The sequence below is a fragment of the Sabethes cyaneus genome, chromosome 3 (genome assembly GCF_943734655.1).
Source record: "Sabethes cyaneus chromosome 3, idSabCyanKW18_F2, whole genome shotgun sequence".
Classification (NCBI taxonomy): domain Eukaryota; kingdom Metazoa; phylum Arthropoda; class Insecta; order Diptera; family Culicidae; genus Sabethes; species Sabethes cyaneus.
The window spans coordinates 59,533,489-59,677,667 of record NC_071355.1 but is presented as its reverse complement, the minus strand read 5'-3'; the positions used below and the strand labels follow the sequence as shown (position 1 = coordinate 59,677,667).

Here is a 144,179-nt window from a genome sequence, read left to right as displayed (position 1 = left end):
CTTTCTTTTACCGGTGATTCCACATCTACATTCTCTTCGTGGCATTCGATTTCGTCGATCGTATCATTCATCTTGTCCCATAGTAATTCTAGCCGTTCCAAACGTACCGAAAATTCGCTGGCCTTGGTGGCTTCCGAGCACTCCTTTATGAAGTTATGCACATTGTTGAATGATGTCTGCAATCCTTTCAGCTTCTTCTGAAGAGCGTTGAGGGTAGGAGGTTTCCCTTTCGACGTTGTAGCAGGCGGCATGGTACCAAAAAAATAAGACCACAGTAGCGCAACCTCAGAATATTAAATATATAGGAGAGCCAATTACCTTCTGGCTCTTAATAAAGAGCCTTGTATTATTTATTATGTTATCTGTAAGCGCCTAGGTTAGATTCCCTTTCTAACACTGTTAAAGCTTGGATGTAGGACGCTGGATACTGGATGCTCAGCGACCGAACGTCGCTCTCGAATGGAATGCAGCAATCAAACCGAATATGTTTGTTACAGATGTTTGTGGTGTTAACCAAGCCAAATTGACGAGACCAGATAATTTTCGTCAATGAATCAAGTGACCGTTGTTCCTCTCCGACCGTAGTTCCTCAAACGAAGTCGCAAAGTCCGTATGCGTTGTATATGGAAATGAAGACCGAGTACAGCACAAATCTTTCAGATAAATTTTGTTGGACAGCCACTAACCTGTTACATAAAAAATTGATGCCTTATATTTTATGACGCTCAAAGCGAATCCACAGCAATGGCGGTAAACCGGTCGTGTATCGAAGCTTCCGCACTTCGATAAAACCAGGAGAACGAATATTACGTCGAATAAATGTTCCTCAATCCGAAAATTAGCGGCTGGTTCCTCGGATCACCTTCCTTTGGTGATCCGGCTCGAAGGACCAGCTGTTTAAGGGTGCACTGGTAGGTTTATCGGAACTATCCGAAATTCCGATATGGCGGTGTAATCCGAAATTGGCCGAGATATATTTTCCGAAATAAATAGTCGTAGTTTTAACCAAACACCAACTAACGACTAATAACTTTATTTTTAATAATTAATTATAATAATAGAGGATACAAAAAATGTGCTATCGTAGATCACTTGATTCGAGATATAACAATGATGATAATTTTTCAAAATGGATGTAAATTTACTACTTATATAGTAGCCTAAAGCGACGCCTATCGAGCGCGGGAAAATCAAAAAGCCTAATCGTTGAACGGTTAATGCTGATAACGCTCTACTGATAACGAGGGTCATGCGGATAGTAAAGTTACAATCGAACACGACCATTTATTCGTTTAATAGCATCAGTAATATGACTAAGCTGGTGGTTATATCAAACAATGAGAAAATCCTGCAATTTAGCTCCCCAAATCTGAATGATCTTTATAAGCTTTCATCAGTATCGACTTGGTTTGAGCAAATGCTGTAGCAGTCTGGCACAACAGCAAACCGTTATTAGAAAGCAATATGTTTGCAGATATGATATGCTTTCTAATATCGAATGGAACCCTTAAAGGGTAATTTGCTGAGAGCATCCATTGATTTAGAGCTTCCGATATGCAGTGCCGAGTGTGGTAATATCTTTTACTGCCAATATTCAATATTAACAGATATTAGCCATCGTTTGGTTTCGTAAACTGTCCCTTGGAAGACTATATTGAGATTGGTTTTTTAAGCTCCATCCCTTTTTGTGATTACAACACACAAATTATAAAATTTTTGTTTTTTGATGACCATGACACATTATGCAACATTGAGATTAGATGCCTTGCCTCATTTACACGATTACAACCCAACTGCCCATGGTTTCATAGTTCACGTAGGCCAAGCAGGACAGTTGCAGCACAGTTGGTTACAGCAACTCGTTTATGACTAATTTTAGTTTTAAACAAGTTGTTGTAACTCAATGTGATGAAAGCATGCTACTTGGGAAACGGTATATGTCATCCTAAGTGCAAGACTGAATGTAAAAAGAATTACATATTGTAACAAAACCGCACAGTGCAATCATTACTGTTTCGATTTTCTGATTACCCAGTAAGCAAGCTTTATGATGGCTAGGAACGATAATTGGGATGTGTAAAAAGGTTTACGATTGCACTGACATTCTTGTCTGCCGCCAAGTAGCCTATATTACGACATCTATATCTCATTAAGGGCGCGTTTTAACATTTGTTGATTTAATACCCCCACTTACTGAACGTGAACGAAAAACGACAACACGACGAACGAAATGAGAAAACACACAGCATGGTTTAGAAAAGTGGTTCCAAGAAAAGATGTTAGATTGGTCCTGATTGATTCATTCGAAAATTAACTTACATATTCACTATAACTAATTGTGGCATTATTTTCATTTTGTATTCGCCATAAAAGATTGCAAAGAAGAAATTAGATGTTTAGTTTAGAAATTTTTATCACAATTTTTTGCTTAATTATCTATCCATAACAAAGTAGCTACTGTAAATTATAAAGAAATAAGCATTGTGGAACTACAAAAACAAAAAAATGCACCCAAAAAAGTATTAAATTTTAATTTAAATAGGTTTTTTTTATGGAGTGTCTCGAACGTCAAACGAAAAATCCCCCCGGCAGCGACAGCGACAAAGCCAACAAAGGTTAAAATGAAATAAATTTTTATGACGTTACGCTGATGAGAAAACATTTCGCCGGTGCCAGAGTGCAATAAATGTATTATTAAGTAACTAATCCAACCGAAGGGAGGCACACCTAGACCAGTAACGCACGTTGAAAGACATTACAATTTAGACGAACTTTATTTTCCTGCAAGCGGCGTTGAGACTCACCATAACATATGGCACCGACAGTGTAAGAAAACAGACTATAATCAATTCGTCTGAAAGTTAGAGTCCGCTGGGATATCCCCCCGGTACGGTCCATCCACACTATATTTACATCCACATCGTAAGCAAGGTTTGAAGGCAGTTTGTATGTTGATTTTGGATTAGAAAAACAAACAAGCGTCTGATGAGAAAGCTGGAGGCACACATTGCCGATAATTAATCAAATAGGTAATCAGGTTTTGATGGCGTTCAATCGCTAATTAGTGGGAATCCCACAGTTTTGTCGTACACATCGGAGCTTCATGGTGCCGAACTATAGTGTCCTTGAGAAGATTGTTTATAGATTACGCTGGCTGCTTGCAGCGTCCGATGGCTGTGTAAGTGTCACGATAAGAGCATGAAACTGGTTTTACGTTATTGCTCCGTTGAACATAACTCTCTCTGGACATAATGTTCATTACCGTCATTCATGGATTGTTGCAACGGCTTTGTGCATTTAGCATTATTTCCAACTCAAATAGGTTTGTCTCGACTATTTTCGATTGGTAGATATATAAATTTGTTAATATGTTTGATATTATGCAAAGATTCTTTCTCCATTAAACTTTTTTTTTCGTCAAGAGTATCTTTTATTTCAAAAATTTGGCAAATTAGGTGGGGACTAATTTTTAGAAAATATACGTTTTATGATTTTTATCATGATTTTGCCAAGTTTTTCAAGAATCATTTTTTCTGGAAATACATTTAATTTCTTACAAATTTCCCTTTGACGTTATTTGGATCATATGAATAGTATTCAATATATGATTAAAAAAGTCTCATTTCTAAACACGCTTTTTTGAAAAGTTATTCTTGACGAAACTATTAGTATTATTATTACCTATATGAGTAAATTAATCCGTGCGTGGTATCCAACATATCAGCGTAATTTTATTTCAATCAAAAATAGTCGACACAAACCGGTTTATTTTTTGAGCTGCAAATCTATACCTATAAAGAAGGATTTCTGTCTGTCTGTCTGTCTGTCTGTCTGTCTGCTGTCTGTCTGTCCGTATGTTGCTTATAGAATCGACAACTACTGAACCAATCGGCATGAAAATATGCATGTAGATGTTTTTTGGGGCCAGGAAAGGTTTTAGTGATGGTTAGAAACCCCTCCCCCCACTAAGAGGGGGGGCTCCCATCCAAATGAAACACAAATTTCTGCATAACTCGACAACTAATCAAGAAAATAGAACAAAATTTGGCATGTGGGTGTTTTCGGTGACAAGAATTTATTCTATGGTAAATTGAGACCCCTCCCCTCTTTATAAGGGGAATTATAACTCCTCTCCTCTTTAAAAGGGGGGGCTTCCATACAAATTTCCTCATAACTCGAGAACCAATCAAGCAAATGGAACCAAATTTGGCATGTGAAGGTTTTCGAGGGCAAGAATATTTTCTATAGTAAATTAGGACCCCTCCCCACTTTAAGAGGGGGGGCTCCTGTACCAAAGAAACACAATTTTCCTCATAACTCGAGAAGTAATTAAGCAAATGGAACCAAATTTGGCATGTGGGTGTTTTTGGAGACAAAAATTTTTTCTATGATGAATTGGGACCCCTCCCCGTTTTAGGAGGGGGGGATCCTATACACATGAAATACAAATTTCCTCATAACTGAAGAACTAATCAAGCAAATGGAACAAAATTTGGCATGTGAAAGTTTTCGAGGGCAAGAATATTTTCTATGGTAAATAAAGATCTCTCCCCACTTTAAGAGGGGGGGGGGCTCCTATACAAACGAAATACAAATTTCCTCATAACTCGAGAACTAATCAAGCAAATGGATTAAAATTTGGCACGTGGGTGTTTTTGGAGACAAAATTTTTTTCTATGATGAATTGGGACCCCTCCCCACTTTAGGAAGGGGGGCTCCTATACAAATGAAATGCAAATTTCCTCATACTCGAGAATTAATCAAGCAAATGGAACCAAATTTGGCATGTGAAAGTTTTCTATGGCATGAATATTCTCTATGGTGAATTAGAACCCCTCCCCACTTTAAGAGGGGGGGCTCCTATACAAACGAAATACAAATTTCCTCATAACTCGAGAACTAATCAAGCAAATGGAACCAAATTTGACACGTGGGTATTTTCGGAGACAGAAATTTTTCTATGATGAACTGGGACCCCTCCTCACTTTAGTAGGGGGGGCTCCTATACAAATGAAAGACAAATTTCCTCATAACTCGAGAGCTAATCAAGCAAATGAAACCAAATTTGGCATGTGAAAGTTTTCGAGGGCAAGAACATTTCCTATGGTGAATTAGGACCCCTTCCAACTTTAAGAGGGGGGGCTCCTATACTAAGGAAATACAAATTTCCTCATAACTCGAGAACTAATCAAGCAAATGGAACCAAATTTGGCACGTGGGTGTTTTTGGAGACAAAAATTTTTTCTATGATGAATTGGGACCCCTACCTACTTTAGGAGGGGGGGCTCCTATACAAATGAAATTCAAATTTCCTCATAACTCGAGAACTAATCAAGCAAATAGAACCAAATTTGGCATGTGGAGGTTTCTGGAGGCAAAAATATTTTCTATGGTGAATTAGGACCCCTCCCAACTTTAAGAGGGGGTGCTTCTACACAAATGAAATACAAATTTCCTCATAATTCGAGAACTAATCAAACAAATGGAACCATATTTGGCATGTGGGTGTTTTTGGAGGCAACCATTTTTTCTATGATGAATTAGGACCCCTTACCTTTTTAAGAGGGGGGGCTCTCATACAAACGAAATACAAATTTCCTCATAACTCTAGAACTAATCAAGCAAATGGAACCAATTTTGACATGTAAGTGGTTTTGGACGCAAGATTTTTTTCTATGGTGAATTGAGACCCCTCTCTTCTTTAGAAAGCGAGTTATGGCCCATGTCCCCTTTAAGAGGGTGGGCTTCCATACAAATGAAATGCAAATTTCCTCTTATCTCGAGAACTAATCAATCAAAGGGAACCAAATTTGGCATGTGGGAGTTTTAGATGGCAGAAATTTTTTCTATGGTGAATTGCGACCCCTTCTCCTTTTAAGAGGGGAGCTCCCATACAAATGAAATCCAAATTTCCTTATAACTTGAGAACTAATCAAGCAAATGGAACCAAATTTGGCATGTGGGAGATTTTGGAGTCTTGAATTTATTTTACGATAGTTAGAGACCTCTCACCCCTGTGGTAGGGGGATATGGACTCTCATACAAATAAAACAGAAATTTTTGCGAAACTCAAAAACTAATCGAACTTGAGAAACTCGAGACTCTTCCATAAAAAATTAGTCAATACAAGACCACAAAAACTATCTATAGTAACACTAGATCATTCAGGACGAGACGGTCGCGAGTGTTGCCGGTGACCCACCGTCGGAAGCGCCGCCCACTGGGGGGCTTGCAAAACTCGAGATTGTGACAAAGATCATCCGAGATTCATGATTTATGTACAACACAGGTTAATTTGTACAATACGAAGTTTGTCGGGTCAGCTAGTCTTATATATAAAAATGGATTTCTGTCTCTGTCTGTCTGTCTGTCGGGATGTTCCTTATAGAATCAAAAACTACTGAACCAATCGGCGTGAAAATTTGCATGTAGAGGTTTTTAGGGCCAGGAAAGGTTTTAGTGATGGTTAGAGACTCCTCCCCCCACTAAGAGGGGGGGCTCCCATACAAATGAAATACAAATTTCCTCATAACTCGAGAACTAATCAAGTAAATGGAACCAAATTTGACATGTAAGTGGTTTTGGAGGTAAGATTTTTTTTTCTATGGTGAATTGAGACCCCTCTCCTCTTTAGAAAGCGAGTTATGACCCATCTCCCCTTTAAGAGGGTGGGCTTCCATACAAATGAAATGGAAATGAAATGCATTTTGCCTCTTATCTCGAGAACTAATCAAGCAAATGGAACCAAATTTGGCATGTGGGAGTTTTAGATGGCAGAAAATTTTTCCATGGTGAATTACAACCCCTTCCTCTTTTAAGAGGGGGGCTCCCATACAAATGAAATACAAATTTCCTTATAATTTGAATACTAATCAAGCAAATGGAACCAAATTCGGCATGTGGGAGATTTTGGAGTCTTGAATTTATTTAATGATAGTTAGAGACCTCTAACTATCATTAAATAAATTCAAGGGGGATAAGGACTCTCATACAAATAAAACAGAAATTTTTGCGAAACTCAAAAACTAATCGAACTCGAGAAATTCGAGACTCTTTCATAAAACATTAATCAATAACAAGACCACAAAAACTATCTATAGTAACACTAGATCATTCAGGACGAGACGGCCGCGAGTGTTGCCGGTGACCCACCGTTGGAAGTGCCGCCCACTCGAGGGAGGTAACTCCCCGTAGAAATCACTACTGTCTAGGTTTATTTGTTTTCCTAGGTCTACCAGGGTTTCCTGGAACGAGCGACAGCTAGTAAGAAGAGGATCGCGAAATGGTACTTTCCACAAAAAAGTTTTCCGTGAAATGGTACATTCCGCTTAAGGTTTTTCGCAAAATGATATTCGGTGAAATGTTGTACAATTATGGCGAATATTACTATCCGCTTTCTGGCTATGCAATGAGGGCCCCTGTCCCCTCAGTTGTTGTGAGGAAAAATTGCAAATTTGTATATTAAACTACCCATTCCTGGTTACTAACAATCATTAACATAAGCAGCAAATCAGCGTATCTGGCATTTTATACTGCACGTTGTTGTATATTAGCTTTTTGACTGCATAGGTGTTGTAAATTGGCATCCAAAATTGTATTCAAATTCTTCGTGTCGGTAATTAGCTGTAAATTAGCATTGTTAGCACTATAAGAAGGTTATCAGTAAAGTAGCTATATATTTTGCCAAAATAAGGCGACTTAAATGCTTATTGGCCTACATTTGAATAGCATTGGTGATGCTTATTGGTTACCTGGGATGCTTTCATAGTTACGTAACTGCCAAAATGAATCATCTAAGGTTGAACTCCTCAGAAACTTGCAAAACTCGAGATTGTGACAAAGATCATCCGAGATTCATGATTTATGTACAACACAGGTTAATTTGTGGCAATACGAAGATTGTCGGGTCAGCTAGTGCTCTATAAAAGCATATAGGATACTTGCACTTGGACATGAACTGTGCATTTCGAAAGTAATATCAAGTTAAAGTTCAAAAGTGTTGCAAGTAACTACGAACGGTGTGACCAGCGCCGTAGCGTGCGGTTGGCCAGACTGACTCCCGCCAAGGGCTCCAGCGCTTCGGGCACCAAAAAGGCATTTCAGCAAAGCAAAAAGATACGCTCGATGCTTTGTTCATACTGCCAGCTCTTTCCCGTAGCGAAGAAGCAGGACATGATGAAGGAGCCGCCGAATAGAGCCAATCTCGTAATTGCAACATCCTCCCCCGCGAGAAAGGCGAAAGGCTACTTCCGGCCACCCGAGACCCGAAAGTGCTGCGCGGCCGTAACCAGAAGCTAAAGATGAAGACCGGCGTCATGAATCATTGAATCAGCCTTGAATCGTTTAAAACCACTTAAAACATTTAAAGTATTGATTTTTTATGTTTTCATTATATTTTTCGTGCAGAGCTAGTTGTTATAAAAAAGCATTAAAAAACAAATATGTAAAATTTTTAGTTTTTGAAATAGTTTTTTAAAGAAATAAAGATCCGAAAATGCAATGGATTCGCATGGTGTTTTATTTTTGCCTGCGATGACGAACCAGAGACGCATTTCTTTGCCAAAAACACCCCTTTTATTACAAGTAAAAACAAAATCCATGCCTTCCCATTCTATTCTCTCCACTTTATGAAAACTGGGAGACTGCTTGGTTTACACACCATAAGAACACAAGAAGCGAATGTTTTCAATGTTTTTGAGATCATGAAAAACTTCGAGCTTCAGTCCAACATTTTCTTACGAAAAGCGCTTTAAAATACTTTTCATTTGGTATTAATATCATTCAAATCAGTTCAGTGGTTCAAAAGCTTTGAATTTTTAAAGAAAGATAGATAGATAATAATGGTAATTTTTTGGACCACCCTGACTCAGATAGAAGAACCCTAAGTGCCAAATGAAAATACAGGTCTAGAATTTAATGCAAAAGAATAAGTACCCCATATTTGAAGCAAATCAGAACAATTGGAAATTCTGACATGTCGTTTTTCATAAAATTACTGAAATGTTATGCTTTATGGATAATGGCTGATATGAATAAAATTAGTCCTAAATGTAAAATTATGCTGAAATAATACATAATTGAAGAAAATGGTCAATATCGACAATATATTTTGTTCATTTGAATTATTTTAGAGCAATTCATTTTTTCCCAAATTTGTCTACTTTCCAAATATATCTACCAAAAATTTTCGGAGGGGCATATAAAATCGGTAAACCACTGTACTAGCTGGTTGCCCGATCTTACTCGGGTCTCCTTTATCTCTCAATCTCTTTTTCTTCATTTGAATGTGTCTACTGCCTTTGTCAGTTCTCTTATTGTTATCCCCCGGCCATTTGTAAATCTGTCTTCTTTTCGGCAATCCCTATAAATCGACATAAAACCTTTTTTACGTTTTTGAACCTCCCTCTTGTTAATGGCCACCCTATTCCCCCTAGTCACTGGTACAACTGCTATCGATCCAAATGCAAGAGAAACGCATCAATTTACCAATTTACGGGGACTGGGACCGACCATATGGCCTCTAAGAGACATAAGATGGTCGCTAATCGCTATTTTGTCAAGTGCTGATATTTTTTGATATTACTTAACATATATAACTGATGTTGAAGTGTCCCCTTATAGAAAGTGGTGCCGCATATATAGTGACCTGTCGGATCCCGATGTCACGAATCATGACTCGTAACCGCAGCAAAATAACTGATGTAACCACAGTCGGAGATTTGTTTAAAAAAATCCACATGTTTCAAATAGATTTCATAAATTTGGCAAAATCATCTAAAAAGCCATGGCGCGGTCCCCCAAGAAACATCGGAATAACTCTGCGACCATGTGACATATAGCCACGATTTGTAGGAATAATAAAAAAATTCGGGAAGCTTTTTGAATTTGTGGAAATTGAGATTGAAAGATAAAAAACAACCATTTTAGTGAATGTTTCGGTGCTAAAAATGATGTAGACGTTAGACGGGTTAAGTGAAACTTTTAAGTTTTACATCCCATTATAATGGTTGTTGTCATTGAAGTAAGTTCAGTTTAAAAAAAAAGTCAAATGATTGAATTACAATCCATGTTTCAATATTAAGCTGAGCGAAATTTAATAACACTCCAACGATGGCTCGCGAAACGTTGGCCATTACCGGTGCTAACCCTTTAGGCTACGTTCGTGCGGTTGATACTAGAGCCGGTGACGCTGAAAAGTTCCGAAGGAAACCGAATTTAATTGCTTTACCCACATAGGTACAATCTGAATCATTCAACCATGTGGTTCCGGAAAAATCTATCGGTCGCGTCCATCGACCATAAAACGCTCTTTTGCGGCCCGAAATCTGCCTCGTTTCTGTGGGTTGGATGGTGCCACTAGAGCATCGTAATTCTTCACGGACAAAAGGGACCGGTTGGGGGTTAAATTTCATTTTGGTTGCATCCTCGAATGGAGCTTGTTTACGATAAATGGGTAGCACACTCAGCGGGCTGTCGGCAGAGGGCGATGAATCAACCGGAATTAGTGTCTACCATGATGTAGGATCCTACGATATCGGATGTCATTAGATAGTGAGCAATGGGACAAACACGCTAAAGCCCGGAGGCTTTCCGCAATTAGATTGTTTCATTTGCTCGAATTTTAACAAAACACAGTTCATATCACCCTTGATCGAGGGACGCAACTGTAAACCGATAAAAGCTTCGATTTGTCTGTGCAGAGCATAAAAATTTATGATTTTTCTGCTAAAGCAATTAATTCGGAAAAATTATCGTAAAATGAGTCAGTTATATCATCGCTTTCAATCGGGTTGGGCCTCAGTTGAAGAAGAATAACTACCTGCTGTGGCTATTTATCAATGAGCGCATATCACAAATTCCGTCCATAAATTTTTAGTAGAATCTCAAAATACGCAAAAGCATTTGAAATTTAAATGTTCAGGCAAATGCTGCAATTATTTTCTATCCATCATTCATAGTACCTATAATAGCATTTTGAATTTTCACACATGAAGATTTTCATGGAAATATTCAAAGCTTTTTCCGTACACGAATCCAAACCATCGATGTGTAGCTAATTGAGATCCAAAGCACCGTAGAATTTACCTACCTACATGCAGCTCTTTTTGTCACCCAGCCCTAAACTGCTTCCAAAATGTAAAATTAAATGAAGACCTGTTTCAGCTTGGCACAGTCCTACAGTAAGATTTTTGTTCGCACGGATTTTGGTCGGAATTCTAACAATATTAACTGTGTGCGAAGCTACAATAAGATAAATTAAATTTAATTTTGACTTTCTTTTCGGTGTGTATATGTTTATATATTCCCGGTAAAGAAAAGGCTTTTCTGTACTGTTAATGCTGCCGGATTCGTTCCCCATGGGTTTTATGAGCAATTTACTCACCCAGCTGTACTTAATCTTGTCGCCGGTAACCACGAAGGTGTAGTTAATGGAGCACCAAATAACGCCAAGTCCGCAAAATCATCAAATTCAACAAAGACTTTGGCGACAAAAGAAAGCCTCATAACCGAATCCTAGAGTTATTCTATCCAACGATTGCAAATTTAGTGATTAAATTATTAAATTTAACCTGCGAAATCCCTATCCAAGAGAAGATGATGTTTCAAGTGTGAATGCTCTAAACTCTGAGTGACTTTTTCTAACCTGGACGTGTATGAAAACAGTTCAGAGTTTATGTGTTCACGTAATTTGAGATATTTGGCCCCGCTCGGATGAAGAACGGGAATGTTGTGCTTCACTACTTTTCCGCTGGCAATATAAACAAGCGCCAAAACAGTTTTGCTCTGTAGATCAACCGATATACCTACATGCGAGGAAAAGTGGGTTCTCTATTTGCTATTGGCAGGAAGTACTACCGACAAGTAAGTAAATAGAACAGAGCAGGGTTAATTGAAGTAAAGGGTAAAGTGCTAAGAAGTGATGTGTCTCGAAAACTGTGCATCAACAAATTATGGTTTTTGTGCCAAATAAATAAGTTTTATGTTATAAAATGTGACAGTGCAACTTTATTTAGATCTGAAGAAGTTTCAATATACTTAGTCTAAATTATCTTTGAAACAGGAAGACGTTTTAGAACACGCTGTATTGATAATATAAAAACTCCACAGGCAACAATAATAATTCAATTCAGTTTGAAATTAGAAAGTCCTAGAACGAATTAAATATCATTAAAACAAACCCCACTCTCTCCATTCATTACATACCCATCCAAGGAGTGAAAACTTATGTAAATCAGTTTACTTTACACACAATTATTAGCCTTAAATTTGAATTTCAAATCCCGTCGCCACGTGTCACCGTATGATATAATTATTTCGACAGCACAAATTAAATCATCACTTACGACAGCTGGCGGCGGTGCGGTGGCGCCACCAACCGTTGTAAAATCTACATTAGCCATCGACTCCGACCGCAATCCATTACTGAAACCGATACTTATGAATGCGAGGCCATTAATTAGCTTGCTATTTGATAATTGGCATTAGAAGACGTTCGTCATAAGGCGTGATTATGGCTTTACCAGTCTCAGCTTTTCCCGATCCATTACAATTAACAACCAGCACCAGTGGCAAATGGTCTTGGATGTGCGATTTTACACCCACATAAACAGCGATTCCGGCTGTTTACTTCGACGACGGTTGCTGCCGTTGTTAATATCATTTACACATTTGTGTACATTTGATTTAGACAATTTACGCCTTTGACGTTAGCTTTGGTCCAAAACCGGAATTACTCATCTAGGTTTTATATTTTTCAAAATGTACTTAAAAAATTCCATCGGACAAATCATGTTCGCCAGGCTTAAAATTTCAGAAACCGAAACATTTGGCTGTGGAAATGTATAAAGCTGATAGGAAGCTATCTCTATGGCAAACAGAGTAGCCCTATATCACGAATAGTAAAATCACAGACAAATCGACATACCTCTTGGAAGAAAAATCAACAAAAATTATCGTACTTCCCATTTAGCCTGAACACTAGCACCATCTATGATCGACATTCCCAAATATCAAATAGCAACATGGGTATCCCTCGAAGTAGTATTTTTTATGGGGAATTCCCCTTCTTTCGTCAAAAAGCGCCACTTTCACCAAAACGGAGACATTCGCAACCAAGAACTTCAACCAATAGTTTTAAATGAGCACTTAAATTAGTAAATTTTTAACGAATATTTATATTTATTGTAAAATTACGTGACGATTATTCTACCATTCAACACAATGTGACATTATAAGACTTGTCTTAAGTCGCGAATAATAAAGATAAACTAAACTAAACTAAAGAACAAATTTGAAATGACGGTTTAATCGGTATGAAGAATAGAAAACGATAGCGTCCTAACAGCGAAATACGTAATCGCGGTAGATTAGGTCGCAACGCGAGATTTTTCGCATATGGTTTCTTTAGCAAAATTTCTTGGTATAAAAAAATCCTTCATTTGATAGGAACCATTATGTGATTAATCTCCTTAAAAGTGAAATACCAAATTTGTTTTCTCACATATTCAAGATACAGGTTTGATGCGTTTAGCAAAAATATAATAAATGTCAATACAAACAACTTTGTCGAAGGCATCATAGCTGTATCTCTTCACATAAATTAGCTAATATGAAGCGTTATTTGTGGACAAACCCTTAAAAACAGTTTTTGGTCCCTAACATATTCTGGCCAATTTTTACGTTAATATTTTTTGAAACGGTGGTTCTACAATTGATGAAGGGATGGTAGAGGTAAGTTATGAAAAAATTTTTGAATTGTGGGAAAAGAGTGGAAAGGCGGGGGTTATTGGTGTTGGGTGAGAGGAATGCAGCGCGGGCGTTGATGCTGCAGCAGGGGACCTGTCAAAACTTGGAACGATATGGACAGAAACGAAGACAGTAAACCCACCATTTCCGGAATAAGTGCCGCCTGGAAGAAATGCAGTGCGAGGACATGGAAGAGGTTATGTTAAAGGTGCTACCGCCCTATTAACCGTAATATTGGTATCACTAGTAAACACTAAATCAAGCACGCGAGCAAGATGGTTACGATACACATTAACTTGATACAGGTTCAAAAAATTCTTGCCGTTTACTAGTGCTGCGTTCGTCATCGAAAGCTGCACTGAATCAATATGCTGTATCACACTGTGCCACATACGTGCCTGATTGTAGTCACCGCAAACGATGACGGAACTATCATCAGAATTTTTCACCCAAAATCTGTGCGGAACAAAGGCAATCAGCCATCGATAATTACTACATCGTTGCTTTTATCCGGTGGTATATACACAGCACAAAAGTAATATTTTTGAGCCCCGTACTGTCGGGAGACGCTACTCTGGAATGTCGAAAATTCGAATTTGTTTTTTTTTGCATTTTCGGATGGCTTTTAACGCATCCAAAGGATCCGAACCAGACAAAATAGCTTTGAGAATTGAAAAACCTGGCAGAAGAATTAACTGCTCCGCTACAACAACTGTTCAATATGTCACTGAAAACAAGAATTTTTCCAGAAGTGTGGAAATTTTCTTACTTGGTACCAATTTTCAAATACCACCAAACCAAAGCTGACATACGTAATTATCGTGGAATTGCCATTATCTCATGTATTCCGAAACTATTTGAATCAATTGTTAACGAAATTTTCCTGCAAGTAAAACCTCAAATTACAACTCAACAGCATGGTTTTTATAAAGGCCGCTCAACTACCTCAAATCTTTGGAAGCTATAACCAATGTTGCAAATTTTCATCACGATGAAGGCTCATCACCTGCTCATCAGCGACTTAAATTTTATCAACTGGCAACTCTATAGTATCCTGATTGCTCGCGATGAATCGCCATCGCAAAAACTGGTGGGCAAAATATAAATTGATTACGCTCGCAAATACTCGCTCGGTATCTCTGTCTCACACTCATCGCTAATCATCACGCTAATCATCGTTAATCGCTGTCATCCAACCGAGATGTATTTTGCGATGAAACGTAAATAAGCATATTTTTTGGCAAATTACAAAAAAAAATATTGCTCGTTCAAATATAAAACGTTATTCGTATCACATATAATAAAATTATGAACTTGTCAAACGTCAACATATACTTGCGACGCTATACACAACCAGCCATAGATGCCATTTTCACAGATTTTTTCACACGCATAAATTTGGGATCCTATCATTTCTTCCGCAATATTTAATTTTTCTAGCGTATTTTTTCTGTAATATACATTGTTGGATCTCAGATTAAGTGCGACGGAATCTATGACTGGGTTCTTTGCGAGATAAATGGCTTTGTTAAATATAGGAAGATCAGAACAATGTAACGTCCGTATAAATAGAATTTTGTTGTCCGAGATTGTTAGTTGCGTAATACAGATGGTCAAGTACGATCACTCGTTTTTTTTATTCTGCCGAAAACTTGTCCCATTTCGCTATCCGTTGAAAGCTGGATAAGCACAGAGATAGTGCGTATCTTTCGTTCGTCTGCTGCTGGTTTTGCCTTTATCGGATTTGTGCTGTGCGAAATTGGTGAGCAGCAACAAATTGGTGCCGTGACCAGGATACGGTCGAACTTCGTGCTGCTCGTCATACGTGTACCATCGAATTATCAAATCATCGAATTAATATAGTTTTCGAAATGGCGGAACAACAACAGAAAACTACTTTACTTTCACGGCGGGATACAATAATCGCCGCTTTACAACGAACAGAAACGTTTGTAGCAGAATATAATGATGAGCGCGACAAGTTGCAAGTTCCCCTGAGAATTCAATATTTGGACAATATGTGGGCGACGATGGAAAATGTGCAAGGACAATTAGAAGATATGGAAGCGTCTTCTGAGGACAGAAAATTACTGGCTGATGCTCGCGCCAGTTTCGAACCGCGGTTTTTTGCGACGAAGGCCAATCTTATTTCAAAATTACCCACTTCTGGTTCAAACAATTCGCGTACGCCCGTTTCTGCTGCCTTGTCAGGAATAAAGTTACCCACAATCGCCCTCCCCGAGTTTGACGGAGATTATAATCAATGGTTGGCATTCCATGACACGTTCTTAGCCCTCATTCATTCCAATCAAGAAGTTCCTGCAATCCAGAAATTCCACTACCTGAAAGCTGCTGTTAAAGGAGAGGCAGCACAATTGATTGAGTCTGTTGCGATCAGCTCAGGAAATTATCAGTTGGCATGGGATACGCTGATAAGTCGCTATGCAAACGAGTACCTGTTAAAAAAGCGTCACTTGCAAGCTTTATTTGACATACCTTCCATGGAAATAGAGACAGCTGCCACCTTGCATTGGCTAATTGACGAATTTCAACGCCATGTTAAAATTTTGCATCAGTTGGGAGAGCCAACAGAACTATGGAGCAGTGTGTTGGAGCATTTGCTTTGTTCGCGCCTTCATGATGACTCTCTCAAGACATGGGAAGATCATGCTTCAACGCTAAGTCATCCAAACTACGAATGTTTAGTAGAGTTTTTACAACGACGTGTAAGAGTGCTAGAATCGATCGCAGTCAACCATCATACATCTCCATCCAGTGCGTATGTGCCAGTTTATCCAGTACAGTGTCATGCAACTAATGCTTTCATTAACACTGATCGTTGTCCGGCGTGCAGTCAGCCGCATTCGCTAATTCGTTGTGATATGTTCCATCGCTTATCCACAGTTGAACGACAACAATTTGCATACTCAAAGCGTTTGTGTAATAATTGCTTAAGAATCGGTCATATTGCGAGAAATTGTACCTCGGAATTCAGTTGCAGAAAATGCTATCGTCGCCATAACACTTTACTGCATCCGGACGCCATCGAGAGCCAAAGAACAAGTGAAACTTCAGTACATGTTGTTGCAGAAAATACGATGCCACAACCAACAGAATCGACTACACAAGCCACAAACATCGTTACGGAATCAACCCCAAGCATCGCGGTTAGTGTATCAACGCAAAATCAAGCTGAAAGTGTTTTCCTCATGACAGCCATTGTTTCAGTTGTCGATGCACAGGGTCAATTGCATTCTGCTCGTGCCTTATTAGACAGTGCATCGCAGCCTAATCTAATCTCTGATAGGCTGGCGCGTATTCTACAGTTAAAAAGGAAAAAGGCCAACGTCACTATACAAGGTGCGGGTAATCTATCAAAAACCATAAATGCTGCAGTTGCTACGAAGGTCAAATCGAGACGAAACTCATTTTCATGTGATGCTGACTTTCTTGTTATGGACCATGTCACGGCTAATCTTCCGAGTAACGACGTATCAATCGCAAATTGGAAAATTCCAAACGATGTGTTCTTAGCAGACTCAACATTCAACAGTAGTAATCCCATCGACTTAGTTCTTGGTGCGAAGCATTTTTGCTCATTTTTTCCCACTGCCGCACGTATGGAGCTGGACGCAAATTTGCCATTGTTAGTTGAAAGTGTGTTCGGCTGGGTTGTAACCGGCGCAGCAAAAAATCTCAATTCTACCACAACTCGATCACTCCCACCATTTATCAGTTCCTTAATGCAATCATCAGGATAACTTCGAGATAAATTGTTTTGAATTTAATAATTCAAGGGGGCCGGCATGTTGGATCTCAGATTAAGTGCGACGGAATCTATGACTGGGTTCTTTGCGAGATAAATGGCTTTGTTAAATATAGGAAGATCAGAACAATGTAACGTCCGTATAAATAGAATTTTGTTGTCCGAGATTGTTAGTTGCGTAATACAGATGGTCAAGTACGATCACTCGTTTTTTTATTCTGCCGAAAACTTGTCCCATTTCGCTATCCGTTGAAAGCTGGATAAGCACAGAGATAGTGCGTATCTTTCGTTCGTCTGCTGCTGGTTTTGCCTTTATCGGATTTGTGCTGTGCGAAATTGGTGAGCAGCAACATACATAGTTTTTGAAGTACTTTAATTATCAGACACATTGGTAGAACCAGAACTCACAGGAACTGACATAATTGGTGGGTCCCAAATTTAAGCGTGTGAAAAAATCTGATTCTGGCATCTATGCCAGTAACTTCAAGCCAGTTTCAATGAAATGCAAACCTAGTGCAATATTATTATAATTATTAATTGGTGCCTCGAAGGTTCGAAGCTATGAAAAATAATACATCTTCTTGTGTGACTAACGATGAAGGCTGATAATAAAAATATCGTCGGCTACTATTCAAAATTTGATCCTGCCAACCTGTCTGAAAAATCGTTTGTATCTTGTAAACATTTGCAAACGTTGCTGGTGCTTGTCAATGTCACGAAAAAAAGATTTATGCTGCGCTTAACGTGAATGTTGAAAAATTATGAATAGTATGATAATTTTATGAGATTAAAAGTCTTCTGGGTATAGAAGAACGTTGATGTTTTGAAGTGCATTTATGTATTATTCGCAAAAATGTATATTCCAAGTATCTCAGGTGCTAATAGTCGAACTGAAAAACCAACATAAGTGTTAGGTACAAGTTTTTTTGACGGTATAATTCAATAGCCAATAGCGCTTTTGCCTGTTTTCAAAAATTGATAAATCGTCGCTACTCATCGCGATGAGTCAAAATGCGAGCTATTCGTGTTTGATTGGCATCACTAGCGATCAAATCATTGCATGAAAAAGAGTGAGTGGTATTTCGCTTTTTTCTCACTCTTGTTAAATAATTCTCAGCTAGAAAAGCATTGCCAGAGAATTTGACGTTATGGAATCACCTTTGAGTGTGTTTCGAACCGAATCAGTACTTTTATCGATGAATAGCAACATTGTTTATAATATTCACTCTGAATGCAATGGATAATGGCAAGCAAGTAGAAGCTCTTTATACTGCCTTCAGTAAACCGTTGGACAAAATTGACATATCTTTACTAATCTTTAAATTGGAAAAATATGGAATAGAAGAAACACTTTTGAAATGGCTACAATCATATCTCACAAAACGGAAACAAATACATTGAAGTCGCTTTTTACACGACTATTTTTACGCGAATTTCGGAATTTACGCGGTTTTTACGCGAATTTCGGAATTTACGCGGTTTTTTACGCGAATTTCAGAATTTACGCGGTTTTGATTTACGCGGGACGCATCCTTCGCGTAAAAAGTGTCTTAAGTGTAGTTCGCTTTCATAACACCTTATCCAAACCAATATAAGTCATTTCTGGAGTTCCACAAGGTTCTCATCAGGGCCCTCTTCTCTTTGTGCTGTACGTAAATGACATATCCTTCCTTCTTAATTCAAGACGTGTTCTTGTATATGCAGACGACATGAAGCTGTTCATGGAAATAACTAATGCGGAAAACTTCGAAACATTCCAGAATGAAATCAATGTATTCTACACATGGTGCAATAAAAGCTTGCTCCAACTAAACGTCAGAAAATGTTATTCAATTGAATTCAGCAGGAAAACACAAACATATTCATCAGACATATTTTTCGGAAAGCAGCGCGTAGAAAAATGCTAAATTGTAAGTGGTCTAGGTGTAATTTTAGACTCGAAATTAATATTTACTGAACATTATAATACAATTATCAACAAAGCAAATAGCATGCTGGGCTTTATAAAACGCTTCAGCTATAATTTCGAAGACCCTTACACCATCAAACTCTTATACATAACATATGTACGACCAATTCTGGAATATTGTATTGTCGAATGGAATCCATAAACAATCATACATGAAGAACGCATCGAATCTGTCAAAAACAACAATTCCTCTAGTACGCACTACGTAAATTGAATTGGAAGGCATTTCCTTTACCATCATATAAAGCACGCTGCATGCTTTTAAATATACAAACACTTAAAAACGTCGTGAACTAGCAATGCTTAGCTTCATCAATGACATTATTTCCTAACGCGTACAGTCTAGCGAAATACTATCTAAATTAAACTTTTATGTACCCAGTCGTAGCTTAAGATCTCGGAAAATATTTTTGGAAAACTCAAACAGAACAAGCTACGCAAAGAATAGTTCCATCAATGCATCATGCGATTTTTACAATCAGCATAGTGAAAGTATTGACATCACCATGTCCAGAAAACAACTTAAAACACGACTAACCAATAGAAAAAAATGCATAGTATGTAAGCAATCAATGTATAATATTAAGTAATATTTTAAGTAGTCTACTTTTGCTTGACGAAATAAATAAATAAATCTGATCACATGATCTGATGTGATGAATCTGATATGAGGTAGTCGGCAGGTGGAAGCAGTTCTTCCATGAATACCTCAATAGTGAAGTTGCAAAAGTAGACGGAACGGAAATCAACTTGGAAGTGCCCATGGAAGATAATGGGGTCCAAGAGAATAAACGTGAAATCGGGTTGCTGAAGACCAACGAAGCCGCCGGTAAGGACCACCTACCAGCAAAGCTTTATAATCATGATTGGAACATTTTTCAGATTTGGTAGGAGGAGAAGTTACTGAAGGAATGAATGAAGGGAATGGTTTTTTTCATGTGTGGACTCATTACTGCGACCAGTATAGTAGATCTATTGTAATATCGCCCGGGTGATTGCTGTATGACCTGCACTGCATTTCTTTTTGCTATGATCGCTATTGAATGACCGATATGCTTATTGAATTTTATGCGTGTTTGTGTGTATTGTGGTTTACCCTTCCTTCCAAGCATGATCTACTTTACCCACTTATTCCTCGCTACCAGTACTATCCCATATTATAGCCGTCCCTGGCGAGGTTTCCCTTGTTCCTCTGACCAGTACATTTTACTAAGATCTACTAAGATTCGAACCCACGACCACTCGCTTGTCAAAGCAGACCTGGTAACCTTGCGGCTACGGAGCCCCCCTGAGGGAGTGGTTGGTTCTATCTACGAAAAGGGTGATCGGCTCGACTACTGCAACTATCGCGGCATCACGCTGGTAAACGCTGCCAAGAACAAGGTACTGTCCTAGATGTTGTTATACCAGCTGGCACCGATTACCAGGCGGCCTACATGAAAGCTCGCGCCAATGCGGACCAAATTTTTACCATTCAACAGATTGTGAAGTAATGTCGGAAATAAAACGAGCCCACGCATCACATCTTTATTGTTTTCAAAAGCAGCATATGATACAGTCGATCGAGACTAGCTATGGCAGATACTGAACGAACACGGCTTTCCAAAAAAACTGACGCGACTGATTAGAGTTACGTTGGAGTGAGTGACGTGATTCGTGTGCACCATGGGGACACCTTCGAGTCAATTAAAGATACGGCGAGGATTGAGACTAAGGTGACGGCTGAGGCAACCCACTGGGTACAGCTGCAAAAGCTTCATTAGACTAGTAGTTCTTTATGGACTTGAAGCTGTTACGCTGCTTATAGAGGACCCTTGCCGGAGGTCCTGTCCGCCGTGTCCAAGCGAAAAGATCTGCGAACGATATTTGGCAGAGTAAAAATGAAGGCGTATGAATCACAAGCTATGGGCACCGCTTGGAGAGATTCCCTTCGTACATTTGGTGAAATTCGGTAAGCTATAATGGGCCGGACACGTCATAAGGATGCCGGAGGGCATCGCAACGAAAATGGTTATCTTCACCAACCCCAGGCGTTGTTCGTGGCCAAACTGCTGAATGGCGAGATTGATTGTCCAAAGTTGCTGTCGCTTCTAAACTTTCGCGTATCTCAAAGGACTCTGAGACCGACGTCACTGCTGACTAACAGATTTCACCGCACTGAATTTGGCCGCAATGAACCAGTGGCATCGTGTATAAAAACTTTCAAACAAGTAGAGGAGTATTTTGAATTCGGTGAACCGTTGAATAAGTTCAAGCGATTGGTGACAATGCAATTGTCGTAGATTATTATTAGGTAGTGTTAATAGTACTTCATTTAGACTTTAAGTCAGATGGATTGTAAAACAATAAAACAATAAAACCCCGCCGACATCAGGAATACAGCAGCTCAACGTGCAAGACGTCTCGAATAGGTCAAAAGCGACTTGCGACTTCTGAGATGACTGGGAAATTGACGACGACTGGCCTAAGATCGAATTGAATAGAGACGACTACTTGAAGCAGCACGAGCTACTCCGGCTCTGGCTGCTGACGGCGACGACGACAGATATATTGATGGTCGCTATTATAAAAATGCCACTTTCGAAGAATTGAGAAATTTGTTTTAGATTATCTTTTAATATCTCTCTATTTTAGCCGATTATAGTCTGTTGTTTTCCGCTTTTGTTTAGCTAGTGAACAGCTATGATGCCGCTGCGGTTTGACTATTTTTTCGCTGCGACACAGCTAATTTCAAAAACAGCATGCCCAAAGTAAAGGTCGAATTATTTCAATCTCATGCTGGCAGGTAATGTTGCGAGTGGAAAACAACGCCTGAAACGGCGAGGCATTTTAATTGAACGGTATGCGGATAAAATCCCGTTATTTTTCATAAATTCTGTTTTCCATGGAATTAATTATGCAAAGTTTATTATCCTAATTAGAACGTTTTCATTTAACTACTATGGATTTGGCACAGTACGAGCTATTAGAAATTAAACAGAATATAAATTAAATCAAATGCCAAAATATTTTGGGTTTCATACTTGGTACGTTCCAATAGTTTTGCTGTGGTTTCAGTAGTTCAGTTGATTAGTTTTAGAATTGCTGATATTATTAAGAAAAACCAGGATGGTTTTTTTAGTGAAAAACCAAAACATCTATATACGATTCAATGGAATCCTAACTCCCTGGACTCATCCATCGATTTCACCTATTCAAAAATTTTATTTCAAAGACGCTTTTTCCGAATCGAAAAGCACCCGAATAAAGTTACTTGTAGAACTTCTATAAATCATTCGTCCAGCTCACGACTGTGCTGCTGACAACAATAATAGTCGATGCTATTTCATTTGAATATATTTAAAAGCTTCCCCGTTTTTCTATGAACATGGCTCTCCCGAACCGAACCGTACAGAAAATTTTCTTCATTCCGTAGGAATGGCCTTCTTTGTATTCATCACATCGCCGCGGCAAGCTTCAAGCGGAAAACTGCCAGCTGAAAGTAAATGGAAAAGAGCTAGCAAGCAAGCATCAAGTCCAATTTCCATTCCTGGCTGACCCAGAGGTTGAAAATAAAATCACATTCCGTCTCGCTACAAACCGTCCGTCGTTGGGCATGGTTTGCCACAGAAACAAAAAAGTAGCAACAGCAATTCATCAGACAGACAGACACGGCCAGCCAGCCAGCCAGTCGCATCGTGTAGTTTATTTAGTACAACCACTGGACCACACATCGGAGACAAAAACCATCAAAAAAAATCGCCGACGACGACGGAAGGGTTAGAGCTAGGAAAGTGAGGGATAAACTTATTTTATAGAGTTTTTCCCTTTCTGAACTAAAAAATGTTTCGTGTAAGAAACAACTATTTTTTTGTAAAAGAAATTGAGTGCACGTCTAATGCCAAAAGATCCAATAATTATTTTTTCAGTCGTCTGGCAATTTTGTCAGGATAATTTTTCGCCCAATTTTGTTTATCCATTTGATGATATGTCGTCATGAATCATTCACTTTACTTTACTAACACTTTCGTAATATTTCAATATTGTAAGTTAAACTATTCGTGGCACAACCTTGCCACTGTTATCTCTTTTCAACTCGTCTCCAGTGGAAATGAGTTGACATTTTTTCATATTCCTGATTGAATGAGTTCACGGAGTTCGTATCACGGTTGACGTTTACGAAATGAAACGCCAAAACCTGACGAGGGCGCAAGTGACATGCGGAAATAGGAATCATACTCGCACATTTTCAGGCATGGATTTCCTACGGTGAAAGATCACCGCTCTTATAAAACATTTTTACTCGGTCAATCTATCGCAAACCATGTGGAATACCGTAAATATTTTCACGAGTCGTGGCTTCTACCGTCAACAATCCGTAACAGTGCTGCCTCTAAAATATTTAAGTAGCACTGTTTTCAAATGATACAATCCAGTAAAATAATACTCCGGACGTTTGCTGGTTTTCAAACGATTTCCTAGAAAAATAAGCGCAAACATACTTTTGAAAGCTTCTTTCTGGTAGCTTCGGCAACCTGCCGGCATCGCACCGGAACCGTTGAACATTCACCTACCTCTATACAGTGCCGAAAGTAAACGGCGGAAACGACACCAATGCGATGGCCATAAATTATGTCTATTCTTGTGGTGTAGTTTCTGTTTCTTCCATAAATTCGGTTGGTCACCGCGCGTACAAATAAGCGGCTTAGTGCAGCCCACGAAGGCTCGCTACGAAGTTGGTGGAGAGCGTCCTCCGTATAGCGGCGACGGGTGATATTTCAACCAAGTTTTTCCGGGGAAACTTTTTCATTTCGGCTAACAAGCGAATACGAACATACTATACCACCATTGCCGGAACGTTGACAGAACTGGAAAACATTGGCCATCAAAAGGTGGAGATTGTGAACTTTTTTTAGTATATTTGTTTCATATATTCTTTGAAACCCCCTGTTGGTGGGGGTTATTTTAGTCTTTCAACAAATAGCAACGACGGGGGTGGGTGGAATAAAAATTGAGATATATGCCATTATCGTGTATGCTCTTTTCGTGCTGGAAATTCGAGTGCTTATTGCTGTCGCCATAAAACTAATGCACAGGCAATTTATGGAGATTGTTTTAGTGCAGAATGCTGTGAGTAATTTGTTTGGTTTAGAGTTGATTTTCTTCTGGTATATCACCGGAAGTACTTGTTGCCTGATCCTTTAAGATAGATCGTCTAACATCTCAATTTGCTTCTTGACGAATCTGAATCATTGCGATCTGAAAAGGATAAACTTATCCAAGCAATAACTACGACGATGTATTATGTATGGATATCATATATGACTTATACTAAAATATCGAATATGTCAGTAAAAAGGGATAAAATGGTAAACAAACAGCGAACAGAGGCAACCAATTACTAAAAAACATTCTCCTTTCTTTAGCATCTCATCTTCACATACATTCGAAACTCGATTCAACTTGACCCACCGTCACACAACAGGGGGAGATAATTTCCCCGGAATCATCATTGGCGGATTGTCACAACAACGGAACGACGCTGAGACATGGTGAATGATAACACTTGAAAAATAAATCAATAATGTGTCGTCCATCCACTCGATACCAACCGCGCCAATCATTATGCCGCTGAAAAGTTTCGTGATCTAGAATGTTGGCCCTCGACCCAGAATTGCAAACTCGCGGATTACACGCCCCAGCTCGCTCGGGTTGGGTTCTTCCCATGCGGATTACTTGGCAGATAGTGGAGCATTTGCAACTGAGCCCTTTTGAATAATTCATTTTAGCACGGTTAAGTAGGAGCACGGAAGCAGTAGTAGTAGCAGCAGCCGCACCATTGGCGTGTCTAGGATGGGGCGCTCAGGATTTTTGTCTCATTTGCTAATGGTAATATATTCTGTGCTTTATAGAATGAACAACTTTTTTCATCGGATGTGCACCTTTCTGCCCTTTTACCTTTCTGTGTTGTTAAAGTAATGCTCTGATTTTTAATTTTCAGCAATTCTAACTATTGGACTAAAGTTATTAGAAAGAAACCTGAAAAATCTGAACGCAAAGTTCGATCGTATAAACCGTAAAACACTTGCTACAGAAAATTTTGTGAATAAATATAAATATAAATATAAATGTGATAAATTCCAAAATTTTACGTGTTCATTAGTAGTAGAATCGTACGCGTGTAGGACGCTTGATTTCTATTTCAACTCTCAGTTTACTGACTTCGCTGATGTTTCTTAAGGCAGCAATGTGGAATTTCTTCTCTTCACATTATTTTGCATATACTCGAACTGATGACTTGAAATCATGTTTGGAAATTCGGTCAACAGATTTTGCGATAGATAGACAAGCTGCAGATCTACCAGCCTTGGACGAGATAAAAAGACAGTTAATGAATTGAAGGATGGCATGGCAGCTAAGAAAGAAGGCATGCCCTCCGAGCTTCTGATAATTGGGATTGAACAGCCTATATTATATGTAATTAATCGGATCATCCTGAAGTTCCAGCTGTGATTTGGTGGCGAGACTCATACGTCCTATTAACAAGAAAACCCACCGTTTTAAATGTAATTATTATCGAATCAACTCTGCATATAAAATTCTCCGTACACCACTTTTTTAAATTATGCTTGGCTGAGGTGCAGTAATCAAAAAAGTAAAATCGAAGCAAAAAGACCGTGCCAAGCCTGGCCACAGATCATGTACAAATTTCGAGCAATTAATTTATGGGCGACCCCATAAATCTGTTTGTAGACTTCCAGGCTGTGTTCGATTCAGTTGAACAAGGTTATCCAACAAAATTGATAAGGGTAATACGGGTCAACCTTGATAGTTCCACGTCAAGTGTCAGGACAGGGGGTGAAGTTAAATGGTTTGAAGTAAGGGGCGGATTGTGTGAGGAACGTGCTGCTCGAGCCAAAGATGTTGAAGGGGCGGATTGATGAATCTACTGCTCACCTTCAGGCCGGGCATACACTTTTCGCTTTGATTATGCTCTTTTGATTACTGCACCTCAGCCAAGCAAAATTTTAAAAAGTAGTGTATGGGGCATTTGTAGAACAAGGAATCGTCTACAATATTACTGAAGAAAGTAATGTTTTATCTTTTGTAAATACGCGACGTACTCTTCTCTCGATTGAAGGGAAAGTTACGTTCATAGTTTAGATGTTATATTTAATAAATTTACAGTCTTGTAAACATAACAGGGATTACTTTTTAGCCAGATTAAACTAGTAATTTTGCCCTTGGAATAGATACATCTATGGTCGTACCGGATCATATACTTCTTTGCGCAATGATAGTACCGAATCATTTTACTTATCAATGGTCGTACCGTACCATTTTAATTAAATGCCATACAGAATCATTGTATTCATCAATTGTACCGAACCATTTCATACATCTATGGTCGTACCGAACCTTTTAATTCATATACAGGGTGTAAGGTAGCTTAGTGCAGATATTTCGGGGGTTGGTAGAGGAACACATTTGATGAAAAAAAATCCTTCTACAGATATGATCAAATCTCAATCGTTATAGAGTCATTGAGCATGAGCATGAGCATGAGCATGAACACTAAACATTTTTAGTTTTCAGTTATGTTTGCCTTAAATTAGCTCTGGTGCAAAAACTATGCTAGCTAGCTCTATTTCATTACTCTCATTTGAAAGCTGAGAAAATGTCGTTCTGAAAATTTTTTTTTAGACTTCTTACTTAATGAAATTTAGTAGCTTTTTAGAAGCAACAAACTCTGAAATAAGCATTTTTCATGGCATTTTTATCAAAATTGTCCTAAAAAGGCGTGATAAAACTATTTGCTTTTATGCATCAATTTAAATCAATTATCAATTTAATTTCTGGTACCGTTCTACAATCCGTCACACACTAGATCACCGCGTGCGACGGACACGGTTAGACGCATATGGAAAATAATACCGAAACTGACTTCTCGGGTCTTTCTGAGACGTTTTTGAAAACGATTGCAAGCAAGCACGCAAAAGTGGAAGCGAACTCTAAATTTTTGAAAAATATTATTACTGCAGTTATTTTTTTTTTCATACGTGTCAGATTATGTTCGTCGCATGCGGTAATCTAGTGTGCTATGCGCATTGTATGAATTCTTGCAGTTTTCAGATACTAATTCTACACACGATACATTTAAATCAAATTGCAACGAAACTAAAAGAGACAGACATTTCTTGTCAAAGAAAGAATTGGAAAACGGTACCAAAGCTTTCATTTTGTGAATAGAAGCAATCAGTTTTATCACACATTTTTAGAAGAAATTCGATAAAAACGCCTTGAGAAACCTTTATTTCAAAACTTTGCTTCTAAAACGGTACTATATTTAATGAAGTAGGAGGTTTAAGAGCAATTTTCATTCAGTACGAAATTTTCTATGTATTCGAATGAAGGTAACAGAATTGAGTTAGCTAGCATAGCTTTTGTACCAGAGCTAATTTAAGACAAACAGAACCGAAAACGAAAAATGTTCAATAATCTTGTAACGGTAGAGATTTGATCATATGCGTAGAAGGATTGTTTTTTCATCAAATGTGGTCCCTTAATAACCCTTGAAATATCTGCACCAAGCTACCTAACACTCTATATAGTCGTATAAAAACATTTTAATTAATAGAATCATTTTATTCACCAATGGTCGTACCGAACCATTTCATCCATCTATGCTCGTACCGAACCAAAATACTTCAGTGAACAATATTCGTACCGAATCATTTTACTTATCAATGGTCCTACTGAACCATTTAATTCATATATGGTCGTGCAGTACCATTTTAATCAAAATACAGACAGCCCAAGTAACAATTTGGGTTTTATTGCACTTTTATGATGGCATTTAAGACCAAAATTGGTCTTGAAGACCAGCATAAGAGTACAATAAAACTCACATTGTTGCTTGGGAGAATTAATATACAGAATACCGAATACAGAATCATTGGAATTGAAAATATCTTGTAATCGTTAAGCGGTACGTCAAGAAAATTCAGAAAACAGTTGAAAATAAAAAGTTAACGAAAATTTCATAGCAAATGGGCGTTCTGCATTAAACAAGGTGGATAAAGCGATGCAAAAATCAATAGAAAGCGTGAACCGTAAATCCCGATTTGCATTCGCATTTGCTACTACGGATCAAATTTTTTTCTCTCCGACAAATCCTCCAGAAATGTCGAGAGTACAACGTGCCCACGCATCATATTTTCGTGGATTTCCGAGCAGCATACGATACAGTTGAACGTGAACTGCTATGGCAGATAATGCACGAGTACGGTTTTCCGGACAAACTGACCCGGCTGATCAAAGCAACCTGGGAGCGAGTGATGTGCTACGTGCCCGTTTCGGGGACACTGTCGAGTCCTTTCGAATCGCACAGAAGGTTGCGGCAAGGGGATGGACTGTACTGTGTGTTATATAATATCGCTATTGAAGATGTGATCCGGCGAACGGGCATGGAAACGAGAGCGACGATCTTCAGCAAGAGTAGCCAACTCCTAGCCTTCGCAGACGACCTCGACATCATTACTAGAAACCTTGGGACAGTGGACACAATCTACGTCAGACTAAAAACGGAGACTAGGAAGATAGGGTTACAAATCAATGCGTCGAAAACCAAATATATGGTAGGAAGAGGTTCCAGAGAAAGTCGGACCGTGACTATTGACGGCGATGTACTGGAAGTGATGAGCTCGTATATTTGGGATCTCTGGTCACCAGCGACAATAATACAAATAAGGAGATCCAACGACGCATTCAAGCTGGAAATCGAGCCTATTTTTCCCTTCGCAAGACGCTTCGATCTAGGAGCATACGCCTCTACGCAAAGCTGATAATGTACAAAACGCCAATCAGACCGGCAGTCCTCTACGGACTTGAGGGAGCGACTTTGCTTACGGAAGATATACGTGCACGTGGCGTATTGGTACGAAAGGTGTTGCGGAGTACAAACGGAAAGCGCAGAGTGGCGGAGGCATATGAATCACGAGCTACAGGCACTGCTTGGAGAGATTCCCATCGCACACCTGGCGAAAGTTGGGAGACTACGGTGGGCTGGCCACGTCGCAAGAATACCGGACTACTGTGCACCAGGAATAGAGGGGCCCAACGTGCTAGATGGCTCGACCAGCTCGTGTGTCGAGACACGCCACGAATTGCCGACGAGTTGCCCAGGACCGAGTACAATGGAGAAGAATTCTCAATACGGCAAGAGCCACTCCGGTTCTCGGCTGATAAAGTTGAAGTTGCATTCGCATTTGGAAAATCGCACGCCCAATTAAAAAATTTATCTGGGTTTTGTAGTAATTGAGCATTTAAAGGAATTAATTTAATTAAAGTTTATTTATATAAATAATATTCAGAAAATATTCGGTGTGCACTTGATAGTGCATGACCAATTTTTGACCGACCGTTTATCTCTTGCCCATATTTTAATAATCAGTTAGCCCTGTGGATAAAAGTAGTAAAAATAAAAAAAACTCTGTTGAAGTAGATGCAACGCTGGTCGGGAAATTTCGCAGGCGTTAAACATATTCGACTCGTAAAAAGGTTCAGACAAATAAAAACTGTTTTCATATTTAGTTTTATTTGTTCACCATCGTTTGCAGTCTAGCTCCGCTCTGGTTGGTTATAGCAGCAGTCCTGTCCTAGCAGTTGCTGATAAAAATCGTCCTGAGCCGGAAGGATAACCAGTGATACAGTCGACTCGTCTAGAGCTGTTTCGTGTTTTTTTTTTGTTGCGTTACGTTTTGGTTAGGCAGCTGTGATGTGATGGCTCTGCTCTGCTCTGAGTTTGTCTCCTGTTGCAAAAGGCACAAACCGAACACAAACGAACCGAAAGAATGGAAGTGAGGGTGAAATAAGATAAAATCAGATGACCCGTACGATTGTATATATGTAGATGATAATGAAAAGGGTTTCCGGGATACAAATTGAGTTTAAATATGCTTTTCCAGTGAAACGATAAAATATTTGTATTAATACGTCGAAACAACGATGAATATTTTCAATGTGAAAAAAGTATTAATAAGGACCTTTTATTTAATTTGCAGGTATTCACTTCATCGTTGGATAATTTGATAATTGGTAAGAACTGGATATCTGAAAAAAGAATGATGACATTCTACTGTATAATTGACCATTGCCGTTGCCATGCATGGCTGGGTGCATAATTGATAAAAATATACTACAGTTTTCTACGTCATTCGGGTTTTATCAATGAGTGTAAAAGTAAGTACCGTGACTGCTGGTAATTCCGCGCACTTAAGGCACAGACAATGTTATGATGTGTGTAAAAAATTCAAATGGTGAGTTAGAATAACCATAACTTCACCATCGGATAGAATTTTTAGTCCTTTTTATGAGAAAAATATGACAGTTAGTGTAAAGTTCCAATAAACAAGAAAAAAATGCTTCAGCCGGTTACGTGTCAGTGCATATAATTCCGCGCACTAATTTATGACTTGATTATAATTCCGCTCAGACGCGTACATAATTCCGCGCACTATATTTTCATCGTAATAATCACAGACACAAAGTCTAAAAAAGCCCATAGGCAAAATTATTCTAAAATTGAAATGAGTACATTTTAGGTCCGGACTTCTGGTAGGAACTGGAACCATAAACAAACAGACTTAGCAACACAAACAAGCATGTACATAACATCTTGGAGCATAATAAGAAAGAGTGCTAATAATAACACATGGCAACAACTAAATAAAAAATGGACTGCACTCATCAACGATAATAGATTAAAACTGCATAAAGCCGGAAAATGGCTCAAGCAAAAATGTTTGGACAAATTTACTTGAATAGCCTCTAGGCAGTAGATACATTACACGATCGCTACATTTTAAAATTAGCTTAGCGATAATAATTATGTTGATGACTAAAATTTCTTTATTCTTTATTCTTTATTTTTCTGTCACACATATTTACAATTGTTGAAAAGGTATTAAACGCGTTCAGCGTAATTCGATAGTTTAGAGTTTTATTCTCGTTTGTGATCCTGAAATTACGCCATTTCACATTGATCCAAAACTAAAAAAACGTGCGCACATGAATTTTATGTAGGAAAAGTGTTTGTGAAACCATTGCAAGTGTTGCTTAAAATTGAAAGCTCTATCATTTGGTGGAATTCAACTTTTGATTAATCCCCCTAAAAGTAAAATAAAAAATTTATTTTTCGTCATTTTCCATATAACACATTGATGTGTTCTGCAAAGTTTTAGAGCATATTATTAAAATTTTGCTGAAGACAGTAACCTTCTATCTCTTTAGCGAAGATAAAAAAATCCGAAGATTGAAAAAATCGTTAAACTCTGTTTTAGCTCTTTTTGTAATTGTTGTATGACTTTTTCATGTTTTACAAAGTTGTACAAATGGTAAAAATACACTACTATGCCAAATACAGTATACCTCTATGGCGACATCCATTTAGTACGTCACGCAAATTTCGACCAAAAACATCCCCTCCTCCCCCCTTTGTAGAAATTCAATATAAAAAAACCAATTTCGACCCCGATTTACTCAACTAGTATGTATCGGCAGACGGTTACGAATGAAACCTTCTGGATTTTGTAGTATTTTTCATATAGTTTCTAGTTCATGTAATTACTTAGCTGCCGGCTGCCGATAGTCGAGTAATTCGGGGTCAAAATTGGGGAATTTTTTATATTAAAAGTTCTACAGTTCCTAAACAAGCAACCACAGAGTTATACTATATTTAGCAAAGTTGTGTATTTTTCCTATTTGTACAACTTTATAGAACATGGAAAAATCATACAACAACTACAGAAAGAGCTAAAATAGAAAAATTGATTTTAACAATTCATAGAAGTAGAATTTTTCTATCTTCGCTGAAGAGATAGAAGATTACTGACTTCAGCAAAATTTCTCATAATAATATGCTCTAAAACTTCGCAGAACACATCAGTGTGTTATATTGAAACTGAAGAAAACTGAGTTTTTCATTTCACTTGTAGGGGGATTAATCAAAAGTTGAATTACACCAAACGAAAAGATCTTTTAATCTAAAGAAACTGTTGCAAAGGTTCCACAAACCTAAAACCAAGATTTCCTACTCAAAACTCTAGTGGGAACGTTTTGGTTCACTGATTTTGGATCACTGTGCATTTGGTGCTTTTCATTCCGTAAGGTACTGACCGGAATCCTGGTCATTTTCGCAGATTTCCGTACTGAACAACCTTATTGGACTTTCTTCAACGTATCTACAAAGTTTTCTGTAGAGTAATGCATATTCTGCTATCTGTTTTTTCCCCGATATGATCCTGCTACATCCGCGCGGAATTATAAACAACACTAATTTATCTGCTCTTAATTCCGCTCACAACAAATCTTTAAACAAAACAAACAGAAAAATAAGTTATTCATAACTATTTCCATAAAACAGTTAAGTGTACATCTATGTACCTATGTAGCGCAAATTCATCATAAAAAGTACTCTTTTTGGAGCGAAAAAAACCTTCCGATTATTTAGGCCTCCGCTTAGAACAATTGTTAACAACAACATTCGGAAATCACGTTTTGGTCAGCGTGCAATGAAATGGCCTTTGGTTTGGCCAGACGAACGAAGCAAAAGTTGTCAGTTTTTAACAAAAACATTAAAGAAACATGGTATTCCATGATAGTATACTTATTAATGACGTTTTAGTGAAATTTACTGTTGAAAAATAGATTTTTAGGATGAGTGCGCGGAATAATGTGCTGCGCGGAATTACCCGCAGGCACGGTAATAAAATTTTTAAAATAGCAACTTGAAGTTGAAAATTGGACTGATTTTACGAGGCATTCGGGACTGGTTTCGTTTTGCTTTACAACAGTAATGGAATGATTTCATTATATAATTCTAACCTCAATTCTCTAAGGCGGTTTTCTATCAAAAGTTTGTGTTTTTTTCGGAAAGAATCGACTACTTCTCGTCCTTCATCCAAATGTCAATGACAGCGAAAAACCAGAAGATTTTGAAAGGAAATAAAAGAAAGGATTTGACAATGCGATCGAAACCCAATTAGCTGACGATGATTGTAGGCTGGTTCGATAAGACACTAATTCATTCTGATTGTGAGTGAAGGCCCATTGTTCCTTCGTCGGCGGTTGACGATTTGCAATTAAAGTTAACTTGAACAGTCTGCTTGGGACATTTTTACACGCTTTCGTAAATGGTTTTATGAAATACTTTCATTGGATTGAGTGCCTAGTTTTTAATCCTTGCATTCAATAATCACACCCGGAAGTAGCGGGAATGTGGCTGGGCAAGGGCAGTTAATTGTTCTCAATTATCCATTGTCTGCGTTTCTTTATATTTTGCAGCAGGGAAATTTTTCATCGTCTATGGAATTTATATTGTGATTCCAGTGGATAGATCATCTTATTCTAGTTTTCAATTCAAATATTCTGCTGCTGATGCAGGATAATAAGCGTAGACGTTGTCGGCGTAGACTACAACAGTGATTATATGAGTTTGATCCATTTATATAGTATGAAGACATTAATTTATGAACAAAACTTTTCGAAGCTAGAAGGTCACAGTATAGGAAAAATATATTAGATAAATTCAATAGAAGCTTTTATTCACATAAAACCCAACTCTTTCATCGAAAATTGATTTCAAATTCAAATTTAAAAAATTGGTAATTGAATGAAATTCATATTTTTTTGTCAACTGAAATTTGATTGAAAAAATAATAAATCGCAAAAGCACATTCAAGCTTATGCTAAAATGTGAAATATTTTGGCAATTTCGACTGTTGCTCCATACGGGGACCTTCTTATGTGTGATTCAGAGCGAGACGGTCCGGCCACATGGCGCGAGTGTTGCCGGCGACCCCCGTCGTCGGCAGCCGCCCGCAGATATCACATCCGTCTGGGTTTATTCATTTTCCTAGTTCTACCTTTAGTGTGTTTTCCCTTGGTCTCACATCGAATCACTCTGTGCTTAGATAAAGCAAAAGGCGGCGAGTCGCTTTTCCAAACTAAAGAAGAAATAGTTTTTTGCTCTTAGGTATGCGTTTGGTTTATCCGCATGTCTGTTTGGCCTTGCGTACATTTGGCCTCGTGTCCATTTGTTTTGCATCCGTATGTCTAATATTCATTATGCCATGCATCCAGATGCTTAACCCTCTCACGGGTAAGGCCCTCTGTAGACGGGCTTCGCTTTTGGAGCTCCAGAGACACATACGAAATTTATTTTGAATTTCCAATTTTCATTTAGCAGTAGCAAAACAGATTACATGCACATCAAAAGATGTGTTCAAGCATCTAACTGTAACTGATTCGATTGGTCCGATTATTAGAAAGTGGAGTTTCCTATCAAATGTTTGCCCTGCCCTTTCACTCCACAGTGGTCCGGTTTCGAAAAAGTGTGGACAGCAATTGGGTAAAAAATGCGTAATTTTTTAAGGGTGGTATCTTCGGAGAACTTTAATAATAAAATATAGTGAATCTTTTTGCACTATTAGGGTGACCGTTGTTTCGTGTGTTCTACAAAGTTATTCAGTATGCTAAATTACACATTTTCACCGAAGACTGTTTGTCGCTGGGACTCATCTATTTATCTACACTGAAGTCGCTTTTTAAGCGGTTTTGTTATACGCGGTTTTTTTACGCGACTATTTTTACGCGGGTTTCGGAATTTACGCGGTTTTTTACGCGGTTTTCGGAATTTACGCGGTTTTTTACGCGGTTTTCGGAATTTACTCGGTTTTTTTTACGCGGTTTTCGGAATTTACGCGGATGTGCTCAAAACGTCTATTTTTTCGCGTAGTGTTGAAATCCACAAAGTTTTTTTACGCGAAATTTTGTTTTTTTTTACGCGATTTTCGAAATTTACGCGGTTTTTTACGCGGTTTTCGGAATTTACGCGGTTTTCGGAATTTACGCGGTTTATTTACGCGGGACGTATCGTGCGCGTAAAAAGCGACTTGAGTGTATTTATAAAAGAGGCTTATGTCTGTACCAAAAACCAGGTCTCTGACAGGACGTCATAAGAGGCTTATCGGTAACTAAAGACAGGTTCCTGACAGGACGTTATGCTTTCGTAGCAATGGGTTGTAATCTCAGTCACCTCACCGGTCGACTGCTCGATTGCTCAACTAGTTGACTAGACAGCTCAACTGGACTGGTCGATTAGACTACTTAATTTGATTGCTCGACTGAAATGCTTAACTGAACTGCTCGACTGAACTGTTCGATTCGACTGCTCGACTAAACTGCTTGATTGGACAGATCGACTTGACTGCTTGACTGAACAGCTCGATTTCACTGCTCGAGTGGACTACTCGACTTAACTACCCGATCCGACTGCTTGACACATTTGCTTGACTTACTACTCGACCCGACTGCTCGACTTAACTGCACGATTGAACTGCTCGACTGGACTGTTCGATTCGACTGCTCGACTGGACTGCTTGACTGGACAGCATGATTCATCTGCTCGACTAGACTGCTCAACTCAACTGTTCGATTCGACGCTCGACTAAACTGCTCAACCGGACTACTCGACCCAATTGCTCGACTCGACTGCTCGAATGAACTGCTTGACTGGACAGCATGATTCAGCTGCTCGACTCAACTGTTCGATTCGACGCTCGACTCAACTGCGTGATTCCACTGCTCGACTGGACTACTCACTCAATTGCTCGGCTCGACTGCTCGAATGAACTGCTTATCTCTACTACTCGATTGAACTATTCGAATCGGCTGCTCGAGTCAACTGCTCAACCCGATTGCTCGATTCAACTGCTCGAGTGTCTAACTCGATTTGATTGCTCGAGTTAACTGACAGCTTGATTCAACAGCTTGACTAGACTGCTCGATTTAACTGCTCGACTTAGCCTCTCAACCCGACTGCTCCCTCAGCTACTTGATATTCGACAGTTCGACTTAACTACTCGACTGGACTACTCGACTCAAGTGCTCGCCTGGACTACTCGACTTAAGTGCTCGACTGGACTACTTTACTCAAGTGCTCGACTGGACTACTCGACTTGATTGCTCGACTCAGCTGCTCAACTGGATTACTCGACTCAACTGCTCGAATAAACTGTTCGATTGGACTACTCGACTCAACTGCTCGATTCAACTACTCGACTCGACTTCTAAAATGAACTGCTCGACTCGACTGCTCAAATGAACTACTCGACTCTACTTTTAGACTAAATCACTTGGTCCGACTACTTGGTTAAACCATTCGATTCGACTCCTCGACTCAAGTGCTCGACTAAACTTCTCAATTTAACTGCTCGATTAAACTGTTCGACAGGACTGCTCGATTTAACTGCTCGACTTGACTACATGACTCGACCACTCAATTCAATTGCTCTACTCGACTGCTCGACTCAACTGCTCGACTCAACTGCTCGACCGGACCGCTTGACTGAGCAGCTTGATTTAACTTCTCGACAAGACTGCTCGACTTGACTGTTCTCTACTGTTAACTCTACTACTCGATTGAACTATTCGAATCGGCTGCTCGAGTCAACTGCTCAACCCGATTGCTCGATTCAACTGCTCGACTCGCCTGCTCAACTCGATTGCTTGTTGCGATATCATATGGTCGGTGTTAAATCAGACCGGACCAAGTCGCAACAAAAGCAAACGCAGTTTTCTGAATTCTGAACAGACATTTATATAAGTTAATAACTAAATGAAATATATGAAAAAAGTCGTACTATTCAAAATTTATTTTTTTAGTTTCGGGCAACTTCGCACGAACCAGACAACCATTAGGTGAAAGTACTATATTTTGTCTATAAAAAAAATATTTCCATCAGGAGATCTCCAACGGAATCTCAGAAAAAAACAGTTGGAAAATGTGTTCTTTTTGATAAAATTTTTTATAGCTCGTTAAGGAAAAGAGATAGAGAGTTACTGTATTTACTGTATGTACTGCTTGTTTTAATATGTTCTACAACTTTGTTGAAGACACCGTACCTTTTTGAACGCATTTAAATAAACGAAAGTTTTTATCACCCTAATGAAAAAAAAATCGCAATAGTACACGTACAAACACATAATTTTTTAGGCATAGTGTTTTGGAGAAGTTTAATAATAAAATGTAGCGCATCTTTTTGTACTATTAAGGTGACCGCGAATTACACTATTAGGATGATATGAACTTTTGTTTTTTTAAATGATATCAAAAAAATTTTTTCTTCTAAAAGTTGCAGAACATACTAAAATAAGCAACTTTGCTGAATATAGTAACTATGTATCTCTTGCTGGTTGCGAAATATAATGAGGTGTTTAAAAAGAGCACTTAAAAATCAATAACTTTGCACACGATTTTTTTTATTGCTTTCAAATATTCTGCAAAGTTATTCAGTATGCTAAAATACACATTTTCTGTGAAGACTGTTTTTCACTAAGATACATATTTAATGAGTTACAAAATTTAAAAAAAAAATTACACATTTTTCAATTGTTTTTTCTGAGATTCCTTTGGAGATCTTCTGATGGAAATATTTTTTTTTAGACAAAATATAGTAGTTTCACTTAATGGTTGTCTGGTCTGCGCGAAGTTGCCTGAAATTGAGAAAATTTTTTTGAGTTGAACGATTTTTTTATATATTTTATAATTTAATAAATATGCATCCTAGCGACAAACGGCCTTCAGAGGAAATGTGTATTTTAGCATACTGAATAACTTTGTAGAACACTCAAATGCTATCAAAGAATCGTGTATAAAGTTATTTTGAACACATCATTATATTTCGCAACCGGTAAGAGATAGATAGTTACTATTTTCAGCAAAGTTACTTATTTTAGCACAGTCTACAAAACTCGAGTGAGTGTTCGAGTGGAGTTAACTAGAAGTGTTACACGAAACAGAAATGGAAATTCGAACAATGGAATTTCTGAAAACCGGCAAATAATTTTTTTTTCATTTTCGTCTTTCTTTTCGTCGGTTTTTGCAAGGAAAATAATAACGTCTATATGAAAAGCAAGAATAGATTTAGTTTTCACATTTAAACTTTAAATAAAAATGCTTGAAACGCATTTTTTTTGATCGAATAAAAAAATCTCTGTTTTTTTTCGCTCCCCCCTTCAATTGCCCAACACCGGTAGGACAAAAACTTTATAAAATAGTTGTAATGGCCTTATTTAAAAATAAGCAAAAATTCGTATCACTCTAACAGATGACTTCACGGTCACCCTAATAGTGTAAAAAGATGAGCTATATTTTATTATTAAAGTTCTCCGAAGACTCCACCCTTAAAAAATTACGCATTTTTTACTCAATTGCTAATGTCTGCACTTTTTCGAAACCGGACCACTGTGCACTCCTGTATGAATAACCACATTTGTGGATGTGAATGAGTGAATCATCCAAGAAACCTAGATGTGAGTAAGTTTATCTAGAGCCGTTCATTTAAGTAAATTCTGGTTTTTGGTGAAACTATTATTGTATTGTTTTCACAACAGGTTTATTTGCATTTTTTGTATTGATAATGATAAGAGTTGCTTTTTCATGGGAAACACTTTCCGAAAGACACAGAAAAGCGTTCAATAGTGAAGAAGTAGTTTCCTGTTTTTGAATCGAACCAATCACATTCAACTTAGACTCGAATACCTTCTTATGGCACACAATTATAGATAAAAGTTGGATCATATAGATGTGAAACTTTATGCTCCATAGCAGTGACAGTTGCTGCTTTTTATCCATTTCATAACCGTAAGGAGTGTTTTTCATTTGCTCGTTTTGGGCCGCGCAACTAGCATGAAGTTCCGGTTGTCTGACAATTGGGCATAGCACAATGCGCTCTCACCAAATAAACGTCAACTCGCCGAACTTGCGAAGCAACTAGCTAAATAACAATGTACGAGCTGGCAAACTTTTCCCATTAGTAAGGTCGTTCCAGAGAAATCTGAAAGCCTTAATGAAATGGCGCTTGCATTTAGTTTTCGTGCATACCTCTATTGCTAGCTTCAAACAGCTTCTTTTTTACCAAAATGTGAAACGAGAAACGAGTTCATTTATTTTATTTCACCATAAAACTTTAACTTCATCAACCAAGATTTCTTCCTGCTAGTAAATTCATACTGTAGTCCTATCTCTTTTGGCGTTCTGTACTGCTTATGATGGTTAATTTTTCTCATCACAACCACGAAGGCTTTCAAACGTTGTTGGTTGCGAATTCTCACTTTCCGAAAGACACAGAAAAGCATTCATTTTTCTCGCCCTGTCATTTCAGGCAAATAACAAATGGTACCAAAGTGTCGCCCGTAGGCTCGAAACGATAATGGGTCCATGACAGGGCAAAACAAAGTGCAGACTGTTCTCGCAGCCGCGGTGGATGGCGGTGCGGTGGTTGTGTCATGGCTAATTTTGCAGGAGATTTGAACTTCGAAAGCGATAACGGTTTGCACTAGGGCTGCTGTCGTGGCTGATGTCGTCTTTTTTTGCAAAGCATTTTTTCTGCATTGTCATGTCAAAACATATAAGCATATGTGTTGTTGCGAATTCACTTGATGGTGTTCTTTAATTTATTTATATTACTTTCCTAGCACTAAGCAGGTTGATAACCATGCGTCTCCATTGTGGTAAGAATACAAGCGGGGCTTCGCATTACCGTTACATTAGAGTGTTGTCATTCGCCTCCAACGGCATAGTACCCATCATGGAAGCTGTGAAATGACGGTAGTTAAACTGCAGACGAGACTTGAACCTTCTGCCTTAGAACTGAAATTGATTGAAAACAATTTCCTCTCCGGTTGGATGGCACTTCTTTATTCAATTGTTGTATAAAGAATAGATAATCCTACAAGACAAATAAAAGCGACGGCCGCTGTAAATCCGTTGATGGCGGCGAATTTAATTTTAGCTCACCATGAATCGTTCAGTTCGAGCTTGAGCAGTTTTGTAGTCCTCAGTTTTTATTTGAAAAAACTCTTCCTCATGATTTGATCATTCCATTTGAATTGAATTTATAAATTGAATTCCACGAAACAGGTTTCAATAACTTTGTAATGTAGCTATACAGAGCAAACATTTTTTTTTTAACAGGACAGCATGGTTGTCAAACCGCGTATAAAAATTGAGCTCGCAACATCGAGCATACGTGAAATAGCATCGAAACAATGAACAGTAAAGTAGGTCAAGTTCCTCGAAATAACTCTGCCAGCTCATTAAACAATCCCAATTTACCCTCCAGCCCAGCTGACATGTATCGCTGGAAGGCGCACCCGGCCAGTAGGTAACTGACGATGATGGCCTTTTCACGCTTCCTTTCTTTCTATACTGCTTATTTCCCGCTCGCTGCTGTGAGGAAGAAAACCAATTGAATATCGGCTAGCCACATGAAAGTGCACCGCAACCATGTTGACAGTAGCGACAGGAACAGGACAGCAGCGAGGGAGTGTAAGGTTAAACAACCGTCCCTAATAGCATGGCATATTTTTTAACATAACTGAAATACCCAGCACTAAACTTAAGGTACGTTGCACATTTTGCCTTCCGTTTGCGCTCGGTTTGACACATTCAAGAGCTTTTGCAGACGACGAACGAGCGTTATCAACAATCGCTTTCATTATTCCGTTGTGTGTATTTCTGCTGGTAGTTTTAACCGAAATGCTTTTACGCATATTCAATTTAAGCTGAATCCGGGACCATGCGATATATGGGCAGTTATGAGGCAGTTAGGAGTTATAGAAATAGAAAAGATTTTCGTGAAAATTGCCAAATTTAGTGAAAAAATGTTGAAGGTTAAAAAAGTTACAGCCAATTTTGTGAATTTTGCGGTGCTAAAAATGAAGTAGATTTTGGAGTAAAATGGAGTAAAATTTCCTACCAAATTAAGCCAGTGGTTATGAAAATAGATACCAATTTTTATTTTATTTGACAAAATGTCCAACATTTTTTGGCATTACTGCTCGTTTAATACAGCCAGGATCAGGACTTCCCGATCCTTTTTTCTACCGCATTCACACCACCGCGCAATCATATTCACACCGTCCGTTTAGTGGTGGAATACGAACGCTACGCATAACACAACTAGCAGCTTGCTCAGTCATACCTCCGTATTGAACAGTAGAACGAATGCGTTCTTAACTTTTTCAACATTTTCTTTTCGATCAAGTTTCCTTTGCCGTTTGGAGTCACCCTGCTAACGCAAAGCAAGCGCGCTATACAATTCAATAGTACAAAAAAACAACCACTACATGTGCATGGAGGAAGTCGGTCGGACTCCGTCCAATACAAACGAACATTTTGCTTGGCGACAAACTATTACTGTGGGTAGCCGATTTGGAGACAAAAAGAGAAACGAAAAAATATCTCACCTTATGGTTCCAGTCAGTTTGCAGTTTACACTCTTTTGGCTTCTCTTGAGAGGCCCCATGAATTATAAGACGGCAGCAGTGCAAGCGGCAGATTGACTGGATTCAAAAGACAGTCAAATGATCTTGTCAAAAAAGCGCAATTTGAATGCGGAAAGCGTACGCATTCTCGCAGTCACATTCAGCATGCGATCCCTTTTCAATCGCTGGCCTCGGTTATCCGCACGTTGAGTTTTATTTTTACCCCGTATAATGAATATTTTTTTGCGAAAAGCCTTTTCATATGCTTTGTTTCTGAACTGAACTGAACTTGAATGATTTTTATCATTGATTAACCTCCCTGAGGTCAGAAACTTGTTTTCTCACAAAATCGTGGTTTTACAGGAGCGGCGTTTTATTCCGGCAAGGTTCTTCCACGCCGCACTGGAATGTTTACGTGCTCGATCGTTTTTCGGCCACTTCCCGCGGTCGGATCATTACAAAATTAGTATCAAAATAAGCGGAAAACACTGCAGAATCAAAATCTGAAGTAAAATATTTATGACTTTTTCAAAAATTCTAGTCGTTTATGTCCCCTTAAATCAATCCCAAAATACACAAGGTTCTTAACGGTCAAACTACCCGAGCAAGGTTTGTCAACAAAAATATATCAAACTTATTACATATTTTGCTGTAGATATCAACCAGAAAACATGTTTGGCTACCAAGTTCAAATATTACTTATGATGTATCAGACTTTGCTTTCATTTTGTTTTTATTTTTTATTGAAAGAAAACGTGTTGACATATTTTATTTGAGGGGGTTAGAAGGAAAGGGGTGTAAGTGACAAAATTGAAAAAATCGAGATAATGATAGGAAACGATACTTTGAGCATGGTTTTATGCATGCTAGAAAATTCATGTCAAAATTTTACCGTTTAATGACTTTTTTAGTAACATGAAAAAAAAGAGCAAAATTAAAGTTGGGTTTCGCTTGGAAGGAAAGGGGTGTAAGTGCATTATATGAGCAATTCCAACTCAACTAACAAAACGGTTTGTCTTGAATATTATTTAGGGTAATCAACTTATTTTGGACCCCATCGGTAGCTATACATAATTTGGACACTTCCATTTGATTTTGCTGTAAGTGTTCAAATTATATACGGCTGCTGATGGGGTCCAAAATACGTTGGTTACCCTATTGGAATGAAATTTTGCTGATATGTTGAATGCCATGCAAGGATTCATTTTCCATGAAACATAATTATTTTCGTTGAGAGTACATTTTCAAAAGGGTGTATTTATTAAATCAGATTTTTTTTTCAAAATATCGTATCTCGAAAACTACTCATTTGTTAAAAATCACGTCAATGGGAAAGTTGTAGGAAATTAAGTGTATTTTCGGAAAATAATACACTAAAAAAAACTGCAAAATCAAGACAAAAATCATAAAACTTGAATTATCGCAACACATGTCAAATATTTAATCATAAAACGTGAATTATGACAAATATTTTATGAAGTTTTCCTCCTTCCGGTGTGGGTTCATTGAAGGCGGGGGAGGGTCGAAAAATAAAAAAAGAGGTTTCTTTAATCAAGCAAAACACCGTTTTAGGGGTTACATACAGTTTAAATTCTAGATAAATCGACGTCTAACAACGTTTCCGCTTTGGAAAAAAGCAATAAGATCATGAGCTATCATGATCACCCAGGCAGCAATGTGAGTTTTATTATACTGTTATGGCGGTTTTAATGACCAATTCTGGTCTCAAATGCCATCATAAGATTGTAATAAAACCCAAATTGTTACTTGGAAAGGTAACTACAAGAAGGAGATATATAAAAATTCCGAACTATATTCTAAATCATGTTAAAAATGCAAGTCACTTGGACAACATTATCGAAGAGCGCAACATTTTAGAGAGTCATTATCGCAATATACAGCACACACAAATATTCTATATGCTGGCGCCAAGTAGTGAGGCAATTTTATACTATTTTCCATACTATCTACAAAGCTTCTATTCTGGTTACTTGTATCATAATATATAACATATACACATATACGCTAGCGCCAACCGATGAGAAAATTCTGAACTATTTTCCATATCATCTTGAAGGTGATAGTCACTTGAGTAAACTTCTCGAAAATCTCTACTTTCTACGTAATCACTAGCGTAAGTAACAGCCCATACAGTAATATTACCAATACGGTAACGTCACGTAGTGAGATAATTCTGCACTATTTTCTATACCATCTGCAAGGCTGATATTACTCGAACAACTTTCCCTAAGAAAATGATATCTTATGTTGCACGGATTATGAGTTATAGCACATAAAACGAGGCAGTATATACACTAGCGCCGCACGTTGAGAATATTCTGAACTATTTTCAGTGCCATCTTCGAGATGACAGTCATTTGAACAAGCTTTCCGAAGACCGCAATTTTCTAAATAGTCAGTAGCGTAAGGCTGTATGCCTACACAAAAATATTACATATGCACTAGCGCCACGTAGCGAGAAAATCCTGAACTACTATTGCCTGCCCGCTAACCTACCTTTCAATAAAGTTGATGGTAATATGATTCCAAGATATGCACTTGCACCCTTTTTACTCCAAGTAGTAATTCCTTACAATCGCTTGGAATGAAAGGGGTACAAGTGCATAACTTAGAAGGAAAGAGGTGTAAATAAATCTCATAAATCCCGAAAATCAAAATGCTTTTCCAAGATTTCAATAGAATTTAATAAAGTAAAGATAACAGAACCATAGTGCGTCATTAGTTTTTTATTACATAACCTGACGAATTTTGTAGATGATGTTAACTTTGGATACGATTTTCTCGAAATTTACTTTTTGTCACTTATACCCCTTTCCTTCTGAGCCATTCATTTATGATGTAAACAAACCTGCAATATTTAAATTAACCTATTTTTACATAATTTAAAATGGTCAGTTCAAATTATATGATGATAGCAATATGATGATGGTATGATGGCAAAATGACAACTAATTCATCATTAATATTGCGTAACAGCAAGATAAGTATTTCTTTGATATTGTTGATAGCAAACGTAGTATTCAATTTAATTCCACCGCGTGGAATTTTTGCACTCAATTTTGATATTTTAACCACTAAGTCGATCAAAATGAAATCATACTGAGTAATCAAATTCCGTTGCATCAAGGTATCAAATTTTTTTTCTCAATTTGCTCTAAAATTTTCACTGACCATACCGTTTATCTTTTAATTAGGGTATTGTCGTTATCGTCGGGCCACAATTACGGTCGGGCCATCACGATTTTACAGTTTTAGTAACTCGTATATCTATGATACAACCATTGTAAAACTTCTTACTGTGATAGCTAACTTTTCACACTATTGTGAGTTTCAATCGTGTATTCAGAATTCAGTCACCCGTACAGAATTCAGTGACTAAATCTTACAAAAAAAGTTTTCCAGGTGCAATAAACTTTTTTTCAAGAAATGATTCATGAAATGCAATTATCGAGATAAATTTTGAAAATGTATGAAGTGTGTTGTGCTGCACACGAAGACTATAGAAAAATCCCCTCCAGTAAGGTGTTTGGGAAGGCTAAGGTGAAATACTAGAAAAGCGCTATTTGTAAAGTTCGGGCCACTTGAGTAGTCATGGTTGGGCCACCATAATTTTAAGCACAGAAGCGCAATAATCGCTAGAGAATATCAGTCATGTAAAAAGTGATGAAACAAAGCAAAATTAATACGATAAAAACCTAGATTTTTGTTGCTTTTTGCATTGTAGTTGTACACTTCGGAAAAGACGATTGTAGCAATATTGATTTTACAAGATCGCTAAAATTTCATTAAAATGCAATTAAAAATAAGGTATTTGTACCTATATGAGCCGTTGTTCACGGCATTCATTCTTTTCATGTCACTATATAGAATTTCAATACGTATGTCTTAGATTTTCTGCGGTGACCCAACCTGTGCAACATGGCCCGACTGTGACAACATTTTTTGTCTTCACGTAAATGCTTACAACTTTTTTATTCTTCAAGCAATCAGTTCAAAACTTTCCGGAAATATACCTTATTTTTAGACCTTTGCAACGATGTATTAAGATTTCCAAAATTCCTTTTGAAACGAAAGTTATGGGCGAATTCCAAAACGTTGCCCAACCACGACGATACTGCCCTACGTTCTCGGTGTTAAAATCCTGGGACCAACAGAACGATTGAAATAATATTGCCATCACAATCCGATTGGATGGATGTATACAGTTCGAGATTGTAGTAAGTAACTATATATTTTATCCTTAATCCTCGTACGTAGAATTTCATCTCTACCTCTGAACATGAAACATGCACAAATTGATGTCATTTATACCGCCCTACACTGAGAAAACTTTTCGTATAGTTTCTATGTGTCCCACACATAGATTTTTGCAATGTGCCCAATTAATGAACTTTATATGCCAAACAGTTATAATTTATGGGTACGCGAAACTTTTGCACATACTATTCATATGCGCATATTCTTTATGTGTATAATTGCACATACTATTCATATCCGTATAATTTTTATGTGTATTTCTAGGCTTATATGTTATATGGATTGTGCTTATATGTGACACATGATAATTATCTGCAATTTCATATGGAAATTTACCATTAGTTATGTGCAGAATATTTTCAGTGTAAAAGCCGCCTTCGATCGTATAGATGAAGGAATATTTCTAAATAATATTTCACGACTTGGGGCTTCTCGTCGATTCGTCGAACGCGGCTCCTTTACCTACGCGGCAGTGTCTTACGCGTTAAGCTTGGTACTTGTATACCTTCCCATTTTACAAATAATTCAGGGGTGCCGCAAGGAAGCAACATGGGAGCGTTATTATTCATGCTGTTCTTGAACTACGTCACTCTGTTATAAACATCTGATTGTAAACTAATATATGCTGATGATCTATAAGGCCATTACAAATATTTTTTAAAGTTTTTGTCCTACCGATGCTAGATAACTCAAGGGGGGGGGGGGGTGACTCTGCCGGTTTTCGGAAGTTACATTATTTGTACTTCCATTTTTTTTTCGTGCTAGAAGCGTTAACACTCCGTACACTCTTTTTTCGAGTTCTTTAGGCTGTAAAACCCACAGATAATTGATTTTATACAAACAGTTTTGACTCAAGTTGCCCCCCGATTTTTAGAGCAAATTTTGGAGGGCGCATTTATTTTCATGTGTATTATATTTGAAGATCGAAACTATCGAAAACTATCGATTGTTCAAAAATTATGTCGAAGCAAAAGTTGTAGAAAATTGATTTCTAAACATTAAAAAATTATGCACTGAAAAAACTCTTTTACCAGTTCTTAAAAACTTTGAGAATAAAACCAAAAATAAAAATATCAAAAATATAGAAGTAAAATATTGAAAATATAGAAGTAAAGGGTGTCCCACATCACATTGCATCACGGAAGAAACGCTGTAAAAAACTTCCTAATTGACCGATCCTTTTCAAATTTTCAGACAATAAAATATAACCCATTAGTAAGCTTTTGACATATCTATTTCATTCAACTTCAGTACCATAACCGTATGCTCGCACCTTACGCTTAACTCCATTCAAAAAGCTTTGTGCAACATCTCGTTGCAGCTTCTTTTGTACGGAAACCTACTTTTTCTTCATGTCTTCCTCAAATTTGACACCCTTAGGATGCTTCCGTAGTTCCTACTTTATAATAGGCCAGTATTTTTCATTGAGCCTTGAGTTTTATTCTCATTATGGTGATTGACAAAATATTCGTTTGCTCCGGTTTTGATAAATGAATTTCTAATTTTTCTAATTTCGGAGTTTACTTATACAAAAGCTATTAATCTCATTTTATGTAGGGCCTAATTATTCACGATTGATTTTCATTTTATGTAGGGGGACTATATTCACGATTGAGCCATGAATACCAAGTTGTATCAAAAAATTCTTTTATTATGTGAAATGTATGTGGAATGGCAGTACATTAAGAATTATCTTTCAGAAAATAAGATACTGTATGTTCGGGTTGATGAAACTCTTGTAACATTTGGAGAGAGTGATTACTGGAGCCTAAAATTCGTGCATACAATTAATATTTGCTAATAATTATTGTCAATTTTTGATACCTGAATATCACTATCTCCTCTGTAATTTTTACAAGGCATTGAATTTGTTCACTATGAAGAAACTTGCTGCATGCTGTTGGCCACATAGACAGCTTGGTTGCCGGTCTTGCATTCGCGGCGCGAATGATTATTCACGACAATATCTTAAAAACTTGTAGATTCCATCTGTCTTACAGCTACCAATAAAGAACAAAGACAAAACTATTAGCAAGCTTCATTAAAAACACTCAGATAAAACAGGAAACTTTCAGCAAGCTACCAACATCAAAAGGCAAAGTATCTGTCAAAGATATATCTTTCTATTCAACACTATTTTCTTTTCGTTATTGGAGCCTGTGTTTATCACAAGACTTTACAATTTTTAGAGCTAAACTTCCTAGACAGATTGCATACTTTTACAATCAAAAGCTTGAAACGGAAAAATGAAAGAGGAAACATGCATATCGAAGTACAGTGGTATAGCACGATGGTGATTTGATCTGGAGCAATACAGAAACAAAGTACATCCCGGATATTGAAAACCGTGCAACCATGCGACGGGAAACAAAACCGACACACCTCGGGAGGATGTTAAATTTCTGGTAGACAGTGCGTACAGCCACCATGGTTGATCAGCAACATTAAAGCACATTGTGTGAATATTATTTTCTGTGTAATTTAAAGACTTTTTTTTATTAGTTTTGAGAATGAATTCTTTTTTCCATCAATCCATTTCCATTACGCTCTTCCACTATCACGTCTTTCTTTTGATTCTACTCAAAAGCATTTTCTTTAGTTTACTATTATTTATCGTAAAAACGCATTGTCCTGAATCAGCATTAAAAGTCCATCTCCGTTCATAAAGCGAACGTGATGGGAGCCAGTCCTGCTAACATCTTATCTCCACACCATAACCACCGTGAAAGCCGTTGTTGGTGGAGTTTTCGGTTAAATCAAAACGAATTAGACGGAACCATATTTTTCGCACTTGCTGCGGAGGAAATGAAACACCACCATCCAGCCAGCTTAGGCGGAACCCCACTCACAGCGGCTGACGGCCGAAGCATCCGACTATGCTACAAACAACAACCGAGGCACTATCCGAGCAAACCATCTGGGAACCCATCGGAACTGACAGTTTGGAAGCGAAAAAAAAAATCGTAATTCAATGCGTGGCACGAGGGGATCGGGGAAGATATAACAACTTTTTTAGAATATATACAAGCCTGCCTGAGCCGGATGTGCCTATTTGGTTCTCAAGATTGGATGGCCCGTTGCCAGACTAAGGAGCGGTGTTTACCAATCCTTTTTCTGCTTACTACTTAACGTGACAAGGGTACAAGTAGTGAAAGAACAATTTTCCTGTTATTTGAATTTGTATTGTTTTATATTGGGCGTTCAAGAGTTTAGCGACTCGGGAAGTGGTTGAAAATGTAATATCCTCAATTCGTCTCAGCGAAAAAATGTCGGGATATGGAAAGCATCCGCACGAAATTGAAAGGAGACACCCGAACACGCAGCATTCGCATCCTTTGAAAAGTGTATTATCACTTCTAGGCGTGGAAACATCCAACATTAGTAGCGCGGTTTGTTTGAAAGGTTTGGCGGTATTCTTTGAATCTGCCTCAAAAGAAGTTCCATTTAAAGATGACCAATAAATGAATTTATGCTGTTTATATCAGCTTTTTCGTGCTTTTCTTTGGTAGCTTTTTAGTAGCTAGCTAGATTGTTCATTAAGGCCGTTACAAATATTTAAAAAGTTTTTGTCCCTCCGCTGTAGGGTCACTAAAGGGGGGGGGGGAGGGGTGGTCGAAAAAAAATTATAATTATAAAAAATATTATTTTCCATGCAAAAATCTACGAAAAAAAGACAAAACCGTTTTTGCCCCCCGATTTTTCAAGCCAATTTCCAAGGGGGGTGACATAAACTTTAAAAATAATTTGCAATAGCCTAACTTATATTTCGTTACAATCTGAGCAATTTGCAATGACGTAGTTTACCAATTGTCATTGTTATTCCTGGAAATCACAAAGAATTTAAAATCCCCAGCATACGATAATTTCATACATTTTAGAGTAAAATTGATATCGTTCAACTAAAAGAGAAAAATATACGGGCCTAAATGATTGCCTTGTAGCACACAAGACGTGCTGGAGCATGGCGAAGAGATAATGCTTTGACGAACAGCGTCTCGAGCTTGAAAAGCTTACCACGCTGTGTATTTTAACTCTCTGTTAACCTTTAGCTTCAAGTATTATATTTCGCATTCCAGTTTCCAGCTTTCACTTTCGCGTTTTCCTTTGTTTTTCACTCAGCGCTTTCCTTCGTTTTTTGGTCCCGGTTTTATATTTCACTCTATCTGTGTTGAAGAATTCATAGCATCAAAAAACTCAATGAGATTTCAAGCCCATAAAATTTCAGCAAAGAGCAAAAGAGATTCTACCATCAGAGAAAACATCAGCAGCGAAAAATGCCGTACACATCATGAATTAAGATGGCAAACATATTGGCGGAATCTGCATTTTTCCTTCGCGGGAATCGACATTTTCTTAACTAGAAAGTAAAAAACCTTAAAGGAATTAGATAAACATGTAATTTAAATGTGTGTTTTAGTTTAATTTTGCGGTCTATTTAGAGATTCATTCTCTCACGCTCACTCACAGCTACGTATCGCACGAGAGAATGCTGTTCAACAAGGAATTTGCATGTATATGTGCATGGCTCCAGGTAGCAGTTAAAGCAAAGCCGAATGTGATCAATGTGATCTTTTTTTCATTCAAGGTTCTTTATTTTTTATCCTTCATCGTTCATCCTTTGTTCTTCTATACTTTCTCTATTCTTCATTCTTTATTCTTCACGTACTTCTTTCTTCTCATTTTTCTTTCTAATTTTCAAATTCTGATTCTTGATATCTTGCTTCTGAGTTCTGATTTTGATTTTCTAATTTTTTATGCTTATTTTCTGCTCTGCTGATATTTTGATTTTTTGGTCTGGTTTTAAAATTCTTAACTTTTTGATTGTCTAATTTCAGGGTGTTCTGATTTTTTGAGTTTCTGTTTGTGATTTTTCGATTTTCTATAATTTTCTGATCTTTCAATTTTCAAATATTCAAATTCTCAAATTTTATGGTTACAGTTGGATTTCGAATTTGGCATGGTTCGATTTTGGCATGCCTCGATTTTGGCAACAAAAGTATTCGTTTTTGGCAACACAAGATATTTCACTTCCAAAAATATGCTTAAATATCAATCAGTTTCCGCATACATGCTTTAAATGACGAAAAAATGATGCCCTGAGTATGTTCATGAAAAAAAGTTATGTGGTTTCCAACAATAATATCTTTATTGCCGTAGGACTACGTCTTACCGCAGGGTGTCAATAAGTTATTTGCAACGGACGGATAGCTCTTGTCGAACTTTTTGAACATAAAAAGGTTGCAATCGTTGATTATGGAAATTTAGTCAACTTCTAAAGCATTTACATTAAATTTTTTTATATCCAAAAAGGGTCTTGATTTTGGCACGGTTTCGATTTTGGCAACATAGGCGACACGCATTTGTTGCCAAATTCGAAATTCTAATGTATATGAATGTGAAAGAATGACTTTCTAGTTTTCTACTTTTTTGATTTCCTAATTTTTTGCTTTTTCATTTTTCTGATTTTTCTTTTGTGACTTTTAATTGTATGATTGTTTGATTTTTTGAAATTCAGATTTTTTATCTTCGACTTTCTAGTCCCCAACCATACGAAATAACGCTTTTTTCAGGCTAGGCACGACTACCTTGTATACCTTACTTTACTTTGATTCTAGAAAAAAGTAACCGAATCTTTTCGTTCCAACTGGTCAGGAATCACTTATTTCGTTAAAATCTCGATTAAGTTGATGTCCTGACAGTAAACCAATTTGTAAAAGTATAAAATTATCTGTTTCTTCGATCGATTTTATCATTTATTGTATGAAAACGTGGTAGACGAAAGCATGCGACGTGATGCGAAAACTTTCAAAATGGAGCACACTTTGCTCAAGAGCTAGCATGGAATTCTTTACATACTTTTGGTTATATAACAGAGTAACAAGATAACTGAAAAGCGGTGCTAAGAAAACTTCCAAGGTAGAGAAAACAATAATAATAGTTGATAATCTTTTAACCGCTATTATTTTTAGCTGGCATTCCACATGCTAGTTGAAAGACAATCAAATCTTCAAATCAATCTGTTATAATAAATGGAGCTTTCAACCATTTTTGAAGAAATTGATGAGAGCGAACCAGTGTTGTGATTGATTGATAATTTGTTTAAAGCCTACAAAATGCGATATCTTCGACAATAACCAAAACATGTGTGATTGTGATTTGGTGGTTATCTCATTATGCAACTACAGCTTTTAAGAAACAGTTAAAAATGATGCACAGGGCACAGGCACATTTGGAATATTCGATCTCTATAAGAAACATTATAAATTTCCGCAACAAACTTTTCACCGTTCTAATTTTTTTTACGTACGACGATTAAACCTCCTCCAATTGGATGTCTGTGTTAGGGAAGTGCGCTAAAGAAGTGACAAAACTTCCCTATCCTAGCAGGTCGAAAATTCTTTGCTGCGATTAAACATTGATATCTGTGTTGAAGAAATCCGCTACAGCTGTAGTGTTCGGTAGTAATATGATTCTATATGCATGCACATGCTTGCAATTTCATTGGAAGAGTAGCGAAAATACTATGTATTCTATTGTGGCAAGAATGTGCTACTAATAATAACTTATTATTAATAGCGATTCGATCGGTAGAATGTCTTCAACGTGGGGGAAGGGTTGTTAATATAAACAATTTTGTTTCTGTAAGGTAACAAGGCAGCAGTAGTTTTTTTGTTGATGTTGTTAAACTGTTTGCAAATTCACAATTTCTCCAGGGTGTTTTCCTCTTTGATGTTTTCTCAAGCTCAAATCTACGTGATTTGAATAAGGCACGTGGTTTGTTTAAATATCTTTTTAAATCCAATGCATGCTATGATCTTTTTGAGCAATGATGTGACAAACATCAACTGAATGGCGTATTTCTGCTACTACTGGGCTGTAAACAGCGAGTTTGGAATTTGTAATTACTCAGAGATTGATGTCTTCTTCTCTAATATGTTTATGGTAAAACCTTTATATTTTGCTTTGTTTAAAGGCAGAAGTAGAATTTAGTTCGTTTATGTGTAATACTAATCACTGAAAATGCGTAGCGGATACAGCGTAATTTAAAACTTGACGGACAATGTATCAAAACAGGGCTTGCATTAAATTTATCAAAATTGGGAAATAAAATTGGAAAACCACGAATTAGACCGTCTTGAGCCTCGAACGCAGATTTGACGCAGGGAAAATTAGGTTCCATCATTTGAAATATTTAAAGAGTGGAATTGATAGATTGTTGTAGATATATTGAATGAGGCTTGTTCGCGACAAAATTTGGACAACCCTAAACACACACAGCTTCGGAAATACATTAACAATGAGTGAAATATCTTGCAGAGTGGTAGACGTATGTCTGTTCTTTTTGAAAATATAACACTTGTTTATATTACAAGCGCTCAGCATAAAATAACGCCGAAAGAACAGCAGGTGCGAAAAGCAATTGTGTGCGGTCGCAATGAAAATCCGGATCTCTCGTTAAGAAAACTTGCCAAAAAGCTTGGATTTCCTCCAAGCACTGTTTTCAGTGTTTTAAAATTGTCCGATACTCGCTTGACAATAGCTAGGAAGAAGGGAAGTGGAACAAAAACGGATCTGAGGAACCACCACAAGGATGCGTAAGTAAAACAAATATTACCAGATCTTTCTGTACGTACCATTGCTCGTAAAATAAAAATGTCGCCAACATTCGTATACACTTCTAAGCAACGACAAGGCATCTTTCAAGGTGAGGACTGTGCCAAACCGTAATAAGCAAAATACGACGGCCAAAACACGCGCTCGTAAGCTTTATCACGAATATTTAATGAAGTTTCCATGCGTTATAATGGACGATGAAACGTATGTCATAGAAGACTTTAAACTGCTTCCTGGTATATCTTTTTGCACTGCCATGAAACGGAATGGCGTTGCAGAGCATTTTAGGACAAAGAAGAAAGCCAAGTTCCCCAAAAAATATTTAGTATGGCAGGCCATATGCAGCTGTGATCGAGCAAGCAAAAGTTCAAACATAAAGTTAAGCTGCGCGTGCGGAACATGATGGCGAACTATCTGCCCTAGTTAGGACACAAATAAATTGTCTTCGTCCAATTCGAATCATCTGGCTGTTGTCAACTGTACTCTTCACCTTCCTGTGGCTACGGATCCATGCACTTGGGGTACTCTGGTAGCGTGGCCAACTATACTGTAAGGTAACATGCACAAGTATATGTCTGGCCGAAGCCAGAGATACTACGCCCCCACTCTAGTAAATCAACGGTTCCAGATCTCAACCTCCGGTAACACCATTATCACCAGCACCACCAGCAACCAGCAAATAGATGATGATGAGTTTTAAGCTCTCCTGTTGTACGCACTGCGTGGTCCTTGATCCATGTCATCCAATTAACCCGCTCGTAATCTGCTGTTCCTCTGGCTCTATATGGTCTAGTTTTCGTGCGCTTGGGCTACTCTGGAAGCGAGGTCAACTTTACTGTAAGGTAATATACACAAGTATATGTCCGGCCGAAGCCAGAGATACTACGCCCCTAATCAAGAAAACCGATGATTCCAGAATCCACGACACCCCCCAGTCATCAGCAAACTGAGCAGTTTATCCTGAATCCATGATCTCCGGTTCTCCTGCTACCCGTTACCACATGCTGCGACATCTATGCCATTCGACTGCGCTGCTTGTGATCTTCTGCAACGCTGTACTCTTCCGGCTCTACAAGGTCCAAACGGTTCTAGTCTATACCAAATCGTCGAATTCAACATACCGATATACATAATCATCAGGCATTCAATTTATCCTTTCATATAATTATGTAACTAATGAATTGTGATAGTTTCTAGTTTACCGCACTTCCTTAAAAGAGCAACTAAGCTCACTGGAAGTACATGTATTGTGAAACAGAAAAGATTGAAGGTTTTGTGCCTATTGGAGAAAAGGCTTAAAAGAAGCTTCACTCCAACGGGCTTTCCTTCCCTAGAAGAAATAAATAAAAAAAAAAAAAAAAAAAAAAAAAAGTTACATCACTACGGGAACGGTTAACAAGGAAATATACCGTGAAGAATGCCTGCAGAAACGATTGTTACCATGATGTACCCTCGCTGTTTTGGCATCCTGTCTCTACACCAAAGATGTTTTGGAATGGTATAACGGAGTCCATATTGTACCGAAGTAGGCGAATCCACCTAACTGTCCAGAGTTACGCCCCATCGAGCGGTATTGAGCTTAGGTGAAGAGAGAGCTATCCCAGCCAGCGTTGCCAACCTTCCAGATTTGTCTGGATTTTCCAGACTTTTTGATACCGAATCAGACAAAAAAGACGCTTTTCAAACATTGTCTTCCATTAGGCCAAATGACAGCCAGATTTTTGCCAGACATTTTTATTCTCGTTTCCAGATTTTCGTAAAAACCGGATGGCAACATTGATCCCAGCAACACTGATCCCAGCAACACTGATCCCAGCAACACTGATCCCAGCAACAACTATAGATAAATTTCGAAAATCTTGGACAAACACAGCTAAATTGGTTGCCAACAAGTCTACACTGACTCTCATGGCAAGGGTAAACTCCAAAATTCGCCAATTTTTCATGCAGACCAAATAAGTAATGTTAATTTGTTTGATAATTATTAACGATACACACACAAAAATGATATAAAATTGTTTCATGGATTAAACTTCAAGCATTAAGCAAGTTTAATAGCAAAATTGAGGTGTCCAGATTTTGTCGCGAACAAGCCTTAGATAAAATTTAAGAGGAGGAACTGTACCTATACATTCTTTGTCATACGCCAAGCCTGCCTTTATGTCCCCAGGCAAAGACCCTTCTACTGTTTTGTTTTACTGATTTTCTAATTTTGTGATTGCCTCGAATTTCGGGATAATCTGATTTTCTGATTCGCTGACTTTCCGATTTTCTACTTATCAAACTTTTTGATATTCTCATTTTCTAATTGCTGATTTTCTAATTTTTTGACTTTCCGATATAGTAATTTTCCGATTCCCAGATTTTCTAATTTGCTCATTTTCTTTTTTGATTTTGAATTTTCTAAGCTGCTGATTTTCTAATTTTTTATTTTCGTTTGTCAATGTCCTGATTTTCGAAGGTTTTGGTTTCCCAATTTTCTGAATATCTGATTTTTGTTCTCATATTTTTGATTTTCGAATGTCTAATTTTTTTTATTGTTTGATTTTCAAATATTACAATTTGTGATTTTCTAATATGTATTTGTTTTTCTACCTCTGATTTTCTGATTTACAAATTTTCTGATTTCCTGAATTTTCCATTTTCGATTGTCTGATTTTTTGATTTTCTGAGTTTCTAATTGTCTAATTTTCGGATTTTCTAATTTATTGATTTTCTGATATTCTGAGTTTCTGTTTTTTTAATATTCTGATTATCTAATACAGGGATACCTCTATATAAGACAACCTCGTTATAAAACAACCTCGATATAAGATAATTCGATATAAGACAATTTTTACCTCGATATAAGACAAATCCCTTTAACATAGTTGGTAACGATACCAGAGCTAATTTTCCATTCCAAAATCGGCGCCATGGAGATGTTAATTTTTTCAAAATAACCCCAAAAATTGTAAAAAACTAATAGCTCACACAATAATAAATAGTTCAAAACACGTTAACAAACAACACAGAGTAAAATAGGCGACTGCTAATCTAAAAATTGTTTGAAAAAATCATGTTTCGATATAAGATAGTTTCGATATAAGACAACTTTTTGAAAAAATTAATTGTCTTATATCGAGGTATCCCTGTATTCTCATCTTCGATTTTTTATTGCTCTACATTTTTTTGTAATTTTTGTTTGTCTGATTTTTCTGGCATTTTATTTTCTACTAGCTGACCCGACAAACTTCGTATTACCAAAAATAAAACTGTGATATACGTATTACGTACATATTGATGTACGTGATTCTGGGTGTTACCCGCCGCAGTGGCCAGCGCTTCCGACGGCAGGTCGCTGACAACACTCGTCGCCTGCGGCCGTCTCGCCCTGAATCATGTAGTGTTACTATAGGTAGTTTCTGGTGGTTCTTGTTATTGACTAATGTTTTATGAAAGAGTCTAAAATTTCTCCAATTCGACTAGTTTTTAAGTTACGCAAAAATTTCTGTTTCAATTCTATGAGTGTCCACCGCCACTACCACAAAGGTGAGGGATATCAAACCATCATAAAATAAATTCATGCCTTTAAAATCCGCCACATGCCAAATTTGGTTCCATTTGCTTGATTAGTTCTCAAGTTATGAGGAAATTTGTATTTCATTTGTATGGTATAGAAGGGGGGAGGGGTCATAGTTCCCTTTCTAAAGAGGTTAAGGGTCTCAATTCACTACAGAAAAAAATCCTGCCTCTAAAAACACCCACATGCCAAATTTGATTCCATTCACTCGATTAGTTCTCTAGTTATGCAGAAATTTGTGTTTCATTTGTATGGGAGCCCCCCCTATTAGTGGGGGGATGGGTCTCTAACCATCATAAAAACCTTCCCTGGCCCCAAAAACCTCTACACGCAAATTTTCACGCCGATCGGTTCAGTAGTTTTCGATTCTATAAAGAACACACGGACAGACAGAAATCCATTATTATAGGTATAGATTTTCTGATTTTTTGATGTTTTGATAACCTGATATTTTGATCTCCTGAATTTCTGATTTTTGCTTTGATATTTTTGATTTACTGATTTCCTGCTTTTCTAGTTTATTGATTTTCATGTCAGATTTTCTGATATTTACAATATTGTAATTTTTCGGTTTTCAGATTTTCTGATTTGCTCAACTTCTGAGTTTTGTTTTTCTTTTTTCATTTTCGATTTTCTGATTTACCAATTTATAGATTTACTAATTGTATTTTTGTTTTATGTTTTTCTAACAGTAAATGCAACTTATTTTGATTACTGATTTTCTTATTTTCGGAGTTTTTGGTTTCTGTTTTTCTTATTCTAGTTTTTCTAGTTTTGATTTTTGATTTTTTGTTTTTCCGAAGTTCTGATTTCAAAGTTTTTATGATTTTTGAGTTTTGGATTTTAATTTGGATTTTTGGTTTTTAATTTGGACCAGCAGTGATGTAAACTTTGCAAACTGCAATCTTTTGAGATGCTGATGATTTGTGTGGCTCGCGGACTGATTTGAGATTTGAGATTTGAGCGGACTGAGATTTGAGGTGGACTAACTTATGAGTAATTTTTTTGATGATACAGGGGAGGCAATGCCTCGTGCATGTACTGGATCTGAATGCTTTCTGGTTTAAATCTTGTGTTGATTTTGCTGCCGTTGGTTTTTGCTGCCGTAGATTTTACATTTTTTCATGTGCAGGAATGGCCAGAAGTCATTGCGGCCCGCGGCATTCATGGGGCGATCTAATTTGGCCCGCACCATCCGTATGCCTGGACACCACTGATTTAGATTTTTTTCAAAAATTTGTAATCATTTATGATCTACAAGGAAGAGACATATTTTAAAGGTGATGCAATGGAGACGCATGTTATTTTGCTTGTAGCTGCAAGCTGACCCGGATATTTTCGGCAAGAAGAAACAGAAATATTTGTTTTCCCTAAACTCGAGGCACTTTCAAATTTGTATGATTGTTATTTTTTCGGGGAACTGCTGATGTAGTATACTGCCGCTATTCATATAACAGTCCCATTTATGTAGGAAACTCCATATAAAATGGGACTATTATGCAAGTAGCGGTAGTACACTTGATGCCGAAAATAAAAATGAGACATCTGTCTGCTACTATAGCAAAGAAATTATAGCGTTCGCAGGTGAGGTAATAAATAATAAAATCGAATATCAAGCCCAGATATCACGTCAGCAGAACTGTTTTTTCCTTGCCAACCTCGCTTCGCCAGCAAGTGGAAAAGAGGAAATGGCATTCATTTAAAACTGATAGGATATCGCAGTAGGTAATAAAGTTTGAAGCTCAAGGCCAACCCGAAGCATGATGAATGAATGAAATATTTCATCTTTGGTGAAACGCATAAAACAAATCGGACATCCGGTGACCTAACGCTGAGACAGAAAAGAAATTTGCTAACGGCACTGAATGATTGCCGGAGACCGATAGGGAAATGAAACAGATCTCAGATTGTTCTAAATCCGGTTGTTTTCGTTTTCCGTCATGTCATGCTTTGTGCTGTGGCATCCTTCGCCGTGTTCCACCGAACGGAAATGTTTACGTGTTGTAGATGAGCGAAGCTCACGGTTGCGTCCCCTGAGGACCAACTTGAGTTGAATCACGAAACCATTAGAGAAATAGAGATTTATTTGAGTTTCATGGTATTTCTGAAGGGGTGATAGATAAAACTTTCATTTTAACTGCAAACAGGTATCACCGAACCACTGAGCTGTCAGAGTTGATAATATAATCCGTCAAGTATTCGTTTCCGTAGAACGAATTAGTTGGAAATCTATTTTGAATTCCCAGAAATAACACGATGAGTAACGCTGGATTTGTTAGTTTTTTTATATTTCTTGTGTACACAACATTAATTTGGAAATTCGAAATTCATTGGTTATTAAGAGTTTTGATGTTTCCAACACTTGCCAAAAACGATAGCGTTGTAAAATTCATCGTTGATATATTGGCACTGACTAGCTTTAGCTTAGTATAAAATGCAAACTCAGTCGAAATGCGGGCATAAAGGGATGCATAGTGCAAACAACTGATGCAAATCAGGAGTGAAGTATCTCAACAAGGTGGTTGAATATTGCATGCAGGGAGGAATCAGTCGAGCATCGATCCAGAACGGTAGCTAGCCTGCCGTAGTGACTGTGTGTCCCTTCGCGCCGTTCGATGTGCTTCAGAACCCGTTCGTTGCAAGGTTATTTTTTGCCGCGTCAGTATAAAATGCAAGGCTGCAGACGGACGGGATGGGTTCGGGATAACAAGCTTGGGCGAAAACATCCAGTGCATAAACCGCGACGGCAAATAACGCAGAGCAAAGTTTGAGTTTTGCCCCGGGAGTCGATCCGTTCGCCGTCTGCGAAAGTCACAGAAACAGTCGTAAAATGATTTATCACTGCTGCGCTTGGAAGTTACGAGAAAAATAAAAGTGAAAGTAAAACTGACGGGTGCTTTTTCGAGAAAAAAATTACTTCAACTTCACACGGTGTCAAGAACAAAACGTCTGCATGAAATTTGGCGCGTTGGAAACGAAGGTGACGCTGGGTCGTTAGTAGTGCTAATAAAGTGTCAAGTGTGATGAAGATATATGCAAAAGTTTAACATTTGTTGAATTATTACCAGAATATTTATGTGATCATTAATTTGGCGGATAACCATTCATTCCTTTCGTCGCGTTATGGAAATGAGCATTCATTTCCTGGCCCAAAAAAGGAAAGAAACGCAAATTGATGTAGATAAATTACGTTGAAGCAATTGTGGCGCGTACGGATATTTATTCTCACAGCGCACAACGTAGATAGTTTTAAAAAGCAATAATAATTGCTAAGAATAGGAAATCAAAAAATCTCTATCGTAAAAATTCTTGAAGAGAGTCTTCGCTTCAGCATAACTTTGATAAAAACTTTTACTCTCTTTTTAACTACTCTTTCTTCGAGATAGAACTAACCTACTAAGTTACTTTAAAATCAAATACATTAATTATTCGTTATTGCAAGTCGTGACATTCTGCAGTCGTACCTGACCTTGTCAACTTCATTGACCTTGGCAGTTATTTATTACGCACTTGGCAGGCAGGGCCTCGTGACTTCCCAGCCGAGCTAATGCTTTGCCGTGCAGGCATTGCATCGAGCGCAATCAATCATTTTTCAACGGAATTAATGCATAAAAAACAGCACCGACAGCTGCACAAACAACCTGCAGCGCGCAGCAAAAATATCCCATTGCTTATTGACAATAAAAATAGCAATCAACACACACCACCTCCTACACCACGTGAACAATGGAAATATATTGCATTACGATGTCCGCGCTCCACGGAAAAATGCACTGCGAATGGAACAAAAAAACAAAAATCCCTCCGACGCAGGGTGAGAAAATTCACATCGTTTTATCATCACCATTAACCCAACCCGATTGACCACTGGAAATCTGCTGGCAGGAGTAATCCGGTTCGGTCGAAACTCATTAATTGCAAGTGAAGAGAATTATTCCAGTCCATATAACATTCCTTACAGTCGATTCTCCTGTCGACTGCTTCAGAACCATGGCTCAGAAAAAGAATAGCTCGCTGTGAGGGCAATGATGGGTAACAAGACTTGGCATTACTGCCCCCGCGATGGCTGCCCATCATTGTCAACTTGTTGAAACCAGCAAAAAGGTGTCGACGAAACATCAACATCATTTCATTAGTTTGCACGGGTGTGGTGCAATATCAACCAGCTAATCCTGTGAGTGTGTTGCGAGCGTCATCGCCGCACTCGCAGGGTGCAGTCCGTGATTAAAGCAGCTGGAACGATCCACACGCCATCGCATCGTGTGCGCTGGGTGCTTCGGATCAGTGAACAAGCATTGCGGGATTGACTTCCGTGGTTTGTTTGCACTACCGGTATTGGGTGGACGTCCTGCTTTCGGTTCACTGATGGAATACCAGGTCCTATGTGATGATTTAACACCTTATTTAATACTCGTATGACAAGCGACGTAGGTAATGCATGCATGCATTCTCATGCATGTAGGTATTGGCAGAGTAAGTCACGGCAGCAGTAGACACGATAGTGCTGGAAACTTCCAGATAAATCGAATATTATTGGTTTGGTTTTCAAAATATATTGTAATTTAGTGATTAATATATTTGTAGGTTAATACGCACGAATTCAGTTTAGATTTCATTAATTTGACTCCATAACGTGTCTAAAATACAATAAATCAATCACGGTCAGAGGTTTATTGGAACTGAAGTTTTAGAAATATGGTAAAACAAAAATTATTAAGATGGCAAATAGATATAAAAATGACTTACAGTTAATATAAAAATTATTTCATTATTTATGGCACAAAAATAAAACAAAAGATGATAGAATAATAATAACAATCACAAAAGTGTCACGATTGCTAAAAACATTCGAATATAATACCAAACTACTACTAAACCAAGCATTAACATGGCTGTTCGGACGTTTCCAGAACAAATTTTTTTGAGTGGCTTGATTCTCGATCATAAACAGCTAAAAACTGTAATTATATATTTTATTTGTCTTCATTTTCGTATCCATAACTTATAATTAAGTATACCCACATGAGTAGTTCATGCTAGTTACTTCATCCGAAATTTTAGGTTCTCCACAACCTCACTTAACCTTCCTAATGCATTAGAAAAACGAATTACATAGGGTTTATTTCTAATTCCCGTCGATATAAAAAAAGCCATTCATAATTTTCATCATTTGTTGGATGGAATTAATGAATACTCCAAAAGTTCTTGTGCTGATTTGACTAAAACATACTTACCTGCCGATCCGTGAACTTTGAAATCACTGAAAAGCGATTATTAAAGCATATTATTAAAATTACGCAACTGATTTTATTTCTTAAATTCGTTGTACCGTTTTAAAATCCGTCCATCAAAATTATTCATCGTCCGAACTAAAAATCACAACAATATTTACGAAGCTAACGCGTGTAGGACGGCATGACAAATCTTATTCTGCAAAATTTATGCCGGTCTGGCAAGTTTTCCTGGCTCCAGAATAACGACAATGCCTTGCATGAGTTATTTTCATTTATGAATGACGGAAATTAAAACGATTAGTCGACAGTTTCTTCTTCGTCGCACGAAAAAACGTAGGAAATTTGGGTGGTAAAACTTCTTTAATGATAAAAAGCACTTAAATAGATCCAGCTCGCGCTTATGATAGACAACAAACTAAAATATTAGGGAATAACTAGTTTTGCATTGTGTGTCATAAAAATACTGATATTTTTAATAATTTGTGTTGGATAGGACGGGAATAGGCAATGACGACGAAGCAGCTACATACCCTATTATGCTTTGGGGTCGAAAACGACCCAAGTTTTGAAATAGCTCTCATTGATCCATTTTCAATCAAAATTTCGTGTTTTTTACCTCGTTTGAAAGCTCTGGCACTGGCACCCAAGGTATGTAAGGGAATATTTGTTGAATAATGGCCACGTCTGCGTCGGTTCCGGAACACCCACTACCAGGTCCCGAGGGACATTTTTATATTTTGAGATAATTCATTTTGCGGCACATCAAATCACATTGGCTTGATAAAATAAGATTAATGGAAGTACAATGGGGACATTTTGGACCCAAATGGCCATTTCCACATTGGTTCCGGTACATCCGGTACCCGGTTTTTGAGGACAATTTTGAATTTTAGGATAAATTATCTTGCGACACGTCAAATTACAGCAGCTTGATAACATAAGACTATTGAAAGTATAATAAAAACATTTTGAAGACAAATGGCCACATCAGCTTTGGTCCCGGAACATCTCTTTTTCTTCTTCTTCTTCTTCTTCAGCATAGAACCGGGGTGGCTCGTGCTGTTTCAAGCACTCAACTCGATCTTGGGCCACTCGTCGCCAATTTCTTAGTCGTCTCAGAAGCCGCAAATCGCTTTCGACCTGGTCGAGCTATCGTGCACGTTGGGCCCCCCTGGTCCTGGTGCCGGTGGGGTTGTTGAAGAGGACTATTTTTGTCGCACTGTCGTTCGGCATCCTTACGCCGTGTCCGGCCGCTTTCAGTTTGTACTCCGTCAAATATCGTCCGGAGCACTTTCCGCTCGAACACGACAAGGGCGCGTGTGTCCTCCGCGAGCAGCGTCACGGCTTCAAGTCCATAAAGAACTACCGGTCTAATAAAGGTTTTGTACATTGTTAGCTTCGTGCGGCGGTGTATGCTTCTTGATCATAGCGTTTTACGAAGGGTAAAGTTGGCCCGATTTCCCGCTTGGATGCGCCGCTGGATTACTAGTGTTGTTGTCCGCGGTCACCAGCGATCCCAAATACATGAACTCCTCTACCACTTCTAGTTCGTCGCCGTCAACGGTTACCGTCCGTGGGAGACGCGCGTTAGTTTCCTTTGAGCCTCTCCCTTTCGTGTATTAGGTCTTCGACGCATTTATTTTCAGCCTAATTCTCCTCCGCTTTTAGTCTGGCGTAGATTGCTTCCGCCGTCGCAAAGTTCTTGGTTATCGAAGTCATCTGCAAAGCCTAGAAGTTGGATACCCTTGGTAAATATCGTGCCTCTCGTTTCGATGCCCGCTCGTCGGATCACCCCCTCAAGAGCGCTGTTGAACAGTATTCAGGATAAACCGTCATCTTGTGTCAATCCTCGCCGCATCTCGAAGGGACTCGAGAGTGTCCCAGAGATGCGTACGAAACACATCACTAGATCCAATGTAGCTCTGATCAGTCGCGTCAGTTTGTCCGGAAAACCGTGTTTGTGCATTTTCTCCCATAGCTTGTTTCGATCGACTGTATCGTATGCTGCTTTGAAATCAATAAAGATGTGATGCGTGGACACGTTGTACTCCCGACACTTCTGCAAGATCTGTCGGATAGTAAAAAATTGGTCCGTAGTGGCGCGAGCCCCTATGAAACCCGCCTGATAATTCCCTACGGAACCTAGTGATCTGGGAGAGTTACTTGTAGGCTGCGTTTACCAGCGTAATACCACGATAGTTGCAGCAGTCTAGGCGATCACCCTTTTTGTAGATGTGACAAACCACTCCTTTAATTTATTCCTCCGGTAGCTTTTCCTCCTCCCAAATCCTCGAAATAACCCAGTGTAGAGCCTTTGCTAGCGTTTCTTCGCCATATTTATAAAGCTCTGCAGGTAGGTGGCCTTCCCAGCGGCTTTATTGGTCTTCAGCAGCCCGATATCTCGTTTGACTTCTTGGAGATCAGGTGCTTGGACATTACTATCTTCCATGGGCGCTTCTAGGTAAATTTCCGTTTGGCCTCCTTCTGCGACTTCGCCATTGAGGCGTTCATCGAAGAACGGCTTCCAACTGTCGACCACCTCGCGCTCGTTTGAGATCAGATTCTCTCCCTTTGGTGTTTAGCCCTTCCGAGTTTGGATCATCTTCTCATCAAACTTGCGCGTGTCATTAGCTCGGAATAGTTGTTCTAATTCTTCACGATCTCTGTCCTCCTTTTGGAGCTTTTTCTTCCTCAGGATCGTGGTCAACCGGTTCCTAGCTTGTCGGTATTTGGCCAGGTTCTCTCTAGTGGCAACATTTAGATAATTTTTCCAAGCAGTTTTTCCCCTTCCACAGCTTGTTGGCATTCCCCATCAAACCCATCATTTTATATACTCCGATGCTCAATTCCTAGTGCCTCTCCGATGGCCGAGCGTATTCTGCCCCAACCGTCTGCGAGGTTTGAAGCACCTAATTCCTCGGAAGAAGGCAGTGTCTCATTCAGTATTCGCGCGTAGTTCTCGGCAGCTTGCGGGTTAACTACCTACCTGATGTTCAGCCGAGGAGGGCGGCTTTGACGTGTCCGGTATACGGTGGACAGCTTTGAGCGCACATGTACTGCTACTAGGTAATGGTCAGCTCCCCGTGGGAGCGTAGGTTCATGATGTTAGAGAAAAACCGGCCCTCTATGAGGACGTGGTCAATTTGGTTCATTGTCCGTTGGTCAGGTGATCTCCAGGTGGCTTTGTGGATATCCTTGCGCGGGAAAAAGGTGCTTCAAATCACCAGGCCTCGGGAAGCTGCGAAGTTTATATCGTTGGCCGTTATCGTTCGTGTCGGCGTGCAGGCTATGGGGTCCTACCATCGGTCTATACATTTCTTCCCTACCGACCTGGGCGTTCATATCCCCGATGACGATCTTGATGTCCCGTAGCGAGCATCTGTCGTACGTTGCTTTCAGCCTCGCGTAGAACGCTTCTTTCTCATCGTAATTAAAGGAACACCCCTTTATCCTCAATACACACATTCTCTCGTTGATCGCCTTCCAATCTATAGTGTCACGCGATCCTGCATTCCATCCAACACTACAAAGCCCATTCCCAGTTCGTTGGTAGTGCCACCGCTGTGGTAAAACCGGGCCTTTCCGCCGAGGATCTTCCATAGCTTCTCTCCTTTGCGACAGATTTCCTGCAGAGCTACGATGCCGAGTTTGCGGGGTTCAAGCTATTCAATCAGCACCCGCTCGCAACCTGTGAAATTTAGCGATCTGCAGTTCCAAGTACCGAGTCTCCATTCGTCGTCCTTGTTCCGTCCCCTAGGTCGATGCCGAACATCTTCTTCTTCTTCAGCAGCATAGAGCCGGGGTGGCTCGTGCTGTTTCAAGCACTCGTCTCCATTCAACTCGGTCTTGGGCCACTCGTCGCCAGTTTCCTAGTCGTCTCAGAAGTCGCAAATCGCTTTCGACCTGGTCGAGCCATCGTGCACGTTGGGCCCCCCTGTTCCTGGTGCCGGTGGGGTTGTTGAAGAGGACCGTTTTCGTCCCACTGTCGTCCGGCATCCTTACGACGTGACCGGCCCACCGTAGCCTGCTAACTTTCGCTAGATGTACGATGGGAGTCTCCCCAAGCAGTGCCTGTAGCTCGTGATTCATACGCCTCCGCCACTCTCCGCTTTCAGTTTGTACTCCGCCAAATATCGTCCGCAGCACTTTCCGCTCAAACACGGCAAGGGCGCGTATGTCCTCCGTAAGCAGCGTCACGGCTTCAAGTCCATAAAGAACTACCGGTCTAATAATGGTTTTGTACATTGTTAGCTTCGTGCGGCGGCGTATGCTTCCTGATCGTAGCGTTTTACGAAGGGCAAAGTAGGCCCGATTTCCCGCTTGGATGCGCCGCTGGATCTCCTTACTAGTGTTGTTGTCCGCGGTCACCAGCGATCCCAAATACACGAACTCTTCTACCACTTCTAGTTCGTCGCCGTCAACGGTTACCGTCCGTGGGAGGCGCGCATTTGTTTCCTTTGAGCCTCTTCCTTTCATGTATTTGGTCTTCGACGCATTTATTTTTAGCCCAATTCTCCTAGACTCCGCTTTCAGTCTGGCGTAGATTGCCTCCGCCGTCGCAAAGTTCCTGGCTATGATATCGAAGTCATCTGCAAAGCCTAGAAGTTGGCTACTCTTGGTAAAAATCGTGCCTCTCGTTTCAATGCCCGCTCGTCGGATCACCCCCTCAAGAGCGATGTTGAACAGCATGCAGGATAGACCGTCACCTTGTCTCAACCCTCGTCGCGTCTCGAAGGGACTCGAGAGTGTCCCAGAGATGCGTACGAAACACATCACTCGATCCAATGTAGCTCTGATCAGCCGCGTCAGTTTGTCCGGAAAACCGTATTCGTGCATTATCTGCCATAGCTTGTCTCGATCGACTGTATCGTATGCTGCTTTGAAATCGATAAAGATGTGATGCGCGGGCACGTTGTACTCCCGACATTTCTGCAAGATCTGTCGGATAGTAAACATTTGGTCCGTAGTTGCGCGAGCCCCCATGAAACCCGCCTGATAATTTCCTACGAAACCTTGTGCTATCGGTGACAGCCGGCGTAACAGGATCTGGGAGAGTATTTTGTAGGCGGCGTTTACCAGCGTAATGCCACGATAGTTGCAGCAGTCTAGCCGATCACCCTTTTTGTAGATGGGACAAACCACTCCTTCTATCCATTCCTCCGGTAGCTTTTCCTCCTCCCAAATCCTCGAAATAACCCAGTGTAGAGCCTTTGCTAGCGTTTCCCCGCCATGTTTATAAAGCTCTGCCGGTAGGCGGTCCTTCCCAGCGGCTTTATTGGTCTTCAGCAACCTGATTTCTCGTTTGACTTCTTGGAGATCAGGTGCTAGGACATCACTATCTTCCATGGGCGCTCCTAGGTTAATTTCCGTTTGGCCTCCTCCTGCGACTTCGCCATTGAGGTGTTCATCGAAGAACTGCTTCCACCTGTCGACCACCTCGCGCTCGTTTGTAATTAGATTCCCTCCCTCGTCCCTACACATGTCAGGTTTCGGTGTGTAGCCCTTCCGAGTTTGGTTCACCTTCTCATAAAACTTGCGCGTGTCATTAGCTCGGAATAGTTGTTCTAATTCTTCACGATCTCTGTCCTCCTTTTGGCGCTTTTTTCTCCTCAGGATCGTGGTCAACTGGTTCCTAGCTCGTCGGTACTTGGCCAGGTTCTCTCTAGTGGCAATACTTAGATAATTTTTCCAAGCGTTTTTTTTCTCCTCCACCGCTTGTTGGCATTCCCCATCAAACCAATCATTTTGTGTACTCCGAGGCTCAATACCTAGTGCCGCGGTAGCGGCCTCTCCGATGGCCGAGCGTATTCTGCCCCAACCGTCTTCGAGGTTTGAAGCACCTAACTCCTCGGAAGAAGGCAGTGCCTCATTCAGTACTCGCGCGTAGTTCTCGGCAGCTTGTGGGTTATCTAGCTGCCTGATGTTCAGCCGAGGAGGGCGGCTTTGACGTGTCCGATATACGGTGGACAGCTTTGAGCGCACATGTACTGCTACTAGGTAATGGTCAGAATCGATATCCGCACCCCGACGGGAGCGTACGTTCGTGATGTTAGAGAAGAACCGGCCCTCTATGAGAACGTGGTCAATTTGGTTCATTGTACGTTGGTCAGGTGATCTCCAGGTGGCTTTGTGGATATCCTTGCGCGGGAAAAAGGTACTTCGGATCACCAGGCCTCGGGAAGCTGCGAAGTTTATACATCGTTGGCCGTTATCGTTTGTGTCGGTGTGCAGGCTATGGGGTCCTACCACCGGTCTATACATTTCTTCCCTACCGACCTGGGCGTTCATATCCCCGATGACGATCTTGATGTCCCGTGACGAGCAGCTGTCGTACGTAGCCTCCAGCCTCGCGTAGAACGCTTCTTTCTCATCGTCGGGTCTACCTTCGTGCGGGCAGTGCACGTTAATGATGCTATAATTGAAGAAACGGCCCTTTATCCTCAATACACACATTCTCTCGTTGATCGCCTTCCAATCTATCACGCGATCCTGCATTCCGCCCAGCACTACAAAGCCCGTTCCCAGTTCGTTGGTAGCGCCACCGCTCTGGTAAAACTGGGCCTTTCCGCGATGCCGAACATTCAGCTCCGAATTTGCTTAAATTTTGTAACTGGATTGGACTGGATAGGGGACCCTGTAGCCGCAAGGTTACCGAGTCTGGCTTGACAAAAGGAGTGGTCGTGGGTTCAAATCTTAGTAGAATCAAGCCATTCGATGTAAAGTGACTTTAGCATGGGTTTATTCTCAGGCCACTCCACATCCTTCCTACTGCATTCTGCATTTACTAACAATGAAAGCCTCTTACCAGGGCAAGTTATAAGAGTGGTCCTTGCTTGAGGTGCGAATGAAGCCTCTTGTTCAAGGGCAAATTACAATTTGTTCCACTCCCTGGTTCTAGGAACGATATTGGTAATGCAAAAAGTAGTAAGAAACACATTGCATTCACACATACACACCCTCACTTTGTGCTGAGCGCTGCTTTACCGACCATGAAGCCTCTAGCCGGAGCTGGGTATAAGAATGAGACTTGCTCGAGGTGCGAATGAAGTCTCTTGTCCAAGGACAAATTATAACTGGTCGGTGTTAAGTCAGACCGAACCAAGCATCGAAAATCTCATTTCTAGAAAAACGAAGTCAAAGTTTGCTACTGCTGAGTAGTATAAAGCTATCAGTCGTTCGAAATCATTTCATATCTCTAGCTGTTTGCACATTTATGTAATCTGATTAGAGTAAAATGTAGCTTAGGAAATTCTTAATCGTTTTCCGTCATTAACTCATTTTTTAAATTTTGCGATTTGGTTCGGTCTGATTTAGACACCGACCAACTAGTCTCTGCCTCCTGACTCTAGAGCTAGATTGGTTAAAAAGTAGTAAGAAGTGTAGAAGGAAAAAAGGGGTAAAAAACACGGACACAGTTAATAAGCAGTTCATTTACTCTATAGCGATACTGCAAAAATAACGTGAAAAGTTTATGCCGATGTTCTTCATCTCCACCTTACACATCGCTACAAAACTATTTGGGGGACCCCGGGAACCCCTGGGAAGTCAATAACACAATGTGGTAGATTTTTGATAATAAAGACATGTTCGGAATTGGCCATTGTGGTTCTTGGTACTCAATTTGGCTTACTTGGATCGATTTTAAAAGTTTTAGTGTGATTTAAGGTGTCGTATGATGAGTTTTTGTTCATGTTCGAAATTGGTCATTTACTAGGGTTTTCCGGAGTCCCCCAAACATGTCCAGATCCACATGACCAAATCTGAGCCTAGATAGCAAATTTGGCTTTCATTGATCTAGTTATTGAATTCTAGTGTGATTTAAGGTGCCGCACGATAAGTTTTTGTTTATGGACAAAACTGGCCACTGGTCTTAGTGTTCCCGGAAGTCCCCTGAGCTTCTCCATAAATAACCAACGTGGTGCTAGGTAGTTGATCTGACTTTCAGTGATCTAGTTTTCAAATTCTGGCGTAATTTGAGGTGTCGCATGATAAGTATTTGTTCATGTTCGATACTGGCTATTTCCCACAGCGGTAACTTAATCCGGAACATTTCCGGTAAGTCCCAATACAGCGTAAAACTCCTAAAATGGTCGGAAATGGGCATATGTTGCATAAAAAATCAATACCGGAAGTGATTTACGTTCATTTTGGAAGTGTCATTAAAGATTTTTACTTACTTTATATGAGCAATCTGCCCTTTAAAACTTCAAAAGGGCGTAACTCAAAAATTCGTCGATCGATTTTTTTAAAAATTGGCTCAGAGGTGTAGGATGGTAATACAAACCAACTGGTGTTTTCCGTTTAAATGGCCTATTTTATTTTTTAATAACGGTATTTTGAACACCGTGGACATTAGTCTGTGCTCCTAAAGTAGTGGTAATGTTCTCTAATAGTGGAAAATTCGCCTATAATAGTGGAATATGATTACCGCCTTTAATAACGCTTGCAATGAGCATGGCAGCTGGTGGATAACAGCTTAGACTTGTTAATATGCTATGAATTGTTACGAATTTCCTTAGCCTATTGCACCTTATTGGTCTGTTCAAAAGGAATGTACCTACATGTACCTGAAATAAAACTGTTAGCAAATATATATTTAACAATAGAAAATTTAAATTCCCTTGAAATTATTCTAAAACTTGTCAAAATTATTAAATGTTTCAAGTTTCCACTATTACTGGTACATCCACTATTACTGGTACATCTACCCTATCAATGCTAACTGATGTGGCAGCATACTTTTTTGTAAGAAAGAAAACATTTATCCTTTCGAATCATAATCAATTTCCATTCACGTTTTAGTTGCACTCTTTATAATCGAAGCTTGCTTGTCACAGGGCACCAACAACGACCTCACATACATGCAAGACAATCATTAAATAATAATTTTCAATCAACAACAGTCCCAAAGCTCGGCAGCTCGATGATGGGCAAACACAGCCGGGTTAGCTTTTCAGTAACCGTCTTATGCGAGAACTACGAGCATATGCTTGACAGCCAAATTGCGGTATTCCTTCTGCTATAGCGAACGAGTGATTGCCGTGATGGCGTCGCGGTTAAAATACAACAGTGGTTTCGTGTGAGTAATTCCTATACTCCACCAAGGACAGAACTGCGTTGCGGTTGCGTTCCACCTTCGACTGGGTTTTCCCGTGGCACAATTTGTGGTAGATTTATTACATGTCAACCCACGTGCTACAACAGGTTGTAGTCTTTCATAGAACAACGTTTGCCTGTCACTTCCTTGTTGGGGGGTGAATGTACGGAAGTTTCACGAGCGAGTCTCTCCGCGTCAATTTTTATTATTTAAGGTGTTCTGAATTTTTCGTTGGCAAATGTTTCTCGTGTTATAACAAATAACAAGCCATTTTAGGTGACGTTTGGGAATAAAACTATTTCGCAGAGAGTAATTGATTCAAAATTTTAGAGCGCATCATTAAATATGATGATAAATTTACGATCCACCGGAATTTCTCATCCTTTAAACCTTTGATCAGGGAGCACAATTTTGATTGCCGTATAATTAATGCGAGTATAATTAAACCAATCTGTGCTGATACCCCTGGCAGACTAATAACCCAAAACAGATAGACCAGAACCGCTCCGAAGCAGCGCGGGCAATGTATATATATTTGGGTTGCCCGGACTGGTTTACATCCGTTTTTCGGAGGAGACGATAGTTAAAATGAAAATAATTTATTATCCTAATCCACCGCGCACCCAGGGCAGTGTACATATTTCTCTCGGACGGTACGCCGAAACTGCTGCGAAATCATTGTTAATTCTCACCGTATAAGAACCTTTAATTGATTAAGGGAATCAGAATTAGTCAGTCCTAATGATCAAAATAAATGCCAAAAACTGTTATCATTGAAATATATTTGTTTGTCTCTTTGTTTGCACGTTCTCATAATTTCACATTTTTATTTTCATCGGTTATGCTGCACGTCCATTGACGATTTGTACAATACCATGCGTCTCCACCGTTCGATGTTTTTCAAATAAAATATTCAGAAAGTTTGTCAGTTGAATGAAATCAAAAGCAAAAAATATTATTTGGACATAATCCGATTAATTTTCGACTGATAAATGAAAAATACATTTTAGGATGACGCTGTCTTTTATACTGGCTTCATGTTTTACTAAAATCAATGTTCATCGACAATAACAATAGCTAGAAATGCTGTATCAAACGTTCAATTCCGACAAGACAAGCATTGCAATTGCAGAACAGCGAAAGCATGTTTCTACCCTGGTGCAAACTGCAACAGAAGCAAACATCCCGAAACAGATCAATTTCAACAACATAAATTATCTTTTATAGCCCCATACAATGCGGCTGTCCAGTGGACTGTACATGGTCAGTTTAGAAACGTCACATACTGCCACAGCTATGGCGCGTGTTCGGAAATCGCGATAATTCCTGATTTATATTGCATTCACAAATTACCTCACGGCTTTTAGAGGTCACCCGCCGAATGCTGTACCCACTGTTTATTGAAACTGTTGCGATAATTCGATAACACAACATCCAATCCTGTCTATCATTAATCATATTTCAAGGCAGTGCAAAAAAAAAGAAAGAAATCACTTTAAGAGTGCCTGGTACCATCACGTATTTACCCAAACGTCAGTTGACCAACCATGCGTGAAAAGCTGCTGCTTCTGCACTGGAAACGATGCGCGGCTGAGGATAACGGCGTGTTCGCGTACATGTGCCTCTCAGCTGATGGGAAGTCCTGTTTTTGATGATGATGCGCTATTTCTGAAGCACCTGGACTACGGCGCGAGTAACTATCTATATAAATTATAGTACTTCCAGTGGGGCTAGGGTGCCCTCTTCGGCTCGGTAGGAGCTGAAAAATGATTTACAACCGTTAAATTGCCCAGCCAGTGTTAACGGTCATCCTAACGGAGAACGGGGTAAACCTAGACATCCTCCTGCATATGGCGCCTTGCGTGACGATATGGGTTTCCGTTTTATCGCTCCGGGTAGAACATTTTGCAACGGTCTCCTGGGAAATTTGCGGACTGTGGTAAATGTTGCGGAAGTTACTCCTTGCCGGTTTGTCGGATGGTGAGGATAATGATGACGATGATGATCGCATGACACTTTCGTGCTAGTAGCTAGCAGGAAGGGAGGAAAAAATCATCACGTAACATACTTCGAAGATAAACGGCCCTACGGATGGGGCGAATTTCAAGCAGAAGCGGATTTTTATTCTTTTTGCTCGTATGTTTGCTAGCATGATTGCTAAATGGTGAAATCGCGGTAGAGTGGCAGCAGAGCACCGGCCTGCCAAATTTATAAGCAGTAGGTACCTAATAGTTTTTCTATTTCGCCTTATGCCGGTAGTATAATTAACGACCGCCGGAGCAGATATTGCTTCGCAGCAGTTTCAACGAGCTGGCTATTAAAAATATTTTGCACTTTGGATAATTCGTGCTAGCAACAGTTTTAATTTGCTCTAGCTGGAAACTTTATGTCATCTATGCTGTATAAATTTTGTTGAAAATGCTGAGAAAAAAAATAAATACTTGGCATGTATTAGTTCAGGTTCGGAGAATTTATGGGGCCATATATTATTTGGACACATCCGTTGAGCTAGCCGGCCATCTTTGTTAGGGTTTGCAGTCCAATGTTCGGCAGTTTGCCCGTAAACTTCTGTTAAATAAATCCAATGAAATTTTATGGTGGTATAATGAAGATATTTCGCATACTTTTTTGTAAAAAATTTGGAAACCATTTCAAAATGTTTATTTTTTTCAGTTAAATTTCATAAATATTAAACTTCATTACAGAGATCAACTATTGAACTTGGACGTCGGATTATTAGGAAAATATCCAAATATTCTTTAAATAACATTGAAATTATTTAATTAAATAAGATACTGAGTCACTGAACTTAGCATAATGAGAATTGTCGGTTATTCCCGGCGCCATTCAATTGATTCATTAAGCAATTTCACTGGTTCCGATCAAGCACTGAGTGCAACCATTAATATGTGCAAACAGTCCTAGCTAAGCTAAACTTCTCTCGATTATATAGTTCTCAGATCTGGCAATGTTAATGCATCGCACGATAAAAGTAGATTGCATTTAGCTAGGTAATATCAGCAAAATGTTGCTTACTATGAACAGTTTCTGCGATCATTGTGCAAATCCTGTTAAAATGTATCATAAGACCATCCCAAGGAACAATTTGAAGTTTTATTACGTTCCTTCAGTGGGTTTCATGAGCAATTTTATAAAATCTCATTTCATCTCTAACAAAACTATGAGCTCCACCAGAACTTCTTGATGACCGTTATAAAACTGCTTTCCGACCAAAGGACCCACTCTTCAAATGGTTTTTATAACCTGTTTAAAAATCAGGTTATAAGCTTAAGTTGTCTTATCACACTCTGCAGAATGCAGTAATAACACAGATTATGCTTTTCGCTGCTAGACAGCTTTCCACCATAATTTAATGTTAAGCTTTTCACTACAAAGCTATAAAGCATACAGCTTACTCGGCTTAAAAGCTAAATCACTCCGCCAGTTTTGAAAATACATCCGTGAGCAGAAAAGTCAACGTTTTACTGTCAGATCATCCTAATCTATTTGGTTTATCTCGACCATAATAAAATATCCGATATAATAAATCATAAATTTTCTGCGATTTCCGTAGTTGTGCGGCATATGCGGATTAAATTTTATCGGGCATATTGTTTAAATAGGTGGATAAAATCAACGCGCCAGCGAAATGTTATTATTTTCGAAAACTGCTCGTTTTAAAAAATAAAAATATTCCAACAAAATCATGTCAGTTGCCTCCTGTAACAGAAAAACCGATTGACAATAACTTTTACGGTGACAACTAAAATTTTGGAATTTTTTTCACAAGCTGTCAAAACAGACAAAGATACATGGAGAAGATGTGATCTACCGAAATTAAAGATACATTATCCATTGTTGAAAAAAATTAGTGTACATTTGAAAACGGTTCGTAATCGGCTGTTCGACGAAGCTTTCGTTTGCCGTCGAAACAGGAGCGTTGTACGGCCGTCATGTCAACTTTGCGAATGCCCCTTGTTTCTACCAATCAACTTTTTGCAATTCGTGGTTCTACAGTTATTTTTGTACACCAAGGAACTCAATATCCCGAAGAAATCTTCGATTAGGCGTACTGAGACAGATTTTTCGGGTCGTAGTTTTTGGGTAAAAATGGGATCGATCCATTCGATCCCATTCAGGAACGATTGTGTTTTTTTTTCGACGTAATGCGAAGATGCTCTATCCGGCCAAGAAACGTATTGTCCATCTACATGATATTTTTGTAGAAACGGAATCAATATTTCCTTCAAACATTCGTCTGCTGCATCTTAATTGATAGCCAAACCAGAGGGCTAGTTGTTGAAGAAACGAAAAAGAGAACCATGTCCTTCTGCGTCCATAATTTTGGCAGGTCTTCCACTACCTTGCTTGCGAATAGTTATTGGGCATCTTAGGATATGGTAAATAGTCGAAGCCGCAACATATTTCCTTTTTAAATGTTGTACCGTATACTTTTTGCCGAGATTTTTGTGGCAGTTCGTAGAACTGTACAACGCGCTCTCGAAATGCTTCTTGTTTCGACGTCATTTTAAGCAAAACAAGGCAAGTATAAACAAAACAAAAAAGATTGACAAAAAGAGGTGAGAAAGCGCTAACACCCACATACTCTCAGTTCTCTCTGAGCTTGTTTGTTGTGGAGTATAGAGGCCTCAAAAAAAATCCAAAATTTTAGTTGTCACCCGTTATTTCTGCAACTCACACTTTGATTTAAAGAATTTTCTGGTTGTAAGCTAAAAAAATACTAGAATATGGCAATATGACCTTGCATAAAAAAGATCTCGGTGTTGATTAGAGTTCAATTCTTCATAAAAGCAGCAATAAATCTGATTGGTAAGGATGTTACCGTTTTAATAGCTCTATCTATAAATTTATTGCGGTGTGACAATAAGCCACCGTATTAAGATGAATTTTAATTGGTGCGCCATATTGTATTGCTACGCCACACGTATGGTAAGTTTATAAGAGACGTGATGCATCCGACTAGTCTATCGTGGTAAAATAAGTTTTATTATGTGTTTTGACTCGTATCATCTTGGTGTTTTTTTTCCATGTGTGGACTCATTACTGCGACCAGTATAGTTGATCTATTGTAATATCGCCCGGGTGTTTGCTGTATGACCTGCACTGCATTTCTTTTTGCTATAATCGCTATTGAATGAGCGATATGCTTATTAAATTTTATGCGTGCTTGCGTGTATTGGGGTTTACCCTTCCTTCAAAGCTTAATCTACTTTACCCACTTATTCCTCGCTGCCAGCACTATCCCATATTATAGCCGTCCCTGGCGAGGACTCATTCGTACCTCTGACCAGTACACTTAACTATAGGAGGGACATTTGCACTGTCAAGAGGCTTCAGAGGGTAAATATAGAATTCAGCACGAAGGAAGGGTAAATGGAGGGGCCTGAGAATAAACCCATGCTAAAGTCACTTGACATCGAATGGCTTGATTCTACTAAGATTCGAACCCACGACCACTCGGTTGTCAAAGCAGACTCGGTAACCTTGCGGCTACGGAGCCCCCCCCCATCTTGGTGTTACTTAATACCATAATAAAACCAGAGGCAATGATTGATACCACAATAAAACCTTTATAAAATTCAAGGAAAACCAAGGGGCTTAAGAATTGTTACTTGGGGGTTTCTGTGAGCACTGCTTGTGACTGAACTTCATCAACTTCTACCAGTCACTGCGAAATGATTGATATCTACATTCACCAAGGCGGGCCAAATGTCTCTCGCTTCGTTGAAAATAATTCACCACATATTTCAACGGCAACACCCCGTGTAATCAGATTTATTACTGTCATTATGAAGAACATTAGAGTTCAACACCGAAATCATTTTGTTAGCGAGGCCATATTGCCATATTTGAGTATCATTTTTAGCTCGTAAACAAACTGCTTAAGCTTATAACCTAATTTATCATAACTAAGTATGTAGCAGAAAGAAAATTACTATCGATCGGGTTTCATGTTACAGGAAGCAACTTAAATGATTTTGTTGGAAAATGAGATTGACTAACTGCATATATTTATTTTATTAAAACAACTAGTTTTCAAAAAATGCAAAATTTCGATAACGCGTTGATTTTATCCACCTATTTAAGCAATATGCACGATAAAATTTAATGCGCATATGCTACATAATTACGGAAATTGCTGAAAATTTATTTTCGGATATTTTATTAGGGTGGTTATAAACCAAATCATTCAGAATGACCTGACAGTAAAACTTTTCCTTGTTAACCTGCTCAACCTTGTCTGTGTTTTCAAGCTAACAAAACTGACTGACTGATTTAGTTTTTTTACCGGAGCAAGCTTATACTTTATAGCTTTGTAGTGGAAAGCTTTATTTACTTATGGCGGTAGCTGTCAAGCTACGAAAAGCATGATCGATTTTCTTGCTGATTTCGGCAGAGCGTGATGAGACTACTGAAGCTTATAACCAAATTCTTAAAAAGGTTATAAAAACCTTCTGAAGAGTGGGCCCCTTGGGAGTTTTATAGCGGCCATCAGGAAGTTCTGGTGGAGCTCATAATTTTATAATGAAATTGATCAAGAAAACTAAAAAACTCTAACTTAACTCGATTGCTCGGCATCGTCTCCTCTCCTCTTGATCGCTTTCGGTAGGCTCATCGTGGTCGTCTTTAATAAATGTGGCATCCGTCCTGATTAGGGTGCCAATGGAAATGGGTATTAACGAAACAACCTGTAAAATGTTTATTACTATGAAAAAACATCCTGTGCAAAATTTCAGCTTAATCGGACTTGATTAACTGCTGCCGCAAAGGTGTCAAAGCTTTATGTGTATGCATCGAGATCTGGCGTTATCTTAAAAAAAAATCGTCAAAAATTGACTTTCTGGGACTTAGTCGACCTCGTATTTCAAAACATGGCCCAGAAAGTCGATTTTTGACGAAATTTTTTTTCTCTAGATAACAGCAGATCTCGACGTTTCATGCATTTTTAAGTTATTTAGCATCAAAAAAAAAATTGAAAACGCCTATTTAACGAATTCCCGCTTTAGTGATTTTTCAACCTGCATACAAATAAAACTTTGACACCGTTGCGGCAGCAGTTAATCAAGTCCGACTGAGCTGAAATTTTGCACACGATGATTTTTCATGGTAATGAACATTTTGCAGGGTATTCCGTTTGAAAATTCGACGGTCACTTTTTTCCCATACATTCCATTGCCGCTCTAGTGCTGATGTAGACCTTCCGGGTAGTTTTGTCCAGGAAACGATCCGAATAACGTTTGTCACTGATCCACTTCGACAAAGAGACCTTTAACGTCAGGCTCACCTTCTGATGATGGTTCTAGAGCGCTTTCCATTGTTAACTGTAATGCAAGACTTCCAACTCCGTGTTTACCGGAATTTAACGGAATCGTGCGAAATGTACCTTAGATTTTATGGTAGATCACCATTGAACTACAGTTAAAAGCATGGTAAATTCTACGCGATTTTGTTCGATTTCGGCAAACACGAAATTTCGCATTACCTTCTAGCGATGATCAGGTATTCTAGCGATGAAGTCCTCAATAGTACGCTGCTGTAAATTGAAAATGTGATTAACTCACCACCGTTGACGGATATTCCCATGGACAACGATGAATTGCCGATGCTAATACCCTGATCCTGCTGCCTGCTGAAATCAAAAATATCTTCCCGTCATCACCTGACATGCCGAGTGGTTTACTAAGGTGAAAACAATTCAACTGCAAGATGTGGTGGTCGTCGTGCATCCAAATGATCCTTTCAATAGCTGTCCATTGGAGCGTATAAGCGCCATCAATTCAGGAACAGATTGACGAGCGAGAAGTGTTACTGTAATAGATTGAAATTAAAAGTTCAAAAGTTCAAGTTGCAAGTTTAAAATCACCTTTTAGGGAAAATCATTTTCATCTTATTAGTGAATACGACCTCTGCAGGAATATGTAAGTATTCTCGTCATAAATGTTAACGAATATGGCTCACTCTGGCAACATTCGCAACTTTTCTTGGAATACGTTTGTGATACTGTATTTTTTAGATTTGTCTTACTTGTCTATCTTGTTACACAAAATGAGATTTTCCAAAATTTTTATTTCAGTTAAACTCTTTCTACGACTCATAAATATTCAATTGCTGGGGCCCCATGATTCATGAAATCATTTATGTTGAGCTTTTAGGGTCCAAACTCCGAAAATATTACCAGCTTCAATTCTGAGTATAAGTAGAATTAGTATTTCATCCGCAGTTATTTGACTACTTATAAATATTGAACTGTCGGCTTAATCTCCATACTCACTTTACTTCAGTGGCGACGGTCCGTTATCGATCCTGCGCCGAATGAATTATGGTCCTACAGTACTCAATCCTGGGCTACTTTTCTTCAAACCTCTCGAACATCAGCTGAACGTGCATCATCCTCGATAGCTCACATCTATCAGTGCGATGTCTACTCCGAAGTCTACAGCCTTTTCTTGATTCTCTGCTTAAAAAATTTCGTCGGGCATTCTAGACACGTGACCAGCCCAGCGCAGAATGCCACACTTTTTCATTATAACAGCATATTTGCATTCTTCTTTTAGCGTCCATGATTCATGTCCGTAAAGGGCCACCGAGAGGATTAGTGTTGTCTAGAGCGTCAGTTTTATGCGAATTTGCAAGCTACGGGATCAGTTACTCTTCGACACCAACACCATTTGAATTTCCACGCCATGTACTTCGTTTTGGCGGTGTTAATGGTCCCAATTTCTCAATAAATGACCTAAAGGTTTCTTTCACTGCTCTATTTTTGATTTCGGTGATATCGACGTCATCCGCAAAATCAAAAAGCACGTGAGGTCTCATTTGCTATTCTGACTTATAATTTTTACTCATCCAGCGTCACACGAATCAACGTAACTAGTTCTGTGGGAAAACCACGTCCTAGCGTTAACTGTCACTGCTCAATTCGTTTGACTGAATCGTATGCCGCCTTGAAATCCATACAAATATGATGAGTCTGCAAGTTGTACTCCTGGAACTCGTCAGTTACTAGACGCAGGGTAAATATCTGATCCATCGTGAAGCGACCCTCATGAAAACCAGCTTGATATTCGCCGATGAAGAACTCAGCTAACGGACTCAGTCTAAAACATAGGATAGGGAGAGCACCTTATAGGCAAAATTGAGCAACGTAATGCCTCGATAGTTTTTACTCTCAAGTTTGGCCGTCGCTCAAAATTCTTATCCTGTACCTGCTGATCTTCGTGTTTACTTCTCTATTCAACAGTGTCTGGAAATACTCTTCCACCTGGCTGCTACCGTCGTTTTGTCAGTAAGCAGGTTGCCAGCACTATCAATGCACATCACAGGCAAAATTCTTGCACCTGACCGTTTTGTAGAAACTCCGTGTGTCGTTGCTGACGAACCTCTCCTCTGCACTGGCGAGCACGTGCTGTCGTTTTTAGACGGTGGGTTTTTTTTCCGCAGCTCTACCAGGACGAACCAAAAAGATTCGCGCAGAGTCTCGGGCATTCCCCACATTGGAATCGTGTGAAGAAATTCTACAGAGGATTCGCACAGAATACCTTGCTTATAGAAGCAGGATTCTTATAGGATAATCCAAGAGTTTAATCCCAGGGATAGCTATAACTCGGCACGGGAATCGCCTGCACTATAAACTGTTCTGTTCTGATGTGTAGACGCAGTAAGCTACATACTCATATATATTGAACTATTGACATCCTATCATTTATCACGCAAATCAAATCAAATATTCACGCTGCGGCAGATCCTCCAAAAAATCCATGAATACAGAATTCAACGCACAATTATTTCATTGATTTCAAAGCTGCGTATGGTACCATCGACCGTAAAATCATGGCCATTCTAACCTCGCAGGGGACGTGATGGTCCCTCATGTGGGATGTTCAACATGCCGTTACAGGATGTTATGAAAGGAGCAACACACAGGCACAACCCAAGGAAAAATTTTTGCTTATTAAACGTTTAATTGACAGCTTTTATTCAGCACATGTTGTATAACTGCTTTTCAAGTAGGTCTAAGCACCTCTGTTCATTGCTTATACAGTTGGTTTTGGAGAATTTAAACAGCACAGTGCTGAATATGGGCGTGGAAGATGCGTTTGTATGACTGTTATGCAACGTATAGTAAAACGTTTATTCAGTACGTATAGATATGTTTATTAAACTTCTGCTGATGACACTGAAGCTACGTTTATTCCACAGCAGTTCAACATTTAGACAAGCAAAAACAAAAATAAAATATGCCGGAAGCGCATTTTTATTTTATTTTGTGGGTTTCGTTATTTTCATGGCCATTTTTGTATTCATATATTATAATTTAATAAGGGACTTTAGTAGGAAATCATTGGTTGACTCAAAATTCATCAAGCCTGCCATATACTTTTTTCATTCACCCAGATTCGAACTTACATCCTGTCGATCGAAAGCCGTCAACGAACACATCTGAGATAATCTGACATATGACAGGCGCCGAGTTTTTAGCCGATATAGATTTACCAGCTTAAGTTTGTCAAGCGTGGAACAAAAATGGGTTAAAATACATTTAAGCGCTGAAGAGTAGTGTCTTAAACCATGTTTGGCATCTGCTGTACGAGATTGCTTTAGAAGTATTTATTCCGCACATGTTAAACATTTAATAAACTATATGTACTAAAATAAATTTCGCTTGTACCACCAGCAACATAACACAGTCACAACGCAGAAGACTTTTTTTCTCTTGAATATTGACGACGGTGAGCGGTACTATTGAATGAAACTCACTGGAAATTAGAAATCCGGAATGTTCGGCTAGCGATTGTTCATTTAGTTAGCAGTGATGTGATTATAATTAGCAGCAGCAGTGATTAGTTAACAGCAGGAGTGATTCGTGCTAGTACCGCAGAGGAGGAGTACTTTTGTCACCCCGTCGTTAGCTTACGCAGATAGTCCTGAGCTTATTGCTCCTTTGTCTGTGTGCATCTATTTGTCAGCGGCTCGAATATAAGGGCCCTATTCTGTAAGTCACGTCGAGTGTCACTTTGCTCGACTAGTCGACTTTTGGTATTATGTAAGTCACAGGCGACCCGATTTTGTCGAGTAACTCGACTGAGTCCACCGCCAAAAAGCTAGTGACTAAGCGGTTAGCAAGTGACGCCTGAGCTAGCTTTGTTTTGGTCGTGCATTGAGCCGCTATGCTACCCGTTCTTCTTGCACTCGACACTCGACAGTGACTGAGTCGAGCCGAGTTGCTCGACGTGACTTACAGAATATAGCCCATAGTTTTTTCATCCAAAAAACAAAAAAGAACAGCGGAGCGGATGGTACGAAAAACAGTGGTGTTTTCGCGCACCGGCAGCGGTGCAACGGGCCACGCGATTACGGCGCTACCTGCAGTGGTGGTATCGCCGCTGTGCCACCCAACCATAACAATTCTGGTGACTTTAACCCGACGGAATTAATCTCGCTGAGCAAAACCATTGTGAGTAACTCGCAAAGCGTCAAGCAGAGCTGGTTGTCTTTGGATAAGTTTGAATTTATCAGTACGACGAGGGATAACGACACGTCGAGGGAAAAGATACACACCGTACAGACAACAACACATAAAAGGATTGCCACGACCAGCAAAGATTTGCGGCGGCTAAAAGTGGTTATACAAATGTTTTCTATCCTTAATGTATCAAAAAAATAAAGTGTACCTAATTTAGAGTATGAATTATAAAGTGTAAAGTATAAAGTGTCATTCATGTTATTGGTGTTATTGGCTGCCATCAAGCACCTTCCATTCCGCACCTGCTGTTGGTGGTGCTACTGATACGTTTGTACGACGATTATTCGACACATATTCCACAATTCCTCTTAGAAACGCAGCTGATGCGTTTGGGCAACTTTCATTCCACACTTATTCCACTTTTAATCCACACTTTCTCGCAGCAATGCTGTGCAACATTTATTCCACTGTTATTCCACACTTGCTCTCAGCAATTTATCAGCTACATTCTACAATATTTATTCCACTGTTATTCCACTTTTATTCTGCACTTGCGCTCAGCAATGCTGCTGATACGTTTGCGCAACGCTCATTCCACACTTATTCCACTATTATTCCACTATTATTCCACACTTGATCTCCGTAATGCTGCTGATACGCTTGCGCAATGCTCATTCCACTCTTATTCCACTTTTACTCCACAACTGCTCTTGACTGACACGTTTGCACAACGTCTATTCGACATGCATTTTCATGGTAGCTTTTAAACGACCAGTATTCCACAGCTGCTCTTAGCCGTACTACTGATACGTTTGCATAACGTTTATTCGACTCTTATTCCGCACTTATAGAACAACGTAGAGATGTTGATTAGAAGCTAGAAAAAATATAGGATATGACGTTTAAACAACAGACAATTCAGCAAATTCGCTTATTCAGCACAGAATGCTTCCACACAACTCTTATTCCACACCTGCTTGTCTAGGTGCTGCCGTTTTGTTCCTTGGGAATCTTCAGCAAATCTAATTAATTCGTCTGCTTTCCCAATGAAATGAACATTGTCGATAGAACAGCATCTGTGGTGGTGGCTGAACAAACTAAAACTCAAAGTAGCGAAGATTGGGTTGAAGAAAAATGCGTCCAAACTAAAGTACCGTGAACCGCTAATATGACGCACACGCTAAAAGTGGGTAACTCGGTCCTAATAACGACTGAGTTTGTTTTGTTTCGAGCATCGAGCCGCTATGCTGCCCGTTCTCCCGATACTCGACATTCGACAGTGCCTGAGTCGAGTCGAGTTGCACGTCATGACTTACAAAATAGAGCCCATATTCATTCGATTTACTGTCCTTGTAACGCTGATGTCTTTTGAGTAAATGTCGTTTTTTGTGTTAATTTATTATCATGAGAATATTGCAAACTGGGGCCCCTAATCTCAAAGGCCTGGTGGGCCCTTTGGCTCCCAGTCCGCCCCTGGATACAAAAGAAAGGACAAAGGGTTTTATGTGAGATAAAATATTAATAAGGAAGCTTCAGTCGATTATTGTTTGTTTGTTTGTGTTTAAATTTCGAAATCATTTTTGTACACAATGCAAGAAGTGTTATACCAAATTTCTGTAAAAGCTTTGTTTTAAATTTTATTCCATAAGTAGAGGCGAATCAGACGTACATTGAAATAAAGAATCTTAATCTATTTAATTCGCTATCCAGCTTTTTGCGAGCCATAATGGCGGACGTGTTCGCAATATTTGAACAGCATTTTTGACATTTCCTAAATACATCGCACGTTTTCTTTCCGCACGTTCACGGTAAAACTAAAAGAACGTACGGAAAGAAAACGTGCGATGTATTTAGGAAATGTCCAAAATGCTGTTCAAATATTACGAGCACTGTCCGCCGTAAAAAGCTGGATAAGGTGGCTCGTAAAAAGCTGGATAAGGTTCGTAGCGTTGTAGTGTAACAGATTACATAACAGATAAATATCCCTTTATGTTTTAGATAAATTTTAATCTAAACTCATCAGTGCTGTTATTTTCCGCATATGTCTATTCTCATTATATTACATTTGAAATATCCGAACAGAGTACAAAAGCACAATTATAATATTATGTTGAGATTCTGTTGGATATTTGTGTTTGCGCAGCATCTTTCATTTAGCTAAAAATTGATCAAATCTTTCGTGTAATGAATAATTTGATTTGCATGTGTATAGACAGCTGACGGATAGCATCCAGCTTGAAACCAAAAATGACGATACATAACGAAAATAAAATATCCAGTAGGTATGGCGGCAATGACCGAAATGTCTTGCAGCATATGAGTGAAGCATTCGGACTGTTTTGAACCGAAAGATGGAATACACCGTAATTGACGTTGAGCTATCTTTTCATCAATATGGATTTCAATCAATATACTCCATTGGGGGCCAGCGTCTGGCGACAAAAGCAGAACGAACTTGTGATTCTAGTTTTTTTCCAATGAGGGATAGAGCATCAGCGCAAAAAGTTGTGAAACAACGCAAACATATTTACTTGCTCTGAAATGGTTTTGATATGTTTCAAGTAAATAACTCTGAAGCCAGCTTCAACGATAATAGGTAATAGGATACCTACTATTATTTTTAAAATCATTTTCCCGCAGTCTTTTCCGCTACGCGGCATAATTACTTCCGTCTTGGTTTGACGCAAACCTGAAAACTCATTTGCTTTGATCTCGCCAAAAGTCCGAACCAGCAGCGGCCGGTGGTCCGGAATGGAAATGCCAACTGTTTCCATTCCGTTAAGCTCTTTCAGTAAATACATACCGACTAGTAGCGCAACGTTCTATCTGTTTTAGCCAGCTTGGCTAAGAGTGCACCAGTTAGAATACGTCTTTGGTGATTCCACGACGGGGGCATTGCAAAATTGTTTGCGCGCTTGTTATTCACTGAATATACGCGGTTCAACTTGGACCATTGCTTAGGCTTTCTGACAAAGTTTCTCATGTGCAATATAGTGGAAAATAATGAGGCATTATTGGATTTGGATTCCTCAAAGTACATCTTTTTTGCACTTGTTCTTTGGTTTCCTCTATGCTTATGATTCGTAGTACTCGATTTAAACTATGAAAACTTTTATTTCAATTAAAAAAAACATGTTTCGTCTATTTCTACTTTCTTAGTCGTTCCGGGTATTTGGCATCATCAATATCCGTAACGCTACAGATGTCTTTGACCAAATAGATGCTCCGTTTTCATTCAGCTCATATTTGTACTAAAATAACTAATCCGTTTCAATCCAGGCCCATTGATTTTAACCACTCGAGTATGAGAAAACAAAAAGTAGCTGAAGCTATTAGGACACATGGCTAGAGCTGTCGGCGCCGTCCGGGAGATCGGCCTATTATAGGCTTGATGGTTCACTGGATAATATCGTCTCTTGATAAATCAATTACTGGCATTCTCTTGACTTAACATTTGAACCAAACGAAAGGTGCTTTCTTCACGCGATCGTAAAGTAAACATACAAAACGATGTAGTACCACTGCGGCGTTAGCAGAGCTTGACCATTCAACCGCTAATTGATTACTTTATTCCACTTAAACGGATGCTCCCATCCCGGCTGTCTGATTTCGTTACAGTATGGATCGGATGAAGTGGAAACGGCTGGAGTCGGCACGTTCCTTGCCGTGCCTCCTGAAAGTGAAACTCAATTGTTTCACGATGTAGGTCAGACAGTCCAACCGAAGATTCTGACAGGCAAACATAATTTCCAACAATAGGAATTTCTCACCAACATTCGATATCTGTTTCTCGTCCTTTTTCTCCCCACAGATTGCTAACGATGGAGCTGCTGGTTTCGCAGAAGCACAGCAACGGTTCCTCGCCCCATCTGGTTAGCTCCCGCCGGCTCAGCAGTGGAATCGTAAATCCGGCAGCCACCTTGGATCTCGATGACAGTAGCAGTATTATCAGCGATATCTCGAAAATTCCTCGCGTCCCCGGCGACGGAGCCCAGGCAGAGGATGTGGACTCACACGTCGGCTCTGCGAGCACGGTGGAAGCCCGTGGAAAGCTCGAACGGCTGCCTGAGTTGTCTCTGCAACAGCAGAATCCACCCCAACTAAGCAACGGAGATTTGCGGCTTACTTCGACCGGTTGCGAAAATGACTGCAGTGGGAAGGGTGAGTCTTTGCAGATTTTTTTCTCCTTTGTGGATGAAAGGCTCTTGCTTAAACCTTTGTTTATTATGCAGAACAAGACATATAAATTTTTTTGATATACATAGAATCTAAATAGCTTCGTCTTTAGTATAGTTGTATTATAATACACCGTGATGATGTTTCTATGTGCACACAAAACACGTCGATACATCCGTCATGTCGACGGGGTAGGGTCGACACATTGCATTCTACTTCGCGAGCTATCGTATGGAAAGTGAGATAAGAATGATAACACGTTACTCATTATTTTCATTCAACGGCCACCGCGGTAGTGGATGCTTATATCTAACTAGTACACGAGTTCGCAGCCGCTTTGTGGTGGTTGTGTTTCGCGCATGTTGCTGCCATCCGGTTTGTCTTTAATCCACCTCCTCAAGTGCTCCAGTGATATACGATGAATCGGTTCATTAGGCCGTTTCACGGCCGTTAAGTATTCTCACAAAAAGATTTATTCGAAGTGGGACAGAAAAATTTAAAGGCGATCTTGATAAAAATGTAGATTTTTTCGAATTAAAGTGTTATTCTACCTTACAATACCGCTCTGAAACCACCGACATGAAGAAACCAATAAATTAGTATTTTTTTGAAACGATGATTCTACAATTGATGAAGGGACGGTAAAGGAAAGTAATAAAGAAGGATTTTGTTTTTTCGGGAATGAAGGGGAAGGGTGGAAAGGAAGGGGGGGGGGGGGTAATAGGTAGCTATGCTTAACAAGTTGTCGTTGTGACTCCTATCTTTTGTCCAATGTTGGAAGGTGCATGGGTCGAACCCATTCATTCCCGAAAAAACAAAATCCTTCTTCATTACTTTCCCTTACCGTCCCTTCATCAATTGTAGAATCATCGTTTCAAAAAAATATTAATATATGCCTGACCGCATTTCAAGGTCATGACTAAAGTCACGAGTTTGGTCAACAATAAATTAGTATTGCGAAGGGAAAAATAGACCCAACTTCCAGCTTGAATGCGGTGTTGAATCTGGTTACTTGTATTATTGTCGACGGTGACCTTCTTCTTTTTCTAGACTCTTTTCTGTACTCGATTCTGGGCTACTCGTTGCTAATTCTTTGAGCGTCTCCTCGCGCAAGTCGGCTTCTAGCATGTTGAGTTGTATTCTCTATTCCTCTATTGCTGGTGCCAGTAGGGTTTTTGAAGAGAACGGATTTCACTACACACACAGTCGTTCGGCATCCTTGCGACGTGGCTGGTCCACCGTATTCTTCCAACTTTCGTCAAAAATACTATGGGAATCTCTCCAAGTAGTGCCTGCAGCTCGTGGTTTATACGCCTTCCGGCATACGCCACTCTCCGCTTCCCGTTTGTACTCCACCAAAACTAGTCCGCAACACCTTTCGTTCAAATACCGCAAGTGCGCTATGTCTTCCGTAAGCAAAGTTACTGTCTCAAAAGTCCGTAGAGGGTTATCGGTCTAATTAGCGTATTGTACATCGTCAGCTTTGTATGGCGGCGAATATTCCTTGATTGAAGCGTCGTGCGGAAAGCTTGGATGCGCCGCTGGATCTCCTTACTCGTATTATTGTCGACGGTGACCAAAGATACATATATGAAATCAAATAAATGAACTCATCCACCATTTCCAGTGCATCGCGTTCAATAGTCATTGTCCGTGAGAGACGAAAGTTACTTTCTCTGGAGCCACTTCCTACCATATATTTGGTTTTCGAAGCATTAATTTGTAACCCAATCCTCAAGCCCCTCATTACCCTTCCTTCATGCTGACTAGTCTGGCGTAGATTACCTCCGACGTTCGAAGGTTTATAGGTTTATGATGTGAAGATCGTCGGCGAAGGCTAGGAGTTCCTCTTGTTTCGATGCCTAGTCTTCGGATCACTCCTTCAATCGTGATAGCTGTCATATAGCTGTTCGCGTTCGACTGTATCGTATGCTGCTTTAAAAACTTCGGAAATATGATTTGTGGGACATACGACGTTGAACTGCCGACATTTCTAGTGGATTTATCGAAGTGTGGAAATGTTGTCCGTAGTAGCAAGGGCCTCTATAAAGCCCGCCTGATACTGCCCTAAAAAATCTGTTACTATTTGGTACAGACGACCTAACAAGATCTGGGAGTGGCGGCGTTGATCAATATAATACCACCGTAATAACAACAATCGAGTCGATCAGCTTTCTTAAAGGTGTGAAAAACCACACCTTGCATTCACTCCCCTGGTGATTTCTTACTTACTTACTTACTTTACTTAAGTGGCTTGTCGTCCTAAGACAAAGCCTGTTGAACAAGGTTTTTCCAGTTAACTCGGTTGTGGGCTACCGCTCTCTAATTCCTCGGACACCGACTACGCTTCGCCATATCTCGCTTCACCTGATCAGACCTAGTCTAATCTTGCTCGCTATGCTCTTAGTCACCTTGTTCCTACTGGATTTGAGGCAAATACGATCTTAGCGTGGTAGTGGTCCGGCATTCTTGTAACATGCCCTGCCCATCGTATCCGTCCAGCTTCGGCCATCTTTTGGATACTGGGTTCGCAAAAGAGCTGTACGAGGTAATGGTTCATCCTCCGCCTCCATACTCCGTTCTCCTGTACACCGCCGAAGATCGTTCTTAGTACTCGTCTTTCGAAAACTCTGAGCACTCACAGGTCCTCCTTGAGCATTGTCCATGTTTCATGCCCGTAGAGAATACCGTTCTAATTAGCGTCTTGTACAGGGTGCACTTTGTACGGGCCTTAGTCTGCTCGACGCAATTGTCGTCGATCATTATACTGCTGCCCAAGTGGCGTCGGTTAGCTGGCCAGCATGTACTTTGTTTTAGACGTATTTACCTTTAACCCAGTCTTTTCTGCTTCGCGCTTTAGTCTGGTTCTGCCGATAATATGCATATCATCGGCAAAGCAGACGAATTGACTGGTTTTATCAAAGATCGTGCCCCGTGTGTTGATATCCGCTCGGTACAGCACTGTGCACCATTCTTAGTAGTTTGAATCAGTTTGATGGGTTTCCTGGTCCATAATTTCCCATAGCCCTTTCCGGTTAATGGTATCATATGCGGCTTTGAAGTCGACAAAAAAAAAATGGTGCATGAGAGCTCTGTATTCGCGGCCCTTTTGAAGGATCTGCCGCAGTGTAAATATTTGATCCATTATAGACTGGCCTTCGACGAAACCGGCTTGATAAGTTCCCACGAATCTGTTCGCAATTGGTGATAGTCGGCGAAAAATGATTTGGGACAGCACTTTGTAGACGGCATTGAGAACGGTGATCGCTCGATAGTTCTCATAGGCCAACTTGACGCCTTTTTTGTAGATCAGGCAGATAACCCCATTTTTCCACTTCTCCAGTAGCTGTTCCATATTCCAAAGTCTAACAATTAGCCGGTGCATACAAACGGCCAGCTTTTCTGCTCCCATTATAAGCTTCGATCCGATGCCATCTGTGCCAACTGATTGATGGCCTCCTTAACTTCGTCTATCTTTCGGGCTAACATCTCTTCCCCATTTATTGCACCGTCGAATTTGCTTTCCCCGCCGCCATGGTTCTCCGCCTGGGCGCCATTCAGGTGTTCATTAAAGTGCTGCTTCCACCTATCGGTCACCTCACGATCGTCCATCAGAATACTACCATTCTTATCCCGACACATTTTGGCTAGCGGCACAAAGCCTTTGCGGGATCCGTTCAGTTGCTGGTAGAATTTTTGCGTTTCCTGAGAATGATGCAGTCGCTCGTATTTTCCTGCATATTCCTGCTCTTCCAGGTAGCGTTTTCTCCCAGAGGATTTGGTTTCGCTGCATCTTCTTGTGTTTATGTCTTTCCATGTTCTGACGTGTGGCACTGCGTTTCTTGGCCGCTCGCGCAGCGTTCTCCTCATCCATCAGCCTGCTACCGCCAAACAAATCGTTCCGCTGATTCCGTACCACATCCCCGATGGAGCTCCCCGCTATACTGCTGAAGGTTATTTTGATGGTGTTCCAACAGTCCTCGAGAGGTCTAGCTCGTCCAGCTCGTGGTGATTCACCCTCAACCCAAATCCTTGAAATCATCAAGTAAAGTATCGTTGTCAGTGGTTCCACACTTTTTTTGTTTTACGGGAGTTTTACGGGAATCGGTCCTTTCCGGTGGCTCGCTATGAGCATCTTAACCGATCGCGCTTTACTTCGCACTCGTTTGTGATAAAGTTTCGCTCATCATTCCTGCACATATCAGGCTTCTCATAAAACTCATAAAACTTGTGTCATTAGCCCGGAATAGTGGTTGTAGCGCTTTACGAACTTTGGCCTCTTAGCGCTTTTTCTGCTCAGGATCATGCACAGCTCATTTCGCGCTTGTCGATACTAGATCAAATTCTTTCTAGTCGCTTAGCACGTTCTTTTTTCCTCTACATTGCTTGGCTCCACGAACGAAGGTAGGCGCAACTTGCGGGTTGTCAAATTGCCAAATATTTAAATTGGTAATTTTGAACGCACATGTACTGCTACTAGGTAATGATCCATGTCGATATCCGCACCCCATAGGGAGCGTATGTTGGTGATATTCGAGAAAACCCGGTCATTTGGATTAATGTTCGTTGGTTCGGTGATCTCCAGGTCGATTTGTGGATATCTCTGTATAGCTTCTCTGCCAGCTTAGGGGGTTCATATCTTCGATGACAATCTTGACGTCCCCCCAGCTAGCGTTTTCATATGTATAAAAAAGGTAAAAATCAGCATTACGTACAGATAAACATGCTAAATAAATCGTATTTCATGCGCAAAATTGGCATATTCGTACTATTTTGGAGGCGATATACGTGATTACGAATAATTTTGAGCGTAACGACTATATAAGTATTTATATACGATAATATCCGATTAAGCGCGAGTCGCTCCGTACTACTCTACGAGTTTGTGCTGAAAATCGTATGTATGTCAGTCATTATCATTATATACGGCAGAAAATCAACTTAATCCCACTTTATCCAGCTTTAGTTACGATTTCGAGTTTGTTAGGAGATATTTACGATAGTTTTCGTACATTGATATAGAAACTGGTGCTAGCTGGGCCATCCATGGCACAACACTTTTTCGATACCTACGGTTAGTAGATTATTGGAAAATCATTGCAGAAAACGTCAACTAAGCGCTGGAACTCGAAACAGTCGGAAGTATCTCTGACAACTTTAAATCGTTTAACATTGTCTGCAAAAGCTTGTAGCAATCATCTGGAAGCAAGAGTGCTATGCCGTTGATAAAAAGCATAAATAGCAGTGGTCCTAAATTGCTGCCCTATGGAATGCCGGAGAGATTCGAGAAACACTCAGATTGAACCTTACCCAACTTCACGTAGAGCATTCGATCCAACAGATAGGATCGAAATCATCATACAAGGCTGGAGCCGACACAAAGCTTGTCCAGTTTAGCCAGTAATATAATATGGTCAACACGGTTAAATGTAGCTTTTAGTTCTGTATAGACAGCATCAAGCTCATTTTGCTGTGAAGTGCACAAGGTTTGTAGCAGTGGAACGTTTAGGATAAAACCCATGCTGATCCAATGAGACGTAGTGCCCACAGCTAGCGAAGAGGGAATCATGTATGATTATTTAAAATACTTTTGACCATGCACAAAGAGATGTGATGCCTCTGTAGTTTTTCACATTTGTTTTTCACCCTTTTTATGCAATACAAACATAACTGAAAGCTTCGAAAATGTAGAAAATTAGCTCTGTTGAAGTGTCAAATTAAACAGCAGCGCATTTTTTCAAAGTACATGATGGAATTCCATCGGGTCCAGGGGCAAACGAACATTTGAGTTAGACTGAAATCCAAGACGTCCCCAGGAGTATTGCATAATGCTATGTTGATTTGTGCAATTGTAGCAACGGAATCACGGAAATTGTGCTGAAAATGTTGGGAGCATTTTTCTAGCATCGTGCTGCCATGACTATCTCCCAAGAACATATATTTAGGCAACCCATCCTTTTTCCTTTTGTCTGACCAGAACATTTTCGGAATGTTCCAAACGAATGACCAGAACATTTTTGGATTTGACCTGATATTATTTTGCATTCGAATGTTACACGGTTTGTCTAAATATCGGTTGAAGGATTTGCGATGTAGGTTGCTAGTTAGCACCTTAGCACGATTAAAATTCTGTTTCAGTGAAGCATTTCGCAATTCGGAATTGCAATTCTTTTCATTGAACACCATTTGCACAGTAGAGACGTCATATCGCTCTTTGGCATTTGTTTTGTAACGGTAGAATGCCAAATTCGGTAAAAACATCGTGTTTAGACGTTTTTTCAGACACTCGTTGACCTAAATTTGCCTAATAATAGTGAAATTAAATTGTGTAAAAAGTTTTCTGTTCTTTAATAAGTTAATTTTCTGGTTGTACTAAAATTGTCGTTTCCCTCACAGGTACAGATACACATAGCATGCAAAACCCGATATTTCTTAGCGAACGTCAACATCTTCATATGCTTGAAAATATCTACCCTCTTCCCTTTTTGGTTGCCATATAAAATCGTCGTATAGAATATCGTCGCGATTTGGAGTCACAACCTATTTCAAAGTCAACATTCCTGCTCGTTTTTCTAGCTCGATGTACGGTTATAGACAACCCGGTCACAATGTGATAGCTCCCATACAAATCAAGCGTACCTAAAACTGCTGGTTCATGGTTCACGACAGATGTTTGAATGCGGCGTAAAAATCAAAGAAAGAATTTATCTCTTTTTTGGCAAACAATCCCTTGTGCATATAAGAACTGAATTGGTTTATTATTTCAATAAAGCATTTTACGAACTGACAACATTATGTCAAGTACCAAAACATTTACGTGGTTATTACAATAGCAGCATAACTGGTTCTCCTGTCATAATAAAATGCTCTGTTTGGTTCTGTCATGTAACAGAGTGTTTTTTTATACAACTGCAACAATCTCTATTGCTTGGATCTACTCTTGAATTTTGCTTAACTTGTTCTGTTAACGACAAAATCGATCCAGCAATCATGAAATAGCATTTCATTTTAAATTGCGCAACGGATAACTTTCAACAAAACACGAAATATTTAAATACATTAGAGCAGACAACTCGTACACAAGAGTGACAATTTTGTAATAAATACCGCTTTTTATCTAGTAAACAAATCAATCAAGCAACCCACCAAGGATTCAAACAGTTTGCCGAAAACATGAAACAATGCTGAATTTGTCGATATGTACTTTTCGAATCGTTGTCCAGACAGCTTTTAGCGTTCACATTTAACGTAACAAAAGTGAACATTTTCTTTGGAAATCGAAGGTGCGTCAATTTTGACCGGCACGTAAAAACGATCGTCGCGACATTTTTGACACTGGCGGGTGTTATGGGAAACTGTTAATAACTGTCACTTTGTAACGGGGTTGGTTATAGACAAGGGGTTTCCAACAGCAATGATTACTACGCACCTTCGAAAAAAGTTACTTTTGATTACTTTACTGATTACCTCTGATTACCAGTAATCAATCTCTTGTGATTACTATAAATTAATCATGAATACCAATGATTACTTAAGATTATCATTGATTACTCTTCTGATTACCATTGATTACCTAATTAATTCGTAAATGATTACAAAAGTAATCTCTGATTACTACGCACTTACACGCCTTACTGGAAACCCCTAGGTTATAGACGACACTCTCAGCTTGTTCACGAGATCTTAGATAGCGAGGTTAAGGTTTAGAATAAAACGTCCCGGCGGTTTTCGCGTTTACCCCGATCCAAACGATTTTTTGTACATTTTTGGTACAGAAGATAGTTAATCTTCATTTTACAGAAAAGTGCAAAAGGAAATACAGGGAATCCCTGTCAGGGATACCTCGATATAAGACAATTTATAATTTCAAAAAGTTGTTTTATATCGAAATTGTCTTATATCGAAACATGATTTTTTCACAAAAATTTAGCATTAGCAGTCACCAATTTTGCTCTGTGTTGTGTGTTTTTTGAACTTTAATATTGTTTGAGCTATTAGTTGTTTACAATTTTTGGGATAATTTCGAAATAATGAACAAATTTATGGCGCCGCTTTTGGAATGGAAAATGTGCTGTGGTTAGGGTTGCCAAGTGGCCGGTTTTTGGCCGGCCCGGCCGGTTTTTCACCTGCAAAGCCGGTGGCCGATCAATCCTGTAAAACGGCCGGTTTTCCGACATAAGAAGCCAGATTGGTACTTTTTTCCTGATTTGTTAAATTTTCTGATAAATTTATTAGCAATCCTGATCAGTGGATCATTGAATATAGCCAGTTTTGTAGTGACAATACTTTGCTTCTGGCGGTAATATACATTAAATTGTCCACCAGCACCAGAAGCAACTAGTTGTCTTCTAGTATTTTTAATAGTCCATGCAATGTTCATTGTGGTTTCGATTCCACGACTACCTAAATAATAATAATTACCGCACATTACACATTCCAGGCAAATCCTCTAGTAATATGCTGCCACAACCCCCCCGCAATTTTTGAAGGTAGGACCGACCGGCCGGTTTTTGAAATTTTCGGACTTGGCAACCCTAGCTGTGGTGTCGTTATCAACTATGTCAAAGGGATTTGTCTTATATCGAGGCAAAAATTGTCTTATATCGAGGTTGTTTTATAACGAGGTTGTCTTATATCGAGGCATCCCTGTAGTAGAATTTATCTAAGCTCAACTATTGTATCCCTAATTTAGCGAGTACTTTTAATTTAATTGATGTTGTTATGATTTTTCACAGGCACTATATTTAAAAACTACTCATTTAATTGAACTATAATGAGTAAAGAGTTTAATACTCATAATTAAGTAGATTCACATGAGAATCACCTGTTCAACTCAGGGGGGGTCTATGTACTTACAGTAATCGTGCCATTCGATTACTCGTCGGCTCGGCCAGCGAATTTTTTGAACCATTCTATCTCCCGTGGAAACACGCGATCTGCGGTAGATGGATGGATGCGTTTCAAAGCTATATTTAACCCTCATCAGGTCACTGCTGTGGAAGCTAGGCGAATTCGCCGGGAAAGAAAATCGCTCGAGACAATGGGAAATTTATCGATTATTTAATTGAGCGAATGTGTGCGCTTGGGCCTGTTCCCGGGGTGCATGTGTGCGAACATGTTTGCGATGGATTTTTTTCTAATAAAGGATAAACAGGCTGCTATTAAAGCGCGTTTCAGCTGAAGACCACGCCACATTAATTGGCGCACATTGCGTGAAAGTAAGATGAAATTGCGGTAAAATTATTATTGTCTGCCTGCTTCGCAACTTGTTGATGTTACATTTTACTAGCGACGTTAAATTTGTATAAGTAATTAGGTTTAACACATTTGCCTATTACTGCTGCCGTGCTAATTTTTGGCACCTTCCGCTTTATTCAAGTTTACCGGAACACGATTTATATCTCACAAATTCAGTGAACTACTAATTATTGCCAAATTGAAAGTGATGTCGTCCCAGTGATCAACGTCAGCCAACGGGATCCGCAATAAGTTCGCGGGTTTTATTTACGAGGGTAGGTTCAGTCGTTACACTATTCTTTTTCTCTTTGTGGTTCAGTTCAGACAGATTCTGCTGTGCAGCCCCCGTTCCGTTGGCCATTGTTGGTAGGCCATGGTGTTGGGGAACTACTGCGGTCTGTGCATCTGCCGGCGCGAAGCCTTCGCCTGGCGCTCGCTATTCTATTTCCATACACGTGTTCGTGTCATTGTTTACCGGATAATAAAAGCGTCTTTGATTACTTTCACTTTGGCCTGGCATTAGCAAGTTATATAGGCGGTTTCGGTGAACTTTTTTCCCTTGTATTGCCATCCATGGCTATTTGCCAATGTTTCGGACTCAGCTGATTTTATGAAGGTTTTATTTTATTTGCCTTAGATGAAACAAAAGCGATGGCTAGCGGACACGAGTCGATCTCGTGTTTTTCCACTTATAGAATGGAGATGTGGCCGCTTCATATAAATAGTAATAAAAACAGACATTCAGTCTGCTTGGTTCTCCTTTACCAACTGTCGTAAGAATATGACATAACTCGTATATAATGATGCTTACAGATTTTATTACAATACAAGGATTTAGAGGATCAGAACCAGGATTTAACCCACTATAAAGAAAATAAAGTTATGGAAAAAATTAGACAAAGCAAAATCAACCATTCTTTTTAAGTATTTTATGAAATATTAATAATAAATCAATTTGTGGAGTATATTGGGTCTGAGTGTGACATTTCGTTGACTCCAACCTTGCCTGCGTTATACTTAACGTCGTATATTACGTACGCGTAGCTCTCTCTTCGTCGATGGTGAATGCAAAAATGCCTTTTATGAGGGTAATTCTATTCCAAAGCGTACGTTATGATTCCCTTTGGTACCATGAAATGCTTTTAAAGCAGTTCGGATTGATTTATTTCCGCAATCCATTTGAAGTCCATTGATTCCTGGTCATTCAATATTTTTTGCTGAAATGTTTGAAATGAAAATTAGTAGTACAAGCATGCATATGCTGATAGTCAATAATGCATGACACATTGAGCATTAAGTGTTTATATTGAAAAGTAGATGCCTATGCCTGTACAGCAGATCATCGGGAATCCTTAACTAACTCGTACCGGCCTTTCAACTTTGTCGTGCCCTGATATGTACAGAAGATGGGATACCAACCAATTCAAAGATTCAAGATTTGGCCTGAAAAAATCAAGTAATTGTAGAATGACGGATATACTTTTACGCAATTAATTTACTAATCGTTAAAATACCGACCGATTAGGTTAAAAACTCCAAACTTCCGATCCGAGTTACAGAACGAGAATTTTTATATAAGATGTTATAAAGAATTGGGGCGACTGGACTAATCTGCGAACTTGAGATTAGATTTGAAATTAGATATAAAATTGAACTTAACTTTAGATTAAAGTTCGGGTGAGACTTAGAATTTGACAAATGAACTTTAAAGTGTTATTTGAAATTGGGTTTCACATTGGACACAAAATTTAACTAAAAATTGCACTTGAATTTGGGTTCAAATTGAACTTTAAATTAGACACGAAATTGAACTTAAGGCTTTAGAATTGAACTGAACTTTAATATCAAAAGTGACATTTCGAAATAAACTTTAAAAGAAATATGTCAATTAGGGTAAGGGCACTATAATTCGACCTATGAAACCAACACATGGCTAACAAATTGCAATATATCGTCCAAATAGTGCTGTTTTTTCGAAAATATGATAGAATAGTAGCAAAGGTTGTATATTCAATTAACATTTAAGAGGATATAAGTGTACGATGTATATTTTTCACTATTTTCTCGTTTCAATTCAATATCCCATTGAGCTAATTTTCGACTCCTTGTTTTAGTTTTCGACCCTTGCGTGTTCGACGTTTGCATAGTCAACATTCAATAAATAATATGTAAATCTACCCTACTGAATATCGTGATCCTATAACCTAGAAGAAAATTGAGAGTATTTAGCGCACATAAACGTACTAACTTTTTCTACTGCCTTTCAACAATGGCAAAACGTTTTGTTTATTTGTTTATTTGATCGAAAACCCAACAAAAAAGAAAAGATATCAATCACTGGATATTTACGTATTCCAAACTCGTTGTTTACAGTCCAGTAGTAGCAGAAAACTGGCCGTCAGTTGAAATTTTTCGAATTATTGCTCAAAAAGATCGAAGCATGGATTGGATTTGAAAATTTAAATCTTGCGCTTTTGATCCTTAATGCCGTAAAGTTATTTAAACGAAATCTCGTGGTTCGTGCAAATCACGATGATCTGAGAAATATCATAGTTGCCCTGGCGAAAATTTGCATTTGGAAACAATCTACCACAAACAAAAATAAAACTTCCGCTGTGCTGTCACCTTACAGAAATCAAATATTTTTGTTATTATTAAGGGGACATAAACGACTAAATCTTTTGAAAATCGCATAATTTTTTTTATTTCAGATTTTGATTCTGCATTCTATTCCGCTTATTTTGATACTAATTTTGTAATGATCCGACTACGAGAAGTGGTCGAAAAACGATCATACACCCAAGCGTTCCAGCGCGGCGTGGAACAACCTTGATGGAATAAAACACCGATCCTGCAAACTACTCAACGTATTGGAACAAACTTTTTTTTGTTTTATTGGTAGTAGCTTCACATAGACTTGACATAACTTTTGAGCTTTGTAAATAAAACACAACCAGAGAAAAAAGAAAAAGAAGACAAAATTGGATTTTTTCAGTCATCTTTTCTTCTTTTTCGTTTTTCTCAAGCTGTATTTCGTTTACAAAGCTCAAAAGTTATAAAAGTATCCAGTCCATGCCGCACTGGAACGCTTATGAGTGTGATCGTTTTTCGGCCACTTCCCGTGGTCGGATCATTTCAAAAAAATCAAAATAAGCGAAAAAGACTGCAAAATCAAAATCTAAAATAAAAAAATAATGGATTTTTCAAAATTTGTAGTCGTTTATGTCCCCTTAATCCTTCCCCTACGTTGAAGACATATTACCAATTCGATCTCTTTTTATAAGTAGCACATCCTTGCCACATCCTTGCCAAGGGGGGCTCCTGTACCAAAGAAGCACGATTTTCCTCATAACTCGAGAAGTAATCAAGCAAATAGAACCAAATTTGGCATGTGGGTGTTTTTGGAGACAAAAATTTTTTCAATGATGAATTGGGACCCCTCCCCGTTTTAGGAGGGGGGATCCTATACACATGAAATACAAATTTCCTCATAACTGAAGAACTAATCAAGCAAATGGAACAAAATTTGGCATGTGAAAGTTTTCGAGGGCAAGAATATTTTCTATGGTGAATTAGGACCCCTCCCCACTTTAAGAGGGGGGGGGGGGTGTTCCTATACAAACGAAATACAAATTTCTTCATAACTCGAGAACTAATCAAGCAAATGGAACCAAATTTGACACGTGGGTGTTTTTGGAGACAAAATTTTTTTCTATGATGAATTGGGACCCCTACCCACTTTAGGAGGGGGGGCTCCTATACAAATGAAATTCAAATTTCCTCATAACTCGAGAACTAATCAAGCAAATAGAACCAAATTTGGCATGTGGGGTTTCTGGAGGCAAAAATATTTTCTATGGTGAATTAGGACCCCTCCCAACTTTAAGAGGGGGTGCTTCTACACAAATGAAATACAAATTTCCTCACAACTCTAGAACTAATCAGGCAAATGGAACCAAATTTATCATGTGGGTATTTTTGTAGGCAAGAATATTTTCTATGGTATATTTTCTATGGATTTCCCCACTTTAAGAGGGGGGGGGGGCTCCTATACAAATGAAAAACAAATTTCCTCATAACTCGAGAACTAATCAAGCAAATGGAACCAAATTTGACATGTAAGTGGTTTTGGACGCAAGATTTTTTTCTATGGTGAATTGAGACCCCTCTCTTCTTTAGAAAGCGAGTTATGGCCCATCTCCCCTTTAAGAGGGTGGGCTTCCATACAAATGAAATGCAAATTTCCTCTTATCTCGAGAACTAATCAATCAAATGGAACCAAATTTGGCGTGTGGGAGTTTTAGATGGCAGAAATTTTTTCTATGGTGAATTACGACCCCTTCCCCTTTTAAGAGGGGAGCTCCCATATAAATGAAATTCAAATTTCCTTATAACTTGAGAGCTAATCAAGCAAATGGAACCAAATTTGGCATGTGGGAGATTTTGGAGTCTTGAATTTATTTTACGATAGTTAGAGACCTCTCACCCCTGTGGTAGGGGGATATGGACTCTCATACAAATAAAACAGAAATTTTTGCGAAACTCAAAAACTAATCAAACTCGAGAAATTCGAGACTCTTCCATAAAACATTAGTCAATACAAGCACTTGTGTGCATCATAAAGGTTGAAATGGTAATGAATGGCCAGCCCAGCAAACATTTTGGTCTGTATAACTTAATTCTAAATGAGATAAACGTCAGCATATAAGGTCTATCAAATCATATATCATGCGCAGAAACGGCATATACATGCAAAAGTGGAGGCGATATACATGATTTAGTTCTTCAGAATAATTGAAATGCCGACAAAACAAAACAGTTTATACGACTGAGCCGATTGACTGGATTGCATTTCGACACAGTTACTATAATATTTCTACTTTGCCCCATGTGGTAAATGGCAAGTGTCAAAAATTGCATACAGAGCAGGCTATTTATAGCCGAATTTTTTGGCCCTGAAAGTTAATGAGACAAAAAAGTAAAAGCTTTACTGAAGGCTTTTTTTCATAAGCTTCCAGATATTATCGACCTGTCACAATATTTAACTTTTTTGTCTATATCATTTAAAACAAGCTGTACTCACCTGGTTTAGAACCAAGAACCACCCGTACCGCAGTATTTGTTCATTACCTTTAAGCTACCGGTACATCAGTACCTCAATGATAATTTTGCACATCTTAAACCGAAGTCATCGTACATGTAAGCAATGAGATCTTCTCTGATGCATTGAACATGTAAGTACGGATTTGATTTATTCTCATCCGACATACGAGTTTGTGTCAATTGTGACTGAATTACAGTGTCGTAAAGAAGTTTGCATTTGATCATTTATTTTAATGATAATGCTGACTTCATGGAATGATATGCAGTACCTTTGTTAGCATTCCGTGGTACAGATTGTTCTAAATATACATTAGAATACGTTATATGCATATTCATATTTGATTACAAGGAGATATTATTATTAAAGCTCAAGTACAAAAATGTTGTCTGTTATTTCAGAAGCTCTTAAAAAGAAATTAAAAGTTATTTAAAATAGAATGCTGAACATTTAGATGCTATAGGACAGCTCAAAATTGCTTACAATAATAAGCAATACAATAATGTTTGACATTATTTTTTACTGTACCAGTTTAATGCTGAATGTCTTTTTCCAATTCCACTTAACATTTGCATTTCCTAGAATCTCATAATTATCACTGCTTGTATATAAATCTAAAATGATGTCATATAAGACATTTTGCAGAACATAATCCGATGGAAACTGTAATTAAATACGATTACATCTTCATGATAGCCATTGTTGGTAACTAAATCTAAGAAATCGTCATATGCGATATTCGCTTAGCATAACCCGATTATCTATCGACCTATTTACGATTTTTACTATTATTTCGTATATCAAACATCGTGTGCATTACATACGATGAAATTTACACAATGTGCTTACAACATGTGTACATTTATACGAGTCCGATGTGATATCCATTTATTTAAGATTAAATCTCGACATGAATATACAATATCTGGTTTGCTGGGAGCCCACAGATTATTGAATTGAATATGATTATACCTAGTTTGACATGTTTCAATAATCTTACTTTAACTAGCTTGTTGCCTTTAAAAGGGCCATTGGTTGCAAATAATATTAAAGCCAGAGCACGTTCATCGCATATATGACGTGCCATTCGATTGTCCTTTTCTTTTGACATGAATGGCAGCTAGCACGTAAGTTAGCGGCGCTGATTCACTGTCTTTTGATCCGAGAAGATTTTACTAGTTTACTTTCACAGCTTACCGCTTGTTACATAGCAAAAAATCTGGCTCATACGCAAAAATTTCTGTTTGATTTGTATGAGAGTCCTTATCCTCAAACTAATATAAAATAAATTCATGCCTCCAATAAACCCCACATGCCAAATTTGGTTCTAGTTGCTTGATTAGTTCTCGAGTTATAAGGAAATTTGTGTTTCATTTGTATGAGTGCTCCCCCCTCTTAGAGGAAGAAGGGGTCTCAGTACACCATAGACAAAAATCCTGCCTTCTGAAACCTCCACATGCCAAATTTGGTTCCATTTACTTGATTATTTCTCGAGTTTTGAGGAAATGTATCTTTCATTTGCATGGGAGCCCCCCCTCTTACGTCCTCCTTAAAATTGCCCTCTAACCCCCCAATAAAATTGCTGGTCGTTTTATCTATCCAACGACATATAAATTGTTCAGTTTCGTTAAGTAGTTTAGTTGTTATTAGCATTTGAAATCTTTCATTCAAACGTTACACTTCTATTTTCGTTTTCACAAAGTGCTACCCAGTCCCAGGATAGTAAACAAAGACGTAGTCCTACGTCAAAAATTAAAAATGAAACGGCAATAATCGAAGATAAAATGTCAAAAGCAGAATTTAAATTTAAATTTAAATCCTAAGTAACAATTCTAAAGCCACTTGGTTTTAACCCATATGAAGGTTTTATTGCGGTATTAATTATTACCTCTGGTTTTACTATGGAATTAAGAAGTACCAAGAGGATACGAGTCAAAATGCACTTGTAGCTAGCTATGAAACCATAATAAAACTGTTAATAAAGCAAATTTATTGTGTTTGCTTACATTACATTAAATTGGACTCAAATTGGACATTATATTGGTCATAAATTGGACTCTAATTGGCCTTAAATTGGACATAAATTAAACTTAAATTGGACTGCAATTGGACTTAAATTTGACTTAAATTGTACTAAACTTGGACACTAATTTTGTACTCAAATTGGACATTATATTGGACTCAAACCGGACTTATATTAGGCGTAATTTAAATTTAATCTGGACTTAAATTCGTCTCAAATTGGCCTCTATTTGAACATTAAATTGGACTCAAATTGGATATTTTGTTGAACTTAAATTGGTCATGAATTAGACTTAAATTTGGTTTGAATTGGACTAAAATTAGACTCCAATCGGACGTTATTTTGCACTTAGGAATAGGAATCAAATCGGACTTAAGTTCAATTTAAATTGGACATAAATTAGACTTAAATTTAACTTAAATTGGACTAAAATTGGACTGAAATTGGACATTAAATTGGACTCAAATTTTACATTATATTGGACTTAAATTGGATTCAAATCGGACTTGAATTGGGTGTAACTTGAACTTAAATTGGATTTAAATAGGACAAAAATTGGACATTAAATTGTACTCAAATTGGACATTATAATCCACTTAAATGTGACTTACATTGAACTCAAATTCCCAGCAAACAATTTGGTTTTTATATAACGGTTGCAACTGAGAGATATGAAGTCATGTCTGCACGGAAAAGTTATATTTCACACCAAATAAGAACATATAAGTAAAAGTAAATATAAGTAAAGTTTTGACAATCATTTGTAATTCTCTCTTGAATTCTATACAACAGTTTTTGGAACACGCAACTTAATGCTCCTTAATATACGATTAAGATATCTAAATGTTACAATCCTCTATAATGCTTTATAATTTACAGCCATAAAATGTATATGATGAAACGTACGACTGAAAAGCAACTTATTGTACACATTATGCAATTCGAATGTAAAATTGACATGCATGCTTAATGTGGACATTCTATTAGGATCTTGTGTTATCTGGGTTGGAATTGAATACAACTTAAATTTGACTTAAATTGGGGTTAAATTGGACATAAATTGGATTCAAATTGGACATAAATGCAAGTCAAATTAGACTTAAATTGGACATAAATTGAACTTAAATTGGACTAGAATTGGACATTAAATTGGATAAGAATCGGCAATTAAATTGGACTCAAATTGGGCATTATATTGAACTTAAATTGGACTTAATTTGGACATAGATAGATATACATATAGATTAAAATGGAGATAGAGATAGAGATAGAGATAAAAATAGAGAAAGATCGAGAGGGATCGAGAGAGATAGAGAGACTGTTACGGTTTTCGTGTTTTACGCGGTACTGCTAATCAGTCAAGACATGAGTCGAAACAATATCTGGTGATTAAGATGCGTGGATTAGAACTTTTTATTTGGGTGTTTTCATGTAGTCCCGTTAACTTGGTACCGTGACGTCGGACCAGGGCCGACTTTTGTTTATTCATGCATTGCAACGACTTTTGCAAGTGTGTATTTAGCTAACAGCCACCGTCGTCGCACTCGCACGTCATTGCAGCCTGAGCAACTGATACCGATAATTCGTGAGGATTCGCACTCCCATCCGCGTGTAGAATCGAGGGCGTAAGATGAAGAAAAAAACAAAAAGTAATGGAAAATCTATATCCCAGTGTGCCGCTAGCCCTCGCGGGCAGCTGGCTGCTCACGACTTGTTTGCATCGTGAGTGGTTATGCAGAAAGACGCTACGAGACTTTGCGTTTGCGAGTGTGTAGGTAGTAAAATGTCTACACACAGCAACGCCACCTGTTTTTCATTTGTTCTGGGGGCGCTATTTAGAGAATTTTCGTGGAGCGACAAATTGGCCAGCGCCGGCCCTGCGTCGGACGTTGTCATGCTGTAGATTCACGTTTGAGAGCCTCTGCTCACATTTATTAATCAGTACAAATTATTCACCACAAAATCAAACATTTTTACACAACTAAAAGTATACGAATGCCACAATAAAACCACTAATGTGTCAAAGCGGTTTGTTTACCAAACGTCTAAGCCTGATTCAAAACGTTTTGCATATGTCGAAATGGGCTACCACTCGTCGTGACGCGCAAAAGTTATTTGTTGAGTGTGGACCAAAAGTTCGACTTCCTTCAAATTTTGTACACAGAATGTCTTCTTTTGCATAATTTCGAAATCCTAGTAATTTGTTAAGAATTTCTCTCTCTCTTTTAATACTATCCTTTTCTTTCTAACTGTGTCTCAACACCCTAAATTGTGTGTCTTTTATCATTGTCATTTCAATTTCATATTTTTGGAAATTGTTAGAGTTGATTTGAAATGCGAGTAGGTATATGAAAGTAATTATTTCAATAATAGACGCTCATTTTATATCATACAACATTTACTACAGGAGGCATCTATTGACAAGCAGCGATAACTTAGCTGCGCTCCTAATACAAACTCTAGAATCAGGACATATTAAGCAATCTAGGCTGCTTTTGTGAATATTGCTTAAGAACAAACCGCGTCAATCATCTCAGACAATTAAACAAAACCTCACAAAGTTTGTTCATTCGTAGTTATCATGGCGGATAACACCTATTCGAAAGTCTGGCCAACAATTAATTAATTTTTCTTTAAATATGACGTAGATTAACCATTGGTCATTTGAGCGTCTTAGTACAATATTTGAAAAGATAAGTGAAGAGAAATTTACCGATTGATTCTATTACCAAAAGCAAAATTCCTTTTCTGTTTTTATGACTTAGATTATTTTCATTGAAAATTAGAAATGGTAGACTTATGAAGTTTATACCACTTCTTTGCCCTACTCACTTACACGCTAAATTTGTACACGATTACACAAAACAGGGACTGGTTTTGTAGTCTCAAGATATCAAATTATATTTACAGTTATTTTAATGAATAAATAACCTCATTTAAAGTTGATTCAGGGGTTGTTAAATATCATATTAACTTTGTCTTTGTCATGTTTTACCAGCATTGAAATTAAAGATGAAAACTGACAAAGAGAATACGCTTAATCAATAAACAATACCTACCATTTAAAATTTGATTGATCAAATCAAATACCAATTAAATCATGAATAAAGGGCTGCATTACATTGTGAGCTTTACTGATGGGCTGTATTCTGGTTTAATATACAGAACTGGTGCTGTGCGATAGTAATAAAAACCTATTGTATTTTAAATTATTATTATTATTTTTCAATATCAAACAGGTGACAGACCGAAACCGAATGGTTTACCCACCCCGCCAGCGACATTCGATGACACCAGCAATGGTAAATGTGGTGTTGGTGGTGGCGGGGAAGAAGGAGGAGGAGGAGGAGGAGAAGGGGATGACAAAGGTGGCGGAGGAGGAGGAGGTGCCGATGCAGCTCCAACCGGAAATGCTAACAATTCCACGCAACCTCCGCTCAGCAGTAACACATATTCGGCCTTTAAGAGAGGCAACGTTATTAAAGGCATCCTATGTCCATCGATGACCAACTCCTTTCGGGCGTCGTCCTTGGAGCGTTCATATCTAACTTACTCCCACCGGCAGCGCCAAAAGTCCCTCATCCTGGTAAATGTAGTGGATTTGGTGCTCAAGATAGTGTTGGCTTCCGTTTGGATCGGTTTCAATAATCCCGGGGTAATGTCTTGTGTTGGGTTTTATTACATTACCCTTAACACTAAGTTGTCTTGAAATATTGCAGACCGTCAAAGCCCACGAAATTACCTGGTCGGTGTGCTGTGTAATTTCCAACTTCCTGATCTGCGTGCTGGGCAGCTGGCGGCTGTTCGCCAATAATTACCTACACTGGGCTGCCGTATGCACCTGGTTGCTGCTGAATTTGCAGGGTTTCATCGGCGAAGGGATGGGATTCGCCGAACGGGAGTATCTGATCTGGTACGTGCTTTTCATCATCTTTGTGCCGTACGCGATGCTGCCGTTACCGCTGAAGTGGTGCATGATCGCCGGTTCGGTTTCGGCCATCTGTCATTTGATTGTCACCACGATCAATAAGTTTTTGCACGAAAGGGTAGGTATTATTTTAATTTAAAAAGTATCGCTTAGTTTCTATTCTGAAACTCTGTTGTTAAATCCTTGGTTGTTATTCTGTTTAATAATAAAGCGATTTAATCTATTGCTTCCATAAATTGGAACCCACAAAAAGGGTTCCATGCCATCCATAATTACTGTCTGCATGCATAAGCACACAAGTATCGTTTGTTTGCCAAATCGGAATCAATTTAGCTCCCGAGAGTCGTAATTCTGGGTAATCATCAATTCGATTCGATTTCGCAAGCTTTTAGCTGTGCGTCGTTTAATATTCATTAGATCGAATCGAAAGTAATTGAACTTTTCTATGCTGCTCCGCAGGACACGGCGTGCATTGTCCGGCAGATGATTGCCAACTCGTTGCTCTATCTGGCGATAAACTTTGCCGGAATGTACACCAAGTACCTAACGGACCGTGGCCAGCGGCTGGCATTCATCGAGACCCACAAAGCGATGGAGCACAAGCGCGAATCGGAAAAGGAATACCAACGGACGCAGCGGCTGCTGGATTCCAGTGAGTTTCATGTTATATTATATATTTAATTTTGATTTTGGTTAAATTTAGTTTGATTTTCCTACGAAGTATCAATGCGGCAGAATTTAATTTATGTCCGTGGTAATGGATCGAATATGTAAATATTTTTATGCCGCCCATGCGGACATATTATTTGATCAGACGAACTTCTGTGGAAGTCCCGGACAAGCACGGGTTATCGGGTTATCGATTTTCGAACACATGACTTGACAATTTACAGCCGATTGGGTTGGCAGATCAATTTTGCACGGCCGAATGCCTTTCAGGGTTGTCTATTTGCATACCGGAATAGGTGATGATTGTATCAATGATGACAAGGTGCACCGGAAGCATTGGCGGGTGTCTGTTGGCAACCGGATTGAGCAATAATTTGCGGCCAGCCTTTCGTTTTCAGTATTCTGGAGCTGCTATAAATAATAAAGTCCTTAATAGTTTACGGGAAAATCGATCGGAGCGAAAGATTTATGCTGTGCAATTTATGCTGGTCCTGGATTGTTTGTTTATTATTTTACTGAGCCAATCCCTTTTAATGAACAATTGGATAAAATATTGGTTAAGTTTATTTACCTTAATTCAGCACATAGAATTAATCTTCTGATTGCATACATTGCGTTTGCTGTCAATAATAGTGATTAATAAACACAGAAACACAAATTAAATTTTTAATGATAGTTGGTAGGTTATTTTCTGGTATTGACGCCAGGAGCATTGTAGACGACAAAGAGCATTAGTTTATTTCTAGCCAATTGTAGGTCTAAAGCTAGATACTCAGTTTTGTTTTGCAACTCACGAGTTAGTTCTGCGTTGTTAAATTTGATGCAATTGAGTTATTGCTTATAATAAAATACGATTTCGCCACCACGTCAATAGCATCTGTTGTTTCGGATAACGAAAATCCCGGAATAGCCGGAATAGCGACATTTTCTTCACTGTTTCGCTTCATAAGCTAGGATGCGGCGAAGCAGGCTTTGGTAGCCTTGAAGCTGTGAGTTTACTTGTTTTCATTTGACAATTTACATTAAATTAGAAAAAAATACAATTTGACAATTTTATACATAAAAGAAGCTTCAACAATTTTTGCAAAACAAAACACGGTAAATGCTAAACTAAATGCCTAACTAAGAATAGTAACTGAGTTTTTCCGTAGTGCGTATATCTTCATATAGTATAATAGCTTATCAAGCACTTATTCCATGGGAATTAGCTGTACAATAGTTTAATACGCTATTCTTGAACAAAAATGTTTGTTGAGAACTACCCAAATGTCAGCTTATGCTTTCCAAAACAAGTCGGAATGTCCGTTACCTTTGAATCGACCCTTTGGAATTTACAATACGTTAACAATTCTGGCGTGTTTTGCCTGAAGAAGGTCCAGCAACGGTGACATTTTTTGCATTGTTATCCATACAATGGACACTCACTTGTCGAAATTAAGGTTTTAGCAGCCGTTGCAGCTCAAATTTTATTAATTAAAATCTGTATCATATTTAGTTCTTCTTGTTTTATATTCACAGAAATAAGAAGAACACGCTAATATACAACCAATATGTATCACGAGAGTCCACTACTGGATAACATACCCTATGTAGACGGTCCCCAGCTTGGTGAATAGAGAATAGAGATGATAATTTCCTAGCTTTGTTCAGTCGTAAAAAGGCTGCCTTAATTCTTCCTTCTTCCAGGGTCAGATTTTCCTTCACCTTCTGGATGCAGTCAATTCCCAAATGATGCAGCTGTAAATCACACAGACGAAGATAAATACTGTAGAAGTCGTCACTCACCACGGTAGTTCCTTTGTGCAAACTGAATTATAATAATCAAACTGTCGCCTTTTGTGCTCGGGTTTAAAACGTCTTATGTCTACTGACGAGACACTTTTTTCGTGTAAGCCACCCTGCTTCCACTTAGCTCCACTTGGCCGGTTTGCTGTGGTTGTCATTGGCCTTTCCCCAAAATTTTTCTTTTGGTTCTACTACTCACTCTCTGGTTAAAGAGGACAGGTTAAAGAGGAAGCAATTGAACACCGCATTATAATTTAATTACAATTTTAATATTTTTGTCTTTGTTAGGTTTTATGAGTGGTTTTCTTCCAGTTCAGTAGATATAAGTATTTCATTCGACTCATTCCCCTTGGCAATGCGTATGATCATCATAAAGCAATAGATAGTGCGATAGATTCGTGATAAAATGCTTATAAAGTTTAATGAAACCAAGCGCCTTGTTTTGTTGCTGTGGATTTCTCACCTGACAAGGGTCTCATAAGGCCTTGGCTTAGGACTGTATCCATTCCTGTCTTTAAGTGATATTCATGGGAGTAATTCTCGCTGAAACGGGGCCACTACTGACACGAGGTCTTCAAATATTGGAACTTTTGCGCTTAATTGGTTGATAGTTAAAGTTACACTTTTGATACATCGAAATAGTGGACCCCTCGTGCGCCAAGTTGAATTTCGAGCAAACCTTGAGATCTATATCACGTGATATTTCATAAATTTGCCATGAAACAACTAATACATTGCCCGGTTCTGTAAAGAAGAAGAACAGGGCTTTCAAATGAAGTAAAATTTTCTTTGGCTTTTATCAAAAAATGAAAATAAAACGGTGATCATCTTGGCTTTCATCAATAAATCGTCGTTTTCGTCATGATACCCCCAATTGATTTTAATTTTAAGACCACCATCGGAAAGCTGAGAAAAAATCTCTCCTCTCTAGAAAACCGTGTCGTTTGTAATTTGTTTTATAGCAAATTTTGAAAATATCACAATAATTATATGAAAATTGTGAACTTTGCTACAAATTACTGGTTGTTTTATTCAGTTAATGCTATTGCACACTTAAATTTATAAATATTTCTTTTAGCATTTTTTCTCATCTTTCCAATGGTGATCTTAAAATGAAAATCGGTTGGGGGGCTCATGTTGAAAACGACCATTTTTTGATAAAATCCAATATGGCGACCAAATCCAAGATGGCCGCCAATTTTTTTTTACTTTATTTCAAATCCCAGTTCTTCTTTACAGAACCGGGCCATTTGTTAGTAGTTTAATGGCAAATTTATGAAATATCAAATGATATAGATCTCAAAGTTTGCTTGAAATTCAACTTTTTTTAAACTGTTAAGCCCCGAGGGGTTTCGAGGTATCAAAAGTGTAATTCTTATTTTTTAACCATTTTCAACTAATTAAGCTCAATATTTGAAGAACTTGTGTCAGTAGTGGCCCCGTTTCAGCGAAAATTACTCATGGATAACAACTATCACAACCGTCCTGCCTTTAAACTTTGCTCTTTTTGCTCTAACTCTCAATAGTTTCAAGTTCGGACAAACATACAACTACAAAAATTCAGGCAAATCTTCAAGAAATTTAAATAATTCTTTACTTTGCATACATTTGCTGGATCTGGCAACGATATTAAAAACCTCGTAATTTTGATGATGTCCAACCCTGTTCCTGTTCCGTTCTGTCTGAATACGCTCTGTTTTGTCAGCGTTCTTATTTCTGAGCTACAAACGCCTGTCGTGTCGAAAGAAGAATGATTCGGCAAACCTGTTTGCTCTCCTGGGTATCATTCCTAGGGTAAGGAACGAGTTAAGCAGTGTCACCTATTTTAATCAGTTGAACATAAATGAGCCGAAAATGCACTTTTTTATTCATATTTTCAAAATCTTTTGATAGGATCATCTTCACAAATCACTTAACCATACATTTGATTCACACAAACACAATTTATTGGGTTTCCGACAAGAAATATGATGAATTAAAAATTGTTGTCCAAAAACGTACATTTTTCAGCTGCTGGAGGCAATCGCCACCTCGCTACTAACGAATCCATCACATTTTTCAGCACTGATTACAACCACTCTAAAAGTCAAGCACTCAATTGTCACATACCATATTATTCACTCTCTTTTTTTTCTATTATCTAAGGCTTTGTCACTAGCCGAAAGTTTTATTATTTTCTAACAAAACTGAAAACAAATACTGAATTGACGGAACCTGTTCACCAGTGACAGCAGCTGCAGCAAAACTGATAAACTATCGTGTTGCCAAGACACTGTTTCGGTTCTGGAAATAAGAATTTTAAGTTTGAAATTACCTGAAACCTCCTATGGTGCAAACGTGGTTCAATACTTTCAAGAGAAATGTATGTTCATAATTAATTTTTCTTTATTAAAAACAACACAAAAGACAGCTTTTTCAATAATTTTCGAAGATTTTCTCAGTGATTTAATAAAGCAACGATGTGTTTCAATCAGCGGGGTGCTATCCCTATCTTAACGAACGGTGTTTGACAGTCGACTTAACGAAGGGCGCTATTGCAAGAAAAGCGCCCGTCTGACAGGTAAACTTGCTACCAACCCTTGTCGAGATGTGCTGAGATGTTGGCAACAAAAACATGGCACCCATCGCAAGCCCCTGGTTTCAATGTTATCTGCTTTGACAACACTGTTCTGAGTCGGATCGTTTGTACTGCTATGTTTACCTCTTTTGTTCTCCCACCATCCTTATGAACAGCGAGTGAGACGTCAAACTCGCAGTTTCCCATAAGAACACCAGAGAATAAAAGAGACGACGAATACCGTTTGCCGAACGGTGCGGTGAGTGTATGCCCCGATAAACAATTTAGACAGATGACATTTTACGCATCTATGCCGATACGCTATACCGATTACGCATCAGATGCCGATTAGTAGGTCGCGGATAGGAACGCCAACTTACTGAATAGGGGGAAAAGTTCGAGGGATTTTTTAAGGGGACGTAAAAAAATTCAGATTTCAGGATTGCTTAAAAAAGCACCTTGCGGGTGAAACTTAGTCAACCCATCGCTTAGTCAACCCATCGCTTGTAATAAGGTAAAACAATCAGTGACCCGCTTAGACTGCTTAAAACTAGTTCTTTACCCTATTTGCTAAGTCTACCAAGATGTTGAAGGGCGCAATCTGTTTTCAACCTGCTCAACCTTGTCGGTACCAAAGTAACAATTCCAAGTTTTATTGCGATCGTATAGTAGTTTTCAATACCAATTTCATAAAACCGCTAATAAAACTATGAGCTCCACCAGCACTTTCTGATGACCGCTATAAAACTGCTTTCTGACCAAGTGGCCCACTCCTCAGAATGCTTTCATAACCGCTATAAAAATCAGGTTATAAGCTCAAGTAGTCGTATCACGTTCTGCTGAAAGCAGCAATAAAACCGATTAACCTTTCGTTGGTTGACAGCCATCGCCATAATTTAAAAAAGCTTTTCGCTTTTTGCTTTTCGCTTTTCTGGCTAACACTAAATAAGTTCGCTAGATTTGTTAACTTGAAAATATATCCGTGAGCAGAAAAGTTTTAGTTTTACTGACAGATCATTCTGAACGATTTGGCTTATAGCGACCAGAATAAAATATCCCATAGAGTATTTATTAAATTTTAAGTAATTTCGTTGGTTTGCACCATGTGCGCATTTAATTTCATCGTACATTTTGATATGATAGGTCGATAAAATCAGCAGGCCACTAAAATTTAGCAATTTTCGAAAACTGGTTGTTTTAACAAATTGAAAATATTCAGTTAGTCAATCTCAATTTCTAGCAAAATCATTTTAGTTGCTTCCTCTGACAGGAAAACCGATTGTTAATAATTTTCTTTCTGCAACATACTTTGCTTTGATGAATTGTTGTTTGCGAGCTAAAACAAAATACTAGAATATGGCAATATGGCTTCGCATAAAAAAATGATTTTGGTGTTGATCTTTGGTATTCTTCATAATAGCAGCAAAAAAAATGTTTGGTCAGGGTATTACCGTTTTAATAGCTCTATAAAACTAACAGATTTATTGCGGTTTGACAAGTTTATCGCGGTTACGGATCAATTTTGATTGGTGCGCCATTTTGTGTCGCTACGCCATACTTATGGGAGTTAAGTTTATAGGACACGTGGTGCAGCCAACAAGTTTTAACGTGGTAATATAAGCAACCACAATAAATTTGCTTTATTAACAGTTTTATTATGATTTTCTAGCTAGCTTTAAGTGTCGTATCCTTTCAATATTGCGGAATACCACAATAAAACCAGAGGTAATGATTAATACCGCAATAAAACCTCTATAAAATTCAAGTAAAACCAAGTGGCTTTAGAATTGTTACTTGGGCGCAGCCTTAAAGCAAACAAACAGATGAGCAACCTGCGACTTGTATTCCCGGAACTTGCCTAACAAATGACGCAGGGTAAACGTCTCTTATAAAAATTAACTTGGTATTGCCGATGAAGGACTCCGCTATTGGTCTAAGTCTATAGAACGGGATGCGGAAGAGCACCTTACAATCTTCGTTGAGCAAAGTCATGCCTAAGTAATTTAACATTTTTTTTCAAAATAGGGCAATTGAGGCCATTCAGTCACTGGCTCCGGCATTTGATATCCGCTCTTTTGCGTGCCGTGCGTGCCACCTATCCCGCAGTTGTTTCAATGGCACCATGGGTATTCCTCCACAATCCAATTTGATCTTTTCTTTCTTCCTAGTGTTCTGCAATTCGTTGTTCAAGCTTTCTGTCGTAATTCGCTGCTATACCATCTGGCATCAGCCGCTAGATATTGAAACGTAGCGTTCTCTTTAGGTGGGAGATTTCGATGCATTCGGCAAACTTGTGTGAATCGTCAGAGTCGATATGGCGACCGTCCTGTATGGGAAACAGTGGCGATCGTCAATCTGCACATGGCCGAGCTGAAAGCTAGAGCCCCCATTTAAATGCCTGAATATTTAGACGTGGAAGGTAGCTCAGGTCATTTTTCTGGTCGTGGCAAAGTTTATGAGCCTTAGGCTGTTATCGTTGGTTTAAAAATTACTATTCCAATCTCGTGATTTTTGTCTTGACATTGAATAAGGTCAGGCATTCAATTAAGTTTTTATAATGGTAGATTTTACAATTGACGGAAGCAACGAAGATTGCGGTACACAACTTCTTAAGCGTTGCTTCATATGACCCTCTCTTACCCCCTCATCTTCCGATGACATTTTCCACATCTTGGTTTGTGTACTCTCTATAGGTTAAGAACTCGTTCTTAACATTATCGGATTTATCGTTTGAGCATAATAAGATTAGTTAAGCTTATAGCCTGATTCTGAGGGAAGGAGGTTGTAAAATCCTTGTGAAGTGTGGGCCAATTGGCCGAAAGACAGTTTCATTAGAAGGTCATCAGAAGTTTCTAGTCGAGGTAATAGTTTTATTAGCGATTTTAATAAATTGTTCATGAAAAGTGCTAGAGGAGAGTAATAAAACTTTCTATTTGAGAGTAATAAAACTATTGCTACTTGGGATATCAGACTGGAGACTGGTTCATCCATAGAACTTGCGGATATCATTAGCCGGAAATAGTTGTTCTAGCTCTTCACGATCTCAACTCTTCTTATGACGCCATAACCATATGCTTGCACCTTACGATCTACCTTACTTCACTCATAATGTTCTGTAGTTCCTCAGATTTGACCTCCTTGGGATATTTCTTCTGATTTTTTTCATAAAAGTCCAGTATTTTTCGATGGGCCTTAGTTCCGGTACGCCGAGGGGAGGGGTTCATGTCCTTGGGTACGAAAGTGAACCTGTTGGTTTCGAACAACTTCAGGACATTCTTTGAATATTGGCATGAAGCTAGATCCGGCCAGAAGATCGTTGGCGCATTGTGTTGCTTCAACAGAGGAAGCAAACGTTTCTGTAGCACTCCTTGAGGTAGATCTGCCCGTTTACAGTTCCGGAGGTCACGAACGGCGCACATTCTTGGCAATCTTCGAAAGGTTCTGCTTCCTTACTTCCTCTGGAACATCAAACTTGTGCTGGGCGGTAAAGAACAGTAGCTCCAAAAGCTACTGGAAGTCCAATTTGATGTAAGTCTCATCATCCATGATGAGACAATGAGACTTCGTCAACATCTGGGTGTGCAGTATCCGGGCTCGTGACTTTCCCACCGTATTTTGCCGTTCATCACGATTTGGAGCCTTCTGCACTTTGTACGTATGCAGTCCCTCCCGGTCTTCGGCTCTCTGAACGAAAAAATTGGACAGAGTAAACTTTTTCGGCCACATCCCACAGTGGTCCAAACAGCGAAATACGTGATCGTGTGATATTGCGCCAACACGTGAAGTTTTTCGCATATAGTTTCTTTAGGAACATTTCTTGATATAATAAGCCCCTTCTTGTAAGAGAAATCTTTGGGTGATTAATTCCCTTAAAAGTGGGATACGAAATTTATTTTCTCGTACATTCAAGATACAGGTTTGGTACTTTCGGCAAAGTTGTAGTAAATATTAATACAAACAACTTTGTCAAAGACACCATACTTGTATCTCTTCATGGAAATTATCTATGAAGCGTTATTCGTGGACAAACCCTTTAAAACAGTGTCTAAACCCTGACTTATTCTGGTCAAATTTTACGTGTTCATAGTGTTCTAGAAAGTTGTTTATCTTGCTAAAATCAATGTTTTTGTAGAACATTATTATACGTGATTTTCTGAAGTTTCGGAGTTTTTGAGCTTTTTTGATAAAAAATAATACTTTTTTGAGCTTAAATATTTCCCAAGGTGGCAAATGGTGGCAGATCAAACAACTCCTACTTAAAAGTACAACAAAAAGATGTGTTGCTTATTTTATTTTTGGTTTGAGTAAAGTTAATTGTTAACTGCTTGTTAATTCGTGTTTTCTAATTAAATAGTTATTTAGTCATTCCGAGAAAATTCGGCCTTCTGTGACTGTTGTTGAAATTCGGCCATTTGGATTTCAGCCATTCGTGATTCGACCATTTGTGTTTCTGCCATTCGGTACCAGCCCATTATGAGTGTGATCTTTTGAAAAGACACCAATCGAAGGTATTGAACAAAATAGACTTAAGTTAGTTATTTGGAAGTCTTGCTCTTATTAATTCCGGCAAATAATTTTAAGTCTACATTAATTTTCGACTCGAAAATAGGCGAAAAAATTGCTGGTAACTCAACTTGTTAGAAAGAGATTGTCAACGCAAACAAAATGGCGTTTATTGCATCCGAAGTACATTTTAATTGTTCTATAAACATGACTGAGATGGATTTTTAAAACAACTATAAATTTTGAGGATACAAACGGATACAGACAATTGACACTTGCTTTTAAAGGTTTTTTGTTGTACTTTTAAGTAGGAGTTGTTTGGTCTGCCACCATTTGCCACCTTGGGAAATATTGAGGCTCAAATTAGTACTATTTTTCATCAAAAATGCTCAAAATCTCCGAAACTGCAGAAAATCGCGTATAATAATGTTCTACAAAAACGTTGATTTTAGCAAGATAAACAACTTTCTAGAACACTATGAACACATAAAAGTTGACCAGAATAAGCCAGGGTTTAAAAACTGTTTTGAAGGGTTTGGCCACGAATAACGCTTCATAGACAATTTCCATGAAAAGATACAAGTATGGTGTCTTTGACAAAGTTGTTTGTATTGATATTTACTACAACTTTGCTGAAAGTACCAAACCTGTATCTCGAATGTACGAGAAAATAAATTTCGTATCTCACTTTTAAGGGAATTAATCACCCAAAGGTTTCTCTCACAAGAAGGGGCTTATTATACCAAGAAATGGCCCTAAAGACACTATATGCGAAAAACTTCACGTTTCGGCACTATATCAAACGATCGCGTATTTCGCTGTTTGGACCACTGTGCATCCCTGAGAACATCCATTCTGACCACACTTCTCCTTCCGTTCAATGCTCAGAGTTTCGTAGTAACGTTTAATCTCACGACTCACCATTGACTGCACGATTCCAAGTTGCTTTCCGATGTGCCGATGAGAAAGTTCAGGATTTTCCAGGTGCCTGCGCAAAGTCAATTCGCGACGTTGCTTTTCGGGTGACGCCATTTTTTTCCTATTTTCTAAAAACTGACAGCGACAAAAATACAGTATAAACCATACACTCTAAACTATTTCTCCCCAAATTTTCAAGAAAAAATACCTAATGGGTAATTTTTACAGCGTTTTTTCCGTGATGCAATTTGATGTGGGACACTCTTCAACCCCCCTTTGTTTTAACAATTGTTATATCAATTAGTTTTGTTGCTTAACAAATATACAATACCTTCTTCCTCGCCTTTTATATCATTACGTTAATATTTCAATTGCCTTTTTGTGTAGTGTCAATATCAGCTGGTAGTAAGCAGCCATTGTGTGCGGAGCAGAAAACATAACACTTATGTGTAAAACAAATTGTACAATGCCATTTTCCTCTGCTCATTATGAAAAATTTCTACAGCGAATCAGAAAATTGAAAACGTTCGATTGATTGAAAACGCAAAACAACATAGGCAAGCAGGTTGTGATCGGCTTTAATTTGTAGATACCTCATTAGTTTAGTTTCACTGAACCAATTTTGTTTTGCTGTATTTACAGTATACTTACTACTCTCCTCCATTGAAGCACATTTTTTATGATAACATATGTACTTCTAGCATGGTTTACCTATTTGAAACGTAGCAAAATATCAAAGCAATAGGTTAACAATAAGCTTTCATAAGCTACTAGGAAGATGTAAATCAGTTCAATATTGGAGAAATTTTAGCTTCTACCATATTTTTTTAGAATTTAACTTAGGACACCCCTAATCCCTATACAACAGAAATCACACCTGGAGCATGATTCCAGTTATATTTTATTGATGATTAAGCCTTTTCATTACAGTTTTGAGTACAGTTTTAAAACAGAACACGGATCGTTACTATGCCATAATGATACACTGAGAAGGTCGGAAAATGTAGTTCAGTCCACTGAAACTCCACGCATTTTACAATGCAACTAAAACTTGCTTCATTTGTTTCAGCCCAGGTAGGTACTAACTATCACCGGTAGGTCGTTAGTCGCTATAGCAATAATCTTCGCAAATAATTAAACGACCAGTTTTCCTAGTAACTGGCAGTGGCAGTAAATGTTTAGTTTTAGCGAAACTAGCTGTGCCATATCAAATATACCGTGTATATCCTATTTCAGGAGCATTTCAGCAAACTTTGTACTTTGTACTTTGCTGCCGTGTTTGCCTGCTCGCGCGCCATTTTCGCCTATTGTTGATTTTGTGCTTTTATTCTTTCGAAACAGTTAGCATAACCGTCTGCAGAGTATGTAAATTCCGGAAATGTTTTTCAATGATAAGTGGCTAATTAACAAAGTTGTACCCCACGACGGCAGGGAAAATGGGTTTAGTTTAGTTATGCCGCATCACAGTTTCCGTGTAATGAAAGTTATATTTTGTAGCTCTTTCCCGTCGGTTGGTAGTTCGAGGCCATACAATATGCGTTGGAGTGTATGATTGACCCGTTTCATAGCAGCATGTGGTTTATTTGACCGACAGTGGCAGCGAACTGAAAAGTTAAACCACATTGCGAACGACACCTGCTAGTCGTATGCTTTACTGAAACGCTGATGATTGAAAATGTTTTGTAGAATTGGTGCACATTTGGTACACAATATTACACCGCACGAAGAAATAGACTGGAAAATGATTTCACAGTACTTACTGTAAAATTGTTCGAGAATTTCTGATATATGAAAGCTGGTTCAGTGATTGGTTGCGATTGGAAATGGATGCAGGTTCGCGCAACTTCTGACTACGTTCAATTTTTGATTGTGATTTTATTACTTGATTGCTCCTTCGCAATCACGTTTACAGTAAATCTGCATCTAAGTTTCGAGAAAGACATTTTTTCTAAGTAAATATTAACATCCGTGGGCACAATGCTCCCATAGCCCCAGCAAACATTAATCGTTATAAATAGACGGATAACAGGCCTAATATTCAGAAGCCGATAGAGTGTACTTTCTTAACCGCGGTAGTGACCATGCTCAACTACGTGCAGGATCACCATTAATCACGATACCGAGAATAATCCCGTGCGTGATAGACCATCTACATTTCGATTTCATCACATTAACAACCCTCGAGATGGATGCTTTTTGGTTACGTGTCGCAACAACTGACGGGTTCTTCAGCTGACATTGAACGGAACATGTGCGCTGATAAGATATCATCGCGATAGGAAGCAGTCAGTATCGATTTTGTTTCCATTCGAGTGTACACACACATATCACTCCTGTGTGGCAGAGGAAAATAAGAACGCTTTCCCACCCATCATCGTAACGTTCACTGATTATCCAACCGACAACATGCTAATCTTCGTACAGAAGCAAAACAACGGCGAAAAAATATGTTCACGATCATTTAACCTCCTAAAATTCTCATTTTGCTCGGTTTCATTTTCCTGCTGCTTTGAGAAAAAAATAGTCCTTTGATGTTTTGGCATGCAGCATCCAAATCAGTAACCACTATCAGTCGATTAGGAAGTGATTTTGCTCCTTCCCCAGGGGGTGGAAACAAATGCAATAAACTTTAACTGACTATTAATAAAACGTTCGTCCGGTGCACGTAGCTACATTTTACTTCCGTGCACTGCATCATCAACGTCATCATCATCATTGTCAGTACTATTCATGCACCACCCAGCCGGGCTGACGGAAGCAACAGGAAGGACTATTTTCCGCAGGATATTAAAATTCTAATTGATCAAATTATTATTGATGGCGATAGGTATACGGCAGCATTGGGCGTTCGAAATGCTTTCTGTCGAAGCCTACGAGCGAGCGAGCATGCCGGCCGTGGTTGTCGTCCTTCGAGAAGGTGGTGTCATCGTGTCGTTAATGTTCGGTAAGTTATTGCCCATGCCGGCCGGTGCGAGCGGTGTGATGCAGGCCGACTCATTATCCCATTTGCCGATAATTGGTAGGGTAATGTCGTTATCGTCGGGCCACTGTTATGGTCGGGCCACCACGATTTGTTCAGTTTTAGTAACTCGTGATACCTTTGTACAAGTATTGTAAAACTTCTTACTGTGACAGCTAACTTTTCACAATATTGTGAGTTTCAATCGTGTATTCAAAACACGCGTACTGAATTCACTGATAGAAACAATACAAAAAAAGTTTTGCAGGTGCAGTTAACTTTTCTTCAAGAAATGATTCCTGAAATGCAACTATCGGGATAAATATTGAAAATTTATTAAGTGTGTTGTGCTCTTTTCGAAGGCTATTGAAAAATCCCGTCCTGTTAGGTATTTGGGTAGGGTAAGGGGGAAGATGCTACAAAAGCGCTTATTGTAAAGGTCGGGCCACTTGTGTAGCCATGGTTGGGCCACCATAATTTTAAGCACAGAAGCGCAATTTTCGCTTGAGAACGTCAGTCGCGGGAAATGTGATGAAATAAAGCCCAATTAGTGCAATAAAAACCTAGATTGTTGTTGATTTTTCATTGCAGTAGTACACATCGGAAAACGCGATTGTAGTAATATTGATTTTACAAGATCACCAAAAATTTCGCAAGGATGTTATTTAAAATAGGATATTTATAATTATATGGGCCGTTGCTCACGAAATTCATTCTTTTGATGTCTCTACATAGAGTGTCAATACGTATTTCTTGGATTAAAAGCGGTGGCCCAACCTGTACAACGTGGGCCGAGTATGACAACATTTTTTGTCTTTACGTAAATGCCTATAACTTTATTATTTTTTAAGCAATCAGTTCAAAATTTTCCAGAAGTATAGCTTATTCTTAGACCTTTCCAACGATCTATTTAGATTTTAAAAAATCTTTTTAAATCCGAAGTTATGAGCGAATGTCAAAAAGGCGGCCCAACCACGACGACATTCCCCTACATGTTTTGCCCCAGGAAGAAAACGATGTATGTTCTACGGGTTGGTCTTTCTGGTTCCGATCGGGCGGAAAATACAGTGGAATTACTGCGGTGAACGGTAAAACGGTGTCTAGGGTCAATAAAGTTTATTGCTGTCTGTAGTACGATTTGGTCGAACATGGAATTAAAATTTATGAACTTGTTGGACACGTTAGTATATACTTAATGTACGCTTTCATCGCTAAGAAAGGAAAGGTTGTAAGCGAGCATGAAAATGTGAATCGGAATGTTAAAGCTAGCAAAGTTTGCATTCTAGTGGGTATTGTTTTTATTGGTTTACCAAAATGTATCGAGCTTACGGTCGATTCGAAACTTACGGGTAAAAAATAAATGTGCTAATTGCATTTTTATAAACGATAATTAAACTGAAACCGGGCGAGAAGGAAAGGTGCGCAACGAGTTTTAATAACTATCCTTGCTCTATTTATTCCTGATGTACATAGGTAACGCGGCGTGCGCGTGCCCGCTAGTTATCAGGCCACCACCCACTCGTTTGTACTGTTTTTTGTTGCACCTAATCAAAGCTTACGGCGGATTTCAGATATCAATCAAACGCTTGCCTGTTTCTTTCAGGTGCACCTCGGCTTTCCCGGTGATCTCATTGTTCGGGTACATGTTGCATTAATTTTTAACTCTATCCGTTTTGCTCTGGCTTTACAGAAAGAAAATTAGCGTTTTTTTAATCACCAAGAAGAAATAAATTTGGCATATTTAATGTAAAATTCGTACAAACGTAGAGAGCAAGATAGATACTCAGGTAACAATTTGGGTTTTATTACACTCTTATGATGGCATTTAAGACCAAAATTGGTCTTGAAGACCACCATAAGAATACGATAATAATCACATTGTTGCTTGGGTAGTTAGTTGTGGCCAGAATTGCAAAATCACCAAACCATGCACCCCACAAGTTATGTAATTCGGCTTAGTTCGTCATTTTATATGTACGCTTTTGGCTATGATCGCCGTCAAAGTCATCATCAGCAAAATTAAATGACTGCGTTTCCTGATTCCTGCGGTTTAACACATAAAAGTACTTTAGAAAATATTACTTTTTTGATTTGAAACGAACCGAATTTACAGTGAAAGAAAATTTAATTTTTCAGTTATTATAGGAATGGGGAGGCGCTGTTGGAAAGCGCGAAAGGTTATCCGCTATCCTGAACGATCCAATAATCCAGCTAATAATCCGAAATCAATAATCCGAAAAGTCGCAAAAACGTAATGCTGAGACGGTGAAAGAGTGGAGAAGAGGATCGTGCCGAACATACTGGTCGTTCAGGTAAAACTAAAAGCCGGAATTGAGCGAAAGACAGTCTCCAACGGACGCCCATGTTTGCAGTTTATCAATTTGAACCATCAGTTTTTCGTTATTGCCACCCCACTGTACCCCTCCTTCTTGACAAGCATAGTTTCAGTGTATTTAGTAAGTACAGGATAATTATTATTAAAAAACGAATTAGCGTAGGACTCGTAAAATTGCTGCAAGGTACAATAATCTATACCTATAAAAATGGATTTCTGTCCCTTATAGAATCGAAAACTACTGAACCGATCGGCGTGAAAATTTGCATGTGAGTAATTCTCGGTGGAACGGGGCCACTACTGACACGAGGTCTTCAAAAATTGGAACTTTTGCACTTAATTAGTTGAAAATGGTTAAAAAAATAAGAATTGCCCTTTAAATACCTCGAAATAGTGGACCCCTCGTTCACCAAGGGGCCTTCTGCTTCTTCTTCAGCAGCATAGGGCCGGGGTGGCTAGTGCTGTTTCAAGCACTCGTCTCCATTCAACTCGGTCTTGGGCCACTCGTCGCCAATTCCCTAGTCGTCTCAGAAGTCGCAAATCGCTTTCGACCTGGTCGAGCCATCGTGCACGTTGGGCCCCCCTGTTCCTGGTGCCGGTGGGGTTGTTGAAAAGGACTATTTTCGTCGCACTGTCGTCCGGCATCTTTACGACGTGTCCGGCCTGCTAACTTTCGCTAGATGTACGATGGGAGTCTTCCAAAGCAGTGCCTGTAGCTCGTGATTCATACGCCTTCGCCACTCCCCGCTTTCAGTATGTACTCCGCCAAGTATCGTGCGCAGCACTTTCCGCTCACGGCTTCAAGTCCATAAAGAACTACCGGTCTAATAATGGTTTTGTACATTGTTAGCTTCGTGCGACGGCGTATGCTTCCTGATCGTAGCGTTTTACGAAGGGCAAAGTAGGCCCGATTTCCCGCTTGGATGCGCCGCTGGATCTCCTTACTAGTGTTGTTGTCCGCGTTCACCAGCGATCCCAAATACACGAACTCCTCTACCACTTCTAGTTCGTCGCCGTCAACGGTTACCGTCCGTGGGAAGCGCGCGTTTGTTTCCTTTGAGCCTCTTCCTTTCATGTATTTGGTCTTCGACGCATTTATTTTTAGCCCAATTCTAGACTCCGCTTTCAGTCTGGCGTAGATTGCCTCCGCCGTTGCAAAGTTCCTGGCTATGATATCGAAGTCGTCTGCAAAGCCTAGAAGTTGGCTACTCTTGGTAGAAATCGTGCCTCTCGTTTCGATGCCCGCTCGTCGGATCACCCCCTCAAGAGCGATGTTGAACAGCATGCAGGATAGACCGTCACCTTGTCTCAACCCTCGTCGCGTCTTGAAGGGACTCGAGAGTGTCCCAGAGATGCGTACGAAACACATCACTCGATCCAATGTAGCTCTGATCAGTCGCGTCAGTTTGTCCGGAAAACCGTATTCATGCATTATCTGCCATAGCTTGTCTCGATCGACTGTATCGTATGCTGCATTGAAATCAATAAAGATGTGATGCGTGGGCACGTTGTACTCCCGACATTTCTGCAAGATCTGTCGTATAGTAAAAATTTGGTCCGTAGTTGCGCGAGCCCCCATGAAACCCGCCTGATAATTCTCTACGAAACCTTGTGCTATCGGTGACAACCGGCGTAACAGGATCTGAAAGAGTACGTTGTAGGCGGCGTTTACCAGCGTTATACCGCGATAGTTGTAGCAGTCTAGCCGATCGCCCTTTTTGTAGATGGGACAATCCAGTCCTTCCATCCATTCCTCCGGCAGCTTTTCCTCCTCCCAAATCCTCGAAATAACCCAGTGTAGAGCCTTTGATAGCGTTTCTCCGCCATGTTTATAAAGCTCTGCCGGTAGGCGCCGCCCTTCCCAGCGGCTTTACCAAGGGGCCTAACAGTTTCAAAAAAAGTTGAATTTTGAGCAAACCTTGAGATCTATATCACGTGATATTTCATAAATTTGCCAAGAATCAACTAACATATGGCACGGTTCTGTAAAGAAGAAGAACAGGGCTTTCAAATAGAATAAAAATATTTTGGAGGCCATCTTGGATTTGGTCACCATATTGGCTTTTATAAAAAAAATCGCTGTTTTCACCATGATTCCCCCAACCGATTTTCATTTTAAGATCACCATTGGAAAGCTGAGAAAATATGCTACAAGAAAAATTCATAAAATAAGGCGTGCAATGGCATTAACTGAATAAAACAACCAGTTATTTGTAGTAAGGGCACAATTTTCATATAATTTTTGTGATATTTCCAAAATTTGCTATGAAACATATTTCAAACGACACGGTTTTGTAAAGAGGAGAGATAGGGTTTATAAATGAAGTGAGAAAAAATCGGCGGCCATCTTGGATTTGACCGCCATGTAGGATTTTATCAAAAACTCACCGGTTTCGCCATGATCCCCCCAGCCAATTTTAATTTTAGATGATTGTTTCTTATAGCATTTTTTCTCAGCTTTCCGATGGTTGTCTTAAAATTAAAATTCGGTTTGGGGGGCCATAGCGAAAAAGGCGATTTTTTATAAAATCCAACATGGCAGCCAAATCCAAGATAACCGCCAATTTTTTTCTCTCTTCGTTTATAAGCCCTTCCTCTCCTTGTTACAAAACCGTGTCGTTTGTAGTTTATTTCACAGGAAATTTTGAAAAAACACAATAATAATATGAAAATTGTGAACCTTGCTTCAAATAACTGGTTGTTTTATTTAGTTAATGCCATTGCACACCTAATTTTATGAATGTTTCTTACAGCAATTTTTCTCAGCTTTCCAATAGTGAATGAATGCTTTCCAATGAAAATCGATTGGGAGCTCATGGTGAAAACGATAATTTTTTAATGAAATCCAATATGGCGACCAAATCCAAGATGGCCGCAAAAGATTTTTTTAGTTCATTTGAAAACCCTGTTCTTCTACTTTACAGAACCGGGCCATTTGTTAATTATTTCATGACAAATTTATGAAATATCATGTGATATAGATTTCAAGGTTTGCTCAAAATTCAACTATTTTTGAAACTGTTAGGCCCCTTGGCGAACGAGGGGTCGACTATTTCGAGGTATTAAAAGAGCAATTCTTATTTTTTTAATCACTTTCAACTAATTAAGTGCAAAAGTTCTATCTTTTGAAGACCTTGTGTCAGTAGTGGCCTCGTTTCAGACGAATTTTCTCATGTATGGGTTTTTGGGGCCGAGGAAGGTTTTTATGATGGTTAGAAACCCCTCCCCCCTAAGAGAGGGGGCTCCCATACAAATCTATACCTATGAAAATGGATTTCGGTCTGTCTGCCCGTATGTTCCTTATAGAATCGAAAACTACAGGACCGATCGGTGTGAAAATTTGCATATAGGGGTTTTTGGGCCCTGGGAAGGTTCTTATGATGGTTAGAGACCCCTCCTCCCACTAAGAGGGGGGGGGGCTCCCATACAAATGAAACACAAATTTCTGCATAACTCGAGGACTAATCAAGCAAATGGAACAAAATTTGGCATGTGAAGGTTTTTGGAGACAAGAATTTTTTCTATGATGAATTAGGACCCCTCCCCATTTCCGAAGGAGGGGCTCCCATACAAATGAAATACAAATTTCTTCATAACTCGAGAACTAATCAAGCAAATGGAACCAAATTTGGCATGTGGGTGTTTGTTGACTTACTTACTTACTTAATCAGCTCTAGCCCGTGGTTTCCTCTGCTGTACGAAGACGTCGTCTCCAATCTACTCGGTCTATGGTCGCAATTCGCCAGTCACGTAGTTTGTGTAGGGTCTGCAGGTCGCCTTCCACTTGATCGATCCATCTTGCTCGCTGCGCGCTTCGCCGTCTCGTTCCAGTCCGATCGTTATTGAGAACTTTTTTAACCGGGTCGTCATCGGCCATCCTCACGACGTGCCCAGCCCATCGTGGGCGACCGATTTTCGCGGTGTGAGCGATGGGTGGTTCCCTAAGCAGCTGATGCAATTCATAGTTCGTTCGCCTCCTCCACGTTCCGTCTTCCATCTGCACTCCGCCGTAGATGGTGCGCAACACCTTCCGTTCGAAAACACTAAGGGCGCGTTGGTCCTCCACGAGCATGATCCATGTCTCATGGCCGTAAAGGACTACCGGTCTAATCAGCGTCTTGTAGATTGTTAACTTCGTGCGGTGGCGAATTTTATTCGATCGTAGCGTCCTACGGAGTTCAAAGTGGGCACGATTTCCTGCCATAATGCGTCTTTGTATTTCTCTACTGGTGTCGTTGTCTGCGGTAACCAGTGAGCCCAGATTCACGAACGCTTCTACCACCTCGATTTCATCACCGTCTAAATGAATCCGGGGAGGGACGAATTTGTTTACGGCCGTATCCTGCATTCGTACGAATAGTTTGTTTCGTTTCGAACGAATCGGGAAGCGCTATTCTCATATTCGAATGAACAAAAGGAAGGGGAGTTCGAACGTTCGAATTGATTCGAACGAAAACAAGAATACGGATCGGTTTAACTTTCGAACGAATATCATTCGGACGAATATCATTCGGACGAATATCATTCGAACGAAAACAAGAATAAGGGTGAATAACAAGACCACCAAAAACTATCTGCAGCCCCCCGCAGAAATCAGCTCTGTCTTGGTTTATTTGTTTTCCTAGGTCTACTGACCTCTATTACTTTCCTTCAGTTAGGTCCGAACGAGCGATTACGAGTAAGGAGAGGATCACCCCGAGGATCGAAACTTTCTACGAAAAGGTTTTCCGTGAAATGGTACATTCCGCGTAAGGTTTATCGCGAAATGGTATTCGGTGAAATGTTATACAATCACGGGAATATTTAAGTACTATCCGCTTTATTTTATCTGGCTAAGTAACGGGGGCTTTGTTTTCTAGTTTACTGCGAGGAAAAATTGAAAATTTGTAAATTAAACTACCCATGCTTTCATAGTGACGTAACTGCCAAAATGAATTATCTAAGGTTAAGCTCCTCAGAAACTTGCTAAACTCGAGATTGGGACAGATTCACGATTTATGGACAACACAGTGTAATTTGTGGCAATACGAAGTTTGTCGGGTCAGCTAGTTGTTTTATAAAAAACTTGATGCCATTATGACTTTGATTGTTCTCGTATGATAGTCATAGGGATATAGCAGCCAAAATTTAGGTTTGTAATAAAAGAGTGATATAAATTTCGAATTGCTTTAGGCAAACAGAAGCAAAATAGAGTAAACACAAAACTCGACAAAAGCAAAAAAAAAACACTACCGATGCTGGAGATCGTGTGGACGAACTGATTTATCCCAAACAGGTCAGTTTTAATCCAATCGACGCTGCACTGGTCGGTGAGATTTCATCTGGTGACAAGTGACTGGTCACGTTTTATGTCGGATAGAAAGGTGTCACTGTTGATTATTGGGTCGTAAGCCAGTGTCACGGGCGAAATTGCATTTTTCAGTGAACGGTACTACGGAAGTATAGCAAATTCGACGAAAAGTAGTCAAGTGTTGAATGGTAGACTAAAACTTGTAAAACAGTATACATTTAACCAGAAAATATCAAGCCATAATGGTTGATTTATTTGTTAGTCTAACAGTATAATTATCAAATCAGATGGTTTTAACCAGCTTTTATTCTTTTACTATCTGTTAATAGCATAAATTGGGTTTCTTATCATCTAGCCTCACATTAAATGAAGCAGTATGCTTTTGAATTCTCTTTCACAAAACCAGCAATAAAGGACCGGCAGCATGAACTATTCTGGTTTGATTTGTTGAATACAACTTTTCAGCTATCATGCATACAAGGTCATATGCAAGACAAGTTCATAATCTTTGATGCAAGCAAGGAAGGAAGCTTCCAGTACAAGCGTTCTCAGTCTCACCCGATTTTTTATATCCGTTTCAGTACTTCCGATGTTCGTCAACAATGATATCCGCAAGGAGATGTACAAATCGCCGGAACAGCAAGCCCAGGTGGATACGCAGTTCAAAAAGTTGTACATCTACCACATGGACAACGTCAGTATTCTTTTCGCTGATATCAAAGGTTTCACTGAGTTGGCTAGCAAGACGTCGGCTCAGCAATTGGTCAAGATATTGAATGACTTGTTTGCACGATTCGATAAAATTGCTGAAGATAATCATTGTTTGCGGATTAAGCTGCTGGGAGATTGCTACTACTGTGTTTCGATGTTCGACAGTCAAAGCTGGAAGAGTCGACCGGATCATGCGGTTTGCAGCGTGGAAACTGGACTGCACATGATTAAGGCGATTAAGGATGTTAGGATGCAGACGAATGTCGTAAGTGATGAGATTGATTCATACTAGAAACATAAGTACTCATATTTGATTGTGATTTTAGGTTGATTTGGACATGCGAATCGGCATACACAGTGGTTCGGTGATGTGCGGAGTTTTGGGGGAAAAGAAATGGCATTTTGACGTGTGGTCGAACGACGTGATCATAGCAAATCACATGGAATCGGGTGGAGTTCCCGGTAGGGTACACATATCGGAGGCAACGTTAAATTGTTTGAATGACACCTACGAGGTAGAGCCCGGTAACGGAGCCGTGCGGGACAGCCATCTGAAGATGATGAACATTAAAACATATCTGATCAAACGAACGGAGCCACTAAGACCACGCAAAAGACTGATGAATCGAATGAGCACACTGCAATTCGAGAAGGAGGCAATTAGTAAGTTGAACGATTTAAAAAATAGAAAGGACTCGAAAACGCCTAGCGTAGCGTCCAGTGGAACCAACAACAATCATATCACAAAGCGAAGCTCGAAGTCGACGATACATGAGGACGAACCGACGACGGATTGGATTCCGGAGATTCCCTTCAAGAACCTAAACCAAGCGGGCGTTAATACGGCGGAGAGTTTTAGAGATAAGCAAAAATATGACCCCGAGGACAGCGTTCCGTCGACGGAAGAGGTAGACGAAATCATTGATCAGAATATTCAGATTAATTCGAATAAGCAAATGCGAATGGAATATTTGTTCACGTGGACATTGAAGTTTAAAGACGCCTCCCAGGAGGGAACGTTTTGTCAGCTTCGGGAGGATATGTTTCGCTCAAACATGCTGTGCGTGTTTGTTGTGTGGATTTTCATTGTACTTTGTCAAGCTGTCATAATTCCAAAGTGTACAACTTTGATTGTTTCGCTCTCGATAACGACTTTTCTATTGACCATCGGCTGTGTACTCGTAATGGCTGAAGAATTTTCAGCATTGCCAACATTTCTACAAAAGAGCTCATCAACATTGGTTCACGATCGAAAACGTCGAACCATTTTCGTTTGTATTACGATTATTCTGATGTCAGCTGCAAGCTCAATGGGCTTGATTATGTGCGATATGCAAGAGGGTTTTACCGTAAATCAGAGTTCAGGTAGGGAAGCTTCCGCAGCACTCTTACAGGTTCCAGGCTCCAAGCAGGAGCTTCAACTCAATCTGACCGTTACGGCAACCATAAACCAAAATTTGATTCTGAACTCACAAAAAGTCGTTAATTTGGATCTTGAGACATTGCTCAGTGAAGAAAATAAAACTTTGAAGGATCTGAACGAACAGGACATTAGATTGTATGGAATTAGCCCTCTCTACGTTGAGCTGCCGCAAAGCATTAAGCTATCCGTGCTTAATGTGTCTGGCGAGGAACCATTGCTGGAGAAGGTCATATCATCCCGAAAACCTTCCAGTGCTCTGGACGCACTGCAACAGCACACGGTATGCGTTCATCCAGAATACGTCGTATTCACCTGGGTCCTCTGCCTCATCTCACTTGCTACAGCTCTGAAACTTTATTATCTGGTGAAAACTTTCATGGCAATTACTATGGTCGCTTGTTATTCAATACTAATTTTGTTGGTCTTCAACGAGGTCTTCGAAACCTTCGACACGCAGTTCTTGCAGGCTAGTGGAATGCCCTTAGCCGCTCAAATGATGATTTTGCTGGTCGTCTTTCTAACAATGGTCACCTATCATGCTCGTCTGGTGGAAGTCACCTCGCGGTTGGATTTCATTTGGAAGGAACAGGCCGAAAAAGAACTTTCCAATATGAAATCCAATCGACACCTGAACGATCTGCTAATTAAAAACATTCTACCGGATCATGTGGCTTCGTACTACCTGTCGGAGGAACGCACCGATGAGCTGTACGCTCAGATGCACGAGCTGTGTGGAGTTATGTTTGCGTCGATCCCGAATTTCAAGGATTTCTACTCCGAAGATATCGAGAACGGAAAGGCCTGTATTCGAATCCTGAATGAGATTATCTCGGATTTTGATTCCTTGCTTGAGGAGCCGCGGTTTGCTACGGTGGAGAAGATTAAGACGGTCGGTGCGACCTATATGGCGGCTTCCAATCTTTGTTCCGGTAATAAGGTGAGTCTCATATCCGAACTACTGATGTAACAAGTTAAAAACCAATATTCTACTTTACAGACAAAAGTCGACGAGAAGGACGAAGAAGCAGTTTGCGATTTGGTTGAGTTTGCGCTAGCTATGAGACAGAAGCTTCAGGAGGTGAACAAAGATGCGTTCAACACTTTTCAGCTCCGAGTTGGAATCAGCAGTGGACCACTGGTAAGTGGTGTCATCGGGGCTCGGAAACCAGTTTACGACATCTGGGGAAACACCGTCAACGTGGCGTCCCGAATGGATTCGACCGGCGAGAACTGGAAAGTGCAAGTTCCGGACTACACTGCAGCATTGCTGCAGAGTAAAGGGTACACCTGTGTGGTAGGTCAAAAAATATCTTAGATAGTTAAATCCAATCCTGCACGATCATTATCTCTTGATCAGAAACGTGGAGAAGTGAACGTGAAGGGAAAAGGACTGATGCTGACCTACTGGGTGCTCGGCATGAACGTGTCCGCCAGTCAGATAACCTCCCCGGCGTTGATGCCCGCGGGAGTACCGCAAGCCCAAACCCCATCCCTGCAGCGACAAACGTCGCAGCACAGTTCGCTTGCGGCCGTAGTGTTCGGAATGATGCAGGCCTCCAAGAGGAGCAATCTCAACACAACCCGTAAGTATCTGCGGCGGCGGGCAGTCGAAACTTTTCACACCAGCAGAGACAGCTAAAAATTTCAGATGTTCGATGTATGTACTTGCCGCTGTTCGATGTGCTCGATACAACAAACAGTTCTTGTCGTTCGATGTTTTAACACTACTCAATGCTCAATGTTTTCATTGGTGAATTTGTTTTTATGTTCAAATCCGCTTCTGGTTCGCTTTAATGGGGTTTTATTTCAAGATTGTTTAATAGAGTTATACAGTAAATAAGAAAATTATAAAAAAAAATCTTTTCAGCTTTTACGTAACAAACGAGCTTTTGATCAACAGTACATTCACAATTGGAAGCCTCATGGTGACACATGACATTTGTTTTAAATTACGAAAATTATGAAAAATGTGTTCAGTACATTTTTATTGACATTTTGGCATCAAAACTGCAATATTCTGATCATACTTTCAAGAATTATCGTCTTTCAGAAACAAGAATTCATAAACATTGCGAAAAATATATTTCGCGAGCTTAGGCCATAATCCATCTTCAAAAATTTTCTGTGAGTTGTTTACATGCTGCATTTTAAGTTTGTATATACTATTTTGTAATTATACGCTGATTTGATAAAAAAAAGTGGGTCCAGCGATGAACATGGAAAACGAAAAAACTTAAACTTTTGATCTAGGGCCCAATTAGATATTTATTTTTGTATGAAAACGAAATGATAAGCTTCGGTCGAGTATACCTTTATGAAAAAATAGCCATTAATTTTATTGCATTGTTTTTACTATGTTGCCCTTTAGAGGGTTATACTAAGATTATGGAAATCATTGTTTTCAAAACCATCACTAAAAGTAGTAAAATATAGCTTTAGGGGACCGAACGCGAGCCTGACATAGGACTACAAATGTATGTACAAATCATAGATTTTTATATGGATTTTATACAGAAATATCCAGTTTCAGTGTTAATCGAACAAATTCTAGGTGGTATTGAGAAGGACTGCTTTTATTTTCACCGAAGCTTGCATGAGTTTGCCTTGCGCTTCACCACATCGTTATGTGCATGACCTTCTGGTTACCGGAATATGTTTGATGGCATCTTGATAAATCATGAGATCAAATGAGAATGATTAAAAACACTCGTACTTTCTCAATACCACCATGGTCCTACAGTAATTTAGTCACAGACAAACAGACACAACACTCACTGTTCCATTCTTCGCAAACTGTAACAGTCATTTCAAATTTGGTATTTGGTTGGGAATGTCTTCGTATTAGTTAAAGTTGCTCCTTTCTAACGAAAGCACAGTAGTTCAAAATGGCGAAAAGTGGAACTTTTTTCAGTCTTTTGCTTTTATTTTATCATTTATGGTCTTCAGCACTTTTCTTCGTGTAAATATCCCCCTTAATCTAAAACTGTTAAAAGTTAGTCATCGCTTACTATAATGAAAATAAAAAAATAACTTTTTTTATTAGGAAATATACACATAGTTTCTTCGGCAAAGTTTTTAATAATATAAAAACAAGCAACTTTGCTGAAGAAATAAAATATCCATCTTTATTGAGCTATAGGGTATACTCTTTAAAGCTTCTTTAAAAATTGGTTTTTCATACTTAGCATATGTCGGTTGCATATACAAGAGTATATGGTTCTAGGCGATAATTGAAGGACTCAAAACACATGTTTTTGCAGAATGTTGCAAATCTCTAGGACCTTTCCTTACAAAGTAATCGCTTATTTAAGCTTTATTTTTTCTTAACTTCACGAGTCAAAAGCGATAACTTTGAAAGGAAAGGTCCTAGAGATTTGCAATCTTCTGTAAAAACATGTATTTTGAGTACTTCAATAATCGCCTAGAACCATATGTTCATGTAAAATGCAACCAGCCTAAGCTAAGTATGAAAACCCTATTTCTGAAGAATTTCTAAACAAAATGCTCTATAGCTCGATAGAGATAGAATCGTACTCGATAGAAATAGAAATGTGATTTCTTTAGCAAAGTTGTTTGCCTTTATATTTTCTATAACTTTGCCGAAGAAACCATGTGTCTATCTACTAACACAAAAGAATGGACGTGTATCAAGCCTTTAGCGAACGAGAAACACATATAGCGTATGCTTGCCGTACTCTCATTTGGGTGTGTGGGAACAATCGGAACCCATACAAGTTTATGATACTCGACTTAAACTTTAAAATTAACTGCTGATTTCATAATTCCGCTGGCCCCATTTTATCCAATGGGCTCGCGAAGCTATGAAAATTTATAGCTTGAATATGCGATAACTCAGCAAGTAAAGGTACAAGAGATACGCGGTCTTCTGCAAAAACGTGTATTTTGAATGCTTCGATAATTACCTAGAGCATTGTATTCTTGTAAAATGCAGCTAAGAAAAGCAAAGTATGAAAAACCAATATTTAAAAAAGTTTTAAGGAATGTGCCCTATAGTTCAGCACCCGATAAAGATAGAAATCTTATTTTTTTAGCAAAGTTGCTTGTTTTTACATTATTTACAACATTGTCGAAGAAACTATGTCTATATTTCCTAACACGAAAAATTTATTTTTTTATTTTCATTATAGTAAGCAAAGACTAACTTTTGACAGTTTTAGGTTAAGGGGGATATTCATACGAACAAAAGTGCTGAAGACCATAAATGATAAAATACCCAGCAAACATTTTCGTACGTATATCAAAGTAACAAATGTGATATATGTACCGATATATATCTAGAAAAATCGCATTCGATGCACGAAACCAGCATATGCGTACTGTTTTGGAGGCGATATACATACTGCAAGTTATATGAAAACAATTCATATTCATAAGTATTTGTATACGATGAAATCCGACTCAACATGATTAGTTCCATAATGCTATACAATTCTGTGACGAAAATCGTATGTGAATCAGTTACTATCATTTTGTACGAATAAATGTAAACTAGGGTGCGCTTTATTAAGCTTTATGTACGATTTCGAGTTTGTTTAGCGATATTTAAGATGGTTTTCACACATTATTATACGATTTGTGGTTTGCTGGGTAAACGAAAAAGAAACTAGAAAAAAAATTCTGCTTTTCGCCCTTTTGGACCACTGTGGAAAGGGGGAAAACCAGTCTGCGAAACGCTGACATTCTGATTTTTGGAATTAAATCTACCATCATGAAGAAATGTGTAAATTTTTACAGAAAACCAACGTTTGCGGGTGTTGAAAATGAATTCAAAATTGTTTCATCTTTCTATTACTGCCCGAGCACTACGGAATGCATGCTCTCAAAGTCACCGAGCAAATCCTTTCATTTCGTATTAGGGTACGGGAGGGTATCTCCAGCCCATTAAGCGGTAGCCTGAACAATATTCAGGAATTAGGTTGAAACTATATTTATTCTAGACAAGATTTTTATACTAGTTGATAGAATAATATTTACTGAATATCGGCGTGTATTTTGGTCTTAATAAAACGCTACTGAATTTGAGTTATAGTCACGAGAAATGATGAAGTCGCTGCGGCTGAGTTTTTTAAATCCGACCGGCCGAAATAGCCAGCACAGGGATTAAAAAACAGAACAAAAAAAGACCGATGGATAACTTTTCGGTATTGCCTATATACCGGCTCTTTGAAGATAACTAGTTTTACAGTGACAACAGCTTGTTGCTGGCGCTAGTGTATCATTGAATTCGTTCATATACACTAGCACCAAAAGCAAGTGGTTGTCACTCAGATACTAGCTTTGTCAACACGATAGAATAGTTTCAGGAGTAACTGCCTCACACGTTGGTAATAGTGTAAATAGAGCACCATATGCTGAAATTAAAAACAAAATGCTGCAAGTGCTAGTGAATGAAAATTGATTTATATCTTCAAATCAGAAGGGAATTTTTGTGTTCTTCCATGATAAAAAGAAGTAGAATTGTTCTGTGATACCATATTCACAGCTGATTAGTTTCTAGAATCAGTAAACGTAATCATAATTGTGTGTTTTCCAAACCAACATCAAGAGCGGATACGCGTAAGCGGTTGCTGCTGGTTTTTTTCAGCCTGATTACGCGCCAGTGGAAAAACAGTGGTTTTGATGTTTATTGAATAAAATTTAGCAAATTACTTACATTTTTATGAAAATAGTTATAACAAATTAAAGCTTATGAGTGCTACATTCGTTTCAGTATTGTTATATAGCGGCAAAGTTTTATTTGGGAAAGCGTAGCAAAAAAAGGTAATGTATGCCGAATTTAGTAGCGTGCTGGGAATACCCTCCCGTACCCTATATTCTCCCTATATGACATACGGAACAAAATAGGCTCTAGTCTCTAATGTGTGAAGAAAAAATTAGCTCTGTTTGTAGTTGTGCTCTTTCTGCGTAAGATGAGTTTGATGTAAACAGCAACAAATTACCACTATGAGTTGTACATTTCTTGTGGCGTTGTATTGCACAATTTCTTTACCAAAATATTTATTGAACCTTGAAATTGAAAATCAAATCGTATGGGAAACTGCGTGAGTGTTAATGGTTGGAAATCATAATGGTCAGTGCACAATAGTCGGAAAATTGCGGTTTTTGTCCAAAATTTTTTTTTTGTTTCAAATTGATTCTTGATTATATTTGTTACAAAAGAAATGATTTAAACTTATAGGAACTCATATTTAGAGTGATTTGGGGGAAAATGATCAAATGTTTCTGATATAAATATTTGCTTGACAAAAAAGGGAAGTAACCCGAGCAAAGTTTTAGAGCAAATTGAAAACAAAATTTGATATCTTGATGTAATGGATTTTGAATACTCGGTGTGATTTCATTTTGGTCGACTTAGCGGTTAAAATATCAAAATTGATTGCAAAAATTCCACCCGTGAAATTAAATTGAATACTACGGATATCAATCGGTTTTTTTCAAGGACGTCACTCTATTATTACCATCTATCTGCAAATTAGTAAATGCTGATGATCTAAAATTATATTTAGAAGATCCAAACGTGGAAGATTGTCGTCGTCTGCAAGCTTTCATAAATGGTTTCGTGGCTGGTGTCGGAAGAATTGCCTCGTGATCAGCATTGCCAAGTATGAAATTATAACGTTTCACCGTATTTTAAACCCAACCTTCAGACTGAAGCTAAGAGAGTCGACTTTGTAAGTGATCTCGGTGTTGTTCTTGATTCTAAGGTCACATCTTACTTACGCCACGCCTGCTCTGCTCTGAGTTATGAACACTCAAAACCTATCCTATTTCTTTTGATGCTTGCATTTTTAGATTTTTTTTGGAATGATACCCTTTCTTGCCATAAGAGGTAGTTCTGCGTCGAAATAATAAATTGATTCAACCACTTTGATTTAGAGTGAACCTTGAACGAGTTTGAACAAAAACAAATTCTACTATATATCAAATGCTATTTCAATTTTATGTCTGATATTTTTGGCTGTTTCCAACGTGTCGTTGTCTATTTCTAACTTTTCGCCTATTATTGTCAAACACAATCAATTCTACTCAATCACAACACCATTATCGGTGCACTAAATGTGCAGAAAAGTGCGGCTGGAGTCGTGCTAAAAACTTGACCGTCAATAAAATGCGTCTACTGGCACCGTATGTATTAGCTTCGCCTGCTTTGAAGCTTGCTCCTGCCCGACAAACCACCAAATGGCATTGCCCAACCTCGATTTCGATTTTTGAACTAACTTAATATTTTCCGTGTCGCTGTTTGAATATGTAACCTCTCATCCACAGGGTAGTACGTTGAATCCGTCGATGTATCTCCAGCGTAACATTGAGCAAAACAAATTAACCACCAATCTCACTAAAACCACCGGCATGTTTAATTAATTTTGACCCCCTCTCTAACACGAGAAAATGTTGTTCCATCGCCCTGCCTGAATCGTGTCAATGACGGCTAAACTAATTATATTCGATTTTCAATTTTCGCGCACATCCAGCAACCGCAACGCCTTCGCCGAGGTCCCGATTCGGTCGACGGGGAAGCACATTCAGCTCGGTGAGATTGAGTCAGAAAGTGCAGTCTAACAATCCGGTCCGGCGGAACACGACCCGAGTGCGGGCAAGAAGTTATACCATGAAGAAGGTAAGAAAAACTTATTTCGATTAAAATCAATTTGATCTCTTGTCGCCACTCATCCTCCTACAACCTCAATAAACATTTTTGTTGTTCAATAGTTTATCAAGCGCCTGTTTCCTAAATATGAGCCTTGAAACAATTAACAGAAAAATGTGTGTCGGGTTGTAGTTTTCGATGCAAAACATACTAACGTTACCTTCAATTCGATTTTCAGCCGACAATTTCCCACTCGCCAACGATTCAGTCTCCGGACTGTGACGCAGATAACAATGTGATACCATCCTTCCGGCAGCTGCATCAGAATGTTAAAGAGGAACAGACTGTACTGTAACCTAGTTTGAGTGAATAATATTGGTTTTGTTTTTTGTACCAAATATATACAAACTTGGGTAGCGAAATTAGCGAATAATAGAAGCCAAAATAAATCTCTTCTAGTCATTAGAGTCAAGCACCAAGTCAAGTGAGAAACTTCCGGCACATTTACGGCAATGCACAAACCACAGCAGAGAGGAATCGAATAGGATGCGATTGAAAATCAAATCAAACTGTTTAGGCAATATAAAGTTGTTTAGACAAGATAAACTTCCTACAGCATAATAAACCGCTAGAGATAGAAACAAGAAATTTCTCATCTATCCATTTTACCATTGTAACTTGCACAAAGTCTTAAAATTGGGACGGTTTTCATCGAAATTTGCACAACACGCTAATCCTTCACAATAGATCGGAATTCTTTGCCAAAGTGACTGACATTATTTCAACCGTGCAAAAAAAAACATTGAAAAAACTAAAACTACTGACAAGACACCTAAATGTGATTCTCTACGTATTGTTACCTTTTAGTTGACAGAAAAATAAACTTGCTGTACCTCTACTTTATGTATAGGAAAGAATATAATGTAATAACTGTTATACCAAAATAAGTATAAATAGACAGCGTAAAATCTAATCAACGTCGAATTATTTGCTCTTCGAATGTCTGGAGATGTCTCAATTGAATGGTTTCCAAAATGAATAAACGAATACTTTTTCCTTGAAAAATCCATTTACTAGCATGCGTTTTAAAGATTCTCGTAACAGAAAAAGGTGAACCGGATGATGCTATTAACATCTACTACCTTTGACGTCAAAAATTGAGGTAAGTACTTTCTGTTGAATCAATCTATAGCCTGAATTGGTTAAGTGAGTCACGACTGTACTACAATTATCGAATAGTGTCCGCTAATTGGGCCGAATGACAGTGGATGGAAATCTCGTAACAACAGAATTTTGACATTCAAGTGCTTTTTAGTTGGAGCACGGTTTAACTCCCAACTAACGAGCAAACCATAACTGTATATAGAATGCCAGTGTCTCTGGTGTGTCATGAAGGATTTTGTGGCAAACATGATAGCTGGTTCATATCTTGGATGCGGGAATATCACTGTCAAATCTGTCTTTGCATTCTGACAATCAAAGCATGCTCAAATGTCTGTAAATCTGGCATCTACTAAACGTTCTGTTTCAAATCTTGAGCACACATACTTATGCAGTTGGCTAGTCACTTGACTGGAATGTAACGTTTCCGTCACCGTCCACGTCCACGTCCACGTCCAAGCCCACGTCCACGTCCACGTCCACGTCCACGTCCACGTCCACGTCCACGTCCACGTCCACGTCCACGTCCACGTCCACGTCCACGTCCACGTCCACGTCCACGTCCACGTCCACGTCCACGTCCACGTCCACGTCCACGTCCACGTCCACGTCCACGTACACGTCCACGTCCACGTCCATGTCCATGTCCACGTCCACGTCCACGTCCACGTCCACGTCCACGTCCACGTACACGTCCACGTCCACGTCCATGTCCATGTCCACGTCCACGTCCACGTCCACGTCCACGTCCTCGTCCTCGTCCTCGTCCTCGTCCACGTCCACGTCCGCGTCTACGTCCACGTCTACTAGGGCAGCGATGCCTAATCCCGCGGACATTCAAGTGCTTTTTAGTTGGAGCACGGTTTAACTCCCAACTAACGAGCAAACCATAACTGTATATAGAATGCCAGTGTCTCTGGTGTGTCATGAAGGATTTTGTGGCAAACATGATAGCTGGTTCATATCTTGGATGCGGGAATATCACTGTCAAATCTGTCTTTGCATTCTGACAATCAAAGCATGCTCAAATGTCTGTAAATCTGGCATCTACTAAACGTTCTGTTTCAAATCTTGAGCACACATACTTATGCAGTTGGCTAGTCACTTGACTGGAATGTAACGTTTCCGTCACCGTCCACGTCCACGTCCACGTCCACGTCCACGTCCACGTCCACGTCCACGTCCACGTCCACGTCCACGTCCACGTCCACGTCCACGTCCACGTCCACGTCCACGTCCACGTCCACGTCCACGTCCACGTCCACGTCCACGTCCACGTCCACGTCCACGTACACGTCCACGTCCACGTCCATGTCCATGTCCACGTCCACGTCCACGTCCACGTCCACGTCCACGTCCACGTCCACGTACACGTCCACGTCCACGTCCATGTCCATGTCCACGTCCACGTCCACGTCCACGTCCTCGTCCTCGTCCTCGTCCTCGTCCACGTCCACGTCCGCGTCTACGTCCACGTCTACTAGGGCAGCGATGCCTAATCCCGCGGACATGGCTGCCGTCTTGGGTATAGCTGGCGAGACACAGTGGTTCATAAGTCAGCCGCCCGCTTCGGATCAGTCGCTGTTGTACGCCGCCCCTAACCTGGAATACAGCCGCATACCTGGTACGGAAACGTGCAGTGGTTTCCAGGTTCATCAGTGGGACGTAAACGCATTTTCCACGACGGAGCACAAGACGGTTGATCGAATCATTGGTAACAAATTCTTCTCGATCAGCTGTAGTTTTCATACAAAACTCTCAAACCGTCTACTTAGCATTACAGCCTAGAAGTCGATTTATCAACCGTTTATAATCTGTCAATTATTACTGTAAGCTCATGTTGACACAACACCTACTTTAGCTTGGAAAAAAAAGAAAGTGACTTTACAGGAGGCCTCCGACTCAATAATTCTCACATAAATAGCATAGCAGAATCAGAAAAATACTGAATATCATAGACCCACCTAGAAAAAATACAAGCTAACAGCAGGGTGTCGACTCAAATCCAAAAATAAAATTCCCTGACTTTCCCTGATTTTCCCTGATGCTTCAAATATTTTTCCCTGACCCTCAAAACTCGAATATCAAGCTTATTTGGGCGATTTCCGGCTTAAGTTTTTAACCCTTTAGCATGGCTTATGCGAGCTACTGAAAACTAAAGCTAGATTTCTTCATGTCTTTAGAACATATATCAAAAATTCTTAACCTATTTCTTACCAGCGTTTCGAAAACGCCCTCTTCTATCGAGTCTAGGGACAGTTATGTTTGAGGTATCAACATGAATCCAAAGAAACAAAGATTGAGAAATAATCTAATATTCTAATCCACCTGTTTTTGCACAAAGCTTAGATGTTACATACAAAAAAATTACAGCCGTGTAAACATAACAAATCTTGCTAATTTTCAGTCAGCTCAAACTAGTAACTTTGCCGCTGGAAGGTGGACACATGTCTGCGAGTTTTCAGTTAAACTAAAACAAAACTTTCCTGGAAGTTCCAGCTTGTTATCTTTGCTGCAAAAAGCATGGGGTTAAGGAAATGATTCCCCAAAGTACGAGCTTCGAGGTACGGCAAAACTTTAGCTAGATATATTATTAGAAAATGGCCAAATGGCAAATATTTTAACCCTCAATGGTGGACAGTTAAGACTAAAGCTGTGTGTCATGATTTCGGATTGCAACTATCGAGGTTTGAAAGCAACATTGACTCGAAGGCAGTTCGGTGGCCGGCCGTTCGTTCCGATGACCGTATATGGGTGTTGAGAATTAAAGCAAATTCTTCAACTACAGCTTAATCAACGTATAGTCACCAACAAATCATAAATTCTATGGTACTAGGGACGAATTGAACCGCCCAGTTAGCTTCGAGGTACGATGCTGATCTAACAAGCCAGTTGTGGTCGAATCTCGGCTAGCCGGTTTTTGTTAGACAGAACCAGTAGGATCGTTGCACTGACCCCGTAATTTTCCTGTACTCTAACACCCGGCTGCGAAGTCTGTCGATAAAGAAGGATAATGTCTAGTGACGGTTAAGACTTTGCTTTGCTTTGCTAGGGACGAATTCTATGACAGGTTCGAAAGGATTTATGTGGGGTGTGCACGACTTGAAAATTCAAGACTCTAGCTCCCAGATCGATCGTGTTTAACGGTCAAAACTTTTTGGAAGTCACAATATACATCTTGACCACTATCTTGTCGTAAAATCCACGCAAGGTTATCGAAATCGGCGAAGGCTCGCACTGAGAGGATGTTGCATTTCAACATCTAGCGCAGTGATGGCTAAACTGCGGCCCGCGGGCCGCATGTGACCCTTTGAGATAATTTGTGCGGCCCGCGGACTGATTTGAAAGATGGTGGACTTAGGAAAAAAATTTTTGATGACATGGGAGTCCCTCAGTTTAATCGTTATGCCTCGTGCATGTTGTGAATCTGAATGCTTTCCGGTTTAAATCTTATGGTGATTCCTAGAAAATGGTTTTTGTTGTCACCTATTTTACATTTTGTTATGCACAGGAATGGCCAGACATTATTGCGGCCCGCGGCATTCATGGGCGATCTGATTTGGCCCGCACCATGCCTATGCCTGGGCACCTCTGATCTAGCGGTTTACGGCATATGACGTTGCAGTGGAGTACACCAGAAAGCTTGATCAACGAATCGCAGAACAGCAGGACGAAAGGGAATAAGACGTAAGTAGGCTGTGGAGGATCCGCCATGGCGCCAACAACTACGAAGGAAGTGATAGGCACGACGTGGGGAAGACAATCACCCTTATTCTGCGAGTCACGTGACTCAATACGACAATTGTCACTCGCCGTGACTCGCCACGGCGAGTCGAATTGAGTGCTGTCACTTGGGTGACAACCGTGTCACCTAGGTAACAACCCCGTGTCACCTAAGTGACAAACCGTGTCACCTAGGTGACCTAGGTGATTCGCGATGACTCCAAATTAGTTACGTCACTCGCCTCGCAGAATAAGGGTGAGTGTAACAGCTTGTTTGATGTCGAATGCCAGAAAATGATAGATGAGAAGAACCAGGCCAAGAGTCGCATGCCCACTGCGGATCACGTCAGAACAGAGAAATATGTAAGCTTTCTGCGTATTACGTAACCAGCAGAACCAGTCCGAAGGTTGCCAACTCTCATAAGCGCAAATTCTACAGAACGTTAATGCTCCCGGTAACCCTTAACGGACATGATTCATGGACACTGAAGGAAGATGATCAATGCTTGGGGCTTCTGAGTGTAAAATTCTGCAATTGGTGAAAACGCTGTAGATCGCGTGTAAATAACAGTATGTATCCCGCTTTGTGCTCTCGATGTCTGCAGCGTGAAGTGCGTGAGGCCTGCCATTGCCGATTACGAGCACTACAGCGAGTGAAGTCTGACAATTGTACGGCGCAAAACAAATAAAAAATTTACGGCAAACTGAAAGATAATCGAATCGCCACTAGACATGTAACAAGTTTTAATTCAACCGATCAATCTGCGTATATTTTACACGAAAATTGATTTGATTCCAAAGTTGATCAACAATATTGCCGGGTAAACAAAATTTCCCTGATTGAATTTCGAAATTCCCTGATATTCCCTGATTTCCCTGATCCAAAAATGAATTCCCTGATATTCCCTGATTTTCCAGGTTTTTCCAGGAAATCGACACCCTGTAACAGATATACTAAGCGCTCATTTCACCTACAAAATATATCGTATTGGCAAACTGATTGACAGCAAGC

The 144,179-nt window shown here is 39.2% G+C and overlaps 2 protein-coding genes across 2 annotated transcripts in view; one reads left to right on the top strand and one right to left on the bottom strand.

Annotated features, from left to right (window-relative positions):
- The window catches only part of LOC128739630 (uncharacterized), a 5,310-nt gene extending 5,059 nt beyond the window's left edge, over positions 1 to 251 (bottom strand). The window contains exon 1 of the mRNA XM_053835126.1: positions 1 to 251. This exon is cut by the window's left edge and continues 91 nt beyond it. Within this exon, the coding sequence (XP_053691101.1) occupies positions 1 to 251 (251 nt within the window).
- Positions 252 to 30,523: 30,272 nt separating this feature from the next.
- On the top strand, positions 30,524 to 139,167 carry LOC128744512 (adenylyl cyclase 78C). The gene is made up of 11 exons (XM_053841574.1): positions 30,524 to 30,557; positions 86,871 to 87,220; positions 106,836 to 107,251; positions 107,316 to 107,642; positions 107,984 to 108,176; positions 129,122 to 129,516; positions 129,578 to 131,611; positions 131,672 to 131,968; positions 132,032 to 132,257; positions 138,168 to 138,313; positions 138,522 to 139,167. The coding sequence occupies exons 2-11, from the start codon at positions 86,881 to 86,883 to the stop codon at positions 138,636 to 138,638; spliced, it is 4,491 nt and encodes a 1,496-aa protein (XP_053697549.1). The 5' UTR covers positions 30,524 to 30,557; positions 86,871 to 86,880; the 3' UTR covers positions 138,639 to 139,167.
- The last annotated feature ends 5,012 nt before the right edge of the window (positions 139,168 to 144,179 follow it).

Bases quoted from the DNA above. Each gene is read 5' to 3' on its own strand.
- LOC128744512 (XM_053841574.1), top strand. From the start codon at position 86,881: ATGGAGCTGCTGGTTTCGCAGAAGCACAGCAACGGTTCCTCGCCCCAT. The intron at 107,252-107,315 runs GTAATGTCTTGT...GAAATATTGCAG, and splicing joins TCGGTTTCAATAATCCCGGG to ACCGTCAAAGCCCACGAAAT. The intron at 131,969-132,031 runs GTAGGTCAAAAA...TCTCTTGATCAG, and splicing joins GTAAAGGGTACACCTGTGTG to AAACGTGGAGAAGTGAACGT.